The sequence below is a fragment of the Sinohyriopsis cumingii genome, chromosome 16 (assembly GCF_028554795.1).
Source record: "Sinohyriopsis cumingii isolate HCF-2022 chromosome 16, ASM2855479v2, whole genome shotgun sequence".
Lineage (NCBI taxonomy): Eukaryota > Metazoa > Mollusca > Bivalvia > Unionida > Unionidae > Sinohyriopsis > Sinohyriopsis cumingii.
This window is the reverse complement of record NC_142976.1, coordinates 91,772,925-91,917,103: the sequence shown is the minus strand read 5'-3', so window position 1 is coordinate 91,917,103 and position 144,179 is coordinate 91,772,925. Positions and strand designations below refer to the sequence as shown.

Sequence of the window (144,179 nt, the reverse complement as noted above, 5' to 3'; positions counted from 1 at the left end):
GTTTGTGGAATTTCATCCCGTCTCCTCTTCGACGGATTCCGCTCCCATCGAGTTTGAAATCAAAGGACAACCCGAAGATTACATCGATCTGAATAGCAGTTACCTGTATTTGAAGGTCAAAGTGATAAAACTCCAATCCTGGAGGCAATGATAGAGCAGCTCCTGTCAACATTTTCATGCATTCCTTGTTCAGCGAAGTGGATTTGTACTTGAATAACAAACTGGTCAGTAGCAGCATGGATACTTACCCGTATCTTGCCTACCTGGAAAATCTCTTGACGTACGGAAAAGAAGCCAAGAATACTCATCTGGATGCTTGCGTGGTATGGAAACCTGACACGGCAGGTGTAGGCACGTTTAGCGACACAGTCCTGACAGAAGATGACAATCCTCACAATGTGGGGTTTAACGACCGTCGTAAGAAAATTCTGCAAGGGCGAAGTTTAGAACTGATGGATCGTTTGCATTTGGACATGTGGTTACAAGAAAAGTATTTGCTGAACGGGGTGGATATCCGTCTGAGACTGAATCGTAGCAGTGCCGCTTTCCATTTGATGGCCCATGCCAATGAATACAAAACTATCATTCAAGAAGCCCGACTTTACGTGCGTCGTGTGGAAGTGTTACCTAAAGTGGGAAACGACGTCAGTCAGACGTTGAGCAGAACGACCGCCAAGTATCCGATACGACGCGTAGAAGTGAAAACGTTCACCATTTCTGCTGGACAGCGATCTATGATTGAAGATAATCTGTTCCAAGGACAGTTACCCAAGCGTTTGATTGTTGGTATCGTCAGGAATTCAGCCTTCAACGGAACCCACGATCAAAATCCTTTTGAGTTTCAACATTACAATGTGTCCAAGATCGAAGTCAGTCGCGACGGCAAGACCTTGTGTACCCGACCCTTTGAGCCCAACTTTTGGTGTCGCAAAGAATTATTTGAGATCGTACTTGTCCCTGTACGAAGCCACGGGACAGTTAGGAACCAACACCAGTCACGGTATTTCGTACGACGATTATGCAGGAGGCTATGCTTTGTGGGGTTTTGATTTCACTCCAGACCAAGGCAGCGACGAGGGACATTTCCACCCTATAAAATCGGGTCAGATTCGTGTGGAACTTCAGTTTGCAAATCCACCTCCAGATCACACAGTGAACGTCCTCCTGTATGCAGAATTCGACAATACCATAGGAATCAACAGTTTGAGAGAAGTCATTCTAGACTATTAGAAGCTATGGAAGACTGTTATCCCTCTTTGCCTAGTGGAGAAACTTTAGACATGAAATGTGAGGAGACCGTGGAAGGAGAATCCCAAGACAAAGACGAAAAGGACATCATGATCAAGTCGAGATGTCCAGAACAAGAACAGCAATTGGTCTCCTACTGTGCTACATACCTGGCAGACACAGTTACGATATGGATGAAGCATGATTACTATGAATGTCAAAACATCAGTCAAGAAGAAAAATTCAAAGAATATCTGGACGGAGCTTGGAGTCTGTTTAAAAAAGACGTGTTACGTTGGTGGTATGAAGACTTGCGTGAACATTTCTGTCCTCCATTAACGACTCGAGACATCCATTACATCAAAACCCTCTTTGATAAATTCAAAGAGAAAGTCGAGATCGAAATTGATCACTTATTATATGCAAAAGAACATTAGTGACTTATTTTGATCATGGTTTTTCTAGAAACGATGAGAAAGTAAATCGTTGATTTTGTGACTAGTATGCTTATTTTGTTGTCTTCAGCTAGGAAACGTAGTGTCCATCCATGACTCAATGAATTGCAACAGTGGAAATCACAATTTCATTTACAACGTTGCCAACCCTGTTTAAAGTAGAGTGTAAATTGAAAAAAATGTTTGTCATTTGAAAAAAATGTTTGATGTTATATTGTTGGATTATTGTTAAAAAATGTTAGAGTTGTTGGTTAGTGTTAAGTGATTTTGAATAAAAAATGTTGTTTTGAAAAAAAAATGCCTTTGTCTTTTGTTTGACTATAAGAATGTTGATTCATGCACTTTGACTTCTCTCTATCTTTCTCATGACACTCATTAAACGTTGCGGATCGAAAACCGTGGAGGGATGTTTTCCTTCACGTCCGCGCTTTGACTTTAAGAACCGGGGTAGCCTCCAGTCTAACCATCCATTGTTGACTCATCCTCCTACGAAGATGTGCTCCAAACTAGCTAAGCTAAACGAAGCCTACGTGAATTTGTATAGGGTCAGACACAGTCTGATACCGAAGCCAGAAGAAATAGAGAACGTGAGAATGCTAAAAGTCACTGAAGATCTGATCGAAGAGCTCTTCAGAGAAGAAGTGAACAGGGAGAAAGAAAAATGGACAGAGAAGTACAGACTTCAGAGACAGCAGCAACAGCAGCAGCAACAGCAACCTGAACCTGACAAAGGCTTTGTCGATTGTCGTATCGACACCAAAGAGTTCTTCTTCTCTTTCCGAAGAAGCAGACCTATCGCCAGAAAGTCCATCCTGCTGCTTGACGTGTGGGGAGAGTAGATTTAGGGTTAGATTGCTTTGAGTATGTGGATAGTATATTGAATTGATTAATGAACATTTTTTAGAATAGTGGTGGGTAGTATAAAAAAGTGAGTAAGTGTTTCTTTTAGGTCCGCGCGTTGTTGGGTTATGATCTAGGTAATATCAATTTTGTGTCTTAGGGGATGTTTTCCTTCACGTCCGCGCTTTTAGTATAACTTAAAAACTAATCGTCAGTTGGGCTACCCATCGTCGACCTGTTAACAGCAAGACAATGAATACAAGGATTGTGAAACTGCTAGAACTCCAGATGCACCTGGAATATGCCAGGCGCATAGTAAATGAACTGTCCGCGGAGGCTATCGTAGAAGAAGCAAGAATAAAGAAGGAAGAGGAGGAGAGAAGAGAGAGGGAAGAGGAGGAAAAATAAATAGGAGAGAGGATGACTTACAAGATACCAGAGACAGAGGATTGGGGTGCTGAAGCTAATCATCCCGCCTCTGCACTCTCAAGACAAAAAGTAAAAAGAGACTGGAGTCGAAGATGTGTGTGTTGTGCCAGACCAGGAAGGTGCCAGCATTAGATAGGTGCATCTGAAGTTCTAAAACAAACAGCCCTTTTCAGGGCTACACAATACTCTAGAAAAGAAATAACCATCGATTTGCCAATGTGTGTAGGTAGAGTAGTGTGTATATAAACACTGACTCTTTGTGTGTGTGTGTGTGTGTGTTTGTTTGTAAGCGCTCAAGTACGTTTGTGGGGATAGTAAATTTGGGTTTAATTTTATTGCTTTGCGCGTGTGTGTGTGTGTGTGTGTGTGGATAGTAGATTTGGGGTTAGTTTATTGCTGATTTAACTTATGTGGATAGTATATTATATGAAATGAGAAAAGTAGGGGATGTTTTCCTTCACGGCCGCGCGTTTTAAGTGATGATCTAAATAATATCAATTTTAAGTCTTAGGGGGATGTTTTCCATCACGTCCGCGCTTTCAGTATAAGAACCCACAGAGTTTGATGTTCGAACCATTCTACGGAATAATAAAAACGAAGATGGTGGTTGCAAGTCAGTTGTTTAACAACTTGGTACATATATACTATTGGATAATGGATGGTATCTATGTAGTGGAGAGACTAGAAAAAGAATGGAAGATAGCAGAGTACCTGTACTACGCTAAATGCCTAAACGTAGCAAAAGAAGTGATAGCAGGAATGATAGAAGAGGAGGAAAAGAGATTGAGAGGTATGATAAATCCCACCTATGTGAGAGTGGGAAGCCTAAAGGAAGTACTTGACAATGCAAGCAAAGTCAGGTGCTTTCTTGAAAATATGTCACATGGGACAGAGTGCTCTTTTGTGGAGAGAGGTCTGGACAGACTGAAGAAAGGAGAGGAGTTGATGAGAAAAGTGATGGAGGTAGAGGTCAAGAAGATTAAAGAGAGATGGAATAAAGAAAGAAAAGATCAGGAAAACAAAAGAAAGAGGCAGAGTTTGAGCGTCTAAACAACAATTGGATTAAAGTCCAGGAAAAGTTCAGAGCCATGGGTCATCCTGACTGGATAACAGAGGAGAAGAAGAAGAAGAAGAAGAAGAAGAAGAAAGGAATAATGGAAAAAGTGAGATCTTGGTGGAAGAAGTGGAGGAAATAGAAGAAGAAGAAGAAACACAAAGGCCCTTTTCAGGGCCACTCCTATTTCTCGAAAAGAGAATGACTTTCAATTGCCTACCCCCGAATTATTATTTTATATGTGTGTGTGTGTGTGTGTGTGTGTGTGTGTGTGTTATGTCCCTCTCCCCCTGTTCCCTTTCCATAGACCCATCAGGTCTGGATCCTGTTACAATTCCCCATGTTCAATTTCCCTTGTCGCTAGAGTTGCCCATGCTTTTTTCCCCATGTTCAATCCCCTTGAGGCTAGAGTGGCCCAAGACTTTTCTCCATGTTAAATTTCCCTTGAGGCTATAGTGGCCCAGGGTTTTTCTCCATGTTAAATTTCCATTGAGGCTATAGTGGCCCAGGGGGGTCTTGTAATGCTAATTTCCATTGAGGCTATAGTGGCCCCCTTTACTACTGGCGATATTCAAATAATGATCCAAGACAATTTACCGTAGGCAGAAAAGATAGTAGTCTTGGTCATACACGCAAAAATACGATGCTGACCTGTCTTGAGTGTAATCGACGTAGGGGGCGCTAGTTAAGTGATCGCGGTGGTAATTGTGTGTCTTCAGGAATTGTAATTGTTCGCGTGTAACTCCACGTTGAGGAGCAGTTGAATCTTACCTGTAGATTGCAGGTCAACCCGTGGATCTTACCACACTGGAAATTGTATGTGTCGTAATACTCCAGATAGGATCAGTCGCTCTTTTTTACCACCTTCAAGTTCACCGGGTTCATATAAATACCTCACAGTCACATTACCCAATACTGGTTGTTTGAAAAATCACGTCGTTGTTTTGGTATATGTTTTTTTTTTGTTTTGTAATTGCATTGATGGGTTTCATGGCAGTTGTTCGAGTAATTTCATTATTTAATGCAGCTATCACACTTGGCAATCTTGCAACCCACTCGCGAGATCTTTTGTCTTGAATTATTTCATTCCCATACTGATATCAAAATAACCGCTCAGCAAGTGTTCGATTAAATCGTTTAACAATTACCTGATCACAATGAATTGCAGTATGTCCTCGTCTGATTTTGACGTTAAGTTGCTTCATCAATGATGATACTGCGCCCTGAAATTCTTTGCCAGGATCAACTTGCAGCAGCTGTGGCCATCGTAGACCTCCACGTCGATAAATTCATTCAAACGCAGAAGTTACTTCAGTTGTTGTCTTTGTTGATAACAGTTCTGCTTCTTTATATCTACTTGAAACATCAACGACAGTTAACGCATATTTGTATGTTTATCGACGTCTTCCAATTTTGATAGTATCATGTGGTAAAAATAAAATATCAGGCTGATGAACTTCATTAGGGACGCTAACATCAAAATGTGCGTACTGAATTGTTTTAGGTGGTGGTATATAAATTTGCCATATTGCCTGTCGTGTTAACCATTTTTCAGCAGTAGAACGTTAGACACCTGCTGCTCCAGCGAGTTTACTAATCGCTGCTCTACCTTTCCAATATCCTCTTGAGCTATATTAAATCGACTCCATTATAATAATAATCGGTTGATTAATTACCAGCTCCTAATACAAGCTTTAAGCTTACCTTTCATCTCAGATCTCACCAACCAATTAGCTAATGATTCTTTGAAAGATTTATTTTTTAACGGAATTTAACGCATGAATTAATTTTAAATCTGCAATATGTTTATCTTGTATGTCTTTACTTTGATAAGCTACATCATGAGCGTAATACGCTTTATCAGTGGCATTTACTGGATACTCACCAGGCCATGGCTGGTCTTGGTTATCAAGTCAGATATCAAGTCGGGTACCAGGACCACAATAATTATATCCTGGAAGATGTTTTTCTCCTGGATATTTCGCCGCCCATGGAGTTCATGATAACTTTGTTAACTGGGCGGCAATATCACCTCGTTTTTTTATAACTCCGCCTGTTGAAATAAACTTAAATTTCTTTGTAACACACTGTTCACACTTACCTGCAACTGCTGATCTGTTATTTTTTGTTGTAATAGTTGTTAGTCCACTTGTGGGAGTACGCGTCCTGCATTTCACACAATATAAATCCATATTATTTATTATATTTCTACAACATGGATGTAATTGATATTTCGGCAACACGAAAGCAAGAGCCGGTCAAGCATCATCCAGCGCTACCAAATTCTGTCCAAATGTACATAATAGGTCCATCTGCAAGTGGTAAATCGCAGCTGCTGCTTAATTTGATAATAAGATGGCTCAAATGGGACAAGTTGAATTTAGTAGCTCTGTGGATGATCAGCGATGCCACGATGTACTTAAAGACTTTAATGAAAACTCAAAGCTGTTGGATGAAAACGACGAAGATGTTATTGAATTTATTACTGATATCGGTGAAGTGCCATCTGTAGATGATATTGATGGATTTATTAATAATTTAATTGTATACGACGATGTAATGATGTATAAGCAGTCAAATCCTGCTAGAACATTTTCACGTGGTAGACATAAAAACACAGATGTAATTTATGTTTCTCAGCGATATACACAAATACTAAAAGTGATCAGAGACAGTTGTAATATTTTAGCTGTATTTAATGGTGTTGATACACATACTTTGAGAAATAGTCATCAGGCTTGGTGCAGTGGAGATTTGGACATAATTAAGTTTAGAAATTTATTTAGTTAGGCTCAGTCAACCCCGCATGGATTTATAACAAGAAACTTTCATGATCCGCGGTCGAGACACTGAGTCGGTCTTGATACAATTTTTGGATAGTAGCAGCAGCGAGGACGCTGTCTTGGCACCCCAGTCATCCTCGCGATTTTTTAAAATTATTTTTTGGTGGGGATTTTCAGGAAGGCTTATTTTTGCGATTCGAGAGTGAGCCAGTGAGAAGCTGTTCCTCTGCTGCTAGGAATAATGTCGTAAGTACCGGACTCAATATTGTTTGATGCGCGTTTTAGGTATGGCCATTGGTTCCTATGGCAGATGTTGCAAGGGCTACTGGGGGTGGGGGTGGGGTGGGGTGCGCTCACCAGTTTTATGTACTTTTGAGAGAGCGACGTATGTAAAGTTGTTTGCATTTAAAATGTGCACAATGGAGATAATATTGGCTTACATTTATGCTACTTTAATGTAATGTGGATGATAATTCTTTGGATATTGTACTTTGGTAGACTGTTTATTATCTAAACACACTGCTAACTAAAATGACAGCTTCCTTGTGCTAAAAAAATCAGCCTGAATTAGTCTAAAGTACACTATACATAGCAGCTATTAAAATAGGGAAAATGAATTTTGCCAGACTAGACAATACCAACTTCTGAAAGTGCAATGAATGAATTACCAAATACATAAAATGTAAAAAAAAGTTATCGGCTCTTTTTTTATACAGTTTTTGTCTGTAGTTGAGGAAGTGAAAATGACCAAGTGGAGCTAGCACGTTTTTGAAAGGTGCACATCTTGAGTAAGGCCAAGCTGTATACTCTATAATCCATTTGACACCCATCAATCATACATCAAAATAAAGGGAACTAAAGGTTCTTCAAACTATGCTTAAGGTATACAATGTTGTTTTGTTTTAAATAGCCAGTATAACCAGCGAGGAAAGCCGGGGAAATTCTTTATCTTTAAATTCTAACCCTCCCTATGCAAAATACGAAACTGTAGAGCGCCACCCTAATAATTTGGCTTTTATTACGAATGTGAGTGGCAGAATTCTACTCACGATCGGAAGCTCGGAGATAATTTTATTTTATTTAAAACAAATATAAAAAATTGAGATTATTGAAGAGCCCCAAGTAATACTCGTAGCGAGTGCTTATCTACTTGCAGCTTTTATATGAAAGCAATATTGAGAAGCTGTGGAAAGTTCTAGAAAAATATTGTTCTTTTGCATTCTTCCATTGGTTGCAGAGCATGGAATTATCCAATCGCAGCAACCAGTTAATCAATCCATCTCGTTCACGTCAACAATAAATTTGTAAGCGACCTGTTGTAAGCAACCTGGTTTCTGAAAACTTACATTAGGCCTAACAAGAAGCAGATTTATCAATCGCCATGAACTTGTTTGTGTTATTTATATAATGGTAATCCGATTCCCAGAAATGTCCGTAGCCTTCTAACTATTGTTGAGCCGTGAAAGGCGATCGAAAATTAAAAGGTCTGAGATTTGGTGTTTGCAAGGTTGCCGAGTTTTGGAGTAACAAGGGATTATTGGAAGGATTGGAGGTAAGTTCATTTCTTTTTTATTGTACTACATTATATTAGAAAAAAATAAGTAATTTACTGGCTCTCGTTTCATGATCCGGCTCTACATTATACATCAGTCTTTCGATCGGGATGGGGACCCCGAGTGGCCGAGTGGTCTAAAGCATTCACCGTTCCGGATCACTTCCATCTCACCTCTGTCTGCGTGGGTTCGAGTCCAAGGATCGGCTAGCGTGGTACTGTCAGTAGCTTTTCGTGGGTCGGTGGTTCTTCCCTGGGTTTTCCAGGGTTCTTCCTCCACCAGTTATACTGGCCGCCATGTATAGCCTATCTTGTGCTGAAAAAATGGCGTTAAACCCTAGAACAACAACAAAAATCGATCGGGATGGGGTTTTTGAGCAAGCTATAACGTTAAATATTGTATGATTTAATTAACACTACCCACTTGATATTGCATAATCAGCCGTATTGCTGTCTGACAAACATGTGCAGCGTTCATTAAATTTTATACATCAGTGTACACACAGGAATTATGATTTTTTGTTTGAATAATAATATAAAGCAAAACAAAGTACGGTTTATGTGATTTTTATATGAATTATTTACTTTTTTGTACTGTTTATAACTAAATTCATGTAATGGCGTCACTCGGTCGTACTTGATTCGACAAATGTCATTAACAAGGGGAACTGGTCATTTCGTACCCATGTCGTTTCGTACGAAAAGCAATGGTCGTTTCGTACCCAAGGTGCTGGTGGTTTCGTACCCAATGCTATAGTTTTCATTTCATCAGAATAAACTATTTCTATGTTGCTCTTTTCCCTTTGTGGTAGATATACAGATAGATAGAGACATACAAAATTACGAAGGTAATTGCACGAACGATCAATGCTAAAATGAATCTACATGTTAGAGAAGCAATGGCTATATATAAATGGATAATAATAATAATAATAATAATAATAATAATAATAATAATAATACCTTTAATAATAGGAACATAATTAAGGGATAATATTATATGAATACTACATGACCTTTTATACTTTAAAGGGAAGCATAATTGAAATGTTAAGTTATCAAATTTTAAAATCCACAGTTATCAAATGTTTGTTGTCAGATATTGTATAATTTACATTTGATTTCTATCTATTTGATTTTTATTGTTGTTCTATCTAATTATATCAGTAAATGAAGCCACATTTATAATGCTTCTGTGTAAACAACATTTGACAAGAAAACATGATAGAGATATAAATAGTTAAGTTAATTTGAAAACGTAGTGTTGTAAGAAATAGTCAAACATAGCACACACAGGCAAATACAAGCAATAAATGGACAACTGTGTAGTTTGTTTCCAAAGAGTAAGACCATGTCAACATTCTGTACAATGTAACGCTTGTGAAAAGTGGCAGCTTCGTACATGTGAGGCAGGTATGTATAATGATATTTTTATTATTATTATTATTATTATTATTTCATGTTGGATATTAAAGAAACTTATCACGGTCTTCTTCTTTGTTCATAATTAAGTATTCAAAGTGTTGAAGTGACTTCTCCCATCTCCTCTCACTGTCAAAGAGATTGTTGCAGGCTTTGAAGCAGGTTAGTACAGTAGTAGTAGTAGTAGTAGTTATTTTTTTCTTCTCCAATTATTAGCCAACGAATTAAATTGTATTTTGTTACCAATGAACTAGTTTTCTTGATTCCCATCAGTAAGAAGGACCACCAGGTTTCAAAAGTCCTGCAGGCTTCCTACTTAAAAAGTTTGTGTTGAACCTCTTTCAGCAGTCATGAACAATTATTAATAGTTTCTCTTGTTATTTTTTGAATACAGAATTAATCTGGAATAGCATTTGCAGTGCTAGGCACTCATTTTTATTAGTAAAAACGAAAATGACTGGAGAATACTTGCTTGCCATCTGCAAATTACACCAAAGTGACATGGTTTGTAATCTGCCTTCCCCCCTCATTCCATGCTAATTATCTTAACAACGCAGCATGTTCATACCATACATTCCAAACGTGTTCCGCATGTATAAAGAAGTACTTTACTCATCATTTAATAGCTACATTTATGTAACGTTTCGACGTTGATTTATATCTTGTCTACTTTGGTCAATTTGAAAGCAACATCACCAGTGTGTCAAGCATTGAAATATGTTGCATTCAGATCTCATTGATTTATTGTTGCTTGTTCCAGTCCCGGTTAAATGATAACTACCAATCAGGAGTTAGTATAGCTGAATTATTGCGTGACAAATAGGAAGTACTAGCAAAACAACTGTTATGTATTTTGGATTTAATTTATATTTGAGTTAATTTTATTACATGTCAAAGTAATATAATTTAGTTTACTAGGAATTTGATATTTTCCAGAAATTAGTTTGACCTGACTGTTCTGTTGTAAACAACTATAGCTGACCATGTTCCTGACCTTGATTGAGAAATCAGTGAGTCAGATAAAAAACTTTCTATTTTTATCTTATTCATAGAGTAAAATGATTGGTTTTTGTCAAGGTCATACTGACTTTTGATGTAAACAGCCTCTATTTTGAAATTCTGGGTTTTCCGAAATTGCACATTAGTTAGTTTTAATAGTGATGTTTAGAGAGATATTTCTGTCAGGCTTCTAAACACTGGTACGTAAAGTTGTTCCTTTTGTTGTGATCAGTTTGGAGTTTAATTTTAATTTTTATTCAGATTATTTGGATTTTAAAAGATTAATTCTTTTTCCTGGAAATATTTGTGTGCTCCTACAGCATTCTTGGACAAATACATTTCTTTAAATTTTATTTGGAAATTCAAACACCAGAATATTATTGAATGTGGAATAGAAAGAACTGTAGATGATACATCACCATACTGACTACAATATATTCTGGATTTTTTTTTATGGACTTGAATTCATTAAAACTTGTCATTACTAGGACTTCTAAAATTTCATTTGTGGAGTGTTCTTGGCTTATTTTTGGATTTAACTGTTGAAACCGTTAGTACTTATTTTTTCATTTTTACAGTGTTTTTCCAGGGAAATAAATTATTTGTTATATTTTTCAAAGCTTGTTGTTTTCACTCTTTCTTTTGTTACTATTTCTTAGAGCCTAAACATGCAACACAACAGAGAAACTTTGTGCAAAAGTCGATGATATGTAAAGTACTTAAACAGAGATGCTCGCAGGGTGTGCAATTGCGTGAATTGTGCAAAATTTGTATGAATTCGCACACTTGGGGAACAGTTATGTGCGAAAACTCCCACTATTTAGTACAGTAGTAGTTGAAAGCCATGTATATGGAAATGTGCTCAGCAAAGTAAAGTTTTATTTAACTATTCTTGTCATGACATCTGTTGTTGGGGGTAAGCAACTGTTTACATATGTGGGTTCTTCTAGCATGTCATGAATGGTTGTTAAACTAAATTTGAGTGGCACATTGTGCCCTGGAATAAGCATTATGGAGTAATTTAAACCTTCCATGAAGGAAGTTTTACAAATGCATTTTTAAAATACAGGCTACCTAGAAAACCAAATATGTCTGATTACCAGCGTGGTTCATTACTTTTTGATTGGCAGATACTGGCTGGTGATAGTGATGATGACAACAAATTGATTATTGGAGATGGGTAATTGTTAATGGAGATACCAGTAAGTGATTTTGAGCCTGAAAATGGTGTTAAATACGAGTCGTATGTAAATGTTGGATGGAGAAAAATAAACGACATGATGGTCAATCTCCCTTTCAGCGGTATTTCAAAAAGGCAATTTAAAAGTAGAATGCAATTTTCATTTTTTTTATCAATCAGTTTACCCCTGCCGTAATGCTGCGGATCTTATGCTACAAAACCATATATCCATATCAGGGTTAAGATAAACTGAATAAATAAGGATGAAAAAATGAAATTAAGAAGTAATAAAGATAGTTATTTGAATACCTCTGTCCGCACAAGCAGACTATGGCATTGATGGACTAAAAACCCTTAGTACAGCATTACGGAACAGATAAGAAATTAGGGATAGTAGTCAGTTATCTATCACTTCAAGAAAGTAAGTTTGTTAGTGAAATATCCTATCTTGGGGCAGATGTATCCAATAGATAATAGAGCTCTGGAAAGTGATAAATAAGAGCCACGAAGACAAGTTACCCAATTGAGCTGACAAAGCTAGCTAGTCATATGTCTCTTTAGAAGGAAACACATAAAAATATTTATACTCGGATAAGGAACAGATGATGCTCAGAAAATTAACCGATTAATACTTAACCATATACAACTAGAAGTGACATCTCTTAAAGATACTGATTTCAGTAGAACACTAAAATAGTGGAGCAGGAAGATAGACAGATATTGAAGTGTTAGGTAAATATTGAACTATGACAATTTCCTCCTCCCCCTCCTTCTTTTCTCCTCTCCTCTTTTGTTGACAAAGGTTGAAGTACCCCTTAAGATAAAATCCTGGCAGCATCTCTCCTTAAATTGTCCATTGGGAACAAATTTGCAATTTCTCTTTGTATGCAGAGATATTTCACCAGTGAATGAAGGTGCTGATTGAATAAATAAAATTAGCACAGAATCAGCAAGGGTGCAGATTTCAAACCACTCAAGTTTATCACCTGGTGTAAAATTTAAAAAAATATAGGACTGGGTGTTGTCAGTAGTTTTCCTTCTTCACTAACAAATACAGGTACCTGTGGCTGCAGCGGTCTTTTGCATCTGCAGGAAGTACAATATATTTTGTTGGTATTCATCCTCATGTCGGGATTTGTTCTATACAAGACTTTTTTTAATGAGGACATTGCTTTATTTCTTCTGTTGTGAAGATAATATTAATGTTTTCCAAGTTTAAGTGAGACATGAAATCGGTAATAATATGTTTTCAAAGCAAAACAACTGGCCTGGTAGCTGAAGCGAGTTAAATGGAGCCAACATTAAATGCCCTAAAACAAGGAATAAAACTCCCTGACAACAAAAACAGGTAGTCTATTTGAAAGTATTTTTTTGTTCTTGTCATCCAGTATGTCAACATGCATAAAGGGGCACCACATAACTTCCAAAGATGGAAAGAACATTAAGTTCATATGTGTATCGATATATAGCATATCGCAGGCTGTGTCTTGTGAATCGTATTGAAGCGCAGCATAAGTGTATCATTTCACTCCATATATTTTATAATTTAAATAGTGGTACTGACCTAATCTGTTTGTCCAAACTTGCAGCTGCATTATATTTTTTAGATACAAGGTAGTGATTTGTGACATCACATGATGGCCACTGCTAAACAACTGTATAGACCTTGTGAACTCTGTTAATATATGCTCTTCATTTCATGTGTAAATTTGTGCACCTTAACAAATTGATTAATGCACGTGTTTGGCATATGTTGATGATATTAAAAAGTACTTAAATATGATTTCTTTTGTTTGTCTAATTGAAGAGTAAACTTGGCATCCATTATATCGATCTTATGCTCTATTTTATTACCTGCAAAAGAATTTGCAAAATTTAAAGCATCAGTGATCTCTTAATTTTATTAAGGGTGTTTGGTTACATAAATAAAAAGGCAGTCAGTGTGGATGTCTCCCTGAAGCCAACACATTATAGTTCAATCAAAAATCAATTAAATGCTTCTTCTGACTCATTTTTGAATATAATTTATTGCATGAAAATGGAAATTTATCTGCAAGAGTCAGGAAACCATATCATTATGGTGGGAGGGGATAGCAATGTAAATTGGCCCCTGTCAGATTTCTGAACATATGGCTATGATATTACTTTTCAGCTATTATTGTTTAATACTTTAAGATATGCATATATTTGTTAATTTTTGTTTCAGGTTTGCATTGTTCTTGAAACTGATATGAGGCATGCACACCTCCAAAGTTACTTCACAATATGTTTACACTGAAATACCAATAGTCAGCTAGGAAGCAGAGTTAATCACCCATACATGTTGCACTTTTATTATGGGTTCAAGACAAATAGAATATCTCAAAATAAGCTTGGATGGCAACTATTTTGAATTGCATCAAGCTGGATTTTATTCAGTGTTTTTAAAAATTATCACCTTGGGAAAGGTCTTGCATTTGCACAGTAAGCATCACGTTTTGTCAGAAAGCACCTTCAGCTGTGAAAAATTGTATATATGGACTTGGGGCTGGGATGCATACATATCTTTTGCTTTGAGCTTCAATTGACTTGTTAAATCAGATAAATTGTATTCTTATGTTTTGTTTTATTATAGCTATCTAAAAAAATGGACCAGTTTGACATTAAGGGTGTATTTTATTATTAAGAATTTTTGTATTAGGTCAATTTAGTATCAAATTTATGCATAAAATTATCTCTTGTGCCCTTAAGAAAAACTTGACATCTGTTTATTCTTTCTGATTCTTAATCTATATATATGCAATTATTATGCATTAAGCTCATTATGCTATATTCCTTTTCTCCCATACCACTCTGTCCTGTATGGAAGACTGTGCAAGGGAAGTAACTACTCATAGCATCTTTAAGGTGGCAGGGGACAGTTTAGTGTATTGGCTCCTGGTAAATTTCTTAGCTTAAAGGTATGGTGTGACATTTTGAGCTATTGTTGTTTAATAATTAAAGATTCACACATATTTGTGAATTTGGTCTTTACAGCTTGTGGTGTTCTTGAAACTGATGTGAGGCAAGTTCACATCATGTAGTCGCTGCACCTCATGTAGCCAGTGAAATACCAATAGTTGGCTAGGAGGCAGAGCTAGCTACTTAACAGCAGTAGACATGTTGGCTCAAGACATGTAGAACATTTCAAAAAACTGATTGGATGACAACTATTTTGAATAGCATCAAACTATTAAGTACATAATATTTATCAACATTATCATCCAGAGAAAGGGCTTGTGTTTGCACTATGTGCATCACTTGTTCTCAAAAGTGGCCTTTGGACATGAAAAATGCATCTATAAATTTGGGGGTGGGGTAGTAGTGAAGGGGGGCACTATACCGACAATGGGAATTAGCATTACAGACCCCCCCTGGGCAAATATACCGACAATGGAAATTTAACATGGCGAAAAATCGTGGGTAAGAATACCGACAAGGGGAATTAACATGGCGATAAATCGTGGGTCACTTTAGCGACAAGGGGAATTTAACATGGAACTATAGTGTGGGTCTGTCTAACGACAAGGGGAATTTAACATGGGAATAAATCGTGGGTCACTTTACGTACATGGGAATTGAATATGGGATTTTTTTTTTTTAAAAAAAAGGGGTAGGCAATTGAAAGGCTATCTCTTTTCGAGAAATATGGCTGGCCCTGAAAAGGGCCTTTGGGTTTTTTCTTCTTCTTTTAACTTCTTAACTTTTTCCACCATCCTCTTATTTTGTCCATCATTCCTTTCTTCTTCTTTTCTGTTTCCGGCAGCCAGTCCGGGTGGCCCATAGCCCGGAACTTCTCTTGGATTTTCATCCAGTTTGCGTTTAGTTTTGCGAATTCATCCTTTTTTTTTCTATTTTCTTCATCTTTTCTTTCCTTTGACCACTTTTCTTTGATCTTCTTGACCTCTTCGGTCAGCACATTCCTCATTACTTCTTCCGTTTTTGTCAGCTGGTCCAACCCCCATTTTACATATCGCCACTCCGTCCAATTCAATATCTTTTCTAAGAAGCACCTGACTTCGATGACATTTTCAAGTGCTTCCTTTAAACTTCCAACTCTTACATAATGCAGGTCAATCAATCCTCTCAGTCTCTTTTCCTCTTCTTCCATCATTCCTGTTATTATCTCCTTTGCTTCCTTCAAATTATTAAAATAGTCGAGACACTTTTCTAATTTGAATTCTTTCTCTATCTTCTCCATGACAAACGTAACATCTACTATCCAATAATAAATGCCTATCAAATGATTCAGTAACGCTGTTGCTACCACCATTTTCTTTGTCTTTATTCCGTGGAATGGGTTCTAATGGCTAAACTGTTAGCTTTATAGTTAAAGCGCGGACGTGATGGAAAACATCCCCTAAAAACATAAAATTGATCTTACCTAGATCATAACCAAAAACAACAACAACGCGCGGACGTGAATGAAAACATCCCCCTACTTTTCTCATTTCATATAATATAACCCCAAACTATACTCTCCACATACGCTAAGAAACAATAAAAAACCCATAATCTACTATTCACATAAACTTACGCAAGCCCTTACAAACACAAACGCACAAACACATACCCTCACACAATGAATAAAGAGTTAGTGTTTATATTCACACTACTCTACCTACACACATTGGCAAATTAATAGTTATTTCTTTTCTAGAGTATTGGGTAGCCCTGAAAAGGGCTGTTGGGTCTTTTTGAACTCCAGATGCACCTATCTAATGGTTGCACCTTCCTGGCCTGGCGCCACACACGCATCTTCTTCCCCAGTCTTCTTTCACCTTTCTTCTTGGGAGTGCAGAGGCAGGATATGTGGCTTCAGAATCCCAATTTTCGGTTTCTGGGATTCTGAAATTTCTTCTCTCCTTTTCCTCCTCCTCCTCTTCTTTATTTCTTCTCTCCTCCTCTTCTTTTCTTCTTTCCTCCTCCTCCTCTTTCATTCTTGCTTCTTCGACAATGGCCTCCGCGGCCAGTTCATTTAGTATGCGCCTGGCATATTCCAGATACATCTGGAGTTCTAACAGTTTCACAATTCTGGTGTTCATTCTTCTGGTGGTGTTGATCAATCAACAAGGGTAGCTAGACTGCCGAGTGAGTTTCAATTTATACTGAAAGCGCGGACGTGATGGAAAACATCCCCTAAAAACATAAAATTGATCTTACCTAGATCATAACCAAAAACAACAACAACGCGCGGACCTAAAAGAAACACTCACTCACTTTTTAATGCTACCCATCACTATTTTAAAATTTTTTATAAATCACTTCAATAGACTATTTACATACGCAAATCAATCCAATCTAACTCCAAATATACACCTCAAACACCAAAAAAACATGATTTTAATCTACTATCCACACCAACGTACGTTAGCACTTACAAACACACAAACACATACACTCTCACTATCAATAAAGACTTAGTGTTTATATTCACACTACTCTACCTACACACATTGGCAAATTGATCGTTATTTCTTTTCTAGAGTATTGGGTAGCCCTGAAAAGGGCTGGGTTTTTTTTGCTATGGCATTCTTTTTTAGTTTCTAAGAATGCGATGTCCTCTGAGGATAGACTTTCTGGCGATAGGTCTGCTTCTTCGGAAAGAGAAGAAGAACACTTTGGTGTCGATACGACAATCGACAAAGCCTCTGTCAGCTTCAGGTTGCTGCTGCTGCTGTTGTTGTTGTTGTTGCTGCTGTTGTTGCTGTTGCTGTCTCTGAAGTCTGTACTTCTCTGTCCATTCTTCTTTCTCCCTGTTCATTTCTTCTCTGAAGAGCTCTTCTATCAGGTCTTCAGTGATTTTTAACATTCTCACATTCTCTATTTCTTCTGGCTTCGGTATCAGACTGTGTCTGACCCTATGCAAATTCACGTAGGCTTCGTTGAGCTTGGCTAGTTTGGAACACATCTTCTTAGGAGGATGAGTCGACAATGGATGGTTAGACTGTAAACAACCCCTGTTCTTAAAGTCAAAGCGTGGATGTGAAGGAAAACATCCCCCACACGGTTTTCGAGTCACAACGTTCAGTGAGTGTCATGAGAGGGATAGTAAGAAATCAAAGAGCATCAATCCAACATTCTTATAGCTAAACAAAAGACAAAGGCACTTTTTTTCAAAACACAACATTTTTTTATTCAAAAATCACTTAACACTAAACAACAACTACTCTAACATTTTTAACAATAATCCAACATGATAACATCAAACAATTTTTTCTAAAGTGACAATCTACTTTAAACAGGGCTGACAACGTTGTGAATGAAATTGTGATTTCCACTGTTGGAAATCATTAGGCCATTGATGGACACTACGTTTCCTAGCTTGAGACAAAAGATAAGCATAATGGTCACAAAACCATCGATCTACTTTCACATCGTTTCTAGCAGAAGAACGAGGATCGAAATGAGTCACTAAATGTTCTAAGGAATAGCCTAGGCTGCGATGATGCAGAAAATACACACAGTATTGTCCACACACCAAGGAATCTGTGCCTTGTAATTTCACGATATTGAATCGGGTGGTCTGAGCATTTCTTCTCATGAAGTCAATGATATCGTCTTCCAAAGGGGGCAATCCATACGAATCGAAATATTCCACACATCCTTCTTCAGGAAAGTAGACGGCTACCCAGTGGGTTCCTGGGAGATGACAGTCGTCCGTGTTGATGACATAAGCTTGATGGTCTTTAGGTTTGCGATGAGGGAGTTCATCTTTAGCACAGACGACAGGATTCCAAGAAGCCGTATACGAACTGTGGTTCAAAAGGTAATAAAGTTCCCAAGTATCCATTGATTTGTGTGTGGTTTTTCTTCTTCTTCTTCACAGGTAATAATAAGTCGTCAATTCGATCCTGACTTTTTGCTTGAAAATGTCTGACGAATAAACGGTTATTCGTTCTGTTTCCTCACTCTGATTCAGGATAGCTTCGATACGATGGATCTCTTGAGTGGTTAATGGTGGACAAGAATGTTCACGCAAGTCTTTATACCACTGGTGCAACACGTCTTTGTTCGAGATGAGACTCCAAGCTTCGTCCAGATACTCGTCCAATTTTTCTTCTTGACTTAACATTAGGCATTTATCGTGTTGAATTTGACTGGGATGATCGTTTTGACATCCATAGCAATTTTTCTTGATCAATTCCGTCATTTTATCGACCAAGTGTTTGGCAAAACAGGAGACTAAATGGGCTTCTTGTTCTGGCCATCTCGACTTCATCATGATTACTTCTTCTTTTTCCACAGTCTCCTCACATTCCATCTCCAAAGTTTCTTCACTAGGTAAAGAGGGATAACAATCTTCCATGACTTCTAATAATCTAGAATGACTTCTCTCAAACTGTTGATTTCTATGGTGTTATCGAATTCTGCATACAGGATGACGTTCAACGTTACATCATCATCACCGATTCTGTTTCCGAACTGAATTTTCACATGAATCTGGCCTGATTTTATAGGGTGGAAATGTCCCTCATCGCTGCCTTGGTCTGGAGTGAAATCAAAAGCCCACAAAGCATAGCCTCCTGTGTAATCTTCATACGTAATGCCGTGACTGGTGTTGGTTCCTAACTGTCCCGTGGCTTCATACAGGGACAAGTACGATCTCAAGTAATTCTTCGCGTCACCAAAGTCAGGTTCAAAAGGTCGGGTACACAAGGTCTTGCCATCGCGACTGACTTCGATCTTGGACACGTTGAAGTGATGAAAGTTGAACGGATTTTTTTTGATAGCTCCGTTGAAGGCTTCATTCGAGACCATACCAATGATTAAACGTTTGGGTAACTGTCCTTGGAACAGATGATCTTGGATTATGGATCGCTGCCCCTTGGGAATGGTGAAAGTTTTCACTTCTACGCGTCGTATGGGATACTTGGCGGTCGTTCTGCTCAACGTCTGACTGATGTCGTTACCTACTTTAGGTAACACTTCCACACGGCGTACGTAGAGTCTGGCTTCTTGGATTTTGGTTTTGTACTCGTCAGCATTAGCCAATAAATGGAAAGCGGTACTGCTCCGATTCAGTCTCAGGCGGACATCCACCCCGTTCAGCAAATATTTTTCTTGCAACCACATGTCCAAATGCAAACGGTCCATCAGTTCTAAACTCTTTCCATCTTTGATTCTGTCTCTTCGTTCTATAAATCCGTCATTGTTTGGTGGTTTTTTTGCATCAATTTTGAATTCTTCAAACTGGCCTGCTTCGTCAGCTTCCCATAGCACACAGGCATTGAGATGAGTGTTCTTGGCGTCTATTCCGTACGTCAAGAGATTTTCCAGGTAGGCACGGTAAGGGTAAGTATCCATGCTGCTGCTGACCAGTTTGTTATTCAAGTACAAGTCCACTCCACTAAACAAGGAATGCATGAAATTGTTGACTGGAGCTACTGCTTCATCGTCTATAGGACCTCCAGTCTTACCTACAACCTTGACTTTCAGGTACAAGTAACTGCTATTCAGATCGATGTAATCTTCGGGCTGTCCTTTGATTTCAAACTCGATGGGAGCAGAATCGGTCAGTGAGGAGATGGGGTGAAATTCCACCCATTGGGATTCTTGCATCGTCATCATGGTAGGGGGCATGGCAAACAGATCCAGTTCCGTCTTGGAACAAGCGCAAGACTCTCGGTGCATCATTTTTTTTGTTCTGTTCTCTCTCAATAATCGAAAACGTCTAAGTCTCGAACGGTTCTTCTTCTTTTCTTGGCCTTTCTCGCTTGAAGTCTGGTGAAAGGGTGTTTTCTTCATCTTCGTCTCTTTCTGCCTTGTCCTTGCTGAATGCCTGACTCGGTAGCGTGCAGGGCATTTATAGGTGTGTTTCGTCGGCCCAAAATGTCTTTGCCCGTTTGCAGCAAGACATTTTTGCCAGCCCTCATGAAGGCTTCTTTAGGGTTTTGTTTGTCGATGATGACATTTTGGAGAAATTCTTTGCCTTGCGTCAGTGCTGCATCTTTCAAGGCGTGCAATCCGCGTGTCACCATCGGTTTCAACACCGGGGCCACCGAACGAAAGGCTGATTTTAACATTTGTCCTAAACCGTGTCCTCGCTGTCGAGCAACCCCTCGGTACACTGGATACATGACTTACTTACGAATCGTGAGAGAACCGTTTTCGAAAATGGAGTTTCACCGTGACTTTTCCTTTGGTGAATGGAATATTTTGTCCCAAATCTCCTTTTATAGTAATGTTGACCGTGTCCAAATACGACTTGCTGACCGGTAAATAGTGAGGATGGACAAATTCGCGGTGGACGTGGTAAGTGTTTCCACCTTCCTCGTCAGCGTTCGTGGCAGAATCCACTTTGAAAGGAATGACACGCAGTAACGGTACGGAGGTGTGTCCCACCACGTTGTACTCCACCACATCGGAGTACACAAACATCAAATTCAGTCCTTGGTTCAGTTCTACCGGGGAACGAAAAAACTTGGCAAAAGTATCGTTGTCAGAAATGACTGATAATTCGGGTTTTGTTTTTTGTTGTTCTACTCTCTTCCTCAGCTCCATGTCACCGCCCAACATGTCAAACAATTCAGGACAAAATAAGAAAGACATGATTTTATTCCCCTCAGGAAATTTCATCAGGAAGCGACGAGCTGTTTTGTGGTACTCTAGGGTGACACTTTTTTTGGCATGCTCCAAAGCTTTCAGAAACACACCATTAAACCTGGTGGCTATGGTGTTGACCAAATGTTGACCGCTAAAATAATAACCTGGGGGAATGAACAACTGATAGTCGGTCCAGTTTGGATTTTCTTTGTTACGGGTTTTCTTGTCATATTTGCTATGGGTATCCATCCACTGTTGCAATTGTTCGTCATGAACTTGCACCGTAAAAAAATTTTGATTGGCAAGGACATTTTGGACTTGGGTCGGGTGAATCATTTCTACTAAAGCCACTTCCCAATGGGCTTCGTGATCTAAGGGGATGGCTTGAGGTAATTTAGCCGTGTAACAGCACAACGTGTTGTGGGGAAACACCTCCATGGAACTGTCACTGGGTAAGGTTAAGTAAAATTGGTTTTGGTGACTCATAATTCCAGAGTTCTGTGGCTGTCCGAGGGGATATTACTGGACGTCAGAGGCGTGTCTCCGTCTAAAATGGGGTTCTGGTTGTGGTTGTTGTTGGAGTGGTGACTGACACTGCACTGGACACAAGGTTCCCGTTCGAGGAGAATTTCAGGGAGGGATTGGAAAGCAGGTAACCGATGCAACTGCTCAATAAAATGGTCCACAGTTGTTTGTCTCCTTGTTGCAAACTCAAATTGGCAATGGCTGCCCCGATGACACAATACACCACGAAGATTTGGGAGAAAAAGATGATTTGCGTTTTAGGCACACGGTCTCTACACCACACCCACAAGGGTTGTTTTTGTAAATCTTGCACAGAAGAACTAGGTGAAGAAGAAGGAGTGGTCGACGTAGCTGCGTCTGCTGTGTGAAAGGGCATGATGGTCACTTCTTTTTATAGTCGATGACTTGTGAAGCGTCGATCCAAGAATCAAAACTGGGTGGATATCCTTTCCAACGTACTTTGACTTCTTTGACACGTCGTTTGCCCACTTTACGGGTTCTGCGTTCGAGAATGCTTTCGATGTCGTACACGTCGTCTTCTTTTTTGGTGACACGTTGTAACTCGGGCAAATAAAACGTTCCTTTGAGCACTTCTCCGTTCATGTCTTCCAATTTATAGATGGCAGGATGACGGCCATGCACTCGTCCAGTGACGCGAAACAATTCGGTCGTCCAGTTAGGTAAGTAACCTTTGTCGAAAGTGCGTTTGGTTTTGCCAATGCGCACCCAATCTCCTACGGCCAACTCTCCACTTTTCTTGGGGACAGCCCTCGTCGGGGACGTACCGAACAGACGCTCAAACACCAACACTTCGTTGTCGGGAGTCACGTCTTTGCGGGGCACGTCCGATGCTTCGATGGTAAGATTGGTTGTACGCTTGCACCAGGTGTGGTAAGATGTCGATGTACTTCAGAGTATGGTGATGCGTAAAATATTTCCACATGCGTTCTTTCAAAGTGCGTTGAAAACGTTCCACGATGCTGGCTTTGGTTTCGGGATTCTCGGTGGTAAAAAAATGAATGTCACGTTTCTTTAATTCTTTTTGGAAAGCTTGGTTCAGAAATTCGGTGCCTTTGTCCGTTTGCCATCGAAGAGGGTGACGACCGCTTTGTTTCAACACCCGTTGCAGGGCTCGTACTAACTAGCTGCTCAATTTGGAAGTCAAGGGTACGACCCAGGCAAATTTGGAAAAGACGTCGATGACACAAAACAAATATTTGTAGCCACGATTGTAGCTGGCCAAATGAGAGACATCGGCTAAATCGGCTTGCCATTGATGATCGATGCCTTCCACTCCGGTGCGACTTCTGGCAAACTTGCGTCGAATGGGTTTGTGCAGAGTGTAGGTAGCTTGTTCTTGTAACCATCGTTGCACTTGAGGTAAACGGAGACTTTTCAGTCGACTTTTGGCAGCACGATACAATTTTTGAACTCCTGCGTAACCTGCAGGATGGGAGGGATCGTAGTAAATAATGGCTAAGACTTTTTCCATTTTTTTATTTTTTGTGTTTGTGTGTTAATAAGGCACCCACTCTTGGAAGAGGCTACTCTTTTTCTCTTGCGGTACTTTCTTGGATTGCAATGCTTTGCGTGTGCGACCGGCAATAGGTGTTGAAGAGAAGGAGGAGGAGGATGTCTGAGCGGGGGATATCGGTTCTTGTTTCACTTCTGTCTTCACTTCTGTCTTCACTTTCTTTTTCTCTTGTGATGAAGAAGGGGTGGCCATCATCTTTTTAATCCATCCAATTCTGGAGGTAGGTGGTGTTGTTAACTTGCGTACTTTTTCTGGTGGAGTTTGAAACCCTTCTTCTTCTTCTTCTTTTCCTTTTTCTGTCTTGGTCACTGGTACTGGTACTGGTACTGGTGCTGGACTTTTCATCAAGGTCTTAAAATCTTTCAGAGTGGGTAGAGCTGTTTCGTCTAAAGCTTTCTGGTGAAAGAGTTGCAGTCGTTGCAAGAGTTGACCGTACTTTTGCGATTTTTCTGTTTCGGACAAATCTTGGCGATCCATCAAGGACTGCAGTTCGTGTTGTAACTGGGACATCTCGCTCAAATTGGGATTGGGAGGTAAATGCGGGGTGCGTTGTTCTTGCCACCGAATGTATTCCATCCATCGTTTGTAAGGCACTAAAGCTAGTTTTCGTCCTTCCATGGGGTTGTCAAGGGTCGATTCTGAGATCTTGGGACTTCCGAGGGTCTTTTTATCTTGCTCCCACCAGTCCTCCTAACATGGTTCCCAAGACTCCTTTCAGTATGGGGCCTAACAAGAGGGGCAAAATGCCTCCACGTTGCACTAACATCTTCTTCTTTTGACGAATGGGAATTTTCTTTCGAACCATTTGGCGAAGAACGTGACGATGTTTGCTTAAGTATTGTTTCTGGTGTTTGGACAAAGGGATCGTGCCTTTCAAAACGTTCAAACAACATTCGCACACGGTATCGATGACCTCTTTGGAGGCTGTTTGAATGAGTTTTTTTCGTAGGGGTGGAGAAGCTTTGGACAGGACAGATAACATGTCCCCATGTTTGGCTAAACGTGGTGGCAGTCCTTTCCTTTTCTTTCCTTGGGGTTTTCTGGAGGGTGACATCTTTGAGTCTTCAGGAGCACCAAAAAAACACTGATACCCTACTTGGTCACAGGCCTTTTTTATACTGGAACGCGTCGCCACTGATTGTCTTTACGTCGTATCAGTTTGAGGACAGGCATGACACATTGTGCAGGGGTACGTAACGGACTAAATCGAGCCAGTTCTTGCTTGGACAAATCCAGTAAACTTTGTAACATGCCCGATCTTTCATGGACTTTGATTTTGAGAGAAGGTACTTTGTGAGCAGCAGCCACTGCCGCTAAATTGGAGGGTCCTGCCACTGGGGAAGTTCTTTTGGGGGTCATCAGCGGAGAAGTGTGATTAACGTCTCCAAGTACTCTTCAGTTGCTGGTGACATCAACGGAGAAGTGGACAAACGTGAGGCTGCCGGAGACGCAGTCACCGCTGTGGCAGGTCGTGGTTTACGAGTGTAAGGTTGCGTCCTAGCTGAAGTGCCTCTCTTGCGACTAGTTTTCTTCTGTGGACTTTTCTTTTTCTGGGGACTTTTTTCTGTTTCTTTTTTTGGGGGCTTCTTTTCTTTTTCCGGGGTGGTGTCTGGTAAGAGGAGGGTCCTGCCACTGGAGAAGTTCTCCTTGGGGACCCGGTCTTTTTCTTTTTCTTCTTGGGGCTTCGTTGGACTTTTGTCTTGGGGATAACTTTGGGGGCATTAGGATCCCATCTTAAGAGAGAGCGAATGATGACCCCTCCTAGAGTACCGCTCCCTCCAGGTTTCAAAATGATTTGTTTTTTGGTTTGAGTGTCGATGCGGGGATCGGCCAGTTGGACCAAAGCGACTTTGTTTCGATCGAAAAAGTGTTGGGTTTGATGAGGAATGTGAATGATTCCTTGGAGTATTTGACGTGCCGTCAGCGTGAACCATCGTAAGACTTCTTTGAGACTAGCTTCTAAGACAAGAGCTCGTATTTGTGGATTTTTTTCTCTACTGATGCCATACAAGGCACGAATCAATTTGACGGGAAGATGCGACTGAAGGGACGTCATGTTCACACTGTGTGAGACAGATGAAAAAGGGTCTGAGGTTTTTATAGAATTTTTTATGGGGAGTGAAATGAAGTCGAGGACGGAGATGTGTACAGGACAGGCCCTCCGTCTTGGCACCAGTGGTGAAACAAGTGGGTACGAAATTGCAAATCCTCGGGGGTCGTAGGTTTCAAATCGACGAGTAAATAAGCGTGTGGAGTTTGAGTGGCATCGTCGTACGCCTGAGTCAGCCAAGGCGTTCCTAACTGTTTGGCTAAGACTTGCACTTGCGATTTATCTCGAGGGCTTTTAAACAAGACCACGTAATGTGCATTGAGACTGATGGTGCGATGGGCTTTACTTTGTTGAAACAAATTTTGGGTGATGAAAACGACACTGGCATTACGGTGATGCCCTTTGCGCGTGAACCACAGTTTAATTTCTTCTTCGTCTTCTCCTAACATGTCGTCGAAAATGACCAAATGGGTTTGACGGGAGTCAGAGACGATGCCGTCGTCTTCTTTAGGAATGGCTTCCACAAACACGATGGAATCGCCTTGACTTTCTCGCAAGAGGCTGTACGCCGATTGCCACTCTTTGTAACACCACACGATCCGTTGAGGTGGCCGATCGATCAAATGATGTTTATGTTCGATCAAACGTTTGACGAATTCGGTTTTGCCTGAACCGCTAGGTCCAGCAATGAGTATGTTAAAGGGATGGCGAAGATACAAAGCCTCCCAACTGGCACGATCTAAGTGTTCGTCGATGACTTTGACAGTAGAGGAAGAGGGAGCAGAGACAGCAGAGGTAGCCATGGTGTGAGAAATGTCACTTGTGACACGAAAAAACAAACAAGACAAGAGTTTATATACTTTTTCAGAACACGTTTATTGAATGTTTTTTTTTCAAACATGAATACGAAAGACAAAAATACATAAAAGCCAAAGGCTTAAGTACAAGGATAAAAGGCACATGATAACTATGAACGTGGAACAAACACAAGTGTCTGTACAACATGTTTTGGGTAATGTTCTAACCAGTTCTGTCGTAGGGGGTAAGGTCACAGAAGTGTCCTCCCGAAAGGGTCTTTCAGGCCTGTCCATGACAGTCCTGTCCTGGGTGACGGGTTCTTCTGGCACCGTCACTCACACGGGTTGAAAAGTAACTTTTTTTCCTTGAACAACTCTTGTGCATACTGGGCCACTTCTTGGGTCCAAGCCTCAAAACCCCATTCTTTCCAGGCACGGACATGTGTCCATTGGGGATGTAAGTCAGAAGCTACACACACATCGTCATACACGTCTTGGGTAGCTAAAAGTTGACGAATCTTTTTTTCCTGTTGAGGTCGAGAAGTATCCAGATGAAAATGTAAGGCTTTGAGCAAAAGGAGTTTTTCGTGACCATTTAAGGCCATGTGGGTATGGTAAGTACCGATCGTAAAGAGTCCACAAAGAATCGGCTGGTAAACGAAATCCCAGAAAACAAGTCACTAAGACACACACCACTTGTCGTCCCAAATTGAATGGATACAGTTCTTGTAATAATTGATGGTAATGATCCACGGTTTGAATATGGTCATTGAGTTCCTTCCACGGAATCTGTTGGATTACATACGACATAAGTCGTGGCATGGCAGCCTGTTTTTATAGTCTCTTTGTTTCGAAAAGAATACACGTACTTTCTAGCCAGACATCTTCGTTCTCCCTTGGGGAATCTAAATCTTGCATACTGTAACCGAAACGTCAGACTTTGTTTAGGAGTTTCCTCTTCCACTAAGTAGATTCCACGTAAAATATGTTGGTAATCCTTTACCTTGTCTTCCTCAATGTGTTGTACTAGGTGAATCTCGAAGTAACCAAAATAATCAACACGTGGATCATCGGGAGCCTGGAAGTATTGAACAAGGTCTGACCACTGAAACAATTTCTGACGAATCAGTTCTCTTATACCATTCAGGTACCAGTGCTTAAAGATCTGGTGACGTAACGGATGCAATTGTTCTTTACGTTTGACTTGTATTTTGACCAGCTCTCGGTAAATGCGTTCTCTCAACTCCACAGGCAAAGCACGAATGTTCTCTAGCAAAGTATCCATGAATAGGTCAGTCCGTACAATTCACAAAAGTAATCCACATAGTGAGTAATTTCTGACCACTGCCATTCAGGGTAACGTCCAAGAATGTCACTGAACTCTTTTGATGTAAACGGTCTAAAGCGATATAATAGGATGAATGCACCCTTGACCCAAAGAAATCTAACACACTGGTTGACTTTTTTCACTTTCCTCTTGTGAATTTCTCGGCACAAAAGTTCTACAGTGACCCATTGAGATTTCACTCTGGCAAACCCCTGCCAAACTTCTTTGTAAATCTTCTCTTGCAGTTCTTTAGGTAATGATTCAATATCGTTTTTGAAATGCAGTTTAAATACTGGTCTCGGTGATGTCCAACATTTGACTCCTAGCCAATCTGGTTTCTTCTTCGTCAACGACATGGTAAGTTACTTCAATGTCTCGGTCCTACTAAGGGTAAGTAATGACAATTCGGTGACCATCGAGCATGTTCAACATAGGCCGAATCTTGCGGTTCCCAGTGGTGAAGTGACACACCGCAACTGAAGCACTTGACTTTATCTCCTTCGCCCAAGTAGAAAAATCCAGCTCTGGTTAATTCTTCGGGGGTCGGTCCTCCCAGATACTTAGGCCATTTTCCTTTGAACGATTGAAGACGATTTTCAAAGTCACAGTATTCCGACAAACGCACAGGAAACGAATATTCGTCTTTCACAGGTTCGTTTCGATGAGGGTTGGGTGACATGAACAGGAGTTTGCTCAGGGCTGGATGACATCCGTAAGGGGGTAGACGTGAAGGTGAACATTCCCCTTTAAAACGAAACCCAGTAAAATGTCCAAGAGGACGAGCGGCATCACTTTCGCATCCCTTAGGTTTGACACGCACATCATCACTTTCCATGATAGAGGTAGGGACACTAAAGTTCCCATGATGCTTTACGGCATCGCTCAGGTCACAACGTACAGCATCGTACCCATCGCAAGGCTCACAATCGCATTCCACTTCCGAAGCCTCACACTTGAATTGTGCCTTTCTAAACAACTTGTTCTGTGTTTCTCTGAAAGTATTCATCTTGTTCGCTTGGTCTTGGTAGTCACAATGAACTATCGATCTTGACCATAGCCCCCTTTTTATACTAGTCGCAATGCAGTCTCCAGCTTGTACATCTTTCCTTTTTTACGTTTTTTATGTCCTGTTCTGGAAGGTACCGTCTCTAAGGTACCGTCAACATTGTACCGTAGTGTGATGGGTGGAAAGGCCATAGAAAGGTAAGGGCAGTGCGGAGACCATCGAGTATATTCCAGAATAGCTGAATCTTTATAGATACATAGATCCATTCGTAACTTCAGTCTGCAAGCGAAACACTGTACGTCGTATCCCAATCCTGACTCAGGTCCCAAGTAGACAAATCCTGTTCTAGCTAAAACATGCGAAGAAGGTAATCCTTCCCTATCCGTAGGCCATTTCTGAAACGTGTCCAATCGACGGGCACAATCACAATAGTCAGGTAAGAAGACTGGAAAATGGTAGGGTTTGAACTTGGAGTTCTCATCGGGTTTCTCACTCGATTCTTGCTGTGGCGAAGTCATCTTTCTGGTGGGTAACTATCCTCTTACAACCAATGTTTTATACCGACGTGTCCATACGGTAAGGTGAAATGATTGGGAAGTCTCACTCGCTTCTGGTACACAATTTGATAGACTTTTTCCAAGGGCCGACTGACGATGTGGTGAGTGGGTAAACGTATAATCTTGTTCGGTTGGTAAGTGGTCACTTTAAAGTTTGCATCCTCTCCCGATTGCAAGGCTTCTTTCAATATGCCAAAATTGACCACTCGACTTGTACGATAATTCAGAGTCAGTCCTTTCACTTTGCACGTCGTGTGCACTTCTCCTTGTTTGTCACGGTATTCGTAGCCGTAATTTTTGGGACCGCCACTGACGAAACTTAGAATCTTGTCGTCGGGATGCTCGTCTGTCCAGGCTCCTAAACGGTCTCCTTCGATGTCAGGGTGATGTTGAATCGGGTGATGGATGTAAATGCAACTGTCCGTGTCAAAGTACAGGACGCGTTCCCCTAACAGTTCTAAAGCTTCGTACAATTTTAAGCGAGCATGAGCTGTCATGTAAGCCGCAATGATGACATTTCCAAAAGGGTCGTCTTGTACAAAGTCCAAATCTTCTTCGTAATTGACCAAGATCAAATCCTCTCGAACGACGTCCACGTGTTTTATGTACTTGGTTTTGTCGTGAATCATCTGAAAGTAGCGGGAAGGTTCTGTCAAATATTCTGTCTTGGGTAAACACGGTCGTTGTGCCATTTTACCCCACAAGCAATTTAACATCACATTGGCGAACTATCGCCTGCCTTCATTTTTCTCGATGTGGTCTAAAGTGATGCCTTCTTGTTCGTAGTATTTCTCTTTGAATTGTATTTGGTCTTCGGGAGTGTGACACCAGGAAGGATAGCCGCTGGCTTCTTGTTTCAGTTTCAAAAAGGCATCCACCTAGTCTGCGAAAATGCCTTTCTGAGTAGGGTCACCCTTGTGGTATTGTTGTGTCTTGGGAAAGTGGCAAATTTCGTACACTTCTAACAGTTGGTATCCCATGTCCAGAGCTTTGAACAATTCTACGCTGACCCAGGTTTCCGTCAAGGCCCGTTCTTCCTGGCTGTGCTGACAAGGCTGATCTTGGTTGCACGTTTCGGCACAAGTACGGCACAAGGGAAACATCAGTTTGCCTTGACAATGGTGAGGTAAGACGGGATGGTATAGGTTCGTGGGAGGCAAAACTTTGCACTTGATCAAGCCTTCGTATTGTCAAATGTTTTTCAGGTCGATGTGTTCCGTCAGCAATTGCGGGTGCCCTACGGGAAAGCGACAATATTTTCACACGTAGGGATACAGCGAACACACGTCCAAGTATTTGATTTCTTCTCCTTTCTCTTCATCGGCTTGGTACAGCAAACAGGTGGCATTGGTCCTTCCTCCGTACAAACTATCCCTCGGGTTCAGCGGGTCCATGAACTGGTAACTTTCCATGAGGCGTTTAAACTCGGGATCGGTTTTCATACGGTGATCGTACTCGTGTTCCCACATTTCCACCACTTGGTATCCTTGCTGTTCTAACTTTAGGCGTCGCTGACAAGTGTCCTGGTACAAGTCTTCCATGGTTCGTTGTAAAAACTGATTTTTAGTGCCACGGTCAGGGTAACAGACAGGACATCCGTGAAATAAGCAACCATTAAACTCGTACACGATCTTGGGGTTTTCTAAGTCCCAGCCATCGACCGAATACGTCCCGATGGTCTTTTCACCCCGTCTGTTGCGGGCATGCTGAATCCATTTGTCTTCCTTGTCGCACAAGTAATGTAACCAGCGTAGGGCTTTGACCGAGTATTGATGCTTGACATAGTGGGTCGTTTGAGGACTGATGACAGCTACGGTGTTTTCAGGCATGAATCGTTGTCGATACACTAAGGAACATGCTTTGGCAATGGTGCAAGCTTCTTTCAAAGGATCGACCCCTCCGTGTTCCATGAACAGTTCTCGAAATTTTCCACAGCAACGCTGTAAAATGTCCACGTCGGAACGACAATACTTTAGCATTTCTTCCTGAAAGTCGAAAGGGTCCAAGGCGTGAGCCTGGTACCAAGCGTAGAAAGCTTCTCGTTGTTCGGTACGCATGTTGTCGGGGTCGTAATAGTGAGCCTCAGGTAAATGGGGTAGAACGGCATGTTGATTGGCTTCCGTATTGAAAAAGTGTGGAAAGTACCCTTTAGCCATTTCTGTCATTCCAAACGTTTTAGGCATTCGACTCAAAGGCATGGCCAAATAGCTCATCGAATCTTTAAACTGCACTTGTCCCACTTGCATGAAAATGATTTTGGCTCCGTTCAAAGTCACTTTAGGACGTTCGGTACCTTGTTCCATATAGTATCTGAGAAGAAACTGTCCATCGTATCCGGAGAAATTGTGAGCCATCACTGTGGCATGACGATGACAATCTCGGTAACGTTCGATGTCCTCTTGGCTCCACGCCTTGTCGACAGGGTCTAAGACCCATTGGGCAAAATCGGCTAACGTGTTGGGTCCCCAAAAGATTTTTTCACGCCCTCCGGGAATCTTGCTGCAGTGAGGGCAATGACTGAAGATAGGTTCTTGAATGCACTTCTCGCACACTCGATGAGCCACGCAGAAATTAGGAATGTGAATGCCAGTCTCTTGCATGTATTCGAAATCGAAAAAGATGAAATTGCCTTTCTTCTTGTGACCGTCCTCTTTCTCTGGTGGGGGTTGGTATTTTTGCACGTAACATTGGTGTTCCAAGTCCACGATGTGGTGACAAATGTGACATTTTTTCTTTCCTGAACATACGTGTGCCTTGGTATTATTGGTACGTATGACTTGTCCACACGTAGGGCACAATCTCAGGAGTTGACAAGCACATTTCTTCTGTGAACCTTGCGTTTTCAGATGTTGTTGGTAACAAGTAGGGCTAACAAACATGCGCAGACAAGTTGAACAAGGCACTGGTTCTTCGCTCAGACAGGGTAAAGAGGCCAAACATCCTGAGCATTTCAATCCACAATGCTTGTGTTGCTCTCGATTATTATAACCATGGTCACATTTCTCACAGTAATAACTGTATCCCAGGAATCCGGTGATACTGGTAATGGTATCGAAATGGTCATCGTGATAATAAACATGAATGTATTTTCCGTCCTTAAAATGTTGGCCTCGAAACAACAGAGGTCCGCGCATTTCCTGAGAGTGCACTTTCAAGGTGTAGCGTGGAGCTAGGGCATCTTGCAATTTTTGCATCACAGGAATGCCACAGGGTGTGTCTTTGGACAGGCCAGCTTGTTGCAACAGGAGTTCTGCTTCGTTTCGTTGTTTGGCTCGATCAGATCGTTGAATAGTTTTCCAGGTTCTTTTCCATTCTACCGTGTCGTTCTTGTTGGCATAGGTTCGTCCCACCACGATGGCACGGGCTAAACACATCTGGTCATGAGGGTTGTGAATTTGGACGAGACTCCTTTTGGTGTTGCGAAGGTCGTCCACCAATAACATCTTTTTGCGTCCAGTCCCTTGAGGAGGAGAGACGTGGGTCATGTCCAGTGTGGCTTTACCATCGGTGATGTCAAACTGATCATTAGATTGTTGTACATGTTGAATCTTGTCCATGACTTTGGAAGCAGTCAATTCTGCAGGGGTGCTAAACTCGATCCAAACAGGGGATTTCAAACCGTCGTGTCGTATGGAAAGTCTCAAGCGATCGTCTTCTTTGGGTTGACATTGTCGCTTGAGTGCGGTGAGCAAAGAATCCCACACCCCAGTGATAAACACTTCTGCTTTCTCTAACGGCACTTCAGCCTTGAAATCTTTAAACTTCACCGTGTATTTGTAAGCCGTGGTTCTAAATTTTCTAGAGGAGCGCTTTTCCGTCTCTCAAATGGAATAGTATTTTTCAGGGTTGACTAAGGGTGGTGAACTTGGTTTAGAGGTTTCAAATTCTGGTTCACTCATGTCCTCTTCAAAATCACTGGCATGAATTTGTGCCAAGATTTCAGCCCTGGTACGAGGCGATAGATCACGTTTCTGCCTCTTACTTTCTTCTTCTTTCTTCTCGAATGAATAGGATCGTTTCATCTTGAATGCAAAATGTCAAATGACTCAAGTGTAAACACCATAGACTAATTTATAGTCATGGCAGACCAGCGTATATAAAAGGGTGTGTGTGTCTTGTTCTTTCACTATTCATTTCACTCTCAAGCCGAGCACAACGATGGAAGAGACTACCCAGATGGAACGTTTCGTCAGAGCTTTGCGAGGGGTCATTAGAAAATTCTCTTCAGACCAGCCGACGGACTACTCTCCTTCCTTTCGAGATAAAAGTCAAGATACTTGCTATATCTGTCAGAAGAAAGGGCATTGGTCTTCAGAGTGTCCAGACCGTCAAAAAAGAACAAAAACAGGGGCTAAAAAGGACAAAAGTAAAGATACCTGTTATTATTGTAAAGAAAAAGGACATTGGTCTCCAGATTGCCCAAAAAAGAAACAAGAGGAGTCAGAAGAAAAGAGGAATTCTTCAGAAGAAGAGAGAGATTCTTCAGAGGAAGAAAGGGATTCTTCAGAGGAAGAGAGGGATTCTGCAGAGGAAGAAAGGGAAGAAAGAAGACAATTCTATTTACAAGAGGCAAAGAAACAGGAGAAGAAAAGAAGAAGGGAAGAAAATGAGGAGAAAGAAGAGGAAAAGACGGTGAAGAAATTTAAAAAACAGAGAGACTAAATAAGGAGAAAAGAAGAAGTCAATGAACTTTTAATTAAAGTGTTGTATTGTGAATTGTGAATTGGATTGTAACAATGGAGAAAAGAATAAATTAATGATATAAGGTAAGTGTCTTTGAGTTTTGATTTTAAAAAATAAGAACGTACACTCACGCACTCATACAAAGACAGGTACTATAAGGGTAAAATGGGTGGGTTATTTTTTTTTTTTTTTGAGTTATTGGCAAATTGAAATTGTATTTCTTTTCGAGAAATGTGGGTGGCCCTGAAAAGGGCCTTTTTTTCTTTATGGTGTAGGGGTGAGTTTAAGCAATCAATTTTAACTGCCTTAAGCCTTTGCCACGGCCAAGGCCTACTTCTGGACTGCGTAATGTTGATGATGATGATAATGATTGGGTTGAAATCACTAAGGGTGGTACGGTAGGCTTAGTCACAGGGTTGACGTGTTTAGGTCGGGAAGGTCGTATTCTCTTCGGTCGTAATAAAGAAGTCTGATACATTTGTTTCAGACTTCTTAACTCCGCTAAAATGTCCAACAGTACCGTGACCGTTTGATTTTCACCCTCTTGTTTCTTTGCTGCTACTTCTTCTTGCTGTTGTTGCTGTTGTTTTTTTCTTACCTCTTCTTCTTGCTGCTGTTGCTGTAGGAGAAAAGCTTGTTCCGCTTCCTTTTGTCGTTGTATAAATTTCTTCAATTCTTCTTTCTGTCTCTGTCTAAAATTCTCCACTTGCGGTAATGAAGAAGGTAACAAAGGTTCCGGAACAAATTCTTGCGAGGAGAGAAAATCCACAAAATCCCAATTCACCTCTTCTGAAAGTAAGTCCGGGTTCCCTTGGGCAGTCTCCCCTGTTGGTGCACCCCAATGGATCGTTTTCTGAGTTTCCGTCATGTTGAATCACTGTCGCATAGATTGACTGCACACAAGCGCTAGCGAATCTATATAGACCAACTGACGTCACAGACTACTCTCTTCCGATTGGATGTGGGCTGACTGAATTTTGTAACGCGTGTTTGGATTGGTGAATGAACTCAATCCGTTTCAATCCTACCTCTACCTATAAATAAGCGCAGTTCACTGCATTGATTCACCTGTTCTCGTCGCTTCAAGATGTGGACCACAGTTGAGTCATCCACCCTTGTGTCTTCCATGATGTTTAGGACGGACATGCTCATGTATGTCCGATCCAAGTGGACCGTTGTCCACAGGACAAACACCAGCCTGTGGATACGTAGGATCTACGTTGAAAGACAAGGATGCCTGAAAAGAGTGCTGATTTACGGACCAACAGTAAGACGCAGCCTAAGGACAAGAAGAAGACCAATGCGGTGCCATTTATATTAATGAATACATTAACATAAACCCAAAGGCCCTTTTCAGGGCCAGCCATATTTCTCGAAAAGAGAATGAATTTTCAATTGCCTACCCCTTTTTTTTAAAAAAAAAAAAATCCCATATTCAATTCCCATGTACGTAAAGTGACCCACGATTTATTCCCATGTTAAATTCCCCTTGTCGTTAGACAGACCCACACTATAGTTCCATGTTAAATTCCCCTTGTCACTAAAGTGACCCACGATTTATCGCCATGTTAATTCCCCTTGTCGGTATTCTTACCCATGATTTTTCGCCATGTTAAATTTCCATTGTCGGTATATTTGCCCGGGGGGGGTCTGTAATGCTAATTCCCATTGTCGGTATAGTGCCCCCCTTCACTTCTTGGGGTGCATCAACACTTTATTCTATGAATTTCCACTGACTTCTCAGATCAAGTGAATGATATTCGTATGTGTTGCTTATTTTTTTATACCTATCCAAAAATATGGATATTTTTGATTTCACTCATATATTTAATTCTTTATGATTTTTTTATATTAGGTAGTTGTATGTAACATGAAATTTGTGGATAAAAACTGTCCCTTGCACCCTTAAAGTGGTAGGGGACAGTTTCCTGTATATTGGCCCCTGGCAAATGTCTTAACTTAAGGGTGTGGTGTGACTTTTTGCACTATTATTATGTTATGGTTAAAGATATGGATATACTTGTGAATTTGGTATTTCCAGTTTGTGGTGGTGTTATTGTGGGGTTTAATGACATTTTTCAGCGTACGATAGGCTATGCATGGCGGCCAGTATTAATGGTGGAGGAAGAACCCGGGAAAACCTTGGGAAGAACCACTGACCCACAAGAAGCTACTGTCAAGCTTTCTCACATACCCACATTGGCTGAATCCTAGACTTAAACCCACGTAGACAGAGGTGAGATGGTAGTGATCCATAGCGGAGAGCACTTTAGACCACTTGGCCACTCGGGGCCCCTTGTGGTATTTAGTCACTGCATAGTATGTAGCCAGTGAAATACCAATGGTCCAAATATGGATATTTTTGTCCTCACTCATGTGTTTGGTTTTTATGAATTTTTTATATTAGGCAGGTGTATATAACATTAAATTTGTGCATAAAAACTAATGCTTGCACTCTGAGTTAAAACTATTTGCATCAAGACAGAGTAGAATAGTTTTGGCTTACTAGATATGGGAAAATAATGACGATTCTAAGGAATTGTCTTGTTTTTTCAGTAGGTGTCAAGCAAGTTCTGCACTCCAATTTTAACAAATAGTATTCATATTTCAGTACAGATACACATAAACAATTGTATAACATGTCAACATGTATTCTTCAATGTAAAGTAACTCTACATAAGTAGATATGCTTCAGAGATATAATGAAGAAAGATACTGTTGTGAATCGTGAATACCACCAATGAAAAGTCTTGCAAATAGTGATGTGGCCACATTTTGGTGGAGAAGAATAAAAGTTGAAGTAGTGACTGATTTAGTGTTAACTTTATGACCCCACTGTGAAGTCAACATCAGAGGTTCAAATCTCACACTTGAGTGATAATAAGAAATGTATCAATGTTGTCCATTCTTTCTTGAAAATTCATTGGTCAATTAACAAAAGAGGAAAAACTTAAAAGTTGGACATGTAACCTTTGTATCATAAGAGGTAAATATTCTGTTGGGTTAATTATGCCATATGTATGTTCATTTCTTGTTGATGGTTCAGCAGGTCTGCAAAATGAACTTGCATATAATTTCCTGTTACTTTTGAACAGTATACCACTTTTAGTTTTTAATAAAAAATCTAATGAGATAATCTTCATCATTGCAGTGTATCAACAATTTGTTTCACAGGTAAAGTGTTGAAAAATGAGATCATTCTTACCTCACAGAATTCTGATTGCCCTAGCCAAAACCACTTTGACTTTATAATCTGAGGTACATGCCCCATATTATATGGATTTAAACAGCAGGACAAACATTTTCACATTCATACAGCTGAAACTTTCTAATAAATGCATACCTTTTTTGAGTTATTACTATAGTTTTTCCTCTGAAATTTTCATGTTTTAATTGAGTATTCAAAAAGGGGATCAATATCATTTGTTTGTTTTCTTTTCTCAGGTCTCAATTTGCATGGTAAAATATTAGGACTAATGGATTAGTCATGCTGATGGATGAAGCTTCTGGAAGATTTGTTTGGTGGTATGTACTTATTAAAAGCAAATCAGTTGAAATGCTTCCTATCTTCAACTGAATTTTTCTTTGTTAATATTTGTTCTGTACCTCATGTTACTATTTACTTTCATTTTGTAAACTGCAACAGTCATTGAAGTCAGTTGTAAGTAAATGTGTGTCTGAGAAGAAAATTAATCATTGGATCTATTTGATGTCACTCTGCAAGCTTATAGCTGGGTCCCACATAGAAGTAAATCAGTTTTCCAAAATGGCCAAGTGTATGTTGAATAAAATTTGATCCCTCTTAATTAGCTACCGGCAATGGTGATAAAACAACACACAAACATGCACCATTTCATGCTGTTATTAGCACCACCAGAACAATAATATAAGGAACTGTTTTTATATTAGTCTAAAAATTATGTCTTAAGCATATTGTTTATTTAACTATGTGGTTTTGTCTTTTTCATAAGTTCTCTAGTACACTTTAGACAACAAACTCCAGTAAATATTTGTTTCAAGAATGGCATATTTTTGTCATAGGGAGCTAAAATAGCACAGCATTATCTTATATTTCCTCATAAAATTTTGAAAGTCAAAACTTTCAACTTGGCATTTAAGTAACAATGTAAAGGATTTATGGTTTTGTCCTGATGCTGTTTTAGTACTAAACAAAAAAATTCTGTATCCCAACTGTTGGTGATGAGGAGTCAATTGAAATTGTGGTGTCAAGCTTATCTCTGATGGTTTGTACTTTGTCACGGAAGAAATTTGCAAACATGTCTGGAAGGTCGACTGGAGGGAAGGTAGATGGAAGTGGTGTAGATTTGTTCCTTGACATAAGCTTGTTAGTAATCTCGAAGAGCTCTTTGCGGCTGGAACTTTCCATGATCTTAGTAGTGTAGTGGGCTGATTTCGCTGCATGGACTATATTTGTCACATTCTTCTTAGCGGATTCATAGATTTGCTTATGAATAGTGAGTCTGGTGGAAAGCCAAAGCCTCTCAGCTTTACGGCGGTCTCTTTTAGCAGTGTGAAGCTGGTCCCTAACACTGCTGCTATACCATCGAGAACACTTTTGAATTGATACTCTGCACTTGGTAGCTGGGGAATGTTTGTCAAGTAATGAATGCAGACAGTTATCAAGTTGTTCTGCTGTAGGAGGTAAGCAAGTTGTTAGGTTAGTTTGGATGTCATGCATTAGATTAGTTCTCTGGAGGGTTAGGGACTGATACATCAAGATGGTATATAATGCAATAGGTGATCTGATGCAAGGTCATGGGATACCAGGGAGGACCGTAGAATGTTATCATCAGGTCTATGAAGAATCCAGTCTAAAATGTGACCATGTTTATGGGTGGGTTGGTTAAGTGACTGTTTGAGGTTGAAAACATTAATGAAATCTATTAGTTTTGATATATTTGGGTTTCCGCGACAGTCAGAGTGAAATTTGAAATCTCCAAGAATAATCAGGTTGCCACCTGTCGAATTTCCATAGTCCAGGAGATTCGGAAACTGCTTCAAAAAGAGAGAGTCAGCCAGCTTGTTTTTTCTACTAGGAGGAGGGCGGTATAGGCAGAAAAAATGGACTGACTTTGCTCCAGTGTGAGTGTGGTTTGGACTGGTTCAAACGATGTGTGGTCAAAATTGAATGTTGTGGTGTGGTTAAGGCGTTTGATCATGGCGTTCTTTGTGATGAAAGCAATTCCACCTCTGCGTGAGTGGTGGGGGAATGGCGCTGGAGTAACTGGTGGGTGTTAGATCCGATCACTTGGTCTCATCACCTGATGTTTTAGCCATGTTTCTGTCAGGAAACAGACGTTGATATTCTTATCGTTGATAAAATTAAATAAAAAGTTTTTTGTGATGACAGCAATCCCACCTTCGCGAGAATTAGGGGGAACGACTTGATATATATGTGACCTTTTTTCTATATTATGTGTTTTTTTAAAATGATTTGTCATTAAATTAATGATGTGTAATGTAATGTGAAATAAATTGAGGATTGTGTTTTCTTTTGCAGATAAAGGAGACTAAAACAAATGCATGATCACCTAATTAGAAGAGACTAATCTTCAGGAAACGTAGAGCAAAATTGCAAACTATAAGCTGCATTTTCCAAATCAACTATTATGGGGCAGTTGTTACACCATTGTGTTGATGTGCAAGGATTATTCACAGTACCTCATTTGGTAGAGTTTTGGCTTCATCATTGATGGGTCATGTGTTTAGTACATGCCTAGGCCAGCCTGGGTCATCTGCCTAATGGTGTGTCCTTGGGAAAGGTATATAGTTGCCATTTTCTAGAGAAATTTCTCAAAGCAGAGATGGCAGAATCAAGAAAAGATGAACATAATAAAACAGATAAATTAAGTAACATTGTTATTTATAAAATTGAACAAGGCCAAGTTGAAGAACTGAAATCAAAATTATCAGAAGATCTTTTCAGTAAAGTTGAGTTGAATTACGATGAAATTGGAACAGATTTTGAGCTGACATTTTATATGGTTGTCAGAGAGTCAAAAGACAAACTTGTGAATCTTTTGAAAAAACACATCCCAACTGATGAGTACTGTAAAACATACACAATAGATAATTATATTCTCATAGCAGCTCATAAGAACAATCGAGGTACTTTTGCCATCTGTTCAGGCAAGGCGTATCTCTGTATACTTCCATTTGCTGATATGGATTTTGCTTTTAACGTTGCTAAAGAAGTTCTGGACCCAGAAACAATAACGCAAATAAAGTATAGATTTCTCAATGGCAGAACAATTACATGTGATAAACGTTATCATAGAAGTACTCCAGCTTCAAATCAGGTCTCATACTTAAGCAATATATTTTTCATAGTTGATGAATTTCAGAGCAGTATTGCACCTGGTAATGAAACAGATTATCGTATACTTAAGAAATCAACTTTGAAATGCAGTGTGAAGGTGAAGAGGACTAATTTAACGTTCTGTAGATCTCTCAGTCTGCAAGAAATATTAGATCTGATGCATGATCTATCGCATTTAAAACCAAATGTAACTGAAGGCTTTGAATTTTTAGATGTTGCCAAACCGATAAAGGGAAAGGACCTTATTTCAACTTTAGACCAAGAGCTAATAAATGTGTTAAGGGACAATAAAGAACTAAACGAAAAAGGATTCTATTTGTACCCAAAAAATAATGATAAATGGGATAAATGTGAAAAAGTTCACTTAAGAAATAAAAATAATAAGAAAATAATCAAATTGATGCACCAGCAGGATATTTCAGATGTTATTGATGCGTTGACAAACCAAAGCCCTGACATGTTTGAGCTAAACTTTAACGCAAATGGAAAATGGGAGAAATATGATGATCTGATAAATTATGTACATGGTAGTGTTGTCTACGATACCAAGCGTTACTTTCATGTTGGAAAGAATTGGTACAGTGTTGATGAAAAACACATCGAAAACATAGAAACAAGTTTCATTAAACTGATGCGAGAAAAGCTGACGACTGATGAAGATGAAATGCTGCCATTACCCTGGCACAGCAAACATGGCAACCAAGGTACCATTGATGCAGAACACTGCATCAGATTCTGCAAATATGTATTAAAGAAAACTGATGACAACTTGGACAAAGCAATAAGGTGTAAAATTCCAAAAGAATGTAAAGCACCACCTGAAGATTTATGTGATATAATAGGAAAATCAGAATATGAGCTCTACAAGCAATGCTTGACAGCAATGGATGAGGGCCAATATAATGAAGCTTATATTTCTTTAGACAGAATTTGGAAGAACAATACAAACCAATTACCACGTCCTACTTTTCTGGTAGGAGACAAAATATTGGTTAAAAACGTAGAACTGTTTGACATTTTACGAATTTCAGACAATGTTTGTTACCTCTACCATGTAAAGGAAGGATTTGGACAAAAAACAAGAGATGCTGCTTCACAGATTCATACATCTGCTAGCCTGCTGTACAAAGCAGTACAAGGTATAGAAGAGCCAAATGTACTGGATGTCTGGTATGACAGTGTCATAAACTACAAAGGTCGTGGCAAAGCAAAGCAAAAGGATCAACAGGAAGAGACAGTTGAAGATAAAGAAAAGTATGACAAAGCAAAGCAAAGGGATTATCAGGAAGAGACAGTTGAAGATAAAAAAAAGTGTGAGAAAGCAAAGCAAAGGGATCATCAGGAAGAGACAGTTGAAATTAAAGCAAAGCAAAGGGATCATCTGAAAGACACAGTTGGAGATAAAGAAAAGTTTAGAAATTTCTTTCTTTCAAAAAAGATCGTATATGTGTATGCATTCCTAGATGACTTAAAGATAGATCGATTTCAAAATTTAGTTTCAGACCAGCTTACAGTGAACATGGAAGATCTATGTAGAGTTGTACCCAAGGACACTGAAAAGGTGGTTGAGCTGTGCACGCGTTTGTCAGAGGAAGGGGTCATTTCTGTGACAGAAAAGAGTGTTAAGGTAGAAAGGAGTTTTCAGGATTTAAAACCCAGTGACTTGCTAACAAAATGTATAGAACACAAACTGAATAAAAACCAGGCTAAGGAATTTGTGAAAATCCTTGGAAGTCAATATAAAACAACTGGGGGTACAAAATCTTACATTGCAATGGCAGAGCTTTTATGGTTGGCAGAGGAATTTGGGAATTATCCTGGCTTCGAATTGAAATTCTGTCAAATAAGGAAACCTTGGAGGTAATGAACCTGAAAATAAATTCCTTCTCCATTTTGTATCTCAATATCAATTTATAGCAGTGTGAATAAGTGTATCCTGTGATAGCAGATACTTGTAAGAATTAGTCAAAAGTCCCTTTTGAGTCTTTCCAGCATCTCTATTTTCTACCAAACAATCCCTAATTTTCTTCAGTTTATCTTGACATGATAAATGCTATTTTGTGAACATCATAATGAAAGCCTTATGTTTTGTCTCTGTATTTTTCCTCAGTATCATTTAGCAAAAGAAAAGATGTTTTTCGGATCCACTGAGAATCCTGTCCTCCAGTCCCATTTATCAGTTCAGTTGATATAATGAATATGTTTTGGGAGGAAGGTGAGCTGATGTTACTTATAATCATTAACCGCCTCTTCCACAACAACTCATAAACATTGGGGTCCCAAAACATAAACTGCACTATAATATAAGGTGGGATTTACCAGGTGACCTCTGAAAAACGGAAGTTGGGTTTACAATCCCAGCTAGACATTGAGAAGACAGTTTATGGGGTGGTTGTGCCACGGTTTAATGGCTGAATGCTCATTTTCTAATCATGTTGGGAATAATTGTCAATAAACAGCTTTTATTCTATGTTATTGTTCATTTTTCAGTGAAATTACCTTTATTTTTAAGTTAACCAATCTCTGAAAGATCATGAAAATCATAACTGAAAGGAATTTCAAAACATCACATACATGTGTGCATCATTGTGTCCTTGCAACATTGTGTATTAATTACATCACTGCTTTTTTACACAACAAAAGATTCCATTTGCTCAAAAAGTAGAGACATTTGTTTCATGGAAGAAAACACCAACATTGAAATCGATTGTGTAAAATTGTTTTATTAGTGAAATATTGATGCCATGATTTCTTGCAAGTAATAACAACACTTCTGCTCATTGTTGAACGAATCTCTACATGTCAGTTCAGGTATTTTAAGTTGACCTTCAGAATTTGGAACCTGCTTGTCCATAATCAACCAGATCTAGCAGACAATACTAATTATAACAGTGTGACCTTGACTACTAACTATTATAAGGGTAGGATTTGCATTCATTTTAAATTTTTTAAATTTTATTCCCCTTATTTGATTTGATACAATGACACTATAAAGCAGGATTGCTTTTAATTGAGTTTAACAATAAAGCAAATATTTCTTTAAATCAGATATCAAAACACAGTCGGCAGTTAAAATTTTGTTATCAAAACACTTGCGGACATAGCTGTGATGGTAGACTGATATGTTTTATTTTTAAACACAAGAGGGCATACACAGGAGCAAAATTAAACACACATTGCTCTTAACAAAACTTATTTCATTGCTTTTTATTTCTCAACATTAACCCCTGGAGGTTTTTGTCGTTTTTGCTAGAAATTCAAGTAGTAAACACATTTTGGAAGCTATTTCTAAATGCATCTGAAAACATCAAATCCCAGGTGATCTTTCAATAATAAACTGCCTAGTTGTGTTAGAAACATTGTTTTTCATTGGCTATTGGCTCGCGCATGAGCAGAATGGTAAAAGTTTGATTTTTTTGGGTGCTAAACAGACCCATTATTTTTGTACCGAGACCACTCTTTATTCCAATTGCCCATCTTATCCTAGTTTTTGCAAAGGTTCATCTGTCTGTTTGCAGTTCATACTGGTTTGCCTTAGATCTGAGACCAAAAAGTCCAAAATCCGGACACAGAATTGCATCCTGACCACAGGCCAATTTTGGATCGAAAATAATCGATTCCAAAAATTGAGGTTTTTCCCTCTGTATTTTGTAGTGCAACGTGAAATTCCAGATTATTTGGTATCATTGTAGAGCTACATCTGTCTACCTTTCTATAATACCACCCACTTAGTTTATCATGCATGACCATGACGCTATAGAGCTCGGCAGTAGGCTACTACCTCCTACCATGTTAACTCGTCGATAGGGGTTAATGTGTTAAAGTTTTGTCATTGGTAGTCATTGGTGACGTTTTCATTGATTAAAATTTTTTCAGGGATTGTTTTATTATTTGTAGTGTATTGAGAAAACAATATAACGAAAATGTAACAGAATATAGGACTTCTTTTATAAATTAAGAACTTCATGATGTTAATTCATATTTCGAACTCTAAACACTGTTTTTGACAATAAAATAAGCATTATATCAGGGTTTTGTTTACCAAGGGTCAATTGCTTTGTCATTTCCAGAAAGAATGGGATCTAAGTCTTCCCCATTTTATAGGTGGGCTAATGAGTTATCGAAGGAGGGATGTATTTCCTAATAAAGGATTCTGATGTGAACTATAGTGTAAATTCTAAATGTAAATTATCAGCATGAAAATTTTAATGTTTTAAATCTCCTGAACAATACATTAAAGAACTGCAGTGTAGCGAAATTAATTATTCGTTCTGCATTACAAAAATTTATTGTTGCTGATTTAAAAGCTTTGCAACTGTTTCCATACAGCATGAAGCAGCCATAATGCTGGATGTGAATAAAAGCAGGCAAATGTATGATCTTTCTTGATTTTGAAAGCAAATCTAATTCAATTTTTTTTGTAGGGGATATAGGGGGTTGAAATTTTCATGCATCCGAATGATTATGTTTTATACATTTTAGATTTTAGATGCCAATCAAGGAAACAAATTGTAAAGAAGTTAAGAAGTACATTATTTATTAAGTAATTTGCTTTCAGATAACAGACAATGTCACGTGGAAGAACAATGTTTAAACCAAGTAAACTTCAGCAGCAAATGTGACATGCTGAACGACAGATTTATAAGGAGATCACAAAGTGAGATAAGCAAATCTCAGAAATTGTTCATACCATAAACAGTGTGTGAGATTCTGCCAGTTTGACCAGTTGGACTTTTAGTTATATTGAATGAACATAAACTACAAATTTATAAGAATGTCCTTAGAATAGAATCCAAGTGATAAATATGTAACAGTGAAGTGTATCTGATGTCCACTCACTGATTTGGGTGTGATAAACATTTTAACTCCAGATAAAATCTCTTCTGCATCTCTACAATATCTGATAGCACATCAGATTTTCGGTGTCAGCATGTAGAGGTATTTTGGATTCCATGAAGCCACCAGAGGCAAAAAGAACCAAGCATAGCCAAAGAAAAAATAACTGTCCAAAAGGAATAGGATACTATCAAATGAAAATGATAGTTGGGTTACAAAATTCATTTGAAATGTAGAAACAGATTTCATACCAGGTTTGAAGACCATGACAATGCTGTTAACTGTTCAGCTGCATTCTGATGAACAGTGATGCATTTTATCAAGTTCCAGGAACCCACTACTGGAACTCATCTTTCCACAGACCTATTCTCATGGGTTGCTGTATGTTATGTATACTCGATTTAATTTATATTTGATTTAATTTAACCATTTGTTTGTTAGGTTTTTTAAAAATTTTTATTCCATTACATGTTATTTTAATGTAATTGGTTGGATTTGACATTGTTCAGAAATTTAATTAAGTTGTAAACAACCAATAATAGAAACACTGTTTCTAGTTTCTGACCTTGATTCAGAACCAGTAAGGGTTCTGGTAAACAACTTTTAAATTTTTTTTAATTCATTCCCAGTGTAAGAAACATAGATTTCAGTCAAGGTTATACTTGGACTATGTGTCAAATACCATGTATCAATTAGGTTTTTCCAGAGGATTGACCCATATCCGGGCATCTGTTTTGTGTTGTAGTTGGACTTGTTACTGATGTTTTGAGAAAGAATAGTCATTCTTGCCTTGACACTTAAGATGTGGAAGTGTTTTATGTTGTGACCAGTTTTGGGCTAATTATTTTGTTTCCTTCAATTTATTTGAATTTCAAGCTTGTTTTCCCTGGAAATACTAGTGCTCTAAATTAATTCTTGGACAAGGACATTTATTGAAATTTACACAGAATTCAAATTGGAATATTTTCTGTGATTCAACAAAGAACTTTTGACACATCAGTACGACACTGACCACAGCATATGTCATCACCTTCCATTTTTGATTTCATAGGGATTCAAACTCAGGTTCATTAGGACGTTTTATTACTAGGACTTCTATTTTTTAATTCTTGGATTATTTTTGGATTTGAGTCATAGAACTGTTAAGTTCTTTTCTCATTTTCACCTTGTTTTTCTAGGGAAATAAATTATTTGTTAAATTTTTCAAAGCTTGTTGTCTTCACACTTGTTACTTTCTGTAAGAGCCTAAACACGTAACACTACAAAGATACCAGAGCCTCATCTTTGGAGGCTAGATATAGTTCTGGTACTGTTCATTTATGAAAAGTAAATGGTAGAGGATCCTGATTCTTATTCAGTTTATGATTAAAATGATTCTTAGCTTCTCAGTGAGTTACACATCTGGATGAACTGAACAATAAACATCTTTGTTCTGACCAGTAAACAGTAGTCGTGTGGTGCAGAATTTAACAAAATTTAATACATTTTATATAATGATATAACTATATTTTGTAGGTTTTTTTATATTTTGTCCATGTTTTATTGTTTAAATAGGATTACTAAAGGTTGATATTCACATTGACCTATATTTGCAATTGAGTGATCGACTACATTTTGTCTTTTTGTGTGATGACCTGGGAGAGTTCATTATCTTGTGGACTTGACCAGTAGCATTTTCAGATTAGTGGTCTTGAGGGCTTGCAGAATTCTTTCTTGGGTTTCACAAACTGCTATTAGATGGAGAAAGTAGCGCAGCATGTGGAGATTCTTGACCAGCACTTGAATCAAAACCAGTGGTTCTGCAATCAGAAACCCATGAAGAATGAGTAACCATGGCATAAGATTTTGTGGACCACGAAAGTAGCTTCTTCTTTTCATGTCATGGAACTTCAGAGTTTTTCCAAGCAATTTTTCCTGGCTTTGTTTTAAAAATGTTTACAATGAGCAGACATAAAATTTCTTGCATGATTTCTGATGGACTTGAATATACTTCAAGATGAAAATCATACAATTAGTCATTTACTTTTCAGTTTGACAAAAAAAAATTTCATTTACTGATTTGATTTAGGTCAAATGAGGCTGGAGAGGTTGTACCTAACCTTTTTAAAACTTGTGTTTGATCATACAAAATGATATACTGATGTAAGACATACACTGGTTGACATCCTGACAAGGACGAGGCAACACTAGATGCCTCCATTTGAGTAAATTTTATTAGAAATAAATAACTCCACTGTGACTAAGAAAACATGATCCCTTCTTAACATCCATTTGAAAGGCTTGGGTTTTCAAGGGTAATATTTTGTTTCATATTTGGTGCATATAGTTCAAAATGCTCTTAGACAAGGTCTTGGTATATTTGGAGAATAGGAAGAGTGCTTAGTGTTAGATCACTGGCTTAAATTTCACATTGGTCAGAGAGATGATTTAACTGATACTCTGTCTGTGAGGAGGCTTGAAGAAGGTCTCTTCATAAGGCATATTTAGCTCACTCTTGAAAATAAGTGGGATGCTGTGTACCAATACTTTTTGAAGATTTACCTGCAAGAGTAAGTGGAGGTAAATCGCAAAATGTTCTGATAAAGAATGAAAGATACAAAAGAATATGTGAGACTTAAGAAAATACGGAAACTTGTATTTGCGTGTATTTCTGGATCATTGTGGGGTTGCTGATTCTGACCTTGTTTCAAAAGCAATAACTTTTTATTCCTGTGTTCTGTTTGTAGGCATGCAGTTTGTTTTTATTGCCATTGTACTACTACTAATACACTGTACAATATTCAGTGTGACAAGCCAAAAGTTAGACAAATCATTTTTTTCATCAAAGAAATATACAGATCGAATTTTCCTGTTGTGGTACTTACATCTATTTGCTACACAAATGAATATGAAATGCTTTTATGGTCCATCTAAACTTACAAAATAGTAGTGCATTCTTCTGTATCATATTCCCAAGAAATGAAGATAACAGACATTATACTAATGTGGGCCCTATGTCCTCATACGACTACTTAGAAAAACAATTTAATATTGATGCCCTAAATAGAATTTATAAAAGCATGGCATTTTATTTTCATTTACGACATGCTACTGCTTTTAGTGATAGTGATATTGTCATATAACATGCTGATATTAACTATTAAAATAGATATGATCTCCGTGGTGTGGAGCTACATGTTTAAGGGATCAGAGGTAGTGTGGATTAAAGAGACATCTACTATGTCAGTAAATATGTTTTTATTGGAATTTACATGGTACATCCAACAAAGTAAGTCCATACACCAGCGGCATTTATGGTTAGAGCATCTGCCTCGGATGTGGGAGGTCGTCGGTTTGAACCCAGGCAGAATCATACCCAAAACTTGTAATAGTGGTACTAACAGCTTCCTCGCTTGGTGCTCAGCATTAAGAGGTTAGTGTTAGGACTGGTCGGCCTGGTGTCAGGATAATGTGACTGGGTGGGATTTGGTGCTACATGACTGCGGCATGATGCCCCAGTGCTAGACATCACTATAAACTGCCACACTGCAGACATTCTAAAGATATGACTGAAACATTGTTATTGCTACATTAAAAGTCCAAAACACAAACACAAATGCAAAACACAAAATAGTTATATTTCAGCCATTTCTGTAAATATACTAAATTTCTTTTTAAATTATCTCTATCTTGGCCCTGCCTTTTCTCTACTTTTTAAAAATATTAGCCCACTTTATCCTTTCTTAAAGGGTTGCTGGAAAGGCTGTATTTGTCTTCCATTCTTTTGCAAAGTAATACCATTTTTAATATGATCTTGATTTCATTCAGAAATTGAGAATGCATGAACATTATAAAATGCAGAATGATTCTGGCCCATGGTGTTCCATTTTAATTTCATCACATTTATGAATTGCCTTTCAGTATGAGCTTGTTTATGTTTTCCGTAAAAGACTTTCTTTCATCCATATAAAATTTCAACCTTCCATGAATGAAACATTGTAGATTGACAAAAACAGAAATAAAACTGACCCAACATAACTCCGCTATCATGGCCCATGTGCAGCAGATGACATCTTTTTCTGTGGATGCCATGTTAATCTATTTCAAGTTGCTCTTGGCAAAACTGCCATATGTATATTTCAAAGATGTGTGACGTGAAGTCTCTTGTGAGATCTGAGGCATTATTGTGTCATTTTTGAGCAGTGATCATCTGTTTTACCCTTCCCTTTGGTCATAGGGTAGGTAATAGCATTTCCAATTGTGAACCACAATGGTTGCCACCATATCATTGAATTGATTCTTTTTGGATGTTTTTAGATTTCTAGGGTATGTATTGTCTTCCCCTTGACTTCAGAATTTGTTGTGACCTATATATTTTTTAATATCTATTTTTAAGTTATATAGTGACTAATATTATGCGATGAATCTGTAAGACCCTCTGCGGTGGTCCCACACTGTTTATTATTATCAGTAGTGTTTTTAGGAGATCTTACCACTCATTATTATTAATATTGTGGAGGTCTCACACCATTCATTCTTTTCAAGATAGTGTTTACTGGAGGTCTCACACCATTCATTTGTAATCATCAGTATTTTTGTGTATTGCTTTCTGTTTCAGAAGATTTTCCTTTACATGATATAAATATTGCAGAGCGTGGGCATAAAAAGCCCCATGAGACATATACCACACCTGACTCTCACTGTTTTATTGTTTATGGTGAAACAAGGCCTAGGAACTTGCTGGGAGTCCATGCATAGTAAAATAAGGAAAGCCCTACCTCCTCCTCATTCTTTTGATTCTGATAGTGTATGGGATTCTTCTCTGCATCCCTGTAAGTGGAAGATTTGATTCTAGCAGAGTATGGGATCCTTCTCTGGTTATTTAGGGATCAGAATAAGAAGACCACTTTGTTAGAGAAGAGTACTGCTAGATCCCAGGAATGTATGGGATTCTTCTCTGAGTCCAGTAGGGCTTGTAGCAAAACACTTTGATCCCAGGAGGGTATGGGATCTCTTTGGAGAATTATAAGTGTGGCTCAACGATTCATGATGGTTGATCTGGTTCAGTACTAGTGAGGCTTCTATCCAAGGTACTGCCCTAGGGAGGAAATAATTGAGTTGAAAATGAATTGCACAATCCTTTCCCAATTAGTGAAAAGCTGTACCCAGTGAAAACCATTCATCAGTGAAAGCGATGAGCAGACAAGCCATCCCAAAAGGATAAAGCAGTGATGTTGTTCTAAATTCTGAGGAGGGCTCCTCCATCATATTGGAATAGCATAACTGGTCATTGACTAATAGCTGGGCACCAATCACTGGTCATCACAGTACCATCTGTATAGGGGACAGATGTTGGGTTGATGCACCCCCTGTCACTATGCTACCAGTCAGTCCTGTTGGGGACAGGGAGGTGGCTTGTGCATGTCAGACTAGGGTAAGGGATCAGATCAACATACTTCCTTCCCTATGAACCCTCTTAATCTCTACATGATGTGACCTCATCCATTCCATGGGGCCCCAAGTGGCCGAGTGGTCTAAAGCGCTCTTCGTTACGGATCACTGCCATCTCACCTCTGTCTGCGTGGGTTCGAGTCTCGGATTCAGCCAATGTGGGTATGTGAGAAAGCTTGCCAGTAGCTTCTTGTGGTTCGGTGGTTCTTTCCCGTGTTTTCCCCCACCATTAATACTGGCCGCCATGTATAGCCTATCGTGTGCTGAAAAATGGCGTTAAACCCCACAACAACAACAACAACAACCTCATCCATTCCAGGATAGTTGTCCTTTCTGTTTATGAAACATTGGACACCAAAACTTTGGCCTCATAGCAGTTACGGAACTACATTGCCTGGTAAGATGTGTAGTCTTAGAGAAAGGGTCATCTCTCCCCAGGTATTCAAGCATGGTCGGGAAACATTTGCATTGTCCTGCAAAGTATGCTACTAGGGACAAGTCCATTGCTTCACATGATGAACTGAAAGATTATGATTCTCCCACCCCATCTCCCCTTTAGAAAGAGACATGGGGTTGGATAATGCAGCTTCTTGGGAGCAAGAGCAGGATGATGATGTCCTGTCAGTGTTGGTGGGCTATAGCAAGTTTATTGGGGAACATGTTGAGATGGCAATTCCACCTTCTTTTTGGGCCCCCTGCATCTTTTCACCCATTAACTCAGGTGGCAGAGGAGGAAGAAATCTTGTCCTTCACTGTAGTGGTCAACTTTGTCTCAGGCCCAGAAGACAAGAAAATCCTCTAGTTTGGAGAGACTCTCATGGGCTGCCTCACTCTCTGATCATTTCTACTGCTGGGGAGGAGTCTTTTAAAGTTTTAATGTAGTCATGAGTTTGCAAGGCAGCAGATGGTGTTGTCCATTATGCCCTCTATGCTGAGACTGCTGGTCTCTGCAACTAGCTATAGGGTGCACTCCTCTCAGCCCACCCCCACCTTGGCAAGTGTTAATTTCTAAAAGTTGCCAACAGTATTGTGCAAGGACTAGTGGACACTCCTCTGTGAATGATCTTTATAAAACAATTGATACAGCTGTCCCTGTTCAAGTGCATTGGTGGATTTTCCTTCCTTTCTGTTTGGAGAGATACAGTGCTTCGTTTCTACTATCAAAGACTTATAGGACAGCCCTAACATTCTTAGTTCTCCAAGGGCCCATTGACTCGGATTCTCATCGTTCACATGTCATCAAGTAATCTGACTTGCAGAGACCTGTATCACACTCAGTAATGCTTAGATGGAATTTCTCATGTATTTTGTGGACTTTGTCAAATTCCCTTTATGAACCAATGCATGAATGTTTCTTTCAAGAACATTACACTTAAAACAGTCTTCCTGCTTTTCTTAGCATCTTTGATGATAAAGAGTGAGCATCATGCCTTGTTTATACAAAAGATTTGTTTAAGATTTAGCAGCAATTATGAGTCCTTTTACCTCCCTTGTGAGTCCATGTTTCTGGTGAAGAACCAACTGCCATCAGTAGCTCCACTTCCTACTGTGAACTCCAGTGTCATATATGCACTGGGAATGATCAACTTGGACTTCTGTGCTCATTTATGACTTTATAGTTCTGTTTGATTGCCTCATAAGGGAGATAAAAGGGTAGGAAACTTTTTATCTGACCTTTACAGAACTCTATTGATATTTCATCATCATCCATTTCCAGCTGAATTATCTGCACGATCAAGAGAGCCTATCAGTCCTTCACTTAGTGGGACCTCCCCTTCCTGAGAATTGAAGCCAATGATGTTAGGAGTGTTGCAACTTCATGGGCCTATCAAACTCTTTTGTCATAACAGGATGTTTTGAGAGCTGTATTTTGCAGTCCCATACTACCTCATAAACTTTCAATCTTGGGCACACCAGAATGAAGGCATTTTTTAAAACTTTGGCCCAATAGCTACAGCCCAATCTGCCTCCAACTTACAGTAGTGAACACTTCCACCATAAGGGAGGCTATATAAATATTTTATAGCAGCTTTTTAGGCATCAGTCGCTCTCTGAACTGGCAAATTCAGAAAGGCAATAGTGACATGTTATCTATTGCTACTATTTAAAGGTATGTAGGATAGTGGGGGAGAGTAGAACTAAATTTAATAATGTAATACTCCTTTAGATAATTCTTGACGTATTTCATGATAAATTGCCAGATTCATGCTGGTATCTATGACTGTTTACATACTATGATTTTGTCAATAAAGAGTGATTTAGGTAGCACATGCAAGGAAGTCTCTAGAAACAAAAAGGCGTGTCATTTTGAAAGGCATTTTTAATGAAGTTTCTTTGTAAGAAAGTTTTTTTCTTCTTCTGATAAATGCAACAGATGCCTTAAAATTTCAAATGTAAAGATTATTTATTGTCTTGATTGTACCAGTATATCCGTATTCTCGTTGTCTGAATGTTTTGTTCATATTGCCCGTTTCCTCATGATTTTTATGTCAGATTCAACATGTGGCAGAAATGCCTACGAATTTTCAAATTTAATGACTTTATATCTACACTGCAAGTGCCAAATTATTGTCATGATTTTCCTACTTGTGAATCATGATAATTTCCATGCATTTTTCAGTTAATGTGTAGATGATGTGATTAAAGTTACATCTCATATAGACAATTTTTTATTTATTAAAATTAATTTCTTTAACATGTTATAATTTTTTGCTGATAGCTTGTTTCCACAATTGCCAATAGTTTGTAATTGTGAAGGCGTGTTTTAGTTGATGTTTAAATATGTTGAAAAAGATTCTCACACCACTTAAGCTATTTTTCCTTTCATCAGTTTTGTTCAATTATTGGATTTAGACTTTAAAGTTAGGTACATACCTTAGTAGTACAGTTATACAAATTTGCTTGCTTTAGACAAACTAAATTTTGTGTTCTTTTTTCTGATATGCATCTGCAAATGGGCTGATTAGATTTAATGTCTATTAATTTTGTCATGCAAATTATATGAGTTTTCTGGTCAAACCGAATATATGTAGTTATGGTGGGGATATACATCTTTTACAAAACACTTGCCATCTTTTTTATTCATACATTTTATGTGATCTGCAGGTCCGTTAATTTTTCTTGTCCATTCAGTAACTTAGTATCAATTGGAGAGGATTTCATGAAACTTGTTTAGGTATGTATGTTGCCTATATGGAGTGTCATATACCACAGCCACCTTATTCACCTACCTGCCTCAAGGTAGGGTATCAACAAGGGAATATTTAACTTTGTGATTAATATCCTTGTTTGAATTAGTGATGATATTTGTATGAAATTTTATACAATTATGTATTATGGCAAGGTATAAGTCATGTCAAAGTAAATGTATCCATGTCCAGAGCATAACCTTTGAACCACTTTAGATATTTCAAGGATATTTATTGCAAGTGTTTGTGATATAAGTGTGTCACCTGCCATAGCCAGTAATGTGTTCAACATGCCATTTAACCAACCAAGCAGGCAATAAGGCAACATTGAGCTATTTAAGTATGGTCTGTCATCTGTTTTTGACTTCTGTAGCTATAACATGTAAAGGCTACAGCTTAGCTGCTTCTCCAGGATGGCTGAGCCATTATTTTGATCCAACATGCCAAAAATAATTCTCAGGATATCTCTGCCATAACTGTGTCTAAGTTGGCTTCCCATGCAACTGTGTAGTATCAATAGCAACCAGGTTTGGGAACCAATGTTCATCATCTTAGAGTGGCAGCAGTTGACTGTTAATAGTCCATACTATAAGATTTATTTCCTAATTATCTTTCATGGTAGTGGCTTCTGTAACAATCAGGTGAAAAACCTTTTTTAATAAATTGTTGAGATGTGTTGATCGGACCATTTATGAATTTACCTTTTACTGCAGTTAGATAGCACCCAGCATAAATGCCTTTTAAAGCTGCCAATATAAAAACATTCAAATTCCAGACATTTTCACTAGTATGTTGAATTTCACAAAGTAGCTGGGACAAAAGACTTAATTGATAGGAAGTGAGTGAGGCATAAATTTGAGTGAACATTATAACTGCTGACTTAGTGTAAAAAAAAAGAAAATGGACAGTCATTTCAAGTTGAGCTGCAAGTGATTAAACAATATAAAAGCAGTTTATCTTATGCATGTGGTTCAGGTTTTTTCAGGTAAATAATGTTTTTCTGCCTGCAAAATATTTGTTTTTGTACAGTATTAAATCTTCCATATTTTTAAATCTTGTTTGGTTCTTATGTAGCTGAAGTGATGTTTTTTATTATTGTATTGTTAAGTATCTTGACTATTAACAATTTTTCAGGTCTGAAGGCCACTCAAGATCAGCATCAGATTCTTCAAAAGTAATCAAACAGCCCAAGTTTCCTGCCCGTAGAAGGATTAAAAAAGAGCCCACTCACATGTAAGTCCTCATTTTACTTTGGAAATTTTCAGAGTTATCGTCAAACTTTATAATTTTTAATAGAATATGAAGTCAAACATTCCATTAGGCATATATGCTATTTTATCGTTTAAATCTACCACTTAGAAGTTTTGCAAATTTTGTATAAAAAAAAAGGAAATAAAAAATGGTAGTTTTGAGATTTTTTTAAATGCATTCTATCCACACAGTACAGAAACCAGCTAGAACCATTCTACTGAGCACTAGAACTGTTCCACCAGTGCAACTACTGGTGCAGTGATGCCTGCTGTGTATAGAATGGGAATTGTTAAATACAAAAATTGCTAACATGTCAACACAACAAGCTCAAAATTGATTTTCCAAATGCTGTAACTTTGGAGAATTTAAATTTAAAGACGAAGGCAGGATGTTTTTCAGGGTTTTACAAGTAATAAAGCGATCAAAGATGGTCCATTATGGCTTTTGAGTCTGTGATGAAAAATTGGGCAACATTTGGCAGAGGTAAGATGGAAAAGAGAGTCCAATCAAAATGGCAGAAATACTTGAGTATAAGAGGAATATTCAAGAGATGTTATCATTTTTGGGTCAGTTCATGTCAAAATGTGTTCTTTCCCTTCTGGCTACAAAACTGCTGGTGGGGCCCCGAGTGGCCGAGTGGTCTAAAGCGCTCTTCGTTACGGATCACTGCCATCTCACCTCTGTCTGCGGCGGTTCGAGTCTAAGATTCAGCCAATGTGGGTATGTGAGAAAGCTTGCCAGTAGCTTCTCGTGGGTCGGTGGTTCTTTCCGGGGTTTTCCCGGGTTCTTCCTCCACCATTAATACTGGCCGCCATGTATAGCCTATCGTGTGCTGAAAAATGGCGTTAAACCCCACAACAACAACAACAACAAAACTGCTGGCTCTGACTAAGAAATAATACAAGAAATTCAGCAATGCCTGCTTGAATATTATAAAATGTGGAAAGATTCTGGCCCATTGTGTTCAATTTTAATTTCATCACAGTTATATTTGCTTTCAGTATGAGCTTGTTTATGTTTTCCATAACAGACTTTCTCTCATCTATATAAAATTTCAACCTTCCATGAATGAAACATTGTAAATAGACAAAAACAGAAATAAAACAGACCCAACATAACTCCGCCATCATGGCCCATGTGCAGCAGATGACATCTTTTTCTGTGGATGCCATGTTAATCAGTTTATTTCATGTGCTCTTGGCAAAACTGCCATATGTATATATCAGAGGTGTGTGATATAAAGTCTCTTGTGAGATCTGAGGCATTATTGTGTCAATTTTGAGCAGTGATCATCTGTTTGACCCTTCCCCTTTAGTCATTGAGTAGGTAATAGCATTTCCAATTGTGAACCACAATGGTTGCCACCATATCATTGAATTGATTCTTTTTGGATGTTTTTAGATTTCTAGGGTATGTATTGTCTTCCCCTTGACTTCAGAATTTGTTGTGACCTCTATATTTTTTTTATATCTTTTTTTAAGTGGTATAATGACTAATATTGTATGATGAATCTGTAAGACCCTCTGCGGTGGTCCCACACTGTTCATTATTATCAGTAGTGTTTTTAGATCTTACCACTCATTATTATTAATATTGTGGAGGACTTGCACTATTCAGTTATAATCAACAGTAATTTTGTGTATTGCTTTCTGTTTCAGAACATTTTCCTTTACAGGGTATAAATATTGCAGAGCATGGGCATAAAATGCCCCATGAGACATATACCACACCTGACTCACTGTTTTATTTTTGTTATGGTGAAACAAGGCCTTGAAACTTGCTGAGAGTCCATGCTCATTAAAGGAATGAAGGCCCTTCCTCCTCATTCTTCTGATTCTGATAGTGTATGGGATTTTTCTCTGCATCCCTGTAAGTGGAAGACTTGATTCCAGAAGAGTATGGGATCCTTCTCTGGTTATTTAGGGATCAGAATAAGAAGACCACTTTGTTAGAGAAGAGTACTGCTAGATCCCAGGAATGTAAGGGATTCTTCTCTTGAGTCCAGTAGAGCTTGTAGCAAAACACTTTGATCCCAGGAGGATATGGGATCTCTTTGGAGAATTATTAGGCTTTAGGATCCCTGTTGGTTATTGTGGCTCAAGGATTGATGGCGGTTGATCTGGTTCAGTGCTAGTGAGGGTTCTATCCAGCTGCCCAAGGGAGGAAATAATTGAGTTGAAAATGAATTGTTCAACCCTTTTCCCATTAGTGAGAAGCTGCACCCAGTGGAAACCATTCATCTGTGAAAGTGATGAGTAGACAAGCCACCTGAAAAGGATAAATCAGTGATCTTGTTCTAAATTCTGAGGAGGGCTCCTCCATCACATTGGAATAGCATAACTGGTCATTGACTAATAGCTGGGCATGAATCATTGGTCACTATAGTACCATCTGTATGGGGGACAGATATTGGGTTGATAAACCTCCTGTCGCTACGCTACTAGCCAACCCTGTTGGGGACAGGTAATCGGCTTCAGCATGTCAGACTAGGGTAAGGGATTAGATCAGTGTACCCCCTTCCCTACGATCCCTTTTAATCTCTACAGGATATGACCTCATCCATTCTGGGAAAGTAGTCCTTCCTGTTTATGAAACCTTGGAACCAAACCTTTGGCCTCATGGCAGTTACAGACCTACATTTCCTGCTAAGATGTGGAGTCTGAGAGAAAGGGACATCTCACCCAGATGCTCAAGCATGGTTGAGAAACATTTGCATTCTCCTGAAAAGTCTGCTTCTAGGGACAATTCCATCATTTCCCATGATGAACTGAAAGATTAGGATTCTCCACTCCAGATCTCCCCCTTGACAGAGAGACAACGGGTTAGATATTCCAGCCTCTCGGGAGCAAGAGCAGGATGATGGTGTCCTGTCAGTGTTTTGCAGACTATAGCAAGTTCAGTCAGAAACATGCTGAGGTGGCACCTCCTCCTTTTTGGGGGGCCCTCAGCATCTTATCACCCATTAACTCAGATGGCAGAGGAGGAAGAGATCTTGTCTCAAGGTTGTAAACAAAGATTCTTCTTTCCCCCGATTTTGCCTCAAGCCCACAGGACAAGAATATCCCCAGGAGAGACTCTCTGGGGCCACCTCACCCTCTGATCCTCTTTTTAATCCCCATATTTTGTTATTTTTTGGGAGGACTCTCTGGAGGCACTGAAACTTGAGGTTAGATCACTTATCACTATAGCCTTGCATACTGATCTTTTCTCAGCAGTCTCCTTACGTCTTTTGAAGGAGGAATCATAGAACAATGATCGCTGGCAACTGTTGTCTAAACCTCAACGCATGCATTGTTTATGTCCATGTCACTGCTAATGTGCTTCTCATTTCCACGGGAATTTTGTACTTGACTCGTCAAAGGTCTTACTGGATCACAGTAATAACATTTTAGGGCTGCTACTTGGGAGTCAGAAACATTCCTTCTTTTCAGGTCTCGTTCACTCCATATCATTTGAGAATGTGAGGGACCAATAACACTGGTTCCTCATCTTTGTTCCAAGCCTATCGAAACCAGCCAGAAAGTTTGTTTATGCTGATCACCCCTTGGGTCTTCGGTGAAGTTCTTTAAAGGGATACAGCCTCAGTCCAAAGAAACAACCCCAAATATAGATCTCCTTCACCTGACTGTAGGTTGATGCTTGTCATAGGGGCTCAGGGAGGATATTTGCAGACCCCTCTCTCTCCCTTCCTTGAGGATGTGGGGATGGCAGCCCTAGATATTTGCTCTATATCCCTCTTACTTGGATTCCCATGGGTGGTTAGATAGGACTCTTTTCAGATTTTTGGTCAGGCATCCCAGAAGGTACATGGACTCTTTCTATTTTAATGAAGGGTTATTGACTTCTTTTCTATGAGTACCTCCTTTCGAGGGCCCTCATACATTTTCATTGGTCAAAACTGCTTTGAATAAAGTGGTGCACACCTTCTGTGGAAGAGTTAAAAAATGATGGTAGCAAGTGACCAGTCTCAGGCCTTCTACTTAAAGATTTTCCTGTTATCCAGATATGGCAGAAAGTGTGGTTTCCTTAAATCAGTTTCTTCAGGGGAAGCATTCAGGATGGAGACTGCCACCTCAGTCAATAATAGTACAAGATTTTGTAACTTTGTAGTCTCCATTGACCTTTGGGATGCATAGTTTCACATCCCAATTTTCCTACCCACCAGGAATACCTCCCATTTTGCCCGAATCTGAAGGTTCTATCATTTTGAACCCTTCCATTCAGTCTAGCCTCCACTCCCAGGGTTTTTACCAGGGTGATGAAAGTACTGCCTACATGAGGGTTCTGGGGATCCCCATTCACCAGTATTTTGATTACTGGTTATTGAACACGAGCGTCTTGGAGCCTTCTTGCAAGATCTGTACCACTGCTGGTTCACAGTGACCAGGCTTTGACTTATTCCAAACTTGAGAAATTGGAGCTAATCTCTTCTCATGATATGATATTGGTGATGAATTTGCTCACCATTTTAGGTGAGTATGTGTGTGTTCTACTGGTCAGGATAGGTAGAATCCTGGCTCTCTTGGTGGCTCTTCTTCAAGCCCAAACCCTATTGGCTTGTCTTTACTTATCACTCCTGTGGATTTTTAACTCTTTGGCATACAGTGTTGGATCTACTTGATCTGTTGGTAAACCTACCCAGATTATAACCTTGGATAAGGGACCTGCTGTCACATCACAAGATATTTTTTTCTCACATCAGCCCAAAGATTCTCCACTTTCAAACTGTACTCATCTCAAGTCTTCGATATGCCACAACAGGTTTATGAGCAAAATTGCCAACAGTATTGTGCAAGGTCTAGTAGATAATCTTCTGTGAATGATCTTTCAGGAGCACATTAATCTGTTTAAAGAGAGAATGTTTGGTTTCTACTATCAAAGGCTTATTGGATAGCCCTGTCCTGTCCAACAATTTTTAGTTCTCCAAGGGTCCATTAGTTCTAATGCTCATATCTGATCTTATCAAGTACTTGAGCTGCAGAGACGTGTATTACACTCAATAATGCCAAAATGGAATTTCTCATGTATTTTGTGGGCATTGTCAAATTTCCTTTATGAACAATTTGGATGAAAGTTTCTTTCAAGAACCTTACCCTTAAGACAGTCTTCCTGCTTTCCTTAGGAAAAGGAATGAGCTTCTTGCCTTATCTATACAAAAGGATTTTTGAGATTCATTCGCTAGTATGAAACCTTTCACTTTCTTTGTGAGCCTGCGTTTCTAGTGAAGAACTGTGTTCAGTAGCTCCACTTCCTACTTCACTTTTCTACTGAGATTTCTAGGCTGGAAATGATTAAGTTGGAATTCTGTGCTCATGTAGGACATAATAGTTATATTTTATTGCCTCATAAGGGAGATGAAATAGTAGGAAGCTGTTTTTCCTACCTTTAAAGCACTCTTGATGTTTCAGCATCCACCATTTCCAGTGCACTATCAAGAGAGCTTATCAGTCCTTCACTTTGAAGGACCCTCCCCCTCCATCACACTTAATGAGAATTTACGCCATTGAAGTTAGGGGTGTTACAATTTCATGGGCCTATCAAATTCATACATCATAAGAGGATGTTATGAGAGCTGTATTTTGGCAGTCACATTCTACTTCATCAACCTTCAATGCCAGAATGAAAGCATTTTTTACTTGGGCCCTATAGCTACAGCCCAGTTATCCTCCAACTTACAGTCGTGGAGCATAAGATTGACTATATAGTATTTGATACCAGTTTTTTTCAGGCCATCATACTCCCTCTGAACTGGCAAAAAGGCAATAGTGACAAGTTCTGTATTACTTTAGAAATGGCTGGGGGGAGGGGAGGTAGAACTAATTTTAATTATGTAATACTCATTTAGATTGTGATGTATTTCATGATAAATTGCCAAATTTATGCAGTTAGCCGTAATGTGTACTTAATATGATTTTGTCATTGAAGACTGATTTTGAGGGCACATGCAGGAAAATTGCTAGCAACCAAAAATCACTGTCAATTTGAAAGGCTCTTTCACTAAAGTTATTTTTTAGGAAAGTTTTTTTTCTCTAAACAAATGCAACAAATACCTTAAAATTTCCATTGTAAAGATTATTAAATTATCTATTTGTCTTGATTTTACCAGTATATCAGTAATTTCATTATCTGAATATTTGTTCATATTGCCTTTTTCGCCTTGATTTTCAAATCAGATTCAACATGTGGCAGAAATACCTAAGAAGTTTCAAATGTAATGACTCTGTTTATACTGCAAGTGCGGAGTTATTGTTGTGAATTTACTACTTGTGAACCATGATAATGTGCATGTTTGTTTCTATTAATGTGTAGATGACTTGGTTAGAGTTACATACCATCAAAGGTAATTTTTTGTTTATTAAAATTAATTTATTTAACAAGTTGAACTTTTTGCTGGAAATACTGATAGTTTGTTTTCACAATTTACAAAAATTTGAAATTGTATAGGCATGTTTTTATTGATATTTAATATGTAAATACACAAATCTTCTTGCCCAAGACAAATTAAATTTTGTGCTGTTTTTCTGATATGCATCTGCAAAGGGGCTGATTATACTTGATGTTAATTTGCATATGTTATGCTAATTGTACATGTTTTCTGGTCGAAAAAGTTTCATACATGGAAGATTTGTGGTTATGGTGGGGATGTTTATGTTTTACAAACACTTGTCACCTTTTTATAGATACTTTTTAGGTTAGCTGCAGATCTGTTAATATTTGCTTGTTGATTCAGTAACTTTGTATGATTGGGTAGGCTTTCATAAAACTTGTTTAGGTATATATGTTGACTACATGAAGTGTCACATACCGTAGCCACCTGATGCATCTACCCTGCCTCGTTGTCAAGGTATCAACAAGGGAAAATGTAATTTTGTGATAACATCCTTTTTTGGAGTATAATGTTTAAACTAGTGATGATATTTTTTATGAAATTTTACACAGTTATGTATTATGACAAGGCTTAAGTCATGTCAAAGGAAATGTATCCCTGTCCAGAGCATAACCTTTGAACCACTTTAGATATTTCAAGGATACTTATTGCAAGGGTTTATCATGAAAGTGTGTCACCTGCCATAGCTAGTAATGTGTTCAAAGTGCCATTTAACCAACTAAGCAGGCAATAATACAAAGGGAACTAATTTTAGTATGCTCTATATACATGTCACCTGTTTTTGGCTTCCATAGCTATAACATGTAAAACCTACAGTTTAACTGTTTCTACAGGATGGCTGACCCAGTGTTTTTATCAAACATGACAAAAATAATTCTCAGGACATCTATGCCCAAACTGTGTCTAATCTGGCATCTCATGCAACTGTGTAGCTTCAATGGGAACCAGGTTTTAAAACCTATTTTCGTCATCGTAGAATGGCAAACCTTGATGGGCAAGTCAGTTGACTGTTAATACTAATTACTATCAGCTATATTTTCCTAATTATTTTTCATGATAGTAGCTTCTATAACAGTCAGGTGAAAAAGCTTAATTGACAAACTTGACAGTATTGTAGAGATGGGTTGATCAAGCCTGATTTATGAATTTACCTTTTACCTTTTTATCTAAATAGCACCCAGTACAAATGCTTTTTAAAAGTTGCCAACATAAAAAGAAATTCTAATTAAAGAAATGTTGACAAGAATATTGAACATAGTAGCTGGGACAAAAGACTTAATTAATAGTAAGTGAGAGAGGCATAAATTTGAGTGAACATTATAACTGCAGCCATCAGTATAAAAAGAACAAATATGAACAGTGATTTCAAGTTCAGGTGCAAATGATTAACCAACATAAAAGCAGTTTATCTTGTGCATCTAGTTAAAGTTTTTTTCAGGTATAAATAATCTTTTGCTACTTGGAGAATATTTGTTTTTGTAAGGAAGTGAGTCATCTACCAAATTTAACTTCTTTGGCTCTATTACCAATTTTTCAGGTCTGATGGCCACTCAAGTTCAGCATCGTCTGACCCTAAAGGGATTAAAACAGAGACCACTGACACGTAAGTCCTTCTCTTAATTTGGAAATTTTCAGAGTTAAGATCACATCAGAATTTATAATTTTTTAATAGAACATGAAGTGCAGCATTCCAGTAGGCATACATGCCATTTTATAGTTTGAATCTACAACTCAGAATGTTTGCAAACTTGAAAAGAAGAAAGCAAAACTTTTTATATTTTATGCATTATATCCACACAATACAGAAACTAATTAGAACCAGTCTACTAACCAATAGAAATGTTCCACAGGAAAGTCAGATTTTTAAGTGTGTACAGGCAAATAGCAAAAGTCAGTAGTGTGTTCCATGCATTATTGATTTTGGGGTATTATATATATAGAGAAAAATGCATCAACATGCATACTCAGACATCATCACATATGAGCATTGATTCTTTTATAACAAGCATGCCCATTTTGAAGTTCTTCTTTGAGACTTAATCAAAAGTAGATAAAATGGCATTTGGAGAGACATTGCTTACCAACTGTTTGCCAGACACAAGTTAATAATTCTTCACTGCAGATCATTTTACCAATGAAAACTGGTTAAACTTGTGTTTGTAGACTTGGAGATTGCTCATAAATTTTCATGGCCTCAAAGACAACATACATTGTCACTCAGGTCATAGCCCCCCCCCCCCCCCCCACCCTTGCACACACTTGGACAGAAAAGCTAAATGATTCATGTAGGAATCAGAAGTTTATTATTATGATTGAAAATGCATATTATGGAAAAATGCACTTTTATCTTTCAATCTCCTTAAAACGTGTCATATTTATGTTGATAAATAATATACTGGTTTTGAAACCAATCAGCTATCAACTTTTGTATTAATCTACCAAACTGATGTCTTGGCTCTGTAACCTGTGTTCAGTAGTTACATGCAGAAGAGATCTCGCTGATATGTTGGTGCTGAGTGACCTCAGTCTCTTAATGCCTGGCTTATCTACTAGGGAGAGGTTACTGAAACATACAAAATAAAACATTTTTGAACCATAAGCAAAACATCTTTTGATATTACTGTGGATTTTAACTATCAAGTAAAACTGTCCACCATCAGGTGAACATGTATTGTATACAGAAAGGCAGCTTTCTCATCTTGGATGAATATAATGAATTAATGGTGATTGCTAATCCATTTGCTTTATATTTTTATACACAAATTCTTTGAATATTTCATGTTTTGAGTATCAACTATATTGTATAGAAAACAAATAGGTTAGATGGTACATAGATTTGTGGATTTACAAGAGTTTTCTTTTCCCAGCAGGAAGAGATAAATAATTATTATATTACCTTATAGTCATGGCCTCTTGCAGACAAACATTTAAAAAAGTTGAGAGTTTTGAGAACTGAAAATTTCTTTCAGAAGTGATGCCATTTGTCTGTAATTGCAGATGTTTCATCCAAGTATTCTTGCTATTATTTAAACATGTGTAAGTTTTGGTAGTTATTTGTATTGAATTTTTTATTATCATGGCTGTCAGAATAAAAAAGGAATTGCTTGCTTGTCCTTTTTAAGGGAATTTGAATATAGTAACAATACTACATTGTTAATTTCCAAACCCATGTAGCAACATTACTCTATATCCAGGCACTGATTTTGTGATCTCCAAAACCTGATGTAGTAACAGTACTACAACTGATGTAGTAACAATACTACAGAGCTATCCCCCCAAACCCATGTAGTAACAGTACTGTATGGCCGGGCACGAATTTTGTGATCTCCAAAACCTGATGTAGTAGTAATACTACAACTGATGTAGTAACAATACTACATAGCTCTCCTGCTATCCATCAAACCCATGTAGCAACATTGCCCTATTTCCCAGCACTGATTTTGTGTTCTCCAAAACCTGATCTAGTAACAATACTACAACTAATGTACCGTATTTGCCAGCCAATACTTTTTAGCCAGAAATTCTTAGCTTCGTCTTATGCTCAGAATCGACTTATATCTGGATTATATCATCCAAATCACTTTATCATATGGTTTTGTATGGAAAATAATTCTCCAAGAGTAAGAAAAATAATGTAAAAGATATTTCATTTTGGGAAGAGATCTTGCATGAACAAATATAGGATCTCACATTGAGTATGTTAAACAATTATATGATGATCATCAGTATTAAAAATTAGCATAGATGTAATTGCGCTAAAGCAGCATGCACCACTAATGTACATTGTTTGTAATATACGTTGTTTAAATTGAATTACATATATGTGTGTTAGAATTTACAAGTTAGATGAATAACCATGACAAAGATATATTCCATCACAGTTTTCTTCTTGCACCTAATGATCAAATAATCCCCAGTGAGAGATAGACAGACAGACAGACAGACTTCACGATTGTAAATCTGTATTGTTCACTCACCTGATGACTGATTTTACTTGTGTACAAGTGCAGTATCATATTCCATTATCAATTAATTCCACTGGTTAAGCAGTTCCTTCTCATGTTTGTTTCATTATAAAAAGAATCACATGGCTTTGTAGGGGTATTCTCATGCTAATTAAATATGCTATGGCTGTATTCAGTTATTCCAGCATAACACCTGTTTGAGGCCAAGATTCTGCAGACCAGATCAGATTAGCAATGCTTACCAATAGGGAAATGAGGTTACCCATGGATTTTATGCATACATCATGCCAACCATTACGCTTCTGGCATAATCATTATGCTTTTTTCACTAAATTATGCCTTACGCGTATCTGTATTCGGATTATACGTTTTCGGTATATCCCCATCCCCAAAAAAGTTAATTTGTTTTCGCATGCAAGCGCCTTTGGATGCCTCTACTCCATTCACATACCAATACTTTTTGATGCCTCTACACCATTGTCATGGAAGCGGCTTTCGATGCCTGCTGTAAACATCAGCCATTTTGAGCGGGTTTTTGTAGCGCCACCTTCAGGGAAAACCCCATTTAGATACTACATTCATTGCGGTGAATGACCATTCCGTCGGATCACGTGGCTGCTGTTTATGCTCTGGTCAAAATCTGCTATTTAAAGTAACTGGATCGTATTCTGCACTCTCCAAATGGAGGTCATGGATTTCGTTCAGTACTTGAGTTTTCATGATTAGAATCATAACTATGAAAGCTTCAGTAACTTAGGTAAAGGCTCTGATATTGTTGTAGGCAGCAATTAGTTTTTATAATTTATCAAATTTAGATGACTTAGTGATGTAGATGCAGACTAAGAACTTGTAAACTTCGAGTATGAGAAATCGCAGCTACGGTTGGTCATGTGGCTTTACTGTCTTGATGGTGAACTAATTCTCTCAAGATTTTAAAGCACATAAAAAATTCTTCTGTGAAAAATAATTACACAGCTATAATGATCGGACTTTACTCTTAAATTTTTCCAACATAATAGATGTGTACCAAAAATGTAAAATGGTTAAAATTGCTGTTAAACGTAACATGCACTGCACTGCTTAACAGTTAACAGGCAGGCTTATGTGTATGGAGTTGAATAGGTAACAGGTGTTCTGTTTATAGTGCACTGCACTGGGTAACTTTGCTACATGTGTATTGAAGAGCTAAAAAGCCATGCAGTCTTTGTAGTCTGTGTAAGAGACTTTGACAAGGAAAAGGGCAAAGTTAGAGTGCTCTTCTTTCATTACCAGAATTAACAGTAGATTCCACTGGAGAAAACATTTTTTTATTTGCTTGATAATGCTTTGAATAAACATAACTGTGAGAGATTGTTCAGTATTGCTAACAAAAATAAAACTGAATTCAGTTCCAAGCTCAGTAACCCAGCACTTAGTAATCATCTAGTGTGCAAAACATTCATACTCTCAGCTGGTACAAAGTGTTTTGAAATGCAATACGAGAGTCTATTGCTTTTTAAAGCTCAAAGTGTTATATATGAAAACATGAAGCAGTAATTGAAGTTAAAAGTCCAGAGGGATAAATAAATCATTTTGTACATATGCTCATTGAATTTTTATTATGTTATATGTGGATTACTCGTTTGTCCACTTGGATTACACTTTTTCCTCGCCAGGGGTTGGCATGTATGATTATGAATAATGTACTATATAGTTAAAGGATATGTCAGGTTGTTACTATTGTAAATTTCTCAGCCAGTGACATTTTATAATTTGCCAACGGAACTGACACCAATATAAAGTACATCTAGCACGAGCAAAGATCAAAAACAATTGCCACCTAAGTACAGGAAGAGTACATGCACTTTAAACAAAATCTTAATTGTTGGGAATGGAGGGGTCATTATACTTGCAAAGAAAATTAGCATACAAAATGGTAATTCTTGGGATTTAACCTAAAGGGGACTATATGGATTTAATTATTGTGAATATTTAAACCCTGAAGGAGTTTGGTATGTATTTTCGTAGTTTACATTTACTGCTTCATTTATTAATGTTTTCTGTCTTTGTCAAAAGCTTCAGCAACACGGGGGCAATAAGTTAAAAAAAAGAACAAAAAATTCCACAAAGGGCTGAATTCTCTCTCTCTCTCTTATATCAGACCATATTTTATTTTGATCACGAGGTGCAAAAAGAAAACTGTGATGGAATACATATGCATACTTCTTTCTGTATCTCTCTTCCTCTCCTCCCCCCACCCCCTGGAAAATGCAGTTTCCCTATTGCTGGTAATCTGAAATAGCATACAATGATAATTTTAATATTTATGAAACCGGAAGTTATTATAATTAAATTCCACACAGCATTGCGAGTTTTATCCTATCTGTAATTCAGTAAATTTTCGGGTCAGCATCATTATGTGTAGCTAAAAGTACATAATACATTTAAAATACTTCTTGTGAAACAGATTAGCTACTTTTAGTTAATTTAATGATCCTGACTGGAAAGGTTACTGAGCTACAGGTAGGATAAAATTCACAATGCTGTGTGGAACTAAGTGAAAAACACAATCTGAGGTGTTGATCTGGCCTCGTCTTTTACTCAGCATCGACTTATATAAGGATGAAGGATGGAAAGTTTGACAAATTTTCTGGTTCGACTTGAACTCTGCATCAGCTTATAGGTGGGCAAATATGGTAGTAACAATACTGTATAGCTCTAATGCCCCAAACCCATGTAGTAACATTTCCCTATTTCCCAGCACTGATTTTGTGATCTCCAAAACCTGATGTAGTAATAATACTACAACTGATGTAGTAAAACTACTACATATCTACCCCCCCCAACCCATATAGTAATATTACCCTATGCTCAGGCACTGATTTTGTGATCTCATAACCTGATGCAATAACAATATTAAAACTGATGTAGTAACAGTACTAGATAGCTCAAATGCTATCCCCCAAACCCATGTAGTAACATTTCCCTCTGTCCAGGCACTGACTTGTGACATCCAAAACTTGGTGTAACAGTATTACATAGCCATCACAGCCATCCCCCAAAACCCAGGTAGTAACATTACTCTATTTCTAAGAACTGATTTTCTGATCTCCAAAACATGTTGTAGTAACAATACTACATAGCTATCCCCCAAACCATGTAGTAATATTACCCTATTTCCAGGCACTGATATTTTGAGCTCCAAAACCTGATGTAGTAACAATACTACTTAGCGAACCCACCAACCCATGTACATGTTGTAACATTACCCTATTTCCAGGCATTGACTTTGTTATCTCCAAGACCTGATGTAGTGATAATACTACAACTCATGTAGTAACAATAATACAACGCTCTCCTGGCATCCCCAAACCCATGTAGTAACATTACCATTTCCAGACATTGACTTTGTTATCTTCAAGACATGATGTAGTAACAATACTACAACTGATGTAGTAACATTGCTACATAGCTATCCTGCTATCCCCCAAACCCATGTAGTAACATTACTCTATTTCCATGGTAACAGTCTAACATTCATTTTGTCATTTAAAAATATGATGTAGTAAGATTATTACAGCTATGCCTCACACTGCCTCAAACTGTCTTTCTTATAGGACATTGCCTTTGTATTTAATATTAAATAGCATTACTACTTGCAAATCCCTTCTTCATAGTAGTATTACCTCTTCATAGTAGTATTACCATTCTGATGGCCCAAGTGGATAGACGATCCGCCTCCAATGCAGGAGGTCACAGGTTCGAACCCTGGCTGAGTCATACCAGAGATTTATAAAAATGGTACTAATGGCTACCTTGCTAGGCATTCAGCATTAAGAGGTAAGTGTTAGGACTAGTCAGCCTGGTGTCAGGAAAATGTGACTGGGTGGGACATCATGCTACATGTCTGCGGCATAATGCCTCAGTGCTAGACATCAATAATAACTGCCACACCGCAGACATAGTGATATGACTGAAAAATTGTTAAAGCTACGTTAAAAATCCAAATCACACACACACACACACACTTTTTAGAAAAAAAATATTTTAGCAAGGTTAGTCAGAAAGAATTTTAAATTTTTTATTTTAAAATCCTTTTCAGATAATGTATTTTTAAATAAAATTTTTTGCTTTGCTGGCTGGCTTTCAACAGTCTGACAAAGATTAAAATGAGATTATTATAATTATTATTACTGTATATGTTGAGACACTGTATTTGTTGGGACACCATAAAGTTATTTTAAAAGTAATTTTTTTGTGCACTGTATGTTCTGGGACACATTGATTTTTTTGAATCGTAAAATTGTGGGACACCTTTTAAATCATTCGAAAATTACATGTCGTAAAATGCACTAAAACGTAAATTTTATTAAAGAAAACTTTAAAAAAGAAAATGCTGTGTGTGTTGTTAGTTTACACTTTTCTTCCTAGATGCAAGTTTGCTAAGAACAAGAGCTCAGGTAAGAATGAATCACTTGTGTATATGAAAATGAGTTCAACCTTTTCTGTTCTAATTTATGCTTCAACAAAGTTTTTTTTTATTATTAAATGTCAAGGTTTATTTGCCGTTCGTGCTCGTTACATGACCTTTTTTGGCAAAATAACTATTGATGAGCACAGTATAAGCTATTCACTGTAATTACATAAAATATATTCACAGAGAGAGAGACAGAAAGAAAGAGAGATAGATACTGGTAGATAGTGACAGTACAGAGTGATTGATAAACATACTAATTTCGAAACCGAACATCTTTTATTTACACAGCAGTGATATCTGACATAATCCATTGCCTACTCAACCTCCTCAGGCTCATATCCATCAAATTTGTCCTCTTCATTGTCGCTGCCATCACATTCAGTATCTCTTATGATATTGTCCTCACATCCATTCAAGTGATCGGATCAGATCTGGCTTGTCCCAAAGCGATTTGACTGCTTTCACGATCCAGTCCACAACTGTTTGTTTATCTGCATCCTTAATATGAGATGTGTTGTCATTTTCTTTGGAAAGGCGTTCAGCTGCTTTACAAATAAAAAATTTCCAGCTTTTCCTTATATCGGACTTGACAGGTTTATTTACACTAATGTCAAGTGGCTGTAGCTTGGAGGTGCATCCATCCAGAATAACTGCAGGCACCGTGTTACCCCTTCTTAAAGCCTGCTTTACAGCATCTGTAATATGTGCCCGGAATGAATCCATCACTGAAAGAGATTGTTCCTCGCCTGTATAACTGAGATGTATCTCTTTAATCCACTGCAGCATCACCTCCTCATCAACCAAACCCTTCTCATGCACACTTACGATACATCATTTTGATGCCTGAATATCTAGTTGAGTATCGCACTACAAACTTATTCATAATAGCGGAGATCTATAATGTGGTTTATTGTTTTATTTTTATTCCCCATTATATATGCTATGTACGCAATAACAATGACTGTGAGGAATCACTTTTTGTGTAAATGTGTGAGAAGTTATCGTTTCAAAGTGTTCTATTGTTTCTATTTATTTTCAAAGTCTCAGTGAAAACCGGTAGAAAGAAATCAAAGTTGGCTTCCCCATGTCGGCCGACTTTGCATACATATGTATAGTTTTTAAAAAAAATCTCCACGCTAAAAGGAATCCAAAGTCTGCTTCCGGGGTCGGCTTGCTTTGTAATAAATTAACCTTTGTATTTGATATCCTGCTGGTAAGTTCAAACAATGAGTTTATGGCTGTTACAAGTTATGTTTATTCAGCACCTGGACTTTCATTTATATGCCATCTGTAGTCATAATTGACACAAACAGGTTTCGAGTTCTTCAGTGTAAATAGTATACACAGCATTAACTTGCTTTAATAATACTTTTTGTAACCCATGGAGTCAAAAAGATTGTCATTTGTACTCAAAGTGAATGTATTTCTAATAACGATTTTAGTTTGTGAGATATTGTCATATTGTTACCCTGGATATAATACACTTTTGGTTGGTTATTTTGTACCTTAAACCGTGTCACGCATGAATGGCGGGTGCTTTCAAGCAATGGGGTTGTTAATTCTCATGCTCTCTCTGTCTCTCTCATTCATATGTGATTGTACAGGATCCAGTTTTCATTCTCATAACATTCAAACCTTTGAGGACAACAACAGATGATTCGTTTCTCAATATTCACGTCAATGTTGTGTTGTCTGACGAAAGCAATAACACTGTGGATGCATGTGCTACTTATACGGAGTTCGTGGATATATTTTTCCTTTATTAAAATGCTAATGTCGATCAAAAAAGTGAATGAGTGATAACAGTACAAGGTTAGTTTCATTTTATTATCAAATAAGCATTTTATTTATCTATTTTACTGTAACATGTGGTGTGGCGAGTTGCGCTTGGTGGGGGGGGGGCACAAATTGAACACAATTTATTTCATTTCGTAAGTCTTAAGACACATGATGTAGGTTGAAAAAAAAATCACCATAAGTTCTGGGATACGAAAAAAAAATAATTATTTTTTCGTGTACCATCATATGCGGTAAATATGATACTATTATTAGCACTAGTTGTAGTAATTTAAGTAGTAGACATATCATTTATATGTTTACAACAAAGTTTTCCAACAACAATAGAGTCCTTTCACATTGTTTTACACATGCACGGATGACTCAAGGTTGTGTGTTATTGTATCAGCTTTTGTAAGACAAGCAATTGTGGAAGCAGTCAAGACACTCTTACTGCACACATCAGTGAATAGGTAAAGTCAAAACTGTGGTATCATATATTTTTCAGGTTGAGTGAAATAGGTGCAGTGTATGGTGTAAACCAGTGCTGTCCAGCCCACAGCCTGCGGGCTCATTTTAAATGGCCCACCAGAGCTCGAGCAGCTATATAGTCATTGCTTTTCAGTTTTCTGCTGCGGCCCTCGGCTTCAGGAAAAACATTGATCAGTGGCCCATGGTGTCAGAAAGGTTGGACAGCACTGGTGTAAACATTAAAGGAATTAAATCAATAACGCTTGTGGATTTTATAAATTTCCCAGTCAAATCTTAAGTCACTGCCTCAGGATTATAATGATCTTATATTGAAAAACGTCAGTTCTGTATGACTGTGACTTTGTATACAGAAAACTAAACAGGACAAATGAAGAAAGTATATATTATGTGCCGAGTGTCAAATTACCCCAGATACATTTATGTTTTGGGAAACAGCAGAAAACTCAAACAAGCAAAAACTATTGCATGACCAGTACATAATATTATTATAAAATGAACTGCATTCATTTAGCTTATTATAGAAACTACATGTAAGATGTTTAGTGTTTATTTTATAAGTTGTGTATTTTTCACTGCATATCCTTGTGTTCTTGTCTACAGTATGTGCATTTTCATAGGGCATTGGGCAATATTATTTGTTTTTAATATGAGTTTTTAATAATGCATAGCTATTTTATAGCTTGGCAATACATTGTTAATGAAGTCTCAAATGTAGTTCAACAAAAATGCCAAAAATTAACGGAGTACATTTGTTGGATCAAACATTGTATTCTTGGAAATATGTTATTCACTGACTTAAAACTTAAGTCCAGTTTATCGGTAAAAAAACATAGAGCCGCTTTAATCACTAAAATATGTTTTACCATGTATGTATTTATGCTAGAAAGTCAGTGACTTTGGCAAAATCAACTTGTTTCTATAACAGTGCTATATGTGCCATTATAAGGGCCAAAACAGATATGTCTCAGGTTTGCAACCTTATTTTTTCCTTGCATGATTTTGTTTTGGTACAAATGAAGCAAATATGAACATTTAATAATTACTATTTTTCCTCATTACTTTTACTAACTGAACCTGAAACAGTTATTTGTTTATGTCCCTCACATAACTATAATTTTCAAAAGCTTTTTGTATAAAATATGTTTACAACAAAAATGTGAACTTAAATAAATGAAATTTCTTCTTTTAATATTGTCCTTATTCAACATAATTTTCACGGTACTAAATTCATATATATATATATATATATATATATATATATATATATAAATTGAGTGCCATCTTGCCTCTGTCCATGTCGGTTTCAGTCCTGTGCGTGGCCAGTGTGGGTATATGAGAAAGCTACCAGTAGTTTCCCATGAGTCGGTGGTTCATATTGGGGCTTTCCTATGTTCTTCTGCCATGAGTTATGCTGGCTGTCATGAATAGCCTAACTTTAACCTGTGAAATGGCATTAAACCCCATCAACAACAAGAACAAAACCATTTATAAAGTTAATAGACTTAAACAGGGATGGTCCTGGCTTTTAAAAAGCTGTTGCCAAAAAAATCGCCAACCTCAATATTTTGTTGCCAGTTTTCAAAAAGTGTCGCCAGAACAAGTAGTGTACATTTTTCCAAGTGTTAATATAGTCTATTAATGTAACAGGCAATGAAAATTACAAAAGATGGGTTAGTTAATATTTTAATTACAACAAGCATTAACAAAATGTTACAAAGTGTTACATGAAGATCCATCGCGATTTTAGGGCTGCCCACTTGTTGAATGCAGTTTCAAAGTCTAATTTTTCACATATGTACATGCTGATTCTCATTAAATTCTTGAGAGATGAGATGCAGAGTTTATTTCTGATGTCACTTTTCATGAGGTTCATCTTACTGAATCCACGTTCACAGTCTACAGTGCTGACAGGTGACACCAGTAGTCTCTCAGCAGCCCCGCCCCCCCCCCCCAAACTTATGGCTAGCTTCACAAAGCTTGTAGTGAAAATTGCTTCCTAAATCCCAAGAATGATCACTGAATGCTGTATAAATTTTCTCGACAAGCAAGATAGGATCTCCATTCCCACGAATGAAACTTACACGAGTCAACACCTGGCAATATTGGACCATATATAAAAGCATAAATTCACACCCAATTTAGGGTTTCTTTCACTCCTGTATTATGAGAAATAAATAATTATTATTAATTATGCAAAACTGTTTTTTTTTTTTTTTTGCTATTTCTTGTTGCGGAGTTCAAGTCTCTGCAGCTGTAACATAGATTGATGGCAAAAGGAAAAGATCAATGAGTAAAATGCTGCACTGGCAACAGATATAATTGTGATTGAGATTTCTTCCATTTGCTTTGTATTTATACACAGTAGTCAGTACTTCAAAGGTTATCAGTTTTCTATGAAGGTTCAGCAAAACTATTGTATTGGTATATGTAAAAAAACAAAAAACAATGGAAGGATTAGCCATTCAATTAATTGTATCTGTTCTATTCGCGTCTTCAGAAGTCGGTCAGTTGTAGGTATAGTTCGGTAGCATGATTGACTGTATAACAGCATACAGTACTCAGCCCAGATGTCAGCATAAGCAGATTATGATGTAACAATGCACTGTAAAGATGGGGTTGTCAATACAAACATAGGATCGTTTGTGTAACAGATTGATTCCAATGCATTGTTTAGTCAAGTTTGTGGCTTCCTTTCATTCTCCCTTTTAATTTATCCAGACCAAATCCATGATTGTATGTACAAATTAAATAACCAAAACGTCTGTCGTCCAAAAAATTGCCAGATGGGATATTTTTGTCGCCAATATGGAAATAAAATCGCAATTTGTGACATTGGCGAAGCCTAGGACAATCCCTGCTTTAATAATCTCTATTGTATCCCTAAAGCATAAGGATAATATTAAGATCATTAATTCCATGGAGTGGAGCAAGTATATTAGTTTGTTTATAGATAAAGATATGGAGAATGCTAATTTGCTAAACATAAACAGGAAGGCAGGCTTAGCTAGCAAGTTGGGGGCTGGTTGATGGTCATAACAAGTTATTAGCTGCCCAGGAAGAGGATATGAAAATCCAATGCGGCTTAATGATATTATTAAATGAGAGAGAGAGAGAGAGAGAGAGAGAGAGAGAGAGAGAAGAGAGAGATTTATGTTAATATTATCCTCAATGAAGTATCAACAAGAATATATTCTGATTTAATAAGAAAAGAAAAAACTAATTATAGACTTTGAAATGTTACAGCTGTCCAACAATGTCCAAAATCGTACAAAGTAAAATTACTAGTTCCTCTGAGCATTTTGAAAAAAGAAAAAATGATTATGTGTGAAGTGGCAAATTTTATGTCGATCTAACAAGAATACATTAGCTGAGACCAGACAACCATTAATTAGATTTATGGAGACAAGCGCGTATCATATCGCCATACTACCGTGTACGGTAATGTCCTTTAGAGGGAGAATTCTGTTCCTAATTAAACATTTGTTTATACAGCAGCCAGGCGGACACTTTAGGACAAGGAAAACTTCATTTTCATGGTAAAGTTGTCACAATTGAGAGAATGCAGAAACTCTGTTACTCAAACTACCAGGGTCAAGTTGACCCTGACTTTGGTGCCTCTGGAAAAAGGCGGCAGAGATATTTGATTCTGATTGGTACGTTAAATGAGAGGGCGTGTTCCAACACAAAATTTCATAGGTTTTAATATCGCCTGCATCGAATTTTAATCAGTCTAAGCTTTTCCTACAAGAGGAAACCCAAAGGTTACGACTCCGGGAATTTGCAAGAAATTTCCGTAAAACTGTTGTCCAAAAAGGAGACGAATGTCGAAAGGAACCGATGAACTAATCTACCGATTAGAGGGAGAATACGTTGACAGCAAAGGTAGTGTGACAATTCCATGTAATTTGTTGATGCCATATATAATGCTTTGCTGAAGTTATTTATTTGTATCTGCATGAATCTTTTTTCTACATTCGTGTAATAATTTGCTTTATGAAGTATAACGGTGTTGAGTTTATGCATAGGAAGTTGTACATTAATCTTCTTTAGATAAGTTTGACGAATTGTTTGAATTTGTCGTCTTGTTTGCATAAGAATTATGTTCTAAGAATTTAATGCATTACATTAGTTAATATGATTACAAGAATCCATGTGAATTCGCCGAATTTAGAAGATTTCACGTATGATTAAGAATAAGTGTGTATTGACGGAAATGATCTAGTAATTGATTGACGTGATGGATCCTATTTATTCGCTGTGTATGTGGTAATGTGTAAGGTCAAGGCGTAACGAATTAGCCATTTGACTAACTAGGGTCATTATAGGACATGTGGAGTCGATTGATAGCCTTAGCGTCTGTTTAGCACTGATAGTGAAATCTTATAACGAGGGAGAATAATGAAGAATTAACCGTTTCATAAATAACGGGAAATTTAGGTTGTCTCTATTTATATTTATTTAAAAGGGAGGAAATAGCTCCAGAGATGTATGAACGAATGAGTGATGTTATTCTGAGACCTATACGGAGAAGCATAGAGAAGAGTGCAGTGAGACATATAATCCTGTGACGCAACCCTGCGACGTATTAATTTCTGAAGAAGTATTTTGAGAGTGTCCTGAGACGGGTGGTAGAAAGTATCATCCTGAGATCCAAGGGTTTGAACAGCGACAGAGGAAGCCAAAACAGACTGAGGACGAGCAGGTTATGAAATCGTACAAGACGTTGACTTCGATTGTTTACTCGATCCTATGATGAACTAAATCTGTCAGTAACAGATCGACTATCTTATTTTAATCTATTTGCGTTTTCTTTGTATTTCGGTGAAAGTTAAATTTCTAAAAGCAGAGTACATTCCTGATGTAATGAATTTTCACAGTGTTTGTATGTAATTGATTAAATTGTTTGTTTACATGTATGGGGGCTCATGTTGGTTTGTTCTATATACCTGCTCAGATCTCTATCTATCCCACCTATAAGTTTCACCCCTTATATTTATATTTACTTGAACCGGGCAATAACATCAAGGGCGGTCAACCCCTAGATAAAGAAAACCAAATACGGAGGGACATTCACTCCCCCCGTGTAACATTATGTATGTGATTCATACATGGATGAGTGCATGTCTTAATGATATTTCACAAATCCTCCAACACGCTCAGATCTCTAGATAAGATTGGAGATGGTCTATATATATCTGCATAATGGTTGAACATTATGACCCAACTCTGGCTATTCGTAGCTGGTTTCATATAAAATTTAAAATTAAGCTAGATCAGTCCTTCAGAACAGCCATCAAGAGTTTGCTCAAATTTGAAAAAGACTTACTCATCAGTTACACCTGTATTGAAGGAAGGTGGTAAGAGATGATTGTTTTGTTGGAATCTGAACTCTAAAATCTAGTGGCCTGTCATACAGCTTTTTTTTATTATTATTTGCTTGAATCACTTTATTAATCAATTGCAAATTAAATTCAACTAGGATTAAACACAAAGTGGCAGATGTATATCCTCACCTGAACTTAACTACAAGATCAAAGGCATTGTCATAAACAGTCCAGCTTGGAAACATCTAACTCAGGTGGCGAGTCCTAAATTTGCTGTTTATGTTGTTGCAACTCAGTGGTCTTAATCTTAGTAAAGGAAATAAAGCAAATTCCAACATAGTTTAGTAAAAATTCAGCAAGTAATTTATTTCCTTGAATACAAAGTGAAAATTTAAAAAGAACTTAAAGTATTGTGAATTAAATCTCAAATAATCCCAAAATTTCTATCACAACTTCAGATGTATGGAGTTCCAAATGAATTCCAATGTCGTTCTGAATAAATTCCAATACTGAACATACTGATGTTCTGATAGCCTCAAATGTGCTAATGTGCCAAAAATCGTGATGTATCACAATGAAATAATAAAAATGTCCTTGAATGAAATCAAAATAATCCCAAAATATTGATTTAGTCTGGAAATATTGAGCACTTTATAATTCAAGTCAATAATTTAAAGAAATAAATCCTCTCAAGTTAAAAACTGAGTACAACAATAAGTCTGAAATTTTGAAGTAAACAGTATTAATATGACACAATAACAGAACCAGGATGAGTGTAAACTTCCTTTCTATAACATTTTAAGTTGTCAACAAGATCATGAATTTCCAATGAAAAAATAATTTTCCACTATTCAGTTATAAGTAAACATGCTTACCTCCATTAACTCATTCGGCCCCAGCACTGTTTTCGGTATCTCTGCTGATATGCCTCAGAAACACAAAGCTGTGTCTAGCTGCTTTTGCACCATAGTTTTTACCCGTTTGAAAACATCGTGCACATGCATTCACTCTTACCTTAATTTCTCTTCTTATATCCAAACAAAATCCACAAAATTTTCACCATTTATTTCAAATGAACTTGTCGACACATTGATGTAATTTTTTCCCTATTTGTCGAAGTCTTTTACAACTTATTTATGCAGTATTTACAAACTTATGTGCAACGTTTATCCGCAAAAACTCTGTCATCATCGCTGTCAGCATCATCATTTTCGGACGATTCAATCTCAGAAACGTCTATGTCCAAATCTAAATCTGACAAAATATTCAACTGCTGAACATATCTTTCCTCAGCTTACTCAATATTTTCGAGATCAAACCCGAGAAACTCCACATTTTTGCTCTCATCAAAAACCACTCTTCCGTCCGCCATCATTTACGATTTTTCATGAACAGAACACGTGTAGTTAAACCGCTCTCAAACTTTAGTCTTTTGCTTCAGAACAATTCAAATTTCCACAAATGAAAGTAAAATCATTTCTGATTGGTTTAATAGTTGTTTATTTCTTGGAATAAACCATTTCTAACCAATTAGAGACGTTGTATCTAACACACACTCATCACGCCTGGAGACGGGATAGGCCATTGAATGCAGTAAATAATTCACGACTACAGGCGGGATCGGCCAATGAATGCAGAAACCGGATCATGCCTACAGACGGGATCAAGGCCGAATGAGTTAATAATTATCTGAATATTTAATCTATAATCATAATGAAATGGATATATATATTATGTTGTTTACAAAATAAATGTCACTTGTCAGGTAGACCCTTGACTCATCTACTGGCTAAGGTCAGTCACATAATATAGATATACAGTACATAACATATAATAGTGGAAAAAAGTCAAAAGACAGTGCAAATTAAATACACATAACAATGTTTGTTGTTTATGTATTCCTATTCCAACTGTTCACTAACTCCAAAGATTATAATTTTGGCCATTCTTTCTGCTAATTAAATCGTAAGTATCAAGGCCTAAATATTCCAGGCACAATGCACTATTCTTAAATAAAAAACCAATTGAACTATAAAATTTCTAATTTCACAACCGTTCCAGATATTTACATCTATGTAAAATTCAAATTGACAATTATCAAACACCTATTATCCTAAGAGATGATTTTGTTTGTTAACAAAGTAGAGGATGAAATAATTTTCTTTCTGCTTGTGTACTATGTTTGAAAGACATTACAAAAGGTGCATTTTTGTTGAATATTATTTTAACTTGGACAAGCTAAGTTATTTTGCTATTTAGTAAGCATTTTTTTAACAATATATGTCTCATTCAATCATTGGGTAATTATGTTATTTTTTTCATCTTTAGCTGATGGGACTGCTGATAGGACTACATGTCTTCCTTTTATGTGGAAGTTTGAATATTTAATTATTAGGAAGTTGTATCTTAACCATTATTGCTACCAAATTAACTTGATTCTATGTGGTGGGCATCATTCTGCAGATGTGCCATACATACAGACATGCATGTATACGGTAAACACTTTTCATACATGCCGCCCAATTCGGTCTCATTTTCTTTATTAAATCAATGCATTACCAGTCAGTTGCTCAGATTAGCTGACATTTATATTTTCTATGATCCTCTGTTTTGTTTACTTCATCATTTAATTGTTAGCTGGTATAGTCTACATGTTTTGAGTTAGCAAAAATTGGGAGTATCAATGCCGTTGGCTGGTATCATGGATAATTTGATTAATAACTATTTCCTGTTAACCATTTAAGACTGTATGATACATACTCAGTGTGTTTATAGCCCCTATTTGTAGCTTGGTTTTCTCTTCTTTATTTCTTTGGTACATACACATGTTGACTGCCCTGTCATGTGGTGTACCTCAGTAATATTGCAAGAGTGCATAACACGGTTTCCGAAACATTGCTATGAGCAATTGTATTATGCAGTAAGTGCTGCGAAATACAAAACAGATTTTATTTTTGGGGCAATACAATTGCAATGTAGTAATGTATAAAATATCATGGTGATCATTTCTATATATAATCATTGAGAAAATTGACTAAATATACACATGCAATACTACCTCATGCTTGTTTGAATATTCCAACAAAAATTGTGGGTTTTGTGGGCTTTGTTGGTTGTGGGTCTTGTTGGATTTGTGGGTTCTCTGGGCTCTGTTGGTTGTGGGTTCTATCAGGATCTTATAAGGTTCTGTGGGCTGCTTGTAGGGTTCAGTCAGCTAGCAGCAATCAGCCTAGGTACATCACAGTTGCTGTGAGTTTAATTATTTTTTTTGTTATATTGTTTTGTTTAGTTTATTATAGAGTTATGTAACTTTTTGCAATATTTTGGGCAGTAAATTTTTGTTTAAAGTTTATTTAAGCACAAAGCAAAATTTTTTGAAGGATTTTGTTGGTTGTTTTTAATTATTTCTCTCTTGCAAAATTATATGCATTCTAGTAATTTCTAATTTATTTGTACAAGTAAACTAGATATTGTTATATCATTTGTTATTTGAAACTCAGTTATTCTGTCAAATGAGTGTGTCCTCACAGACCAATACTTTTATTGATTGATTGATTGATTGATTTATTTATTTTCCTTATTTAATTAGCTTTTTGAAGCTAAAGGCATAAAGAAGTTTCTTTACACTACAAATATGCAATTCCTTTCTTAAATTATAAGTCCAAAAATGTTATGGAAATAGAATGTCTAAGTCATTGTGAGTGCTTTTCCTCACCGACTTGACATTCTAAATTGATTTCAACAATACTTTATTAATCTGTGAAGACATAATTTATATTTCTATTTTATAATATACTAGTTATCTAAGTCATTGTGAGTGTTTTCCTTGCCAGTATTATGCTATAGTTGAAGTGTCAAGTCAAGCAAGTGTTTTCCTTGCCGATTTGACAGCCAGTTTACTTCCATCTATATCAATTCACTTCAAATAAGTATTATGCTATAGGTGAAGTGTCAAGTCAAGCAAGTGTTTTCCTTGCAGATTTTTTACATTTCATATTACAGTCAATTCATATTTTCTCTTTTGTAGTAAACTTTTTACAACTAAATCCAAATATGAATCATTTTGTGTTATGGTTGAAAAGAAATCAAGAGTTCAAGTTTACTCCATTCTTCCCCGCATTAGTCAGCAGATAAAAAGCATACTCGTCCCTGGTGCAATACTCCTATGTAGTATTATCAGGACCTAGCTCGGCTGTTACAGTACATACATATATGCATGCATACATACACACACACACATACGTACATACTCTAAGCTGTTGTCCATATTCTGTTATCATTTTTCTGTAGCACAGCAATGCAACCCCAATACTGTTTATATGCTTTTTTAATAAGTATACCACTTTTAAATAATATACTTTTATTCATTGTTCATGCAACAAATTTGAGTGTTTCAAGAACGAAGGAAAGCATAACATAAAGTCTTTTCGCATAAAGGGGAAGATTTAGGTTTTGGTAACCATATTTCATTTCTCAATTACTTCCAACAGAGGGAAGAGTCTCTGGTGTGAAAAGATCAAAGTTAACAGCTTTTGATAACATTTACAGAGAGTGGAAGAGCAGTGATTTTGCCTGAGATGGCAAACGAAAGTGGGGTATTTTGCTGGACTAAAATTATAAAACTAACCTGACTGAGATCTGGTGTGTATGAGTATCAAACTAAATGACAGCAACTGTTGTGTGAATGGGATCCCAATTACTGTCTAGTTGTAGAATTAATGTAGACAAATCAAGTCTGCATTTGGATTATCAGTAATTCCTACAATGACAGCTGATTCAAGCAGTTGCCTTCTGGATATAGAATCAATACAAATGGTTTTTGTGTGTGTGTGTTTTGGCTTTAACATAGCTTTAATGATTTTTCAGTCATATCACTATGATGTCTGCAGTGGGACAGTTTATAGTGATGTCTAGCATTGGGGTATGATGCTGCAGACATGTAGCATCATGTCCCACCCAGTCACATTATCCTGACACCAGGCCAGCCAGCCCTAACACTAACCTCTTAATGCTGAGCACCAAGCAAGGCAGCTGCATGTACCATTTTTTATAAGTCTTTGGTGTGACTTTCAATAATAAACTGCCTAGTTGTGTTAGAAACATTGTTTTTCATTGGCTATTGGCTATTGGCTATTGGCTCGCGCATGAGCAGAATGGTAAAAGTTTGATTTTTTTGGGTGCTAAACAGACCCATTATTTTTGTACCGAGACCACTCTTTATTCCAATTGCCCATCTTATCCTAGTTTTTGCAAAGGTTCATCTGTCTGTTTGCAGTTCATACTGGTTTGCCTTAGATCTGAGACCAAAAAGTCCAAAATCCGGACACAGAATTGCATCCTGACCACAGGCCAATTTTGGATTGAAAATAATCGATTCCAAAAATTGAGGTTTTTCCCTCTGTATTTTGTAGTGCAACGTGAAATTCCAGATTATTTGGTATCATTGTAGAGCTACATCTGTCTACCTTTCTATAATACCACCCACTTAGTTTATCATGCATGACCATGACGCTATAGAGCTCGGCAGTAGGCAAATACCTCCTGCCCTGTTAACTCATCGATAGGGGTTAATGTGTTAAAGTGTTGTCATTGGTAGTCATTGGTGACGTTTTCATTGATTAAAATTTTTTCAGGGATTGTTTTATTATTTGTAGTGTATTGAGAAAACAATATAACGAAAATGTAACAGAATATAGGACTTCTTTTATAAATTAAGAACTTCATGATGTTAATTCATATTTCGAACTCTAAACACTGTTTTTGACAATAAAATAAGCATTATATCAGGGTTTTGTTTACCAAGGGTCAATTGCTTTGTCATTTCCAGAAAGAATGGGATCTAAGTCTTCCCCATTTTATAGGTGGGCTAATGAGTTATCGAAGGAGGGATGTATTTCCTAATAAAGGATTCTGATGTGAACTATAATGTAAATTCTAAATGTAAAGTATCAGCATGAAAATTTTAATGTTTTAAATCTCCTGAACAATACATTAAAGAATTGCAGTGTAGCGAAATTAATTATTCGTTCTGCATTACAAAAATTTATTGTTGCTGATTTAAAAGCTTTGCAACTGTTTCCATACAGCATGAAGCAGCCATAATGCTGGACGTGAATAAAAGCAGGCAAATGTATGATCTTTCTTGATTTTGAAAGCAAATCTAATTCAATTTTTTTTTGTAGGGGATATAGGGGGTTGAAATTTTCATGCATCCGAATGATTATGTTTTATACATTTTAGATTTTAGATGCCAATCAAGGAAACAAATTGTAAAGAAGTTAAGAAGTACATTATTTATTAAGTAATTTGCTTTCAGATAACAGACAATGTCACGTGGAAGAACAATGTTTAAACCAAGTAGACTTCAGCAGCAAATGTGACATGCTGAACGACAGATTTATAAGGAGATCACAAAGTGAGATCAAGCAAATCTCAGAAATTGTTCATACCATAAACAGTGTGTGAGATTCTGCCAGTTTGACCAGTTGGATTTTTAGTTATATTGAATGAACATAAACTATAAATTTATAAGAATGTCCTTAGAATAGAATCCAAGTGATAAATATGTAACAGTGAAGTGTATCTGATGTCCACTCACTGATTTGGGTGTGATAAACATTTTAACTCCAGATAAAATCTCTTCTGCATCTCTACAATATCTGATAGCACATCAGATTTTTGGTGTCAGCATGTAGAGGTATTTTGGATTCCATGAAGCCACCAGAGGCAAAAAGAACCAAGCATAGCCAAAGAAAAAATAACTGTCCAAAAGGAATAGGATACTATCAAATGAAAATGATAGTTGGGTTACAAAATTCATTTGAAATGTAGAAACAGATTTCATACCAGGTTTGAAGACCATGACAATGCTGTTAACTGTTCAGCTGCATTCTGATGAACAGTGATGCATTTTATCAAGTTCCAGGAACCCACTACTGGAACTCATCTTTCCACAGACCTATTCTCATGGGTTGCTGTATGTTAAGTATATTCGATTTAATTTATATTTGATTTAATTTAACCATTTGTTTGTTAGGTTTTTTTAAAAATTTTATTCCATTACATGTTATTTTAATGTAATTGGTTGGATTTGACATTGTTCAGAAATTTAATTAAGTTGTAAACAACCAATAATAGAAACACTGTTTCTAGTTTCTGACCTTGATTCAGAACCAGTAAGGGTTCTGGTAAACAACTTTTAAATTTTTTTTAATTCATTCCCAGTGTAAGAAACATAGATTTCAGTCAAGGTTATACTTGGACTATGTGTCAAATACCATGTATCAATTAGGTTTTTCCAGAGGATTGACCCATATCCGGGCATCTGTTTTGTGTTGTAGTTGGACTTGTTACTGATGTTTTGAGAAAGAATAGTCATTCTTGCCTTGACACTTAAGATGTGGAAGTGTTTTATGTTGTGACCAGTTTTGGGCTAATTATTTTGTTTCCTTCAATTTATTTGAATTTCAAGCTTGTTTTCCCTGGAAATACTAGTGCTCTAAATTAATTCTTGGACAAGGACATTTATTGAAATTTACACAGAATTCAAATTGGAATATTTTCTGTGATTCAACAAAGAACTTTTGACACATCAGTACGACACTGACCACAGCATATGTCATCACCTTCCATTTTTGATTTCATAGGGATTCAAACTCAGGTTCATTAGGATGTTTTATTACTAGGACTTCTATTTTTTAATTCTTGGATTATTTTTGGATTTGAGTCATAGAACTGTTAAGTTCTTTTCTCATTTTCACCTTGTTTTTCTAGGGAAATAAATTATTTGTTAAATTTTTCAAAGCTTGTTGTCTTCACACTTGTTACTTTCTGTAAGAGCCTAAACACGTAACACTACAAAGATACCAGAGCCTCATCTTTGGAGGCTAGATATAGTTCTGGTACTGTTCATTTATGAAAAGTAAATGGTAGAGGATCCTGATTCTTATTCAGTTTATGATTAAAATGATTCTTAGCTTCTCAGTGAGTTACACATCTGGATGAACTGAACAATAAACATCTTTGTTCTGACCAGTAAACAGTAGTCGTGTGGTGCAGAATTTAACAAAATTTAATAAATTTTATATAATGATATAACTATATTTTGTAGGTTTTTTTTATATTTTGTCCATGTTTTATTGTTTAAATAGGATTACTAAAGGTTGATATTCACATTGACCTATATTTGCAATTGAGTGATCGACTACATTTTGTCTTTTTGTGTGATGACCTGGGAGAGTTCATTATCTTGTGGACTTGACCAGTAGCATTTTCAGATTAGTGGTCTTGAGGGCTTGCAGAATTCTTTCTTGGGTTTCACAAACTGCTATTAGATGGAGAAAGTAGCGCAGCATGTGGAGATTCTTGACCAGCACTTGAATCAAAACCAGTGGTTCTGCAATCAGAAACCCATGAAGAATGAGTAACCATGGCATAAGATTTTGTGGACCACGAAAGTAGCTTCTTCTTTTCATGTCATGGAACTTCAGAGTTTTTCCAAGCAATTTTTCCTGGCTTTGTTTTAAAAATGTTTACAATGAGCAGACATAAAATTTCTTGCATGATTTCTGATGGACTTGAATATACTTCAAGATGAAAATCATACAATTAGTCATTTACTTTTCAGTTTGACAAAAAAAAATTTCATTTACTGATTTGATTTAGGTCAAATGAGGCTGGAGAGGTTGTACCTAACCTTTTTAAAACTTGTGTTTGATCATACAAAATGATATACTGATGTAAGACATACACTGGTTGACATCCTGACAAGGACGAGGCAACACTAGATGCCTCCATTTGAGTAAATTTTATTAGAAATAAATAACTCCACTGTGACTAAGAAAACATGATCCCTTCTTAACATCCATTTGAAAGGCTTGGGTTTTCAAGGGTAATATTTTGTTTCATATTTGGTGCATATAGTTCAAAATGCTCTTAGACAAGGTCTTGGTATATTTGGAGAATAGGAAGAGTGCTTAGTGTTAGATCACTGGCTTAAATTTCACATTGGTCAGAGAGATGATTTAACTGATACTGTCTGTGAGGAGGCTTGAAGAAGGTCTCTTCATAAGGCATATTTAGCTCACTCTTGAAAATAAGTGGGATGCTGTGTACCAATACTTTTTGAAGATTTACCTGCAAGAGTAAGTGGAGGTAAATCGCAAAATGTTCTGATAAAGAATGAAAGATACAAAAGAATATGTGAGACTTAAGAAAATACGGAAACTTGTATTTGCGTGTATTTCTGGATCATTGTGGGGTTGCTGATTCTGACCTTGTTTCAAAAGCAATAACTTTTTATTCCTGTGTTCTGTTTGTAGGCATGCAGTTTGTTTTTATTGCCATTGTACTACTACTAATACACTGTACAATATTCAGTGTGACAAGCCAAAAGTTAGACAAATCATTTTTTTCATCAAAGAAATATACAGATCGAATTTTCCTGTTGTGGTACTTACATCTATTTGCTACACAAATGAATATGAAATGCTTTTATGGTCCATCTAAACTTACAAAATAGTAGTGCATTCTTCTGTATCATATTCCCAAGAAATGAAGATAACAGACATTATACTAATGTGGGCCCTATGTCCTCATACGACTACTTAGAAAAACAATTTAATATTGATGCCCTAAATAGAATTTATAAAAGCATGGCATTTTATTTTCATTTACGACATGCTACTGCTTTTAGTGATAGTGATATTGTCATATAACATGCTGATATTAACTATTAAAATAGATATGATCTCTGTGGTGTGGAGCTATATGTTTAAGGGATCAGAGGTAGTGTGGATTAAAGAGACATCTACTATGTCAGTAAATATGTTTTTATTGGAATTTACATGGTACATCCAACAAAGTAAGTCCATACACCAGCGGCATTTATGATTAGAGCATCTGCCTCGGATGTGGGAGGTCGTCGGTTTGAACCCAGGCAGAATCATACCCAAAACTTGTAATAGTGGTACTAACAGCTTCCTCGCTTGGTGCTCAGCATTAAGAGGTTAGTGTTAGGACTGGTCGGCCTGGTGTCAGGATAATGTGACTGGGTGGGATTTGGTGCTACATGACTGCGGCATGATGCCCCAGTGCTAGACATCACTATAAACTGCCACACTGCAGACATTCTAAAGATATGACTGAAACATTGTTATTGCTACATTAAAAGTCCAAAACACAAACACAAATGCAAAACACAAAATAGTTATATTTCAGCCATTTCTGTAAATATACTAAATTTCTTTTTAAATTATCTCTATCTTGGCCCTGCCTTTTCTCTACTTTTTAAAAATATTAGCCCTACTTTATCCTTTCTTAAAGGGTTGCTGGAAAGGCTGTATTTGTCTTCCATTCTTTTGCAAAGTAATACCATTTTTAATATGATCTTGATTTCATTCAGAAAATGAGAATGCATGAACATTATAAAATGCAGAATGATTCTGGCCCATGGTGTTCCATTTTAATTTCATCACATTTATGAATTGCCTTTCAGTATGAGCTTGTTTATGTTTTCCGTAAAAGACTTTCTTTCATCCATATAAAATTTCAACCTTCCATGAATGAAACATTGTAGATTGACAAAAACAGAAATAAAACAGACCCAACATAACTCCGCTATCATGGCCCATGTGCAGCAGATGACATCTTTTTCTGTGGATGCCATGTTAATCTATTTCAAGTTGCTCTTGGCAAAACTGCCATATGTATATTTCAAAGATGTGTGACGTGAAGTCTCTTGTGAGATCTGAGGCATTATTGTGTCATTTTTGAGCAGTGATCATCTGTTTTACCCTTCTCTTTGGTCATAGGGTAGGTAATAGCATTTCCAATTGTGAACCACAATGGTTGCCACCATATCATTGAATTGATTCTTTTTGGATGTTTTTAGATTTCTAGGGTATGTATTGTCTTCCCCTTGACTTCAGAATTTGTTGTGACCTATATATTTTTTAATATCTATTTTTAAGTTATATAGTGACTAATATTATACGATGAATCTGTAAGACCCTCTGCGGTGGTCCCACACTGTTTATTATTATCAGTAGTGTTTTTAGGAGATCTTACCACTCATTATTATTAATATTGTGGAGGTCTCACACCATTCATTCTTTTCAAGATAGTGTTTACTGGAGGTCTCACACCATTCATTTGTAATCATCAGTATTTTTGTGTATTGCTTTCTGTTTCAGAAGATTTTCCTTTACATGATATAAATATTGCAGAGCGTGGGCATAAAAAGCCCCATGAGACATATACCACACCTGACTCTCACTGTTTTATTGTTTATGGTGAAACAAGGCCTAGGAACTTGCTGGGAGTCCATGCATAGTAAAATAAGGAAAGCCCTACCTCCTCCTCATTCTTTTGATTCTGATAGTGTATGGGATTCTTCTCTGCATCCCTGTAAGTGGAAGATTTGATTCTAGCAGAGTATGGGATCCTTCTCTGGTTATTTAGGGATCAGAATAAGAAGACCACTTTGTTAGAGAAGAGTACTGCTAGATCCCAGGAATGTATGGGATTCTTCTCTGAGTCCAGTAGGGCTTGTAGCAAAACACTTTGATCCCAGGAGGGTATGGGATCTCTTTGGAGAATTATAAGTGTGGCTCAACGATTCATGATGGTTGATCTGGTTCAGTACTAGTGAGGCTTCTATCCAAGGTACTGCCCTAGGGAGGAAATAATTGAGTTGAAAATGAATTGCACAATCCTTTCCCAATTAGTGAAAAGCTGTACCCAGTGAAAACCATTCATCAGTGAAAGCGATGAGCAGACAAGCCATCCCAAAAGGATAAAGCAGTGATGTTGTTCTAAATTCTGAGGAGGGCTCCTCCATCATATTGGAATAGCATAACTGGTCATTGACTAATAGCTGGGCACCAATCACTGGTCATCACAGTACCATCTGTATAGGGGACAGATGTTGGGTTGATGCACCCCCTGTCACTATGCTACCAGTCAGTCCTGTTGGGGACAGGGAGGTGGCTTGTGCATGTCAGACTAGGGTAAGGGATCAGATCAACATACTTCCTTCCCTATGAACCCTCTTAATCTCTACATGATGTGACCTCATCCATTCCATGGGGCCCCAAGTGGCCGAGTGGTCTAAAGCGCTCTTCGTTACGGATCACTGCCATCTCACCTCTGTCTGCGTGGGTTCGAGTCTCAGATTCAGCCAATGTGGGTATGTGAGAAAGCTTGCCAGTAGCTTCTTGTGGTTCGGTGGTTCTTTCCCGTGTTTTCCCCCACCATTAATACTGGCCGCCATGTATAGCCTATCGTGTGCTGAAAAATGGCGTTAAACCCCACAACAACAACAACAACAACCTCATCCATTCCAGGATAGTTGTCCTTTCTGTTTATGAAACATTGGACACCAAAACTTTGGCCTCATAGCAGTTACGGAACTACATTGCCTGGTAAGATGTGTAGTCTTAGAGAAAGGGTCATCTCTCCCCAGGTATTCAAGCCTGGTCGGGAAACATTTGCATTGTCCTGCAAAGTATGCTACTAGGGACAAGTCCATTGCTTCACATGATGAACTGAAAGATTATGATTCTCCCACCCCATCTCCCCTTTAGAAAGAGACATGGGGTTGGATAATGCAGCTTCTTGGGAGCAAGAGCAGGATGATGATGTCCTGTCAGTGTTGGTGGGCTATAGCAAGTTTATTGGGGAACATGTTGAGATGGCAACTCCACCTTCTTTTTGGGCCCCCTGCATCTTTTCACCCATTAACTCAGGTGGCAGAGGAGGAAGAAATCTTGTCCTTCACTGTAGTGGTCAACTTTGTCTCAGGCCCAGAAGACAAGAAAATCCTCTAGTTTGGAGAGACTCTCATGAGCTGCCTCACTTTCTGATCATTTCTACTGCTGGGGAGGAGTCTTTTAAAGTTTTAATGTAGTCATGAGTTTGCAAGGCAGCAGATGGTGTTGTCCATTATGCCCTCTATGCTGAGACTGCTGGTCTCTGCAACTAGCTATAGGGTGCACTCCTCTCAGCCCACCCCCACCTTGGCAAGTGTTAATTTCTAAAAGTTGCCAACAGTATTGTGCAAGGACTAGTGGACACTCCTCTGTGAATGATCTTTATAAAACAATTGATACAGCTGTCCCTGTTCAAGTGCATTGGTGGATTTTCCTTCCTTTCTGTTTGGAGAGATACAGTGCTTCGTTTCTACTATCAAAGACTTATAGGACAGCCCTAACATTCTTAGTTCTCCAAGGGCCCATTGACTCGGATTCTCATCGTTCACATGTCATCAAGTAATCTGACTTGCAGAGACCTGTATCACACTCAGTAATGCTTAGATGGAATTTCTCATGTATTTTGTGGACTTTGTCAAATTCCCTTTATGAACCAATGCATGAATGTTTCTTTCAAGAACATTACCCTTAAAACAGTCTTCCTGCTTTTCTTAGCATCTTTGATGATAAAGAGTGAGCATCATGCCTTGTTTATACAAAAGATTTGTTTAAGATTTAGCAGCAATTATGAGTCCTTTTACCTCCCTTGTGAGTCCATGTTTCTGGTGAAGAACCAACTGCCATCAGTAGCTCCACTTCCTACTGTGAACTCCAGTGTCATATATGCACTGGGAATGATCAACTTAGACTTCTGTGCTCATTTATGACTTTATAGTTCTGTTTGATTGCCTCATAAGGGAGATGAAAGGGTAGGAAACTTTTTATCTGACCTTTACAGAACTCTATTGATATTTCATCATCATCCATTTCCAGCTGAATTATCTGCACGATCAAGAGAGCCTATCAGTCCTTCACTTAGTGGGACCTCCCCTTCCTGAGAATTGAAGCCAATGATGTTAGGAGTGTTGCAACTTCATGGGCCTATCAAACTCTTTTGTCATAACAGGATGTTTTGAGAGCTGTATTTTGCAGTCCCATATTACCTCATAAACTTTCAATCTTGGGCACACCAGAATGAAGGCATTTTTTTAAACTTTGGCCCAATAGCTACAGCCCAATCTGCCTCCAACTTACAGTAGTGAACACTTCCACCATAAGGGAGGCTATATAAATATTTTATAGCAGCTTTTTAGGCATCAGTCGCTCTCAGAACTGGCAAATTCAGAAAGGCAATAGTGACATGTTATCTATTGCTACTATTTAAAGGTATGTAGGATAGTGGGGGAGAGTAGAACTAAATTTAATAATGTAATACTCCTTTAGATAATTCTTGACGTATTTCATGATAAATTGAGATTCATGCTGGTATCTATGACTGTTTACATACTATGATTTTGTCAATAAAGAGTGATATAGGTAGCACATGCAAGGAAGTCTCTAGAAACAAAAAGGCGTGTCATTTTGAAAGGCATTTTTAATGAAGTTTCTTTGTAAGAAAGTTTTTTTCTTCTGATAAATGCAACAGATGCCTTAAAATTTCAAATGTAAAGATTATTTATTGTCTTGATTGTACCAGTATATCCGTATTCTCGTTGTCTGAATGTTTTGTTCATATTGCCCGTTTCCTCATGATTTTTATGTCAGATTCAACATGTGGCAGAAATGCCTATGAATTTTCAAATTTAATGACTTTATATCTACACTGCAAGTGCCAAATTATTGTCATGATTTTCCTACTTGTGAATCATGATAATTTCCATGCATTTTTCAGTTAATGTGTAGATGATGTGATTAAAGTTACATCTCATATAGACAATTTTTTATTTATTAAAATTAATTTCTTTAACATGTTATAATTTTTTGCTGATAGCTTGTTTCCACAATTGCCAATAGTTTGTAATTGTGAAGGCGTGTTTTAGTTGATGTTTAAATATGTTGAAAAAGATTCTCACACCACTTAAGCTATTTTTCCTTTCATCAGTTTTGTTCAATTATTGGATTTAGACTTTAAAGTTAGGCACATACCTTAGTAGTACAGTTATACAAATTTGCTTGCTTTAGACAAACTAAATTTTGTGTTCTTTTTTCTGATATGCATCTGCAAATGGGCTGATTAGATTTAATGTCTATTAATTTTGTCATGCAAATTATACGAGTTTTCTGGTCAAACCGAATATGTGTGGTTATGGTGGGGATATACATCTTTTACAAAACACTTGCCATCTTTTTTATTCATACATTTTATGTGATCTGCAGGTCCGTTACTTTTTCTTGTCCATTCAGTAACTTTGTATCAGTTGGAGAGGATTTCATGAAACTTGTTTAGGTATATATGTTGACTATATGGAGTGTCATATACCACAGCCACCTTATTCACCTACCTGCCTCAAGGTTAGGGTATCAACAAGGGAATGTTTAACTTTGTGATTAATATCCTTGTTTGAATTAGTGATGATATTTGTATGAAATTTTATACAATTATGTATTATGGCAAGGTATAAGTCATGTCAAAGTAAATGTATCCATGTCCAGAGCATAACCTTTGAACCACTTTAGATATTTCAAGGATATTTATTGCAAGTGTTTGTGATATAAGTGTGTCACCTGCCATAGCCAGTAATGTGTTCAACATGCCATTTGACCAACCAAGCAGGCAATAAGGCAACATTGAGCTATTTTAGTATGGTCTGTCATCTGTTTTTGACTTCTGTAGCTATAACATGTAAAGGCTACAGCTTAGCTGCTTCTCCAGGATGGCTGAGCCATTATTTCGATCCAACATGCCAAAAATAATTCTCAGGATATCTCTGCCATAACTGTGTCTAAGTTGGCTTCCCATGCAACTGTGTAGTATCAATAGCAACCAGGTTTGGGAACCAATGTTCATCATCTTAGAGTGGCAGCAGTTGACTGTTAATAGTCCATACTATAAGATTTATTTCCTAATTATCTTTCATGGTAGTGGCTTCTGTAACAATCAGGTGAAAAACCTTTTTTAATAAATTGTTGAGATGTGTTGATCGGACCATTTATGAATTTACCTTTTACTGCAGTTAGATAGCACCCAGCATAAATGCCTTTTAAAGCTGCCAATATAAAAACATTCAAATTCCAGACATTTTCACTAGTATGTTGAATTTCACAAAGTAGCTGGGACAAAAGACTTAATTGATAGGAAGTGAGTGAGGCATAAATTTGAGTGAACATTATAACTGCTGACTTAGTGTAAAAAAAAGAAAATGGACAGTCATTTCAAGTTGAGCTGCAAGTGATTAAACAAGATAAAAGCAGTTTATCTTATGCATCTAGTTCAAGTTTTTTCAGGTAAATAATGTTTTTCTGCTTGCAAAATATTTGTTTTTGTACAGTATTAAATCTTCCAAATTTAACTTGTTTGGTTCTTATGTAGCTCTAGTGATGTTTTTTTTATTACTGTATTGTTAAGTATATAAAGTATCTTGACTATTAACAATTTTTCAGTTCTGAAGACCGCTTGAGATCAGCATCAGATTCTTCAAAAGTAATCAAACAGCCCAAGTTATCTACCCCTAGAGGGATTAAAAAAGAGCCCACTCACACGTAAGTCATCATTTTAATTTGGAAATTTTCAGAGTTAACATCAAACTTTATAATTTTTAATAGAATATGAAGTCAAACATTCCATTAGGCATACATGCTATTTTATCGTTTAAATCTACCACTTAGAAGTTTTGCAAATTTGTTAAAAAAAGGAAATAAAAAATGGTAGTTTTGAATTTATTTTAATGCATTCTATCCACACAGTACAGAAACCAGCTAGAACCATTCTACTGAGCACTAGAACTGTTCCACCAGTGCAACTACTGGTGCAGTGATGCCTGCTGTGTATAGAATGAAAATTGTTAAATACAAAAATTGCTAACATGCCAACACAACAAGCTCCAAATTGATTTCCCTAATGCTGTAACTTTGGAGAATTTAAATTTAAAGACCAAGGCAGGATGTTTTTCAGGTTTTTACAAGTAATAAAGTGATCAAAGGTGATCCGTTATGGCTGTTGAGTCTGTGATGAAAAATTGGGCAACATTTGGCAGAGGTAAGATGGAAAAGAGAGTCCGATCAAAATGATATTCGCAGAAATACTTGAGTTTAAGAGGAGATGTTATCATTTTGGAGTCAATTCATGTCAAAATATGTTCTTTCCCTTCAGTGCTACAAAACCGCTGGCTCTGACTAAGAAATAATACAACAAATTCAGCAATGCTTGGAAATCTGTTTAAATGTGTGCAGGGATAAATAGCAAAAGTCCAGACTTTGCATCCTTTATTGCATGCATTACGGATTTTGGAACATTATATAGAGAAAGAAATGTATCACTTGGCATATTCAGACACTATCACATAAGAGCACTGATTCTTTCGTAACACATGCCCATTTTGAAGTCCATGTTTGAGACTAAATCAAAAGTGGATAAAGTGGCACTTATGGAGACATCGTCTGCACATTTTGTGCCAGATACAATTTACTATTCTTCTCTCCAGATCATATTACTAAACTAGCTAAACTTGTGTTTTCAGACTCTGAGATTGCACAGAAAAATGTTTCTGCCTACAAAAACATACATTGTCAGTCACATCATAGCCCCCACCACTACCACCACCACAACCACCTGGGACAGAAAGTTAAATAACTTGACGTGTAGGAATCAGAAGTTCAGTATCACGACTGAGAAAGCATATTATGGCAAGAATGCACTTGTCTTTTTTCAGTCCTCTTAAAACATGTCAAATTTATGTTGTTAAATAATATACTGGTTTGGAAGTTGGTCAGCTGATCAAAGTTTTTTAATCTACTGATTTGATGTGCTGGTTCAGTAACATGTGTTCAGGAGGTATATACAGACAAGATCTGGCTGATATATTGGTGCTGAGTGACCTTAGTCTTTTAATACCTGGCTTATCTACTAGGGAGAGTTTTGTGTGCAGGAGACTGAAACATACAAGATAAAGCATTTCTGAACCATACGCAAAGCATCTTGTTATTTAACTTGTGGATTTTAATTATCAGGTAAAATGTCCACCATCAGCTGAACATTTATTTTATTTAAAAATGCAGCTTTCTCATCTTATCTATAGAAACATAGATAATTATAATGAATTAATGTTGATCATTAGTCCATTTGCATATTTTTATACACAAATACTATGAGTTATTCTTGTTTGAGTATCAGTTTTATTGTTCGGAAAACAAATAAGTTAGGTCAGTTTACAAGAGATAAATAATTTGTATAGTTCCTTAAATTCATGGCATCTAGCAGCCAAACATGTCAAAAGTTGATGAGGCATCATTAAAATCTGAATTTTGAGAAGTGAAAATTTCATTCAAAAGTGATGATGTTCATCGTTACGAGCAGATGTGTCATACAAAAATCTATGCTATTGTTTAGATATGTATATTATTGTTGATTTATTTGATTTGATATTTAAAGAATGGTGCAGGGTGTCTTGTTTAGCTGCCCTCCATATGTATGCAATTCAGAAATTTGAATGGTCAAGAGTCAAGTTCATTCGGAATGCATGCAATATTCCTGTTTTAGGAAAAGTGTATTATGACATGGTCGTTATATTAGTGTGATTAATTTCATTAATGAAGTTGTGCATTTTGCCCAATAGAATACAATGAAGCAAATTAATCTGCTGAGTCCTCAGTGTCTAAGGGGGTCAAGTTCATTTAAATGAATATTATAAATATTGTTTATAAACAATAAATTCAGTTTTTTGTGCAAAACAAAAATCAAGAAACATTTTTAAATGTTTGAAAAGATTTGCAGCCTTATTGTGGTAGATATCTGTTACTTAGTTCTCTTTATAATATCATTTTCTGGCTGTGTATTTTGTGTATTCAAAAATGGTGTTGGGAAAACTCTGTTCAAGCAAGAGAGAGGCCACTCATGGCACACTCCTATGTAATTTTGGTGCACATTTATAGTAAACTGATTTATTCTTCACAACTTTTTGTAACAATTTTTCGGCAGTTTTTGCTTTTTTTAATTTGGAAAGGTATTATGTCCTACTGTTGTAACAGTTGTTTAAAGTTCAATAAATGTGTTTTTCAGTCTCCACATTTGTAGTTTTCTTTGACCTCCCTGACACTTTGCTCAGTTTTAAAATCTTTTATAATGCAGTGAAACCCTCTCACAGATCCTGACTAGACTTGAATCCAACATTTGTAAAGATAAGACGAACATGATTGTAGTTGAGAGAAACAACATTCTGGTTGGAGCATTTCATGAATTTGGAAGCAACATTTTTAACCCCTGGAGGAAGCTTTTTGTCAGATTTAAGGGTGAGGATGGCATTGATGCTGGTGGCCTTGGACGAGAATTTATGCGCCTTGCCCTCAGAGCAATCAAAGAACTACCAATATTTACAGGTCTTGATAATGAGAAAAAAATACAGTATAATGAACAGTGTAAGTCTTGTTCTATATATATATATATATATATATATATATATATATATATATATATATATATATATATATATACATATGATCCTCAGAATGCCATATATTTTAGGAACCTTTTCTATAATTTCCTTTTTCTGTTGCTATCTCAACTTTAAATGCTCTACAAATACACATAGTACACTGAACACCAATTAGTTCTATAGTGACCAAATTACAGAAATATATTTTCTTTTTACATGCCATTTTGACAATTGATGTTTTATCTATACATATTCAGAAACCTCCATGTGAATTTTCAATTGCCATTGTAACAGTGAAGTTAAATACCAGCATAATCCCATTGATTGGAATCAAACCGACATAGGCCTCTTGTTCAAAAATATGTTGGTGATTTTGGGCGATTTTCTTGTTATTTTTAGTCCTGACCTCCATCAAATGTATAATGTCTGAGCAGTAATCAAAAGACATGGTCAGTAAGATATTTATTACATAAAAGTCATATACACATAAGCAAATTAGCATGCAAAGACAGTGAAGGAAACCAAATCTGTACAAATAAAATAACCAAATATAATATTTGAACTATATTGCAATAAACATGTCATAGTAAAAGTTTTGAAGCTTTAAATAGAGAATCTGACATGAAAATGCACTGAATCCAGTCTACAGTGTAGTAACAGAGATATTTAACAATCACATTAGTCATCAGATATATAACATAGAATTACGATGTAAATTGTATAGTCATCAGAAATGTATAAACTTTAGCAAGAAATGTTTATCATGAAAAGAATAAATTCAGAGTAAATATCAGTAATGTTTCCAAGCAAATCATACAGTCATTTTGTTGGCAACAGTACTCACACTGAAACTGATACATAAAAGGTATGTATGATATTTATAGGTTATTGCATTTGTATGGGAAAATATCAATGACTTTTTAAGATGGAAATACTGCACGACCTTGCGAGTGCGGTATATCCATCCGACAAAACGAGTTCATATTTTCCCATACAAATGCAGTAACCTTTTTATTATGTGCTCATTTTCTTATTCTACCTAAGGTTTAATTATATAAACAAAAATACACTACAGGAAGCAAAGTATCTGATTGTATGCCATATTCCAAACTAAATACAGTAGCACAAATTCATCATTACACAACAACAACATTATTAATGCGCACATAACTCTGACCAGGTAAATTTGAATTTTGTCACACATGAGACTTAACTTTCGAAAGAAGATGGCATTTTGGTCTACTTAAAATTGAAATCTGGAGTCTTATTGTGAATGAATGCGCATTGAAACAACTTTTCCATTTGATCTGGAATGAATAGATTTTGGTCTTTTTGTTGTTTCTACTAAATTTTGTGATTATGCACTGGTTTTATCTGTACCAATTCTACATGAAGTACATTGGGTTTCAGTGGTGACAGAGCAGCATGTTGACATCTGCAAGTGTGTTTCTGTTCTGTCATTGAATGATAAAACCATAATGTGGGAAAATTTGAAGTCTTTCAATTGCAACTATCAAAAAGACACTATGGAATGTAATGTTTATTTCATTTTGAGTGCAGTAAGGATGATGTAGTTACACTTTGAATATAGTCGAAATTACAATACAGTTTCGAAATGTGTAATCAAGCTTGTAATTCGGATTTTCATAACTTAGAAAATACATTTAAAGGAAATTTAGGATGTAACAGTAAGTATATTTTTTGTCATTCTTATTACCAGCTAAAGTAGACAGTTTATGCCTTGTCACTTGCTTATTATTTGTATGAACCCAGCAATATTATGAAATCTGGCGTCTAAATCCAAAACATTGTATCAAAAGTTAACGCGGAATGTGGCAAAGCAGAAGCTATGTGGCAGTCCACAAAACATCTGCTTTAGTTCATTCAGAAACAAATTTAATCAACCAAAATGTAAACCGAATGCTACGTGAGTGTACATGATTTGTTTACAAATCAAAAGTGCTGGCATCTGCATCCATTGTTTGTTTGCAGTAGAAAGTAGTTCTTTTACGAGTGCAATATGAAGTTGAGCGCAGGTTCAGTATCGTAAAATACTGAACGATTCTGATGATGCAAAGTTGACGGAGAACAAAAATGAACATATAATAAATTGCAGTATGTGCTGGCCTATTCTAAAATCATATATTCCATATTTACATCTTGATCATAAACTACTTAATGAGCCATCAAAAGTTGAAGCGAAGTTCTAGGTTACTAAACTTTTTTAAGGATAATGCAGTAGGTAGTTACTGGAATACTGACTAGCAAATTGTATAACTGGGAACTGTGTTTTCTTGAATCATATTAATGTTGTAATATATTGTAATACATATATATATATATATATATATATATATATATATATATATATATATATATATATATATATATAAATGATCATCTAAAAGTCATATATTTTAGGAACCTTTTTTATAATTCCCATTTTCTGTTGCTATCTCAACTTAATGTTCAGTTGTATTTAACCTGACAAAAGTTTTTATATCTAGACACAAGTGATATATTATTGATCTACATAATAAAATGCACATTTTCACCATTGATATCTTATTAGTATTAAATATAGTATATATAGTATACAGATGCAAGGGAAGTAATATATTGTCTTTTGTTTTTTTTTATAGTGTATGTTTTTCTTTATCACACTGGAAAATATTCAAGTTGTGTCCTACAAGTATCATATATGGCATGTACAAATGTCAAAAACTTTATTAAATTTCAGGTTCCTACATTATTTTTGCACCAAATGTGAGTTGGATCACTATGTTTTTTCAGTTCATATGAAAAAATAAATTTTTCTATGGTTATTGCAACTGCTCACACAAAACAGTTGAACTTTTGAAGGCAATACAAGTCTGTAAATGATCTTTGTCCCACAGATAATAATATATTTTATGTAATATGTCATTTTTAGTTCACCAGGCTGTAAAGTGAGCTTATGGTACTGTCAGTCAAGAAAACTGTGTTGTTGTTGTTATAGGGTTTAACGCCATTTTTCAGCACACGATAGGCTATACATGGTGGCCAGTATTAATGGTGGAGGAAGAACCTGGGAAAACCCCGGAACGAACCACCGACCAACAAGAAGCTACTGGCAAGCTTTCTCACATACCCACATTGGCCGAATCCGAGACTCTAACCCACGCAGAGATGAGATGGCGGTGATCCGTAACGGAGAGCACTTTAGACCACTCGGCCACTCAGGGCCCCAAAACAATGTATAGAAGAAAGTAAGCAAGTGAGTGAGATACATTCATCTTCATTCCTCCACATGTCTGTATTCTGTATCTGAAGCAAAAATAACTTTACTTTCAGTCCCAGCAGATTTTGTAAAAGCATATTTTTGTTTCTGACACGTGTTCTTGATTGAAGTATAAAATCAAGCGTCAGTTGAGTACCATTTCACATTTCACAACAATTTTCATTTTTCAGCTTACAGAAAGCCTTCAACTACCTTCTCAAATACAAATCAAATGAATCTAACCCCTCTTGACAGAAAAGATTCTTGTAGAAAGGCCTTTTAGTTTGTAAAAATGATTCTGACCCACCTCAATAATATGGATGTCATTATTAAAATAGTTTTTCTTTCAATTCCAGGTTTTACTGACAACCAATACTTCAAAGCTGGACAAATGTTAGCCTACTTCATTGTACATAGAGGGCCATGCCCAAACTTCTTTCATCAAACTCTTTACAAGGAATTAGCCAAGGGGATAACACCAATACAGTCAGTTCCCAATGAGAATAATAAATGTGAGCAAGTGGAAATGGTAAATAATTTTTCTAATAATCTGTTGTAGAATCGACAAAGTATCAGTTTCCTAAACAATTGATCATGAACAACTTGCAAAAGTTTACTGGTAATAAACTAAACCTGACAGGATCATACAATCATAGCTTTTCTTATTTAAAGTTCCAGTATTCAGCAAATTATTTTAGTCTCTTAATAAATGCAGAATCTGAGACCCTGTATAAAAAAGTCACTTGTCAGCTCAAAGTGTATTGAACTGAGTTAATGTTGTGATATATTTGTTGTGATTGTCACGCCAATATTTGTTCTTAAGCTGTTGACTGTACAAGTAAACAATTCATCTAGAAAACTGCTGCATATAAGAACAAATGAAAGTGCTCTGTAAGTACACATAGTGCTTATTTAGAATGATGTTTAAATTTAATTCTAGTGATTATGACTTACAGAAAGCACTGCTTGAAGAAGTATCTAGAGTTCTATAATGATAAAATTTTATTACTGCAAGAAGATTTTCCGGGGTTTTGTTGGATTTTAACTGAGTTTAACAAGATTTCCAACCTTCGCAGTCATCATTTATAGAAGTTATGGCTGTTGATTGGCTATCACCCTGTTTCTCTTTCAAATACGTTCCCCGATCACATTAACGTTAGGGATATAAGCCTGCTACTCTCAAACCCGGCCCTACTAAAAGACGAAAATTCGTCTTTTCTGTCTATCTCATATAGACCAAAGGGCGATAACTCTTGCCCTTACCTCCCCTTGCCACCGCCAGCTGTCACTAGTTTTTAAGCTTCGCTTGAACTGATAACACTTACATTATACCTTCAAACAATCCAAGCCATCTTAGCGTTAAAATTGGACCATCTGAAGTTAAATTTGGATTTATTGCATTGGACAATCATTCTTCTACAGGTTGTATACATTATTTTAACAATTTTTTCAAAATTGAGTGACTTTGTCACCCTTACGGATTTCGTCTACTGAAGACCATGTTACACATGCTATCGCTGAACTCGTGTTGTCAATTAAGAGTTAATGTGACACTGACTAATTTCGCTTACTCCGTTAGTAACGGTTGTGGTGTTAGCGAATTAATAACATGCTGAATTGCTAATTTGTGTTTTGTTTTCTTTTCTTGTGTTGTTTCAGTAGAAATGTCAACCGAATGCATGAAATGCAAAAAGTTCAAAGCAAAAGATGACAACCGTGACTCTTGTATTGTATGTACCAAGTATACATCATCTATACCATGCAGTGTGTGTAATACTTGGACAGAGCAAATGTGGGCTGATGTAGTCCAGAAGGCAGGTCCCCCCTCCACCTAAAGTTCGTTGTCTGCAACCATCAGCCCCAGTAACATCAGCGGCAATGGAGGAAAATAATGTTGACAGGGTACAACAGTCCACCTTTGAACAGATGCATCGTTTGGTCCAGGAAACGACGACGCAGCTATTGACATCAGGCCAGATATTAGCCTTATTTCCCTCGCTCACTTCCACAGCTTTTTCTGACTCTTTGGGGGAATGTTCCCCCAATTTTAGGCTGCCCAGTGGGCGTAAGTCCCCCCGCATGTCCGAGCATGGCCTTCGGGCCTGTAAGTCAGGATGCATGTTCTTTTACCGGATCCATCGGATCCGTTTCATTATACAACCTCTACCTCACCAGCCGTCCAGCTGTCCCAGCATGGGGACCCTATTGCCAAAACGGTCCGACCAAATATGATTTACGGGGATCTTAGTAATAAATCCGTCGGTCAAGGTGTACAGCCAGCAACATACCAATACTATGGCGGAGATTTTAGTGAGAAATCTGTCCATCCAGCCAGGCCATTGGAGCAGCTGGTACCGGTGATAGCAGGACCGTCGCCAACATTCAGGCCGACCACAAGCCAGACAAACCAGCTGGCAGGGCATCCGTCCATATGTTCACGGCTTATCCACATGGGAGAGTTAGTGACAGTGTCAAGGATGATGGAATCGCGTCATCTATGCCACTTGGTATGCTCTATCCAGAGATGCAGGCTATTCCAGAACACGACTCGGCACACAGTGAGGGTGATGAAACTCCAGCAAATGAGCCGTACACAGATCCAACCATGGAACGGACTGAGTTTGGCTTCAAGGCAGCAGTGGAAGAAATTCATAGGGTGTTGGTAACTTCAGAATGCCCTCCACCTCCTACCACCAATCAAGACTACAAAGTTACGATGTCTGTAGATCTTGACGGGGAGGAAGAGACACTGTCCTTCCGGCTCCTTCCCCAGTCGGCAAAAATTAAGGAGATCAATGATTGTCTATCAGGACGAATAGGTGATCCGAGGAATGCTAAGGCGTTCTTTTCAGAAAGCCAAGTACCAGCGACGTTCTCGTGTCGCTGGAGCAAAACTCATTCAGACGCCTTCAGTACGGATGTTCTGGCCCTAGACAAAAATGTGGCAGCAGTTCACATGTCCGCTCCACTGTTTTACAAAGTGGACAAAAATGTGTTCCATGCCACGTCAAAACTAGTCCGGAACGTAGTCGCTACGTCTTCAATGTTAGACTTGGCTTCATTAGCCATTTTCCGACTCGCAGAAAAATCCGACAATGACCATGCTTGGGAAGCGACGGCCTGGATTGCTAGAGTTATTAACAGGGCAGCTCACCATTCCATAGTTAATGCGTTGACTGCTTCTGCCAACTTAGACCTGATACGACGTGACGCATGTCTGCGGTCCACGTCGCTCAAGCCCCATCATACTCTGGCTTTACAGATGACTCCGTTTGGGTCACCTTTACTCTTTGGAGGAAAAATTGAAGAAGTTCGGAAGCAGGCAGCTCAGGAACTGCCCCTCCAACTCGCCGCCCAACCCTCGCAGGCATTTAAAAAAAAAAAATCAGCCCCTGCCACAGCGGAGGGATGATTGGCGGACCAGGGACAAGGGATCCTTACAATCAAATGTGCAGTATAGATCCCAACCCAATGCCAGGAGACAACAGTCTAATCAAACTAGGAGGCTACCATACAGAGGCGGTAAGAAACAAAGTTTCTTCATCTTCAAGCCTCCTAACTCTAAAAGTTGACATACCCTCCCCACCACCCGTAGACAGCCTACCTGTGGGCGGCCGCCTCCTGCAATTTCAGGACCACTGGACCACCTTTTTTTCCTCAGAACGATTGGGTGATCCAGGTCATTTTGGAGGGGCTTCGGATTTCATTTATCCAACCCCCTCCCCTGTCCTCCTCTCCCCTCTACACGGACGTACTGTCCGATCAGGAGAAGGATACCTTTCTACAACAGGAGATACAGTCACTCATAGAAAAACGGGCAGTGGAGATTGTGAAAAAAACAAACAAAAAAAACAAACCGCAATCGCCGGGGTTTTATTCCAGGCTGTTTCTTATCCAGAAGGCAAACGGCAAGTTGAGGCCGATCATCGACCTGAGTCGCCTCAACCAATACATTTTACCACCTAAATTCAAGATGGAAACGGCGAGATCAATCCATCTTTCCATCCGGTGGGATGAGTATGCCGTCAGTCTAGATATGACCGATGCATATTTTCACGTCCCTATCCACCCCGCGTCACGGAAATTTCTCCGATTTGTTTACCGCGATGCGGTTTATCAGTTCCAGGTCCTACCCTTTAACCTCAACATCGGCCCTTGGGTTTTTACCAAGGTTATGGATTGTGTTGTCACCCTGTTCCGCTCGATTTCATCTACAGGGACGGCAGTGTACTTGGACGACATCCTCCAGAAACATATAGTAAGTTCTATTCTGCTCAAAGGCAGAAACGATCTTTTAGCACTTTTAGATCATCTAGGCTTTCTCGTGAACTGGAAAAAGTCCGATCTCCGTCCATCCCAGCATTTTGTCCATCTGGGTATGGAGTTTCTCACCGATCTAAATCTGGTACGGCTTCCTCGCGCTCGCGTAATCCGGATCATCGAACTTGTCGAGTCCATTTCCAACAGGACGTGGATTTCAGCAAGAGAATTCTTGCAACTTCTCGGATTATTCGCGGACTTGATCCTGCTTGGCCGTCTTTTTATGCGTCCCTTACAAATGACGTTACTGGCACAATGGCGCCCATTTTCAAGTCACCTCAATCAAACATTAATGATCACGTCCGAGATACGATCATTCCTGCGTCAGTGGCACAACCCCGGTTGGCTGTCCACAGAGATTCCTCTGGAGATGCCCCAAGCAGAGATAATGGTATGTACCGACGCCAGTACCTATGGTTGGGGTGCCCATCTGTTGCCGGACTTCGCTACAGTCATCGGCATGTGGGAGCCAGGGGAGAGGCCTCTCCACATAAACCTTATAGAAATGAGGGCTGTCATCAATGCCTTTCATTTCTGGAAGGATCAACTCTCAGGAAAAACTGTCCTCATTATGTCAGACAACTCTGTGGTGGTGACTTACCTCCTCAAATAAGGGGGCACCAAATCACCAGACCTGTGCATTCTGATCTGGCAGTTTCTACGTTGGTGCGACAACCTCCACATCAACGTATAAATCAGACACATTCCTGGCAGACTCAATGTCTTGGCCGACACTCTATCCAGGAAAGGCCAAGTCATTCACAAGGAATGGTCACTCCATCAATCAGTCTTTCTTTGGATTTGCACACTTTGGGGGCGTCCGATGATCGATCTTTTTGCGACAAGGTGGAATCGCAAGTTGCCCACCTTTGTCTCTCCAGTTCCAGACCCAGAGGCTTGGGCCGTGGACGCTCTGTCAATCAGCTGGGAGGGGTTGTGGGCATTCGCCTACCCTCCCACGGTTTTGGTACCGAAAATAATCCAGAGGTTAAGGGGTCAGAACTGTCAGATGATTCTGATTGCCCCTCTTAGATGGAACAAGTCTTGGATCACCAATCAACTCGATCTAATGATAGATCTACCCAGGAAGATTCCAACCAGCCCAAATCTTCTCAAACAACCGCGGTCACGGGTGTTCCACCCCTGCCCGGTCTGTCTTCTTCTTCACGCTTGGCTCTAGTCCGGACAGCCTTGCGAGACAAACAATTTAAACCTTCGATTGTGGAGAGAATCTCAAGAGCAAGAAGGCCCTCCACTCTGAAGGCTTACGAGGGAAAGTGGCGTGTTTTCAGGGACTGGTGCCATATCAATAACATCTTCCCTTTGAGTGTCTCAATCCCTCAACTGGCCGACTTTTTTCTCTGGCTTTTTGAGGAGAAACAGTTGGCCCCAATTACTATCAAAGGCTACCACTCCATGATATCAGACACATTCCACCATCATGGTAGATGTGATATTGGGCATAACAAAGATCTGTCAGATCTTTTAGCCAATTTTGATTTCAATCGACCAAAATCCCTCACCCTGTTTCCAAAATGGAATCTGTCCTGGGTTTTAACATGGCTCAATTCAGACAAATTTGAACCTTTAGCCCACACTTCGTTAAAGCTACTATCATACAAAACATGTTTCTTGATAGCCTTAGCTTCAGCATGCAGGTTGAGCGAGTTACATGCCCTTTCCAGTGACCCAAACTTTCTTCAGTCCAGATCAGATGGTTCGGTGGTCCTCCTGACGCAACCAGGCTTTATAGCCAAAAATAGGTTACCATCCATTGGCAATCAAAGAATCATCATTCGCTCGCTCTCTTCCATAGATAAATCAAGAGCAACAGCCATGCAAGATCCTGTTCGTGCACTCAAGCACTATTTAAAACGCACAGAGGTATGTCGGGACACACGCAAGCACCTCTTTCTTCCGGTCAAAGCTGGTAAACAGGATATCACCCCTCAAGCACTTGCTTCATGGCTGAAGTGGGTTATACGCTCAGCATAATCTGAGGTCTCACAAGATCAGAGTCGCCTCATGAAGATTACAGCTCATGAGATTAGAGCAATCGTGGCGAGCCTTGCATTCGAACGCAATGTTTCGATCCGAGATATAATAGAAGCTGTTGGCTAGCATGCAGAGTCAACCTTCTCCAGTTTTTTACCTCAGAGATTTGGCTTCGCAACGGCAAACCTTGAATCTGATAGGTCCAGTGTAATCAGCACAGCCTATCAGCTTCGCTTGATTCAGTAACTATCTTTTTAACCGTATATAGGGGTCACATATCACGGGACCCTAGGCTGTGTTGCTGATGAAATTAGGAGAACGGGTTATCGTTCAAATGGGGAATCCAGCCATCATTCCCCAGAAGGTACCCGGGGTGGAGGTAGGATGCTCAGCATTCCGTCCTCCTATTACCTATTCTCCTAATGTTAATGTGATGGGGGAACGTATTTGAAGGAGAAAGCAAATTTTTAGCAAATTGTGTTTCTCCGAGAATACTTATCCGATCACATTACTTAAAAACCCTCCCAACCACCCCGCTATGCGAGCATCCTCATATAATATATATTGCTCAGCATTAAAAAACTAGTGACACCTGGCGGTGGCAAGGGGAGGTAAGGGGCAAGAGTTATTGCCCTTTGGTCTATATGAGATAGACAGAAAAGATGAATTTTCGTCTTTTAGTAGGGCTGGATTCGAGAGGTAGCAGGCTTATATCCCTAACGTTAATGTAATCGGATAAGTATTCTTGGAGAAACATAATTTACTAAAAATTTGCTTTCCACAACATAATGTTTCATGTATTGTTGGACTCAAAGCAAAATTTGGAAAGCAGCTTTATATTGTCAAGATTTTACACTAGCTTCATTTACAGAGTTCTGTGACATTAATTATCGGACATATGTCTCCTGATTTCCCAGCCTCATGACTTTGGTGTTCGTCTTTAACAAGGTTTGTGGGTCTTCAACCAAATATTGCAAGGGGCTTTTTATTGTAAAGACTATGAATTAGTTCGATTTTCAACATTAGACATCATTTAAAAGATTTAAGGGCCATGGTTTCCCATTCTTTTTATGTTACCAGAGCATAACTGTATAAAGGAATCTTGGTTTACAAACAAATTTAACATGATGCTTTATTTAATTGAACCTCAAAAGAGTTTGATTTCCAGCATTCCACGTTATTATCTATTTTACCCATTCTTCAGGCTTTGTTGTCTCAATATAAATCACCTACGCTCATGTCAATCAGAATTTTGACACGGATGGAATTCCAGATTGTGCATTAATAGTTGTATGCTATATTGGCTAGCAGTCAACCAGAATTACTGAAATGGCTAAAAAGACTAGCTAAATTTACAACTGTCTGTTAAGCAACATGTATATATCTTAGATTCAGAAGACAATTTTATGGCACAGAAAAAGCATCAATAAAACTCTGTCTTCAATTTTATGCTTGGAGAACATGTTACACTTAGGAATCTGAGAGAGTGGGGCATGGCATAAAGAAAAATGTTGCTTCCAATAAATGGTTTTATAGAAATAACCAATTGTCCTCAACCTTAGTTCCATATCATTCTGTCAACTATCACTTAAATTAGTGCACAAATGACTAAGTTCAGTGGACCATGTCCCTGTAAATTAAAGTCTTAAATATTTCTGTCTGTCCATGTGACTCATAAAATTCACTGGAGCAGATATTGACAAAACATTAAATACTAGAACGTAAATGTTGTTAGGTTGAAGAAAGTTATGAAGCGATACCTTTATTGACATTAAACATAATTGTAGATTGCTGCTGCTTCCAATGAAGAGGATTTCAAAGCTGCTGTACCTAAAGCAGAGGAACAAAGCACCCTGGGTAAAAGTGAGCATCCAGTATCACGGTCTCCTACCAAGAGGAAACAAAAATCCATCCAACAGTAAGTAACTGATTGATAATGAATTACTCTGTCAAGCTGTCCTATGATTCAAACACTCCATAACACAGACACTAAATTCTATAGAAAACCCTTAAATAATAGAGTAAGTGAATCAAAAATTCATCAAAAGGTTCTTGAGAAAGGCTGGCTTGTACATATGACTTTAATAGTAATATATAATAAGTCTGCATAATGACTTCTTACCTGCATATAAACTTAACATTTAATGTCATCTAAATTGTTGATTGAAAGGCTACTACCAGGATATCCTTTTTATGTCACTGCAGCCTTCATCAATTAGTTATCTGCATATAATGGGGGTACATATTGAGAGGGACACAGTGGTTGAGGTATATTGATTTAATATTGTCCAAGCTGGACTCTAACCAAGAGGCATCATATCTAGAAATGGGCTTATCGAGAGGATGAGCTTTATATTTCTCATTTCTATGTTATATCACTTGATCTTCTATTTGAATTGCATCACTTTGATATGAAAAGTGGTTATTAAAGTAGCACTCTAATGACAATTTGCATGCATTCAATGCATTTACAGTGAGACTTGAATCAGTTGACACCTCCGTATAATGGCCATCTGCTCAAAAACAACGGTAAGCTTGGAAAGCAATGTTCTTACCCTGTGTATGTCATATGGTATAAAGTATATTGAGTCTCATCATAAAATTCGTTTTTATTCTCCAGTTTGTATGTCTTTTAAGTCCTTTGCTGCTATTTCCAAGTTTAACTGTTCATGCCCCGCCTTGATAGTGTGGTAGGGGCAATTGTTACTCCCATCTGTCCATGACAACCTTGTTCAGTTTTCTGTGTTCAGTTCATTTCAAGCATGGTGGTGATGTATCCATGGTGCATACAGACATTTCTTTTTTTTCTCTATTTATGTGTTTAAGATTTAAGGAGGGACTTCAGACCATGACAATTTTGGATGAAGTGAAGAAGAACAAGAAGCAGTGGGAGAAGGTTTTCATTTTTTCCACAGAGGTTCTCAGTGCTTTGCAGCTCGAGCAGCTATTTGTTGTGAAATGGTCAAAAAGAAGAGAGACAGAGAAGAAAATACTCGAGCACTGGAAAAAGTTCTTACAAGATCTAGAAGGTACACTACTGAATTATCATTCAGAAAATATTACATTAAATCCAGATGTCTCTGACTATATCTTTATCAAGAAGTACCATTAAAATGGACCCTTCATAAATATGCGTTGAGGATAAGAGGGCATGGCAAAAGAGTAAAGCCAAAGTAATACATGGTATGTTGATCTGTCTTTGGAGAAATCAAGCATTGTTCAAAAAGGTACATTTATTACAACTCACATGATGCATCATTATGTAATCTGGATGCCAAATCATGGTGATTCATAGCTCAAAGCTAAAAGTTTTGTTGTCGAGGTAATAAAGAGAGAGGAGAACTCCTTTGTAGTAAGAGTGGGTGTATTTATGCTCAGTATCCAGGTTTACTCCAATATTACTGCTCCTCCATCACAAATACTTTGATGATGGGGCCATTATTTTTCCTAATGCAGTTGCTCTCACATATATGCATAGCATCTTCAAAGATAAACAACAAAACAACACTCAGTTATCAAGCAGATAAATGTATTCAGAATGGTTAAATATTAATTAACCTGTAAATCAGGATCAGAAAAAAATAATCATTACTTATGACTAATTATTTCATCACCATATATTCTTTCAAGTGGTGAAGACAAACAAGTACTAAATTAAGTATTGCAAGTTATAATTGCCTCCGCATATCCTTTCTTCACTCAATAACATCTCTCAGATTAAACATAAGAAAATTATTTTCTGATGTCCAGTCTGCCGTTTTTGAGATTTCCCACGATGAACAGTTGATATGAAAGCTTTTAATGTTCTTGTAGCTCTGAAAGAATGCAATTTAAACTTAAACATATAAATCCCTGACTGGTCCAAACCTGTTTTACATGATGTAGCAACAATACTAGTTGACACAGTTTCGTATTAACTATAAGATACAAAAACCTGGTATTTCTTAATATATTTTGTCCTGTCAGTATAATGCAACAAAATATGTATTGCACATACATTAAAGCTTCTTGTCATTATAAACAATCAGGTCCAACTGGAAACGTTTGCCATGCTTTTAAGTTTTCAACAATTTGAAAAGCTTAACACTAGTGTATATGTCCAGGGTTCCCACGCTACCGGGAAATTGGGAAAAAGTCGGGAGAAATGATAATTTTTTTCCGGACCGTGAAAAGTCCTTGTATTTTGCAAATATTGACGGAAGTCGGGGAAAAACCCGGGAATCTTATTTACGTAATAGAGTCATAACTGAACTGATCGTGAGTTAAATTTTTCGAGTTCTAACCAGAATATTAGGAGGTTGCAGTATGGATCATTTGGGTGCTTGATATAAGTATATTTATTGAGACAATCCAAATACTCGGTGGATTAGATTCATCTAGTAGACCTTTTGTTTCACAGACAGCTCGATATCCGTATTTTGTTTTAATGGAAGGTATGAAAACCAGTCTAGCAGCACAGGAGGACAACATGGTGGCGTTAAAGCATAGCCGCTTAGCAGATGGGCTAGCAAACTTAAATGTTGTTAAATCAAGTTATACCTGCATGAAATCGATATGAAAATTATTTATTTTCTCAGAAATTGAGATAGTATTAAAATCTGTATGTCTTTAATCTGCTGAAAGACGATGAAACTAATGCGTTAATGAAATTTGAGCTGGTACTAGTGATTTCTATAGCATGTCGCATGAGCACACATAGTTTCACAACCATCATTTTCAAATATTGTAGAAAAAAGAATACTAAATGAAAGTCGTATACTGGTTGTAATAAAAATACAAAAATGAAAGAACACAAAATTCTCTATATTTATTCCGAGACGAACTTGGGAGTTTTGTTGTATCACGTGACTACCATGTTGACATGTGCTGTCTCACATAGGGAGCATACAAAGCAGGGAACCAGACTACCCTGCTTGATGAATCAGACTGGCCAAGTTTCTTGTAGTTGCTTTCGAAATAAATATCTTGAGAATTATTTGTTCTTTTTAGATTTTTTTCGAAAGGTATCAGATTTTCATTTACTGTAATTAAAATTTTGTACAACAACATTAAAAAGGAGTTTGTTGTTGATATCACGTGAATATTGGACTTCCGATGTCGTTGTTTGAGATTTGTGAAGTAATGTGACTATTAATGCAAATGGCTAGTACCTGGTCAGGTTTCATCTATGCTGAGTTTCATCAAGTCTCTCAGCGGAATAAAAACATAACATTTATAATACTTGCCATTTTTGAGAAAATAAATAATTTTCCTATCGATTTCATGCAGGTATAAGTCAATATAACCTAGCTTAAATTTGCTAGGCCCGCTGGTAAGCTATCTTACGGTGGCGGCAGATTCCAAATTTTTTATGTGTAATTGCTCTGAACCCACACTCCATCCAAAATGTCCCAATGTGAAAAATGGGGTTGGAATATTCGGCTGACACCTGGATTAAAAAATTTCGAATCTCTGAGCTGAATTTTGGTGCAAAACTATTACACAGGTACATGTAGCTTGAAGCATTGGTTTCAGATCTTAAAAGGTATGCAGGAGAAATGTGAAATTGTCCTCCCTTTTATTATATATTAAGAAACGATAAGAGCCCATGTATCAATATAGGTTTGGGGACTGGTTTATTGAAGTACAAGAAGACAAGTTGATTTTACAGAAACTCCAGTCCTTGTTTATACAACAATATATAGTTTTGAAGGTCTTTTGTCAAATTTTAAATCAGCCCTTTTGTAAATGTCTTTAAATGATGGAATTTTTAACCAAATCGTGTTAAGGAGTTTAGGTTGGTTGAAAAACTTGAGATTTTATTGGCACACATAATTTCAGGATTAAACTTTTTTTGTAACAAGATAAGATTCTAAAACTTTGCATTTATTGGTTTTTTTTCATACTGTGATAGGAAATATTTACTTTGTATAACATGCACACATATTGCTCTAGAATTCTTTGGAATTAAAGGTTTGAAAGGAAACAAAATTGATGCTCATTATGTTGTTTCCATGTAGCAACATAATGCAGGTCAGCAAAGAAAGGTTAGAATTTGTATTCTGTACACTGAAATGGCTTTAAATGCCAACTTATGGGAATATAGTCAAATTTGTTTCGTGTGACTCATCTTGTGGTTTTCTACATGATCATCTTTTCTGACATATATGTTTTGGAGAGTCTTGAAAGAGAAACATCTTCAGATTTTGGAAAATGTATGTCTTATAATCCAAAATGTTCTTTAATTCCATTCATTATTGGTCATATGTTAACCTTGAAAAAATTGATTTCATCCTGAAAAAAAACTGGAAAAGACGGAAATTTATATTTAGAAAAGAGTGGGAACCATGTATCTCACACTAGTCATACTCTATACATTCAAAGCTATTAAAGTCTGTGCTATAGCAGCTGTATATGGTGATAAGAGAGCAACTAGTTTAATTGTTAATAACCTCAAAGATATGCTTTCCATACGATAAGGAGTACACAGGTATTTCAAACATGAATTGGCATCTCAGGTGTCAATGTTTTGTGGTTTGGATTGACTTCTGTTGTACAAACCCATATTGTTTCTATGAATGAGCAAAGGGTTTATTAATTTATCATTCTTATTTGCAGTATATATTGGTACCATTTTTCCAGTTCATGGATAATATGTTCAGACAGTAATTCTTTATTATCAAACTATTTGCTTCACAAAGGCCTTTAATTTTATCATGTTCAGATATCATTAGTGCATTTGTGAACTGCATAAAAGGCAGTATGAGCATACCAATGAAAGATATCAATTCTTGTACTATAGCTGATGCTGTATCAAAACATTTCTACGTTCTACAAGATTGTTCATTCTTTCTACTTTCTCTACAGTAAGAAATACTTTAAACTGCACCAAGTCCAAACCAAAAATTAAAGTTCTTTAAGGTGGAATTAGCTTAGATTTCTCCATACTTGTTATGAAACCTAAAGATTTGAGCATAATTAATGTATTTTTGTGCACAAAATTGACTGTCAAAATGAAATGAGTCTTCAGTATATTAGAACTGCCTAACTGTAGTCATGCATAAAAGGGTTTGTGAACACCACTGTAGCAGAGAAAATCCCTTTGGGTAAACAAGTTGAAAGATTGTCTATTTCAAATAAATGTCAGAGACAATTTGGTAATCTCTGTGTATTGAAATACCTATTAAAAGTTAGTATCCTTTGGATATATAGAAGTGAACAAATCATTTTCCTGTATGAGATCTGAGACTGCTTTAAACATGTTAATTGTTTCTTGCTTGCAGTATTTATGATTAAGCAAATTTATTGAGATTTGCTTGATAGACAATTGGTGAGAATTCCAATTTCATATGAGAACTATTACAATGGTGAAATCAAAGTGATAGTTATCTTATACAGATGTAACTATAACTCACTTTTGTGTCATTACTAACAATGGTTCTCTATTCATCGGGAAAAGGGATTTCTTTTAGAAAATATGATCGGAATTGAGTGAATTTACAATGTATTTTGCATCGGGACACAGTTTAAACAATGTCACTAATTCACTTGTGAAACTCTTCAAATTAGTAAAACACTGCTTTAGGTTCTCCTCTAAACTTATCCCTGACTCCATTACCACTGCATCTACTGAAACACCTGTTCACTTGACTTCAGTTCAAAATTGGGCTAGAGTCAAACAAGTGTCAAATCATTTTACTTTTCTAGCAAAATCATCCCTAAGCACAGATGATTTGGGTTATTAATATTGCAAAGAATGGAATAATCATCCCTAAGCACAGATGATTGGGGTTATTAATATTGCAAAGAATGGAATAATTTCACATTTTAAGTTTGGATGTATCATGTACCTCCTTCTAAGAGATACATTTTATTTCACCTGCCCCATGTAAGTAACCACATCTGAAATCAAGCTTTTTATCTCAGAGTTTATGGCAATTTTTTACTTTAATAAGCCTGCTAATTTGACAGGAGGAATAATACCTGCAGCAGCAAGGTATTATATGTATCTAAACCCGGCAGAGTCATACCAAAGACTTATAAAAATGGTACTGGCAGCTAGATCTCTTGGCACTCAGCATTGAGAGGTTAGTGTTTGGACTGGTCGGCTTGATGTCAGGATAATGTGACTGGGTGGGATATGACGCTACATGCTACACATCACTATAAACTGCCACACTGCAGACATCATAGTGATATGACTCAAATAGAGTTATGTTAAAAATAAAAAAAAACTCCAATGTATACCTAGAGGCTATATGATAGGAATGAACTCTTTACTTGCGTCATTCCAAATTTCTTGATTGACAAGTGGGAGCCCAATTTTGTCACATTTAAATGATCTTGTACATTGCATTATGCCAAAAATTTCGAAAGGGGCTTTTCCTTTCTTATTAGCTTTCAGTTTAGGCAAGTGTCACATGCTATCATGCAGGATTACTTATACAAGGACCATTCTTATCTGGTCCTAAGCCATCGAACAATGACCCATTTATCTTGCCACTTAAGAGTTTTTTCTACTGGTCTACTTTGATCAACCACTGCAGGAGTAATATCAGTGTTGTATGGCCCTTCAGTTTCAACCACTACATGTAAACTGTCGATTTCTTATGTATTAGCCACACCAGCAGACATTTTATTGCAAGCCTAATTTCAGTTTCAGGGCTTTGATGCTGAATTTTGCCAAGTTGTTTAGGTCTGTCAGATGGACTTCTTAAAATCTCTGGTATTTTTTGCCTTTTGGGAAGCCATAATAGGCTTCTGTATTGCTGATTTTCAAGCCTTAGTTACAATGGACTTCAATTTTATATCTTTCTTTCATTGTTTGTTTGACTTGTTAACTCTTGTCACCTTAGTGAAAGTTGCTGAAACACCAAAGCAAGCAGTTACATCTTCTTGACTAAAACCCCAAAATTCTGAGTCGGCCTTAGGGTTGGTAATTGAGGAGACTTCATCTTCATCTTTTGTTCTTTGGACATTTCTCTAAGTTGGCTACACCAACACCACAGTACCAAATCGAGTACTTAATAATAAAATATCTTACCACTCCATTAGAATGCCAAATAACTTTGAAGCACATGATGCATGTGATTTGTAAAAGTTACCTTTACTTTGAAGAATGCCCATTTCTCCTTCGAGTATGATCCGCAATCACATTAATTTACGAAATGTAGGAATATTAGCCTGCTACCTCCAGCCCTGCTAAAAAAATGAAAATCATCATCTTTTCCTGTCTATTTCAATAGACAAAGGGCAATAACTCTTGCACATAACCTCCCCTTGACACCACCAGGTGTCACTAGGTTTTAGCTTCACTGCTGTACTGGATAACATTGTACAGTTTATCCTCCTACAATCCGAGCCATTTTTGCATTTTAGTTGACTCATCCAACGTTCTTTTTGGATTATTGATTAATTATTCTGCTGCAGGTTTTTCTTTTCACAATTTCTGCCAATTAGTGATTTTGTCACCTTTAGGGACTTGGTTCTTTTAATAAAATATCACTAAAAGCTATCGTTGACCTTTGCAGAGTCATTATGAGTTATCTCGCCTTGGACATTTTCACTTGCCCCAATTGAAAAAGAATTGTTTTTAGCGAGTTTTTAACATTCTGCATTGCTAATTTATACTTTATTTTTTGTTTCTTGTGTAGTTTATGTAGAAAGGTCAACTAAATGCTTGAAATGCAAGTTCAAAGCATAGTCTATAAGTTTAGAATACGAAACTCACTTTTTCGACTCCTTCATTAGTAACGGGGAATACATTTATATTAACAAGTTAGTAACTTGATGAATGACTAATTTATGCTTTGCTTTCCCTCCTTGTGTCGTTTCAGCAGTATGTCATCTAAATGTTATTTATGCAACTTCAGAGCATGGACATCTGCCATGACTCTTGTTTATGCTAATTTCACACTGTCTGTGATATGCAGCATCTGTAATACGTGGTCAGAGGAAGTCTGGACTACCATATTAGCTAGTTAGTCACATGCTGATTCGCTAATCTATGCTTTGCTTTCTCTTCTTGTGTCGTTTTCTAAATGGATGAAATGTATGTTCAAAACAATAGCCCATTCGGCAATGAAGGAAAGGAAAGACGGAATAATTCAAAGAAGACAACCTTGTTGGCGATACAGACTCTTCGGGGAGTATTCAAGTATTCCCCAATTTTATTTACCCAGTGGGCATAAGTCCCCCCACATGTCCAAGCATGGCCATCGAGCCTGTTTGTCTGTGCGCATGAGGTTTGTACCGGATCAACTGGAACCAACCTCTTTATACCACTGCACTGTTGCCAGCCATCCAGCTGTCACCAACTGTCCAGCACAGGAGACCTTTTGAGAAGACAGCCCAGCCAACTTGTTCGTTGCATGCATTTCCCACTTGTTGGGGGAGTTTCCCAATTTAAGGCAGCCCAGTCACTGCGAGTCCCCTCGCATGTCTGAGAACGGCCTCTGGCATTGGGTTTGTACCGGATCCATTGGATCCAATGCGTTGGATCTGGCCGTTCCAACATGGGGATCTTTTTGATGAATTAGTTCAGCCAACTATGATTTATGGGGATCTTAGTGAGAGATCCATCTGTCTGACAGTGCTGTCCAAGACATACCCTTTCAGTGACAAAGATTTCAGTAAAAAAATCTGTCTATCTAGCCAGGCTGTATGAGCTGCTGGTACCAATGATAGCCTGGACTCTTCTATACCACCAGAGTTCAGGCTGACCACTTGCTGGGCAAAGTACCGTTAGTTAGTCCTGGCAGTGCCGTACTTCTGTATGTTCACTGCTTGTCCACAAGGGAGATCTAGAGATGTTTTCATAGGGATGGTATTGAGTCTTAAAGCCACCAGTTATGTCTTCTCCAGAGCTCTAAGTACACCCACATTGGGCCTCAATGCACAGAGAGTGTGACGAAACTCCTTTGAATCCACCATCTGTGATATCACATTCAGATCCAACCATGAAACATACCGACTTTTAGCTTTCAACCCGTTGTCAAAGACATTTATATGGTGTTGGCTACTTCCAAATGCCCTTCACCCCCCTATCGCTACTCTAAAGAATCGGTAGATCTCGACGAGGAGGAAGAGATGTCATCCTTCAGGTTCATTCCCCAATCGGTTAGACTTAAGGCGACAGATGCCTTCAGTACTGATCTCTCGGCACTTGACAATAATATTGCAGCTGTTCATATGTCCGTCTGTTTTAATAAGGCGGACAGATGTGCTCCATTCCGCATTAGAGCTGGTTTGGAATATCGTTGCACATTCTTCAGTGTTGGATTTGGCATTATTGGAAGTTTTAAACAGCCATAATCTGGTGCAACTTCCTTGTGTTCAAAATCATCAAACTCATGTCCATTTCCAACAGGATTATGGTGAGAGAGTGTTAGCAAATCCTTAGTTTATTCAATGCGACAGCAGACTTGATCCCACTTGGAAATCTTTTTTATGCTGATAATATGAGCAAAATGGCACCCCTTTTCATGTCCCTTTGATTAAACAGTCATGATCATGCCCCAGATTAGATCATTCCTGCATCAGTGGTGCAGCCCAGTTTGGCTGGCAGTGGGAATCCTATGGGCAGCCCCAAGTTGAAATAACCATATGTACCAAAGCCAGTGTTCATGGTCGGGGTGCACACCTGTTTCCGGCCTTCACTACCGTCAGCAGCACAAGGGAGCCAGGGGAATGATCTCTACACATCAACATCCTAAACATTAGGGCTGTCACCAATGCCTTTACTTCTGAATAGATCAACCTTGAGGAAAAAAGGTCCTCATTAGGTCCAGCAACTCTGATGATGACCTGTCTCCTCAAACAAGGAGTTACCAAATCACCTGATCTATTTGTTACCATTTATTAGTTTCTATGTTGGTTCGACAAGCTCCATATCAATGTACTAATCAGATACATGCCCGACAGACTCAATATCTTGGCTGACACTCTATCAAGGAGAAGTCCTTCACAATGAATCTGGAAGTTATTGGGTCGGAATGGAAAGAAGATTATGATAACCCCTCTCAGATGATATAAGTCCTCAGTCACCAATCTACTCATTCTGGTGATAGATCTGTCCAAGAAGACTCCCACCAACCAGAATCTTCTCTCCAGCAACCACGGTCATGGGTGGTCCTTCCCTGCTCAGACTGTCCTCTTCTACACACTTGGCTCTTATAAGGACAGCCTTGCAAGTCAAACAATTCAAACCTGCAGTTGTGGAGAGAATCTTGAGAGAAAGCAAGCTCTCCAATTTCAAGGCTTATGAGGGAAAGTGATGTGTTTTCTTGGACTCTTGCCATACGAACAACGTTGTCCCTCTGAGTGCCTCAATCCTTCAGCTGGCTGACTTTAACCTCTGGCTCTTTGAGGAGAAACAGTTGGCTCCAATCTCTATCAAAGGCAACCGCCCCATGATATTTGACACATTCTGGCATCATGTCAGACATGATTTGGGCATGATATAGACCTATCGAATATTTAGCTCATTTTGGTCTCACTTGACCAAAATCACTTCTTCTCGTTCTAAATGGAACCAATCCTGGGTTTTAACCTGGCTTGATTTGAATCCATTATAGCCCACACTTCATAAAAGTCACTATCATACAAGTCATGTTTCCTGATAGTGAGCTGCATGCCCTTTATGTCAACTTGAACTATATTTAGTTCAGATTGAAGGGTTCGGTTGTTCTCTTGATACAACCAGGCATTGTAGCCCAAAATAGGTTACCATCCATCGGTAACCAAATAGTTGTCACTCACTTGGTTTCTTCCACTAACAGGTCTAGAACAGCAGCCATGCATGACCATGTTCATGCTCACAAGCACCTCTTGAAATGCAGTGAGACAAATCATGGCATTTGCAAACGCCTTTTCCTACTGGGGAGAGCTGGAATACAGGATATCACCCCTGAAGTGGGTTGTACACTCAGTGTACTCTGACATCGCACCAAATCAGAATTGCCTTAGGAAGATTACTGTTCAGAAGTTTCAAGCCATCTCTGTGAGCCTCGCATTCAAACGCAACTTTCTGATCTGAGATATTATAGAAGCTGTTGGCTGCCATGCAGAGTCAGCCTTCTCGAGTCTTCATCTCACAGATTTATCATCACAGAGGCAAACCTTGAATCTGGTAGGTCCAGTGGTGGCATCACAGACTGTCACCAAACCCAACTAGAAGAATCAACACAGTTTGTTAGCTTTGCTGGGTTCACAGGTGAATAGGTAAGATGTCAATATTCATCATCTTCACCATATGTTGGGGTCACATGTCAAGTGATCCCAGGCTGTGTTGATTAATTAATTAGGAGAACAGGTTTTCATTCAGAAGTGGAATCCAGCTATTCTTCAATAGAAGGATACCCAAGGTAGAGGTTGGATGCTCAGTATCCCCTCCTCCTTGTTAGTATCTTGCTCAGCTAAATACTATTGAAATCGACAGGTAAAGATGATTTTCGTCTTTTAGTATTGCTGGATTTGTGAGGTTGCATACTAATGTTTATAATGTAATGTGATTGGGTACGTATTCTCGGTGGAGCATAATTTACTTAAAAATTTGCTTTTCTCCAATGAATTGCATTGTTATGAATATGTGTGAGGCCAGCGGCTTTATGGAAAATGATGTAACATGCTTTATGTTGGTTATATCATCTATACAATTCGACTGCATTTAAACTAGGATCTTACTAATCAGGTTGTACTGTTACAGGTTTTAAATAATGCATTAAAATAGTTTGGGTGTTTGTAGTCTTGATACATGTGTTTAAAAATAAACCAGCTACTTTGCGCATGAATGGTGAAATTATTTTCTTTCATGTTTTAGGTCGTAATATTTTACACGGTGACAACAATGTCCCTTTGTCCCTTGAAGATCTCCTTGCTTTTGCAACTGGAGCAGATCAGGTGCCTCTACTGGGATTCCCCGGATCACCACAGTTGTCCTTTCGCCACCCGGAGGATCTAACAGATGCTAAAGATTGCCATACAGTAGGCTTTCCAGTTGCCATCACCTGCACGATGGAACTGCAGATACCAGTAGTATATGAATATGCACAGTTCAGAGAGAATATGAGAAATACCATTTCAAGGGGCTGTACATTCACAACTGAGTGAATTCCAAATAAGTGGTCCTAATTACAATGAAACTACTGTGAATCAGTTTAATTTATGGATATAAAATATTTTGGCTTGGATAAAAATTCATGTTCATGGATATTTAATTTTGTTGATTTTTCACTTCAGAAAAACACAACTTAAAAATCCATAAATCCAATGTATATATTTCTGCAAAAGATTAATCCATCATTCGCTTCCAATACAGCAGCATAACGTTGTGCAAGTCACATGCAGTTTCATAGGCTATACTTTCACAGGAGTGAATATCACAGCAAAAGAAGTATAAAACACTTTGGTGGGTAACTAAAAGTTAAATTACATCAGTTAAAATAAATAGAATGATAGAATTAAAATATCAGTCAGTAAATCTACATATGTGCATTGATACTTTAAGTCAATCCTTGCAACATCAAATAAATTAAAACGGGTTATAAATGCTTGAGAAAAAAATCACGTTTTATGATCTTACCTAATAACACATCCAACAAATTTTGTAATAAATGACATGCAAAAATTTCCCTTTTTTTCTTATGTAAAATATAGTCAGATCAGTTTTAAAATTGTAATGCTGGAAAATTCTATGTATGTTCCTATCTATACTTTTGATATTGGGTCAAAACCTGGTTCATTAGGGAAAGTGTTTTATTCCCAATTCTGCCAATCGTCCAGTTCATATATGTAATGAAAGATGTGTAGCATTATGCAGAAAACTACTACTACTTCAAGAAAATTACAATAAATGATGAAATTCAGCTGCTACAGTAGCTTGATCAATATTTATTAAATAACATTTTCCTTGCACAGAAATCTGTTTCCTTGATGGTGAAATGTAAAATATTATGTCACAAAAATGATGGATATCTGAGCTAGCTGTAGTGGGAAAGAAACAAAAAAGATGACACAAATTGACATATGGCACAACAATGAAGTAAAATATGACATGTTGGGAGACATACAATATGCCAATTACTTAACATATGCTAGTAATTATACAAGTAGACTAAGTTACATTTAATTACAATAACTGTTGTTGCAATTTATTCAAAAGAACATGCTTAGTACCTATCGTTGGGTAAACTCAGACAATACAGTGGCTTCGTGATCCATACTGTATTTTTTATGTTACTTATTTTTTGAAAATAAATAGCTTCCAATGTTATACAAAGATATTTGTATTGTATTATAAATGGATACAATATATTATTTGTGAGTAGGGAAAGACACTTGGTAATTTTGCATTTATTAATGTAGTGTCAGATAGTCTACATAAAGGGCAGAGGTTTCAAGTTTGAGAACTGTTGCATGCAATTTAAATAATAAGTAATACATTTTCATTGGGAGTGATGCTTTGAATATCAGTTCATAATTTGTTGTGACTTTAAATTTGTCTTTGTCACTTTTACTTGTTGCAATTCTTGCATGTAATACATAGATTACAATTTGTATGCCTAACTTACGTTTTTTGCTGTTTATAATAATTATAATTATGCATATGCCTCTCGGGGTGGGTTGGTGGGAGTTGGACTGTATGCAGTTGAATCTATGACATGTTTCTGTATTCATTATTTGCCATCTGTCCGTTAAAATAATCGTCTAGATATAAAAGACAGGTGATGGACTGCCATTAAAGTTGATCAATATTATGGTCATTGCCTATGCCACCTTCATATGTGCATTGCATCAGAAGCTCATAAAAGCTGAGAATAGTATGAAAACATGAATGGCATTGGTACTTTAGAAAAGTACCAATAGAGAAAGCAAAAGCAGTTGCATGAAGAAAGTTCAGTAGAAGGAAAAATGTAGTGACAGGATGGTCAGTCAATGGTTATGACCCCTTGTAAGTAATTCTACAAGAAAGGTGGTAATGCAATGAAGCTGAATGTAAACTTGACATATGTACAAAAGTATAAATAATAATAGAAGTTGAAAATGAAATACAAATGTTTATTAAGAATGAAAATTAGTATAATGTTTGAATGTAACGTTTTAAACAGTCAGCAAACATATGGTGGAAAGAAAAGCTGTTGGTTGAAAAATAACAAGACTGAAATGTGACAAATTTATATGTAAATGTTCAGAAAACACTAGCATGCAAATTAAATATAATGAAGAAAAGTAAAACTTGAAAATCTGGTTTAAAAAGTTGTCAGTATCTAACAAATACAATGAAATATGGATATAAATGCAGTAATTGAAATTAGATGAAATGATTAGAGAAAAAATAAAATCTTTGCTAAAAGTTCAGAGTATATAACATCCATCAAGAAAAGTTTAAAAGTTGTAGAAAAACTGCGAGATATCAGAACTTCGTATTATCTAGCACAAAATTTTGGAAATAATGCAACATTTTGGTAGTCTAAACTATTATGTTCTAGAACTGTAATTCAGAAAATATCTAACAATGTCAGTACATTTTATTATTGGGCTAAATGGCATCAAAAGACAAGAAATCTATTCACTATTAAGATTTGTCCTGCAACAGGACATTTAGCATCCTTCACAACTTTTCTGCAACCTGAAATAAAAAAAAGCTGGTGATTCAGGTGAAACCAATTTTATTTTTTGATAGTGAAATTGTCAGTGGAGAGAATGTATGTGAATATACCGGTAGTATAAAAAATTCTCTATTCCTTTTTTTTTGTACTGAAAAGGTATAGTTAGAAAAGAATAGTTGGACTAGTTGGTAGTTGTCATTGACTAATTTTTTGTGCTCATGAAGATGTATTAGGAGGCAAATCAGCCTGATTTATTTGTTTTATATAAGGACTTTCAAATTGGAAGGTAGATTCAGGCTTGTTTTATTGGTAATGCTCACAAGTAAACGAACATGATAAAGTTGTTGTTAAGATGACAAATGACCCTGATAAGTTGTCATTGCCAGTATGTGAAAAACAATTATATTCCATTTTGATGTATTGTGTCAGTCCCTAACCCTCCATCTTTATTTGCTACTTAGAGAAACCTCCGTGTGAAAAATAGAACCAAATTAATGCATGACATCCAAGCAAACATAACAACTTGCCCAGCTAATAGTAATAATAATATTGACTTTATTTAAAAAGGGTAACATAATTAGCTAAGAACTAATCTACCTTGAGTCCCTCATTCGAAGGAATTTAATTTAGCTGCATCTCTGAAGCCAATGCATATACTGGGTTTGGAAGAAGGAAATAGAGTGGGCATTTCTAATCTCATCTGGAATGGTATAATTCAAGAGCATATTTCCAGAGTATTGGAAACTTTTTTTTACTGATATGTTTGATATGTTATTGTCTACTAAAACACCAAGTAGTCTATCATGACACACCATTTGCAAATTGCTATCCTTCCATGTGAGACATAGTTCATCATTTATCCTTTTTTGTGTTGAGATAAGTAATATTTTAGTTTTACCAGTATTTACCACTATGCCATTGCATTTGCTTTGTATTTTGGTAAGTGTTGATATTACTAGTACAAAAAGCATTAAGTGTACCGCTTCAAAAGCAGCTTTCCATGTAACCATATAATCTATATGCAAATGAAGTGTTTTGGTTTCATCCATTTCTTCAGCGGCCGTCTAGATTTTTGCACCAATTGCCACCAGAAGGCCACAACAGGGTTTGCTGATTCATCATCTTCTTGTTTCTTCATTTCCTTGTGTAAAGAAATGAGTACAATTAGACATTTTCTCAGCTGTCTTGCCCTACTGCTACAATGTCCTTTGTTGTTGATGTTGTTGTTGTTGTAGGGTTTAACGCCATTTTTCAGCACACGATAGGCTATACATGGCGGCCAGTATTAATGGTGGAGGAAGAACCCTGAAAAACCCAGGGAAGAACCACCGACCCACGAGAAGCTACTGGCAGGCTTTCCCACGTACCCACGCTAGCCGAGCCTTGGACTCGAACCCACGCAGACAGAGGTGAGATGGCAGTGATCCGTAACGGAGAGCGCTTTAGACCACTCGGCCACTCGGGGCCCCTACCTCCTTTGTTGTTGAACAAACTGCCATCATGTGATACTCGCCAATCAACCCGTTTATGGTATGATGAACCCTCATTAATTGCTTTAAATGACCACTCCTTGGCTCTCCACACTTCATTGTGCTCTAAACAAAATGTGGCTACATTCATCATTACTTAAATGTAAACGGAAGCGAAAAATTAAATGTTTCGAAGCTGGCCAGTGTAGAACAGGAAAAAGAATTCCAGTTATCTCCCTTTCATCCTTTCCAGTTCAACAGTTGAAAACGTTGACCATTAGTTTAGATAACCTAATTTAAATCATCAGCCTTTTTGTCAACTATTCAAGAGATACCACTGCATATCGCATTATTTAATGCCCAATCAGAAGGACCACAAGAAAAGTGCACAGAAATGGTTAATTTTATCAATGATCAGAATATCAATGTCTTTTTCCTGACAGAAACATGGCTGAAACATCGGGTGATGAGCCCAAGTGCTCAGATCTAACACCCACCAGTTACTCCAGCGCCATTCCCCCGTCACTTGCGCAGAGGTGGAATTGCTTTCATCACAAAGAACTCTATGATCAAGCTTCTTAACCACACCACAACCTTCAATTTCGACCACACATCATTTGAACTAGTCCAAACCACATTCACACTGGAACAAAGGTCAGTCCATTTTTTCTGCCTCTACTGCCTTCCTCCTAGTAGAAAAAACAAGCTGACTAAATGTCTTTTTTTGGTTGACTCTCTCTATTTTGGAGCAGTTTCCGAATATCCTGGATTTTGGAAATTTGATACGTGGCAACCTGGTTATTCTTGGAGATTTCAACTTTCACTTTAACTGTACTGGAAACCCATATGCATCAAAACTTGATTCCATTCAAACAGTCGGTTAACCAACCCCATGGTCACATTTTAGATTGGATTCTTCATAGACCTGATGATAATATTCTACGGTCCTCCCTCGTATCCCACAAACTTGCATCAGATCACCTCTGCATTATATGCCATCTTGACGTATCAGACCCTAACCCTCCATCTTTATTTGCTACTAAGAGAAACCTCCGTATGATAAATAGAACCAAATTAATGCATGACATCCAAGCACACCTAACAACGTGCCCACCTCCTACAGCAGAAACACTCGATAACTGCCTGCATTCATTGCTTGACAAACATGCCCCAGCAACTAAGCACAGAGTATCAATTCAAAAGTGTTCTCAGTGTAGCATTGTGAGGGACCAGCTTCGCACTGCTAAAAGAGACCGCCATAAAGCTGAGAGGCTTTGGCTTTCCACCAGACTCACTATTCATAAGTAAATCTATGAAGCCGCTAAGAAGAACATTCATGCAGCGAAATCAGCCCACTACAATACTAAGATCACAGAAAATTCCAGCTGTAAAGACTTCTTTGAGATTACTAACAAGCTAATGTCGAGGAATAAATGTACACCACTTGCAACTACCGTCTCTCCAGTTGACCTTCCGGACCTGTTTGCTGATTTCTTCCTTGACAAAGTACAAACCATTAGTGATACGCTTGACAAAACAATTTCAACTGACTCATCGCCACTATACATGTGCGATACAGAATTTCAGCAGCAACTGTTTGCAGCATTTGAACCTGTCTCTGTGGATTTAGTATGTACAATCATGATGAGTGCACCAAAATCCTGTGAATTTGATCCAATTCCAACATCACTGCTGCTTGAGTGCTTAGATTCAATATTTCCTTCACTAACTGATGTTATTAATACCTCTCTCTATTCGGGGGAATTCCCATCATTTTTCAAAACTGCTATTGTAAAGCCTCTGCTGAAGAAACCAACATTCGACCATAACGATTTAAAGAACTTCTTTCCAGTTTTTAGTCTCCCATTCATATAAAGAATCTTAGAAAATTTGTTCTATCCCAACTTGTATCTCATCTGAATTCAAACAGTCCTTTTAGCAATGTACAATCTGCATATCGCCCTTGCCACAGTACTGAAACTACTCTTCTAAATGTAAATGACCTCTCTGCTTTGGATAGCGGAACGATTACAGTCCTCACCCTCCTTGATATGTCTGCAGCATTTGACACAATAGACCATGATATATTACTTCACCGTCTGCAGCATGTATTTGGGGGCCCCGAGTGGCCGAGTGGTCTAAAGCATTCGCTGTTACGGATCACTGCCATCTCACCTCTGTCTGTGCCGGTTTGAGTCTCAGATTCGGCCAATGTAGATATGTTAGAAAGCATGCCAGTAGCTTCTTGTGGGTCGGTGGTTCTTTCCGGGGTTTTCTTGGGTTCTTCCTCCACCATTAATACTGGTCGCCATATATAGCCTATCATGTGCAGAAAAATGGCGTTAAACCCCACAAGAACAACAACAACAACCAGCATGTATTTGGCATTCATGATACAGCCTTACTGTGGTTCAAGTCCTACATGGACAACAGGACACAAATGAAATATACTCCAGCCCAGTTGATATATGTTGTAGGGGTCCACAGGGAGGGGTCCAGAGGGGTCTGTTCCTGGACATGTTCTCTTCATTCTGTACACTCAGTCACTCTCAAGTGTCATAGATCATCATCCAGTGTCTCACCAATTGTACACTGATGACACCCAAATATACAAATACAAATCTAGCCACCCAACTGAAGTTGATGCTACCATCCAAGGTGTAGAGAGGTGCATTTCTGATGTGAAATCATGGATGACATGTAACAAGCTGCAGATGAATGATGATAAAACTGAGGCCATTCTGATCACAGCATAAATACTTTCTCATTCACATTGTTTACCTCAAACGATAAATATCAACAACACTTACATTAAATAACCAGTCAGTACCAAACCTAGGTGGTACCCTGGACAGTACCCTCACATTGCACCATGTCATGAACATATGCAAGGCTGCATATCTTGAGCTGTGACACATCAACTCCATTCGCAAATATCTTTCAGTTGGTGCCACTAAAACACTTGTGTGTTCATTAGCACTTTCAAGACTGGACTATTGTAATTCTGTCTGATTCATCTCAATATCTACACCAGAAACTTTAAAAAGTTCAAAACACAGCTGCTCAGATCATCCTGATGGTACCACAATCAGAGCATGCCCCCCCCCCCCCCCCCCCCGTACCCTACACTGGCTATCCATTCAATCAAGAATCCAACACAAAATTTGTTCTCTGTGCTACGTTTCGCTGACAGAGTCGAGTCCAACATACCTATCCAACCTCACCCATGTGTACACACCATCAAGATACTTACGCTTCTCTTCTGAAAATTGTATACACATTATTCACACTATGAAAACGAAGTCATATGGACAACCTTCTTTTGCATACCAGGACCCAGCAACTTGGAATGAATTGCCCACTGAACTTAGACACAAAGACTCAGTGATACCATTCTAGAGTGCTCTTAAAACTGACATGTATCGACTGCAAGAACAAACTTAAAGACCTAATAATGTTTCCTACCTTAAATATTTTAAGCATGTTTTTATGTTTTCTAATTTTCATGGTGTTTGTTTTTGTAATCATACCATTATATATGCTTTTTATGTTATAGGTGTTGTCAAATGTTGTAAAGAGCTTAGAGCTTCTAAAAATTATGCACTATACAAAGTCCTCATTATTATTATTATTATTATTATTATTATACTGTCAGACATATCTGAAAAGTTCTAATAAAGATTATTCATAATCTTCATTGAAAAATTAATTCATTCTTCATCTCTTTAGACGTGTTTTGCAAATCAATAACTTGTATCTTACCTACACAGCTTCTTTTGGCAGTTTTACTTTCACTATGAATGAAACACCTTTGCTATCTAGATGATGTTCTGCACATGCTCAGGTGATAACTTTCAAGGAAGAAATCGAAATATTTTATGCACTGGGAGATGAGCCATTTTATATCTGTATAATTATTTTATTTAATGTACAGGTCTTTTGACGGGTGCGTCCTTAATTTATAATCTTGTATTTTGTTGCGTCTGAATGAGAAACACAATCTAAAAAGGAAGCAATCTTCTACATTAAGAATAAAACAGTCCAAAACCAAAAGAACCAAAAGAAAATCAAACTCCAATATACAGGATGCTCCAGAGTCCTCTAATGAACATTTGTTTGTTTACCTAACATGATCATCAGTTGGCTGCAAATAAAGGCTCACCATGCATTTACATGATAAATGTTTGCTAAGTTGTGGATCATTTCTGAAACAGCTCATTTTGATGAGATACCCAGTTCGATTTTTATAAAATTAAGCTCTTGGATTTAGCTGAGCCAGAAAATTCTAAGACTGAAAACCTCATATAGGCCATATGTGCTAAGCATGCTCACTATAAACTTCATGCAGTATTTCCTGTTGGATGCACTTTTGGATGGAAATTGAAATAAGGTATGGTGGATTTTATATTTCAAAATCTATAATGATCCTCAGGAACAAATTATTTTCATTTAAGAGATCTTTAGTTATTATATGCCTTACCTAAATGTAAATTGTGTTTCTAGTAAGTGAAATTTACTTAGTATTTAGTTTTAATGATAGATCAGAAACTGTTTTTCAAAAGATTTTTAATGACCGACTTTATTGTAAGGGTGTTGAGGGGTGGGGAAAGCTTGGAGTTTTCTTTAGAACCAGGATATATTTATTTTCTTGTATTTAAATAAATTTTGTTTTCAATGAATCTAATCAAAATAATTTGTTTCCAAAAAAGTGAATATATTTTCAGGCCACAGATTTTTAAAAAATATCACAGGTCATCGCCAACCCCACTGCCTCCGGAAATTAAATGTTCAGTCCATTAGAGTTTGCGGTGGAAGGATTTTAAAATACAATCTAATGAGTTCATGAATTTATTTCACCTCCAACGAAACATCATGATTTTGTTTGTATTGCAGAAATGTATTATACTAAACAACTTGGATCACATATTTGTTTAAAATCACATTCCCTGGATTCAGTTTACATGAAACCTGACAGATGCATGTTTCTATAAATCTGTTTTTGTAGTGTCCAACTTTTTTGTGTGCAACATTAATAATGTTATATGTTGTCAATCCCATGATAGTTGGTATATATACAATAAATTTAAATATGTTTATTTGCACATCATTTGAAGATGTTTGTTTTAAAGCTTTATGAGAGAATCATGTTTAAATTCTTTCTCCAAAAATATGGAACAAAAAGAAACATACTGATTAATTCACCTAAGATGATGGACTAAGATGATGAATGTTTTACATTAGCATGGAATGGAAATACATATAATAGTTTTTGCATTTAAAATATTTGAAAGAATATCTTGGAGAAAACTCTAGTTTAAATCGCGACCTTAGAAATGTACAGCTACAATTGAAACTATGCTATGTAATTAATTACCCTTCTTACAGTACATTGTAACAATGAATTTTAACCAAACATAAGAATTGAAAACCAATACCTGTTGCCCAAAGTATAATTTCCTCTTAGACTAACAAAGTGAAAATTTCAGCGCACACCTCTCTTACTAGCATGTAAAAGCAACTCGAAATGGAACTTTCAAAGAGAGCAATTTAATTTTGCATTCTCATTGGACTGACTTTTGTTTGCTACAATACCTTTTAGTAAACCACATTAACATTTTTGTCAGTTCATTGATGTACGCTTAAATAGCAATGATGTATTTACACGTTATCATGCCACCATGATGGATATGGAGACCCGCACATTCTACTTGTTTTCTCTGAATATGTTGTACATTTGTGCAAATTATGTTTCATTATTCTTCACAAGAGACAGAATAATACTGTTTTTATATGCAATAGTTTGCTAGAGAATGCAGCTTGAAGGTATTTTGAATGTATTCTTATTATATCTGCGACTAAAGCTGGTAGATTCATGATTATGTTTTATAATAATTATGGCTACCAGTAACAGACATGTTATCTGTGGCTATAGTTCATTCTATTCCTTGTTAATTTAACATGTTCATATGTTTATGTAGTTTTATGTTCATGGGACTGTTGTTGAATTAAACCATTTGAATGCTTACCAAATAGTATAAAGTATGACATTGGAATGTAAGATAATCCCTGAATGGCATTTGCAGATTAGGACATTTTTTTATAATGTATTATTTTCAAACACACACACACACACACACACACACATATATATATATATATAATAAAATAAACAACACTAACACGTAGAATGTGTAACTGGTTTCGCTTTAATGCTTCATCAGTCTGAATTCAAACTGAATTCAATATCTTGCTTACATCATTAAATATGTTGTTTCTAAGTGATGAATGAAGTAAACAATATGACATAAACAAGATGACATCATAGCTTACATTTTTAAAGTAATTATCTTATACTTTAACGAATAATTTACATGGAGGTGTGCATATACAGCAAAGATTAATGATATCTTAATACATAAAAATATATAAAACTGGATCTAAAAGATGCATATATCTCTACTGATAACTATATAAAAATTTATTAATAAATGGAGATAAACAGTTTTAGTAACATTTGTATTATGTATAATGCAACACTTATTAGAGGTATAGAAAATAAATAAATAGAAAAGAGAAAGAAAAGAAGAAGAAAATAAAGAAAAAACAAATAATTAATAAAATAAAAATAAAATTAGATAAATATATAAAATATATGTACTTATATAATTTGTACAGCTATTAAATAGGTTATTAGAACTCAATTTATATAATAAAAAATATGGTGTGCATAACGCTTGCTATGAAGTATTTTATAAATAATTAATTAAGTTGTATTGAAAATTAATTACAACTGCAATTTCATTTTTAAAGAATTAGTAAACTTATTTGTATTTGTATGTTATTAGATTATACTTTTACCAATTAAATTTTTTTGCAAAGTAGAATAATCTTATCTAATTGTACACAAGGGACATAATTCAGAAGAAAGAAAAAAAGAAAAAAAAAATATATTAAAAACTTTTTCACTTAATGTTATATAGTGTTTTTGAATTTAGACCTTTTGGATATACCGTATTAAGACGGTGAATCCAATAGGTTTCCTTTAGTAGACGTTCCATTTCAGGATCAGTTTTAACAATAGGTTGGAAGGAGAAATCTTGCAATATATATATATAGATTACCAAAGGCTTTAGCTGAAGCATCAATCATCTGTAGACTAAACTAAATATTAAAACGCTATTCCAAAACTTCAAGAACATCGTCACACAGATTGTTTGGTATTTTTTTTTACAAGCAACCCAGATATCAGATAATGTAGCAGTGAGTTCATAAGCAATAAAAGAATGTGCCATATATTTTATTCAAGTGATGTTTGCCATATGAACTTCAGAATTAAAGAAAAACTACTACTCTAGCATGACAAACTTGAGCATACTTTCACTCAACTATTCTTAAGGTCACATTTATCCTAGATGAACACATTAAAAGATACAGGTACTATACAGTATTAATGGAATGGAGTTTTATTTGGCTTTAGTAAAACATGACAATGTTTACTGAAACATTCAGACACATCAGCTATGGTTGTTTATTACTTAAATTGGATACTTGATCACTATCAATTGCTCTTTGACCTTTTTTGGCTATTTTGTTGACTTAGGTTAAATATCAATATTTGTTTGGTCAATGGTTACCAACCTATGCAGTGGAAATGTCCCTGAACATTTCCATTGCACAGTACAAATCTTATTTGTATCTCATCAGAAAGAATGGATTATCAGATTTGGTTTATTATGTAATCATATTTCGGGTGTTAAGCATGAGTAACAGTACAGTAAGTAGTCCAGGGAAGCGATACTAACTGTACAGTTGTCTCTGGGAGCATGATGAATTGATTGCACAGTAGTCTGGGCACAATATAACATTTACAAATGCAAATAAGTTTGCAATCTTTCACTATTTTGTGGATATATGTAAATAAATCTGCAGATTGATATACATGTAACAACAAAAACAATAATATGAATTATGAATTAGGAATCAATTAATTATTAACTTCCTCTAGCTCATATACACCTGAGCTCAACGACACAAGATTTCCCTATTTGATCTACTTTCAAATACCTTCCATGTGACTTATGTTGCGACACAATCCACTTGACTTAACCGTCCAGTGGGAAGTTTACACCAATCTTGTAAATGGGGTCATTTTATAAAAGTCTAGTGCATGTACATAACCTATTTACAGCTAATTTCAATCTACAGTCAGGCACCTAAAGTTAAATACAGATTTTATATATATATATATATATATATATATATATATATATATATATATATATATATATATATATATATAGTGAGAGTCGGAGAGAATTTAATTCTCCAGACCACTCCGGTGGCCTAGTGGTTAGAGTGTCTGCCATTCTATCCCTGGCCAAGTCATACTAAAGACTTACAAAAATGGTACCTACAGCTGCCTTGCTTGGGGTTCAGTGTTAAGTGGTTAGTGTTAGGACTGGTCAGCCTGGTGTCAGGATAATGTGGCTGGGTGGGACATCATGCTACATGTCTGCGGCATGTTGCCCTAGTGCTAGACATCATTGTAAAATGTCACACTGCAGACATCGTAGCTATATGACTGAAAAATTGTTAAAGCTACATTAAAAATCTAAATCACACCCACACAAATCGCACACAATTCTCCAGACTCCTTATTAAACCTAGTAAATATGTACTGGATTCCTGTGTCATCATTTTGTTTTCAGTTTCAGCAGCTCAGTTTTCAGTTCACTTTTTTCTCATTCTTGATGTCCCAGGCATTTGATTAATCTCTTTACAAAGTATGAAGTCTTTATATATATTATGGTTTTCGCAAAGTCAGACTTGGTTAGGGTTCATTGCATCAATCACCTACATATATAAGATGTCTTAAATCCACTTCCTTTTAAGGTGTCTTCTTTACATGCTCTTGTAGAATGTGACATTTTCTTGTGCTAGCTTCATACCAGTCCTGTTTGTGCATAATGCTGAATTTGGAAGCAGCCGGAAGTATGCAGTGAAATATATGCTGTATTTGTGCAGTCTGAGCATTCTCAAGGAAATCTTCAATGAAAGCCGAGTTAGAATCTGAAATTATGATCATCTCGGTATAGCTATATTGGAAGCACTTTAATAGTGATATAGTACACGGGAGTGTTTGGATATATTTCAAAATGTCATCTTTGCTTCATTTCATAAAGATGGAAAACAGAAAATAGGAATACAATTTAATGCCTATCAGAAATAAACTCTAAGCTATACATTCAGTCCACTAGATTTCAATACAGCATTGTCAAATATATACATAAATGATTACTGAAAAACTGACTGCAGGAATATATATGTATATATATAAAACAATGGAAAACATAAACGGGCAAAAAGTCCCCAACTGGACTGAAGCTGTACTGTTCGAAAAGAATTTCCAGGAAGTAAAGATAGTTTGTTCTATTCAACTGCTGATTGTTCAGAATATCAAAGATGTTCTTGAGTGATAGCAAGATATTCAGACGATCATATTGTTTTCATTAAGTACCAATCAGACATCATAAGAAGTCATTTAGTGTAATCCCCATATTAATATGATCATCTATGAAGTAGGAGCTATGACAACAAGATTTTCAAGCTGGCCATTGTGGCTGCCATATTGGATGCAAAATTCGCACCATTGTCATTTGTCACGGACTAAATGTTATATGAAGTCTTGTAGTGAAAACTCCATATTGATTTGACTTTATGTTTAGAAGGAGCAGTGATAACACGATAAAACACGATACATACATACATACATACATATATATATATATATATATATATATATATATATATATATATATATATATATATATATATATATATATATATGCAAAACATTTCAATGAATAGGTAGGTGACCACATATTAAAGCCCTAATAGAGAAAATACTGATTGTAAAATAATAATAATAGCACATACATATTATTTTCTTCCTGTTGTTTTACGGTTTAATGCCATTTTTCAGCACAAGATAGGCTATGCATGGCGGCCAGTATAACTGGTGGAGGAAGAATCCTGGAAAACCCAGGGTTGAACCACTGACCCACGGAAAGCTACTGGCAGACTTTCCCATGTACCCACGCTAGCCGAGCCTTGGACGCGAACCCACACAGACAGAGGTGAGATGGCAGTGATCCAGAACGGAGAGCGCTTTAGACCACTCGGCCACTCAGGTCCCCTCATATTATTTTAGCATATAATATAACAAATCCATATCAACTCTGTCAAGCATAACTGTTCATTTATCTGCCATTGACAAACTCCATTATCTCCTCTGGATGTCAAAATTAGTTTTGTTATTGTGAATAGGAGTGTCATATTTTCACTATTTTAATAGCATATAATAAATTCTACCAATCTCCTATACTTAAATTTCTAGAGTTTGTTTGTATGTAATTGTAAGGATTTGCCACATATTGTTAAGTGGACAGATATTATTCTTGTTTAAATTTTAGTTTCCCCCAAAACACCGCTTTATGTCTAAATATAATAATAGTCATATTCCCAGTAGTGTGATAATAAGGTACCTTCCATGTATTTTCCCTGTGGCACACGTGTGTGTGGTCTGTCTAAGTTGCTTGCGTATACATGTGAGTGCCTGGTGGAGAATAATCCACAACGGCGCCTCTGGCTGCAATCTAGTGCATGTATTGATCACGGCTCAGTCTGCACACAGCTTCATTACATTCGCTAGGTTGTTACTTTTAAAAATATGGTAATCGGAATTTTTTTTAATTCTATTTGATCACCACTGATTAAAAATTTAATTGCATCATTGTTGGAGAAGGCGCCAATTAATACTCATGGAATTACTTTCTCATAGCAACAATACAGGAGTGCGTCAACGCATATTTTCATCACTGCTGTTAAATTCAAGAATGAATTCTTTTCTCATTTTTGCTTAGAGTTCATGGCGGTCCTAATCGGTTAGTGTGTCACGCTCCCATCGAGAAGTTGCAGGTTCGAATAACACGTGGGTGGGGGGATCTCCTATATTAAATGAGAAGACGGTTAACCTCACTTAGGTTGCAAATGAAACTGAAAGCAAAAAATATGATGATATACTGTCAGTGAACTAATTAAACTATCTACCAGTAACAAAAAATTCTTGAAAGGTAAACCCATCTGATTCAACCTCAGAGAAGTCTAGAATCTTATTGGTCGGCCATACATCAATAAATGCATCCATCCACCCGTTCATATGTACATACGTATATTCATAAATACGTACATACATACATATATACATAAGTACATTCATGCATAAAAACATACTTAGATACGTACATTCATAAATACGTACATACATACATAAATATATACATACATTCATACATACATTCGTACATACATACATGCATTATAACCGGTTTTGAGAGACCACCTCTTTTGCCAAAAATTATGATCTCTCAAGACAGGTGGTCTCTCAGGTAACTGCTATATAATCAATAAATTTGTGCATTGAGAGTGGTCTCTCAAGACCGGTGGTCACACATAGCAGTGGTCTTTCAAGACAAGTTTTACTGTATATACATTAATAAATACATGCATACATTCATACAAACATACATACATATGTACATTCATAAATACGTACATAAATAGATACATACATACATCCATCCATCCATGCATACATACATTCATACAAACATTCATAAATACGTACATACATAAATATATGCATACATACATATTTACATACATACCTACCTACATAAAAATATGCATACACACACAATCTTTCACTATTTTGTTATATATATATATATATATATATATATATATATATATATATATATATATATATATATATATATATATAAGGTGTGGCTCTCTTAAAGTAACCATTGAAAATCTGGCGGTGTACTGGCCGTTGTAGTTAAAAGGATGTAAAATCGCTACACATATTAAACTGAAGCAAAAAGAAGGAACCTGGTGGGATATGACATGGTGTCTGTTTACAAGAACTTTATGGAATGCTACACTGTACATGTTTGAACTTTTTAACTTGAAAGTATCATCAGTAGACAATTCCAGAAAGTCCTGCTTGAGAAAACAATTAATCGAATAACTAAGCTTCAGTGAAAATCAAGATAGAACAAAGTAGATGAATAAGTTTCACTTACCTTACATTATCTAGAATAGAATCTAAACACAAAAACAAAGAACGGAAACACTTGTAAAAACTTTAATTTCATATAATTTTTGTACGGATATATATATATATATATATATATATATATATATATATATATATATATGAGTCATACATCGTTATTTTAGTACGACTATTACATGCAGAAACGAATACACTCATTTATATGTGAACTAAATGAAATACAATAATTATTAATTCTTTACAGAAATGAGGGCAAAAAACTCTGCAAATATAATTAGACATGCTCACTAAGCAATATATGATAGATATATGGCAAAGTTATAAGAAACCATATTATATTATTTACAGGTCAATTTTGATACAATAAACTTTTACAATTTATTACACACTCTTAGTTTGAATGTATAATTTGTATTGGTTTATAGGACTTTTGTAATTAAAATTTCAGTACATATAGAGTGCAGTCTTTCAGAATGGTTGTCTTTGATGCTTACATTTATACATTTATAGTTGTCAATAGTGTGCATTTGAAAAGTGATCAATATTTTACACCTCTCAGTTCTTCTTGCTTTACAACTATTGAAAATTCGTATTGTTCACAGAGACCATTCTCTGAACCAGTCCCCATAACGTAATTGACGACTTAAACAATGCAAACATTTCCCGGATAAAGACATAATCATTTTACCATGAATATTCAATTGACTGTTATACGTAATAAGTAGTTAATCTGAAATGAAGGAACATTTTATTGACATAATTGAGGAGAATGATTTAGTCAAAATAGCAGCACAAGAAGAGGTGTCGTGATATATAGTAATGCTAAACATTTTACGCCATTCTAGCTGCTCGGATCTCTCCGTTAAGATTAAAAAGAAGTATTATACCAATAATTTATAAGTAGTATACCGTAGGGTCATGGGGCCTTTAATGTTAAAAAGGGGTATATCCACTAGAGGGTCAATGGGAATTTGAACAGGGATGGGTTTGTATAGGGTTTAGGGGACTTACCATTAAAAAATGGGTATATCCATTATGGGGTCAATGGGAATTTAACATGGGAATTGAACAGGGATGGGTTTGTATAGGGTCAAGGGAAATTGAACATGGATGGGTTTGTATAGGGACAATGGGAATTGAACATGGGTGGGCCTGTATATCGTCAAGGGAAATTGAACATGGGAATATATCGTGGGTCTGTATAGGGTCGAGGGAAATTAAACAAGGGAGATGGATATAACACAGACAAGAGACAAATATAGATACAACAATGTTTAAGAGTTAGGCATGAAAGTTAATTTCTTTTCAAGATCTATGAATGGCCCTGAAAAGGGCCTTTGGGTTCTTCTTCTTCTGCTTCTTCTACTTTCTCCATGTTTTTCCTCCACCATTAATACTGGCCGCCATGAATAGCCTATCGTGTGCTGAAAAATGGCGTTAAACCCTACAACAACAACATATATATATATATATATATATATATATATATATATATATATATATATATATATATATATATATATATATATATATATATAAAATGGTCAAAAGAAAGAAAGGAAGAAGAGAATAGAAAGAAGAAATTGGAGTTTGACCAATTGAATAACAACTGGATAAAGATAAAAGAGAAATTTAGAGCCATAGGTCACCCCGAATGGATGCCGTACACGGAAAGGAAGAAGAAAGGAATAATGGAGAAAGTCAGGAACTGGTGGAAAAAATGGAGAAGTAGAAGAAGCAGAAGAAGAAGAACCCAAAGGTCCTTTTCGAACCCATGCAGACAGAGGGGAGATGGCAATGATCCGTAACGGAGAGCGCTTTAGACCACTTGGCCACTCAGGGGCCCCTCTCTCTCTCTCTCTCTCTCTCTCTCTCTATATATATATATATATACATACATACATACATGCATACATATACATACATACATATACATACATATACATATCGGTTCGTTGTGGTGATAGCGTAGGCATGACTACGTCACGTTGATGCCTGATCGCCTGAGGATAGATTTTGGGTAGCTTTACATTGTGAGTTCGCCGCGATCGACTCATGATCTCATGAAGAAGTTTCAGACGCTTTGAGGATAGAGCAATGTTCCCGTGAGCACTTTGTACTGATCACGTAGCTGCTTCACGTACTGCTGCTTGGTAATGATGTCTCGTCCAGCAACTGCTTCGTATTGGACGAACCAACGTCAGGTGTTAAAGGATATGCTTTGATGGCTTCTTTGATTCGATAAATTCATGCAGTGCATCATTCAATATTAGATAACGTGCTTTTGTTTGCGTTATCTGAGCGTAGATCTCTCTGAGACGAGGGATGAACTCGTGTCGCAGGATACAATTTTTCCTGGATCGAACGTGATTTTTTCCCCTTGACTTTAAGATAATGTTATAAAATATATATATATATATATATATATATATATATATATATATATATATATATATATATATATATATATATATATATATATATATATATTGCTTGTTTTGTGTTTTCAACTAATTAGAGATGAAATTGTTCTGCTTAATATATTAATGTCTTTACGTTAAAAGAATTAGTGCCAGTTGTTATTTCAGATCAGCACTTAGAGGTGTCATAAAACCTGCAGAGGGAAGTAATGATCCCAGCATAATGCCGTCATCAAAAATGGAAGTAAAGGACTTAAACCTTGTACAGGGCGTGGAATAGGTGTTCGTGATGATTTACGTGTGTAAAATCTTGGTGGTCCAAACATTAGATCAACCAAGTATTACTATGAGAAATTGAGAACAAGCAGCAAGACCAATAAAACTTCAGCAGTGATAAACGAGTTCAAGACGCAGTTTAAGAATGATGCAATCGCAAGTCGACTATTCGAAAGTTCTAGTGTTGAATCGATACGAAGCTAACATGAATGGAGATGTACGTAACGTGCGCACTAAAACGATGCTGGTGTTAAGATTCAGCAGAAGTGGCCACTCCACCGTTAATTTGTACCTAGGCGGTATCAGAGACACAATGTACCGCCACGTGTTTGAAGTTCACCTGGGCATCATTCCCATTAGATACATGGTTACTCATCTCAACGAGGTTAGATCTGATAATCGATTAGACATTTAGATATTGTTAAACAGCCTTAAATTAATTGTTTTTGCTGGACTTAAATACTTTGTTGCAGAGGATGATAAAAGAAAGAAACAATATGTGTCGTGCACTCATGATGGAAAAATAAAATTGTGTGTGAGTGTGTGTGTGCGTGTGTGCATGTTTTTAGTGTTGTTATTTATCGATGTATGAGTTTAATGAATTATTCTCAATGCATGCACGAGATGTTGTGTTTGATAATGAGATCTTTATTGTAGAAGATGTTGATGTGCCGTAATCGTAGAGCTCTTTCGGCTCTACCGCCGTGAGCAGTACGAGGTCTGTTCCTATGTCGACCACTTTGGTGAGCGTTATCTGCACACTGACGTCTATATTGAGATGATATGCGCTCACGATGGCATCCTCGAGATCCTTACGATTTTTCACGTTGACATCAGTGAGATGTCGGGTTCTGCCCACTTGGTCAACTTTGTTGACTCCGCCGCGGTCAGCCATGTTTCCTCTAATTTATGACTTAGATCATTTTACGAGTATTTTAAAATATTTTGTATCCATACATCTCACACAGTGCTGCCTGATAAGATCCTTGTCAAAAATGAGCCTGCCGATGTTATTCCTTGATAACTCTGACCGTTGCTTTCGCATGAGCAAGATCTGCCTGAGAGCTGTTCCTAAAGATTTCGTCAGGCAAGTTCCATAGTTACAGGAGCATTATTTCTCACCACAGTCGCGATAGCTTTGTCTAGTGATTCTAGGTTGTGCAGAATCACGTCGATGACAAATACCTTTCCGTCGTCATCGTCGTCGTCGTAATAAGACATTTTTTTATATATTAAAAGATGACATTTTTTGACACCATCCCGTTATTGTTTGTCGTAGCATTTTTCAAATCGGCTCAGCGACACCGGGATTATATCAATCACGAGGTCGTCGACGGTTCTCATTTCGCGAATCAGCAACACCATGTCAAATTGAGCACCATGAAGACAGGAAAGAATCTTTTTCAGTATTTTAGCTGAAATGGCGGACAGAGAGGAACTTTAAAAAAAACAACAAACTGGCAGTGGTAAGGTTGCCGTCAGTTGTGGTATCCGTGGCGGTAGTGTTTCAGGAAACACCATCCGTTATTACAAAAATCCTGCCGAGATCGTGGAGCTGTTAGAATTACTAATCGCTTCCAAACAAGCAGGGAATGTCTGCATGAAAATTGATAACGAGATGGTGATATCTTACATCACCTTCTCAGTAGTCATCTACTCACAAAAGATCAGTATCACACTTTATACGAGGATTTAATCTAATGTGCAACTTGGTTGTTTCAACTAGGAACAACTAGCATTACCAAATTCATTTACGTTTCTTGTCCTTCACATTAAAATAAGAAAGGAAGATACAAGCTATTCTTTGATTCACGCTCGGTCACTTCGACAGTTCTGCGTAATGGAATTAGACCAACAGGCGTCGTAGGAGATCTGACTGGTTTCCGCCGAAATATGAAATATATTTTTTTCACGTCAGTTTTCGTATTTTGCATCAGCTCAGCGACAGACGATCATGATTTCCCCAGGTGATAAAAATGCCACTAACATCATCACATAAATTTCCAGATTGGATACAGCTAACTGATACACATCAGCTAATATTAAGATTGAACCCAGTATTCAACACTCAGAACCAGAATCGCGTTATCTGGCTGTTATCGTGTTGGATTTGATATTTCAAATTCTGTTGGTGCTATCCTTGGTTTTAGTTCAGGTGTTGTTTTAAGAGCCAGTGGAGTACACGAAGGAGATGTACCGATCAATATCACCGACTTGAACAGTTTACTCATCAACTGATCGATTGCTCAGGGATCTCTTTCTTTTGTCGGTTCTGCCTCCAACGTAATGTATTCTACGGCAATTAACGTGCCTCCTGGATTGCTCCTGCAGATTCGTCCTAATCCATTCATTTCTTCCCATCAAGTACACTTACGAAATATCGGAAATTAACATGTGTCTCACTTTTCAGTCTGGAAATGCTGTGGATAATACTAAAAAAGCCCCTATTACCTGCATGTAAGGCGCATAGTGTCTTCAGTGGCAGACAATCTTCACCGATAAAGTTGTAGCTGTTAAAAGTATAAAATGAGATGATCACACATATAACGACGTAAAATCGTGGGTGGATTTTTATCCACGTTATTTTCTTCCATTCGAGCAGCACGTCCCGGCGTTGCAGCGAAAGCAGCTCATATTGTCCTAAAAGCGTCGATGGAATCACAGACTAGGGAAAAACGTTTCCTGTAACAACGTCGCCTTTGTCTAACTTTGACACAGAAAAACATTAGCTGGATATTTCATGCTGTAAATGCAGTAGAAACTTCACGGAAGCTCTAAGATTTTGTTATGGCTGATATAAAAAAACAGAAACACCATCAACAGTTTCTTGATGTAAATAAAACCACAAGTAACTTGTAGAATCGGATATTCTGAAAACAACATGAAGGCTAGTAATTTCCCGGCTGATTCAAATATGTTGAAACTTTAGGTAAATGTATCCGTCAAACCATTTGAAACCAGTTTGATTATATAAGAAGACTGAATGGAGAAAGACTGACTCATAGCTTTGTACTAGATACACTATGGAAATATTAAAACAATGTTTGCTATTAAATGTTCAATGGGGGAAACAAAAATGTCAGCGGAGTGTTTTTCTCTGATGAATACACGATTTGATTATGTCCATTTGTTATTGATCAAGACACACTCCACATACTCTTTTCTGTATCGCAGCAAGCGGCAAGGAAATTTACCGTTATAGGATTTCAAAATGCCTGACTTAAGGTGTGATGTCAAATGTTACATGCCAGCTAATGTAATGAAAGATCACATTTCTGTCTGTCTGACGGGTTCCAATTTTTTCAGGGCGTCTTTAAAGTTGAGTGAATTAAATGTAAAATGGCACCGTATTTCAGTCGGAGAAATGGGTTTTTCTGGATATTACGAATCTGTCATCTAATTTATCTAATCAGACATATGACGAAGATTTTAGGCCAAATACCAGAACGTATATGGCCTTAGTCCGAATTGAGTCTCACAGTTTCGCATACGAATTGGTCCTCACCTAGAAGTCTCAAAAATCAAATGTCCAAATACTACAACATTATATGTTCCCTAATCATTCCCTCTCGCTCTTCAGAGTAAATACGATTAAACTGATCTTTAGGCGAGGCGTCGATACATGCTAACTGTTGGAATGGCTATGCAAACCCTTATGGCTCTATCATCAGCCAGTTACTTGATAAAACCTCCGATTGTGTCGCCATTTTCTAGTCTTTGAACTACAATGAAATGGTTTTGTTCCAATCGCTCCTATGTCTTTTTTAAATGCACCATATTCTTTGGTGAAAATAAGTTCCTATGCTGGAGGAAGATATATTTCTACTTTTAAGAATGTACCCGATAACCCCAGATTCCATATTTAATTGTTTGCGATTAGAAAGTCTACGATGCTACCTTTTTTAACTATTAATATATTCAAAAAAGAGAGGACCAATGTAAAAAAATATGAAACGTTATTTAATGAAAAGAAAATAGTTTACTTGAGTAATACACATCTGTGTCAATGTTACTGCAAATTTTCAATATTGATGTACTTGTTAATTGTTGAATTATCTTGAACGAATCGAAGGATATATATTCCCGAAAAATGAAGTGTTTTCCCCTGAATTTCATCTCAGTGTTAGAATACCAACACAACCCATTAAGTACGAACGCAGTATACAAAGAATTCAACCATTGATTTTGATAATACACACCTGTGTCAATGTTACTGCAAATGGTCAGAATTGATGAACTGGAAAAATTCATTTATTTTTAACGGCAAATCAAATACATCAAAGATCTGAAGTGCTTTGCCAGAATTTCATCCCAGTAGCCAAACCTAGCTGGACGTGCCAGGATACCGACAGAACCCACTAAGTACGAATGCAGCATACAAAGAATGAAACCTTTGATTTTAGTATAAAAAAACAAATTACCCTTTGTTATCTCTGTTAGGTTCATGTATTGCGCAATGTATGTATGTATGTATGTATGTATGTATGTATGTATGTATGTATGTATGTATGTATGTATGCATTTATGTATCTATGTATGTCTTCTGAACAGCGTGAGTGTTGAAGATCATATTATTATAAAAATTGGTATAAGCTGTAAATAAAAACCTAACTAAAAACGAAGAATAGCACTAAATGTTTCAGACAATAAACCCTTCCAAATAAATGCAAACATGAAGAACAGAAAGCTATAAGACAAAAGGTAAACATAATAAAGTTCAGTAAAATGTACACAAAATAGAATATCCAGGAAACTTCTTAAAAGTAAAATATATTGTCGAAATGTGTTATACAAAACTACACTACCTTAAAATATCGAATTTGTATCTGGTGGCATGTGATCACAAAGTTCTTCTCTAAGTTCTAATTAAAATATCTCTTTCTCAGAGGGTGGAAGAACTGGACATGAAGCCTTCTCCCGACCTGATCGTATCGAGAGTCACGTAAAAT

At 37.2% G+C, this 144,179-nt stretch overlaps 2 protein-coding genes across 2 annotated transcripts; both read left to right on the top strand.

Annotated features, from left to right (window-relative positions):
* Nucleotides 1-39,466: 39,466 nt before the first annotated feature.
* Nucleotides 39,467-72,225, top strand: LOC149780992 (uncharacterized). The gene is made up of 4 exons (XM_089936261.1): nucleotides 39,467-42,184; nucleotides 54,913-55,011; nucleotides 62,955-63,020; nucleotides 72,123-72,225. The coding sequence occupies exons 1-4, from the start codon at nucleotides 39,810-39,812 to the stop codon at nucleotides 72,223-72,225; spliced, it is 2,643 nt and encodes an 880-aa protein (XP_089792387.1). The 5' UTR covers nucleotides 39,467-39,809.
* A 20,146-nt stretch (nucleotides 72,226-92,371) lies between these two features.
* Nucleotides 92,372-136,992, top strand: LOC149780991 (G2/M phase-specific E3 ubiquitin-protein ligase-like). Its single transcript, XM_089938098.1, has 6 exons — nucleotides 92,372-93,878; nucleotides 96,463-96,749; nucleotides 100,382-100,554; nucleotides 108,128-108,258; nucleotides 109,167-109,369; nucleotides 120,139-136,992. The coding sequence occupies exons 2-6, from the start codon at nucleotides 96,524-96,526 to the stop codon at nucleotides 120,426-120,428; spliced, it is 1,023 nt and encodes a 340-aa protein (XP_089794224.1). The 5' UTR covers nucleotides 92,372-93,878; nucleotides 96,463-96,523; the 3' UTR covers nucleotides 120,429-136,992.
* The last annotated feature ends 7,187 nt before the right edge of the window (nucleotides 136,993-144,179 follow it).

Excerpts from the sequence above, each read along its gene's own strand:
- LOC149780992 (XM_089936261.1), top strand. The coding sequence starts at position 39,810 with ATGGCAGAATCAAGAAAAGATGAACATAATAAAACAGATAAATTAAGT. Across the intron at positions 42,185-54,912 it reads CAAATAAGGAAACCTTGGAG|GTCTGAAGGCCACTCAAGAT; the intron begins GTAATGAACCTG and ends ACAATTTTTCAG. Across the intron at positions 55,012-62,954 it reads AAAAAAGAGCCCACTCACAT|GTCTGATGGCCACTCAAGTT; the intron begins GTAAGTCCTCAT and ends CCAATTTTTCAG.
- LOC149780991 (XM_089938098.1), top strand. The coding sequence starts at position 96,524 with ATGATTGTAGTTGAGAGAAACAACATTCTGGTTGGAGCATTTCATGAA. Across the intron at positions 96,750-100,381 it reads AATACAGTATAATGAACAGT|GTTTTACTGACAACCAATAC; the intron begins GTAAGTCTTGTT and ends TTTCAATTCCAG. Across the intron at positions 109,370-120,138 it reads GTTCTTACAAGATCTAGAAG|GTCGTAATATTTTACACGGT; the intron begins GTACACTACTGA and ends TTCATGTTTTAG.